Source organism: Coturnix japonica, chromosome 3 (genome assembly GCF_001577835.2).
Source record: "Coturnix japonica isolate 7356 chromosome 3, Coturnix japonica 2.1, whole genome shotgun sequence".
Lineage (NCBI taxonomy): Eukaryota > Metazoa > Chordata > Aves > Galliformes > Phasianidae > Coturnix > Coturnix japonica.
Genome location: NC_029518.1, coordinates 52586258 through 52730436, shown reverse-complemented (window position 1 = coordinate 52730436; position 144179 = coordinate 52586258). Strand labels below are relative to the sequence as shown.

At 38.6% G+C, this 144179-nt stretch overlaps 2 protein-coding genes across 10 annotated transcripts in view; one reads left to right on the top strand and one right to left on the bottom strand.

Moving 5' to 3' along the window:
- The window catches only part of LAMA2 (laminin subunit alpha 2), a 283315-nt gene extending 251617 nt beyond the window's left edge, over nucleotides 1-31698 (top strand). For 2 of the 5 annotated variants that reach the window (XM_015858544.2, XM_015858543.2), the window contains 18 exons: nucleotides 1139-1263; nucleotides 2625-2787; nucleotides 4679-4823; nucleotides 6861-6999; nucleotides 8466-8477; nucleotides 10806-10926; nucleotides 12290-12508; nucleotides 13983-14131; nucleotides 16600-16776; nucleotides 17453-17666; nucleotides 20105-20158; nucleotides 22511-22623; nucleotides 23967-24156; nucleotides 25933-26088; nucleotides 29061-29214; nucleotides 29566-29696; nucleotides 30353-30575; nucleotides 31423-31698. In XM_015858544.2, coding sequence (XP_015714030.1) covers nucleotides 1139-1263; nucleotides 2625-2787; nucleotides 4679-4823; nucleotides 6861-6999; nucleotides 8466-8477; nucleotides 10806-10926; nucleotides 12290-12508; nucleotides 13983-14131; nucleotides 16600-16776; nucleotides 17453-17666; nucleotides 20105-20158; nucleotides 22511-22623; nucleotides 23967-24156; nucleotides 25933-26088; nucleotides 29061-29214; nucleotides 29566-29696; nucleotides 30353-30575; nucleotides 31423-31577 — 2640 coding nt within the window. In that variant the 3' untranslated portion in view covers nucleotides 31578-31698. The remainder of the gene's footprint in view (nucleotides 1-1138; nucleotides 1264-2624; nucleotides 2788-4678; nucleotides 4824-6860; nucleotides 7000-8465; nucleotides 8478-10805; nucleotides 10927-12289; nucleotides 12509-13982; nucleotides 14132-16599; nucleotides 16777-17452; nucleotides 17667-20104; nucleotides 20159-22510; nucleotides 22624-23966; nucleotides 24157-25932; nucleotides 26089-29060; nucleotides 29215-29565; nucleotides 29697-30352; nucleotides 30576-31422) is intronic. The other 3 variants (XM_032443478.1, XM_015858545.2, XM_015858546.2) reach the window with 2 other exon arrangements.
- A 21361-nt stretch (nucleotides 31699-53059) lies between these two features.
- Nucleotides 53060-132417, bottom strand: ARHGAP18 (Rho GTPase activating protein 18). 5 transcript variants are annotated; one of them, XM_015858565.2, is made up of 15 exons: nucleotides 109371-109561; nucleotides 88524-88723; nucleotides 86200-86435; nucleotides 83541-83613; nucleotides 77092-77261; nucleotides 74740-74905; nucleotides 72014-72105; nucleotides 71231-71308; nucleotides 68913-69072; nucleotides 66338-66420; nucleotides 64924-65130; nucleotides 63981-64127; nucleotides 58328-58452; nucleotides 56547-56608; nucleotides 53060-54093 (listed from the first exon to the last, which is right to left on the bottom strand). In XM_015858565.2, exons 1-15 carry the CDS (start codon nucleotides 109553-109555, stop codon nucleotides 54002-54004), a joined length of 2076 nt encoding a protein of 691 aa, XP_015714051.2. In that variant the 5' UTR covers nucleotides 109556-109561; the 3' UTR covers nucleotides 53060-54001. The 5 variants fall into 5 exon arrangements, with proteins under 5 accessions (XP_015714051.2, XP_015714053.1, XP_015714052.1 ...); XM_015858567.2 differs by lacking the exon at nucleotides 109371-109561 and adding an exon at nucleotides 132327-132417 and having other exon boundaries at nucleotides 54002-54093; XM_015858566.2 differs by lacking the exon at nucleotides 109371-109561 and adding an exon at nucleotides 110256-110604 and having other exon boundaries at nucleotides 54002-54093.
- Nucleotides 132418-144179: the final 11762 nt, after the last annotated feature.

Here is a 144179-nt window from a genome sequence, read left to right as displayed (position 1 = left end):
TTGAGTTTTGGACTGTGTGATTAGACTGACCTTAGATTTGACCCAGGATTTCACTCATTTTCCTTTTTGAAAATGTTTTTTTCAGTGTATTCATAAAGAATGCTCACTTTCAGCTTTTAAAAACATCTTTCATTTGGCTTGAGTAGAAGACTATGATACTTATATACCATGAATTTCTTAGAAGTGACATTAAGTTCCTACTTGTTGCTAATTAAAACCTTCCCAATTATCCCAGGAAATATCATCAGAACATGAAGTCTTTTGAGTCACACTTTTGCTGGAATATTTTTAAGTTGTACTTTTCCATATTCTCTTGCAAGTTCTTAATATTCATAATTGCTGTATGGAAAACAGCAGGTGCTTGTCTATCTTAAATAGTTAAGTAAATAGTTTTTCAATCAGTTCGTATTGATGAAATGATATTTAAATGAAGCCAGGTATTTTTAGAAAGATCGTTATGAGGTAAGTACTCTGTGTACAATCATATATTACTTACCTGATCACAGCACCATGTTATGATCAAATGAGCCTTACCCAATGTGTGTGATCCTAACCCAAAGAATTTTGATGCATTAGAAGTTAAAATTGCTTTGCTATCTGCACTTTTTTCTGCATCCAAAATTCAGCATGACCTTTACAGGTGTAGCCAGCTGAGCTCACAGTCAGTCTTTTAGTTTGAATACTCAATTTCCAGGCTTTTGAGAATCAAGAACAGGTGAATTTTGCTAGTTGCATTGTGGGCAAGATTCCTCACAGCTCTTTCCATGATATCTCAAACAAATACATAAACAGACATCAGTGAGAGTCTGCTGTTGCACTAGCGCAAGCAAGCAGTTCTCCAGATGGCTGAGAAGCAGATGGTGATGTGAAAGCCCAGGCAAGTCCTCATTTTTCTGTGATCATTCTGCATAGGTCTTTCTTAGTCTCAATTAAATGAGCCTTTTCATCTTGACTGATACAAAACTTATCTCACTTTTTTGCCGTTCAATTGTTCTAGAGGATTAAATAGATTAAATATTAATCTTGATGTGTAAAATAATAAGAAACATCTTCTGGTATTTGATGTCTTTGTATTAGTTGTGCTTTCAGATATAGTAAGTCACTTCAAACGAAATTCAGCAATTGTTTTCTCTTACAGAAATCAGATGCTGTAAGAGTAACCACTTTCACAGGCTGTATGGGCGAAACCTTCCTAGACAGCAAACCCATAGGACTGTGGAATTTCAGAGATATAGAGGGTGACTGCAAAGGGTGTGCCGTCAGGTAGGTAACATATTGCTCCTTTCTAAGCCTGTTTGTGGGGATGCTGTGGTCTGTTGTCAACAGGAGAGGAAATTCTGCAGTAGCCATCAAATTCCAGTAGGCAGCTTAGAAAATTGAATTATAAGAAATAGGAAGTTATGTTAAAATTATGTCAAGAGGAGAATAACCCAATCTGTGTTAAAAAGGGGTCAGTATTTTACCTGAGTGTGAATGGTGTAATGGTGCTGTGAATCAGACTCCACCACTGGCCAGGGTTAGTCAAAATGTGAGGGATGGTGAGATCCACAGTGTGACAGATTCTGGCACATGGGCAGGATTTTGCAGCTGTATTGTGGGTGCCTGCACGTCATAAGGCACAGGGCAGTCAGGTGTGTCAGTGCGTCTGTAGGTACTGGATGCTTAGGTTAAAACTTAGGAAGCGTGATGATGTATATGTGTTTCAGTTCCAAGCAAGTCCTAGTAGAGAGATCTAGACTTTATATGCATCTCTGTCTAAATTTTTCTCATTCATTAATGATAGTGCAGATCTCTTTGTTTGGAGTAGAGTGGGTGGGTGGAAGATGATTGAAAAAAGGAAAACTAGACTTGAAATTCATAGAAAACTGTATTAAAATTTCACTTTTACCTTAACCCAATTTTCTTGTTTCAGAAAGAATCCAGTTCTCCTGCAAAATCTATTTTAAAAAGCTAACTGCTAAATGTAGTTATGTAGGGCAAGAGGGCTATGTTCAACACCCCTGTATGTATGCCAAGTTAAATGAGAAACATTCTCCTAGCCAGTATTCCACATGTAGGTCTCTTGTTCAACGATAATTGTTTGTTATTAAACAAAGAGATTGCAGTCATCCAGCCATCTGATCTGTGTGACAAATGGTCAAGAGTGTATCATAACAATAATATTAAACGATATCATAGCCTCATCTTTTCTGTAATGACAGGGACTGATGCTTCTCCTCTTGCAGCTTGTGGGTAAACAAAGAATCACAGTTTACAAGGCTTTCAGTCTGTAGCCATCCAGAAGGTGTAAAGTCCCTAACATTAACAAAACCAACATTAATTACAAGAATGCTGTTTTACAGGGAAGATTACAAAATAACCAGTTATAGTCCACAGGATTTATACAACAGATTCTTTTTCCATCTTCTTCCCAGAAGTGCTTTCTTGTTGAACATCTGGTGAGCTGACCTTGTAGTCCCACTTCTAAGAATTTGGGTTTGATACAAAATCAAGCCAAGTTCAGGAAGATTCCCGAAAGGCAGCTTCTTGCTCCCCTGCTCTACTCTTCTGCTTCACCTCCACATGTTTTTTTCCCTTTTAATTTCACATGGCAAAGAAAAATGTTTGGAATTGCCCCCTTTCAGCCCGCAGGTGGCAGATGGTGAAGGAACAGTCCAGTTTGATGGTGACAGCTATGCTGTAGTGAGCCGCCCAATCCGCTGGAACCCTAATATTTCTACAGTCATGTTCAAATTCAGGACCTTCTCATCCAATGCTCTGCTGATGTATCTTGCTACTGAGGACCTGGTAAGAACTAAGAACACTACTTACAGGTTTCAGCCCATCTTTGCAATGGCTGAATTCTTTTTGAATTCTTTTGAATTTGAATTCTTCGTATCATGAACACAAGTAGAAATTTAATGTGCTGCTGTCTAGGTATGATGCTGCCAGGCAAAGACAAGCTTATAGTATGCATGCTGACCAACTTGTTTTTACAAACTTGTGAGAGTTACTGAGTATCCAGCTGTTAGTCTCCAGATTTTCTGATATTATTAATGAATTGAAATTTATTTCCAATGATTACTTGTGCACGTATTGCAAACTATGGTGATAATTTGTATAGTTTAAAATACCACGGTGGGTAGCAGGGTGAGAAAGAATACCAGAAGAGACAACTCCCAGGGAGAAGTCCTGCTCATTAGTGGAAAAAAGTTTTGTGTTTAATGTAAGTCACATTAAAGGGGAGCTGAGTGGTGCAGCAAATAGCATGTGGCAGAGATGGCTTTTTTTTTGTTTGTTTGTTTTAAATAAGTTTTACAAGTGGTGCCTTTTACTGCTAAAATAAAAATCAAAAATATTAGTTATGAAACCTGCATGGGATTTCTGTTTATGCAGATTTGTGCGGACAATGGGAGTTTCTCATAAAAACATCTGGCATGATCCTCCCCAGGAAACAGGAGTAAATTGGTTTCAGCATCTCTCATCCAAATCGATTTGCAATTCTGACTGAGAAGACAATCCTTTCTTTATCCATCTTTCCTTATCCTTTCCATATGGGCCAGTTACAAACAGCTGTCCTCAGTGATATCTTGAAGAGTTATTGAGCTCTCAATACAAGACAAGCCAGTGTACTGGCATATCTTGTACTTATGTTGTTTTTATAATTAATTACGTAATTGAATATTAAAAGTATAATTAAGGTAATTATTTGAGATGATTTTATGTCATTAGCTGGGATAATTAATATATGTTTTTTTCTGTGAAAAAATTATTTAGTTGAACTCATGGAAAAACACTGGGATCTGGAAAGCAGGAGGCCTCTGATAAAATTTACATCTTAAAATGTGGTCCCACAGTATGAAGACACTGAGGACACGCTTTCTCATAGTGCATGGATAGACATGTGTAAACATGTAGAACAAAGTGTTGTGTTGATATACATAACATTTTTCTCAATTTTGCACAAGTGTTCACACAATAAAGTATTTTCAATCCTTCTAGTGGAACTAGCCATGAGCAAAATGATTACTAGACTTCTAAAGCTGGCATGGCTGATGTGCTCATGTCCTGGGTTTTAGTTCCACCATTACTTGCTTAATGCCTTTCAGGCTATCCAGTCCCCTGGCTATATGTTTTTCTTCTTCTAATCTACCAGCTCTTTCTCTGTAGATACTGAAGTGTACACTACTGCTCCAGTCAAACATCTTAGTTATGGTTTGAATATTGTTATCAGTGGTTGATGAGAAAAAGAATTTATAGCTTTGCATGAGACTTTGGAAACCCTGGTAAACAGTCCCATTTTACCATCTTTGCTCCTGTTTTCCTGCAAGTTTAAATCTAGCAGAGATTTGTAGTTTACTATCATTACTTATGGAATTGTAGAGATAGGAAGGGACTTCTGGAGACCATGTAGTCCAATATTTCAGCAAAAAGTTCAGCAAATTAGCAAAATTCCAACTAAATTATCAATCCAAAGGGTAAAAGAAGAGGTGAGAAAAAGAACTTGCTGAAAGTATACACGATTCAGTCCTGGGCAAAAAACACCTAAGTAGATTTTTTTAAAAGTTTGTGAAAAGTTGTATGTTGCCATTTAGAAAAAAAAGCATTTACTTAATGTCACATGCGTCTTACCAAAATGAACAAGAATTGTAATTTGTTCTTCTAATGCATATGTATATCTAATCCCTTTTATTAACAGAAGGATTTCATGAGTGTAGAACTCAGCGGTGGGCGTATAAAAGTCAGCTATGATCTGGGTTCGGGTACAGCTTCTGTTATCAGCAACCAAAATCACAATGATGGCAAATGGAAGTCTTTTACTCTATCGAGAATTCAAAAGCATGGTGAGTTCCTGTGGAGTTAGTATGAGTTTCCCAGTTCCTTATTTAGTACAGCTAAGCATCTAATCAGGGGGAAGGAAATTTTCAAAACTGATGAAATTACAAAATTCTAGTGGTTTAGCAACTCCTTTTGGTTAGATTAATGGTACGCTGGAATGCACCTGAGTGACTGCAGCATCAAACAGGCCTATTATGATATTCTTTTGAAACAGGTAGTTTCATTTTCAGGCATAATTCTGTTTTACAGCTGTGTAAATTACGTTCTGCCATGCTTTTCAAATAGAGAAGCTTTTTCGTCAGTTCACTGATGTTCAAATTAAGAAAGCAGACTTGTGTGATTTTAGTGAGGATAGCAATAGCATTTATGTTGTACTGTTCACTGATGTTCAAATTAAGAAAGCAGACTTGTGTGATTTTAGTGAGGATAGCAATAGCATTTATGTTGTACTGTTCTTTCATGCTCAGCATATCCCAAAGCATTTTTAAAAGCAATGATTTAAATATTGATAGTACAGTATTGCAACAGACAAACATAGCAGCCATTTTAAATTCCCTAATAACTACAGAATGCCATCAATCTGCATGGAAGCAACTGTGAATGTCTTCAAGACTGCCAGTGACTCTTTAACCTATTACAAAATGTGAAGTGGTGGTGTTTGATAGTATACATAAAATGCTGGCTAACAAAACTCTCTTGTTGTTGTAATCTACTTATAGGACTGGTGGAAATTTCCCTGAGCCAAATTCATGCGGCACACTCAGTGCTTTTGTATTGCTAAAGTCATCTTGCCTTCTGAATCTCTTGGGTCCCCAAGGGTGCTGAAATATGCTCTTCCTCCTGTAGTCCCTACATTGCCAGCACTCAGACCTGTCATCCAAGTGACAAGATAGAGCCAGGCCAGTGGTTAGAATGACTCAGAGCTCTCACCTATAGATTTTCTGCAGATTTAGAAGTATACCTTGATCTCTTAGTGCATACTTAACTCAGAAAATATTACAATACACTACGTCACACAATTGCAATTTCTTCATGTCATTCAAACATATTGTATGTTTGTATAGAATTTATTGGTATAGAAATAAAAATTATGCTCAGTCTGTCTACTGTAAGGCATAGAAGAGAAGTCTATCCCCCATTCAATTATTTCACTCCTGAAAACTGGGCACTTTGGTTTGGCATTCTGCATTTCTTCTCTCTTTAAAGGCTCTGTCCACAACAGGTTCACCTGTAGATTCAATTGGAAGTAATCCCTTCCATTTAGCTGCCTAGAGAAAAAAAGGAAGGGTGGAAGAAAGAAAGAAGAAAAGCAGGAAGGACGAAAGAAGAAAAGGACCTTTTGCATCCCTAAGAGATAATGTTCCCTTCTTTCTTGGAGGCTGTTCATCACTTTTCAGTGTGCCATGTCTCTCTCACTGAACTTTAAATTCTGTATTAATCCACACATTGAAAATGTAGATAGAATAATCATTTAAGTATAATGGTTGTATATAGTTCATCTTACAGTTCATTTGTGACTTCAGATTGAGATTAGACATGACAGCAACTGACTGCTTTGGGTTAAAAATGGTTTAGAGTGACGGATGGCAAATCTCTTAGGCATATCATGATAATCCTTAACAAAATTGTAATCTAAAATATCCTGTTCAAGTGTCAACTTTTGGACTGAAATCACAAATTAAATGTAAAATTATCTCTTCTGTCTTGATTTTGTCCTGAAATGTGAGTTCCAAATTGCATTGACACAAATAACGTAACAAACTGAAATTGGTTTGGAAAATACAAATAACTAAAGCATACAGAATTGCTGTAGTTTTTGAGGTTGTTATGGAAACAGAGGAGAGTGTGGGTCTCTCCCTCTGAATGTATCTGACATAAATTGGGAAACCCAGTGCCCTAACTTCAAAATGAAACTCTCCTTATTTCTTCCTTCACCTGCAAATCCTCTAATTATTTATCCTTTTTTATTTATTTTATTTATATTTGCTAAGACATTATTTTTAATGTCTGATGTTTTGAAACTAATCTTTTATTTCTTCCAGCCAACATATCAATTGTAGACATAGACACCAATGAAGAAGAGACGATAGCAACAACCTCTACAGGCAGCCACTTTGGACTCAACTTAAAGGGGCATGAAAAAATATATTTTGGTGGACTGCCAACCCTTAGAAACTTAAGGTAACATGACTCAAAGAAATCTCTTCACCTTTGGGAAGGGAATGTAAATGTAGTGTAATCCTATTGCATCTATCTATTTATCAAATACATTTGCTGTAAGTAAATGGTAGATTGCCAGTGTACTCTATACTGCCAGACCAAAGCTTCATCACTGGTGCATTTCAATGCTACTCAAGCTCAAGTTACATAAATACGATGCAAATTGATGTTGTATGCTATGCAGCTTTCTGATTCTGTGCAGAATCATGATGTAGCTGGCTTTCTTTTCAGTCTATTTTCTTAATTGATGAATAGAATTTATTACTCCAGCCACATAGAAACACCCCCATAGTTGCATAAAAATGAAGCATGAGTGCTTAACATGTGCATGAGTAGAAAACTATTCCTTGTAGATTTACTGTGAAATTGCTACATGTTTCTAGTTAAACAGGGTCACTATAGATACTACGCATAAATAAACCAAATCAAATATTTTAAATGCCTGAACCCGAACTTTTGACTCCAATAAAATTATTTTTTTTTTAATTGCATATTATTTTTTATAAACTTCAATAAACTAAAGTAACTAGGGAAGAGACTCTTGAAATTAGTGAGTGTATTACACGGTTTTAAATAGTTTTTAAGTTTCTAATGAATATTCAGCAGTTTTGCAATGACAGGAACAAAAGAATTGTGTGCTACAATGAACAGATGAGCAGTGCAGGAACAAACTCATTAATCTATGTCACTTTTAGCTACATGGCATAATGACAGCCTTGAAGTTGTCTTCTGCACAAGAACTGTTGTAATTAGTCTACAGGCTGTTCTGCAACTAGAAGAATGGACATATTAGTTAATTTATTAGATTAACAGCTAACCTCTGATGTCAAATCATCCAGCAATACTAAGATGTAAGCTGTTTTACGCATGAGATTTAACACTATACTATGTAATTGTGCAATCACACCAGCACATAATGTCTAGAGCAATTTTGGCTTTTTTTTTTTTAAATGTGTGTGTGTGATTGCTCAGAAGATCAGCTTACAGCAACTATTTGGACCTTTAGTAACCATTTTGCCTACAGCTATGATTCATCAGTCATTGGTGCAAGATGGATGTTACAGTAAATTAGAGTCAAAAGCAGTGAAAAGGGGACTAAGGCAAAACTGAACTGCTACAAACAATAGATGCTGCATTCCCCAACTTTGTAATTTTCAGCTTGTGTCAGTTCTGCCACATTCTTTTACATAATTTGCTTTTTATTCATGACCAAGTACAGCAACAAATTATAAAAGCTTTCTGATGTACTACATTTTCAGGTACTTTGCTAATTATCATACCCTGACAGTGTATATAGAATCTCACCATCCATTATGTATTATTTGCATATCTACTGTGCTGTGAAATATTTTGAACCTTGTTAATAAGTGTCATTAGTTATAATTAATGTAATTTATTTTTTTTTTTGTCTTTCTTTCTCGTCATAGTATGAAAGCAAGGTAAAAATAATCAGATTACTTGCATGACTTGCATGTGTCTAGTAAGTGTAGCTTGAAAGCACAAGCAGCAGTGCAGTAGCAGCTTGGGGGTAGTGTTTATACCAGCTGTTATGCTAAGGCTGTAAATTCAGCAAGTTGTTCCTGCTGCAACAAGCAAATCTGCTTCCAAGTGCTTAACGCTGTCATGTTACATGCTGTGCCCACACCTACACAAATTACTTCTATTTTCTTCACACAGCTGCTTAATTCAGCTGTGTTTGTTTATTATACTGGAATGCATTAGAAGAAAAGTTACAGCAAGCTATATTTCCAAGTTTAGGATCTCTAGGTTGTGATAGCTGCATAGTCTAGGGTCAGTAAAGGAGCTATGCACTCTAAGGCTGTGAGTTAATTACTGAGGAAGGCATGAAAGCTAGGTGCAGGCTTTTGTGAAGTTTGCCACTTCTGAGTTTGAATATTATGGAAAAGATTGAGGATGTCACCTGATTTTTACTAGAATTTCAGTTTGCAGCCATTTGCTTCTACTAGTTTTGTTTTGATTTTTCAGAGAGGAATCAATCTTGACTCTGTTTTGCAGCATATTTCCTGGGTTGACTTAGAGATATATAATTTCACTAACACATTCCAAGAAACTCACTCTATTAAAGAAAACTAGAATAGATTATTTCTTCCCATGCTCCAGTATCTTTTCATGTCATCACTTGAAAATGATACTAATTTGGCACAAAAGAATAACGATAACAATCTGAGATCTGAATGAACTTGTACCTTGTTTTGTATGCTTTGGAGAAGAACGAAGAGAAAAAGAAGTGTTAAAAGAGCATCAAACAAGTATCAGATTAGTAAAAGAACGTAGAGTTCATATGGATGAGGAATTACAAGCAACAATTACAGGAGCTGCCTGTAACCAGGCAGCATCAGAGCAGCCTAGAACTGGACAGGACTGGATGGCAATGACAGGGACAGTATGGGCACTGTTCACAGGGACACAGCAAATGAGTTTTGTTGCTGGGAAATAGAGCTAAGAAATAGAAAATCTAAAATGAAAGAAAGATGAGCACAACTTACATGATTGTGAATATATCAGAATAAGTAGTATTTCAGTAAGACATACTATTTGAGTCATATAGGGGCTGACAATTTGCCAGAGAACACTGCGCTTGCTAGGATGGCTATTATGCAAAGAATGGCTTTTGGTGCCAAAACACGCAGCTATACAGTGTCTGTGCAAAATGGTTAAATTTTGGAATTAACAACGTTTTAAAATTTTTCTTACTTTCTAGGGAGCTGAGTTGTTTCTTTTGTCTCACCAGTCTTAACTCCTTATTAATTTTTCAAATTCATTTTTCTTTCTTTGAGCTGCTCATATTATTCAGATATTCTACTAAACTGTCAGCACTCATGGGTGACTGTAACATTGCGAGTGAATTAACTACTGCTTTGTTTCATGGTACAAATGGTAGCTTTTTTTTTCCTTAATCGCCTTCATAAGGCTTCTATTTGTGCAAACCTGGTTCGAAACTTGCCTGCAATTATGGTCTTTCTCTGGTGTTCCCAGGTCTGCAATCTGAAGATCAGATTTTTGCACTCAAGCATACAAGCTTTGGTGCAACTTTGAGGGGTTTTCTCATTTCTTCCAGATGATGAGTGAAAATCTGGAAATTTGCCATTCTGTCATAATGTTTTATGCCTTGGATGAGTAATCAGGTTCTATGACAAACCCAAGTGTTTTATTTCTGCTATCTGCTTGAGAAAGTTAAGTGTACTGCTGTGTTCCAAACAAATACGCAGCAGCGTTCATATGAAAGATACTCAAAATATAAAGAAATCTATTATCAGTCCATGTGAACATAAAGGGTTCCTAAAGCATGAAAAATAATCAAAAATGAATTTTATTTTTTACACCTTGGCAAATACTTCATCCAAAATTGTTGTATGCTATAAAAGTTTCTTTCATTAAGATCCAGCATGCATAAAGATGAATGAAACGTCTTTCTTCCAGTCAAGGTTTCTCCTTATTGTTATGATTTTCCATACTGCTTCTCTCATCTTTGTCATAGCTTAGTGCATTTAAATGCTGAATGTGACAGCACTCCTTTACCAAGGAAGAAAGAAAAGAAGGGTCTGTTGACAAAGGCAATGAATCCTCTGTTACACCTTTGATAAGTGATAAGCGTATTATGAGTGGAAGGCAAGATGTATTTGTCTGAGTGTGTGCATTTAAAAACAAAAATCAAGCATCTGTGTGCATCTCAAAAACTGCATGTATCTGTGTGTTCACTAAAGTCTGGTTTTGAAAATACATTTTACTTTTGAATTTTTTTTTAGACCTGAAGTGAACTTAAAGAAATATTCAGGTTGCCTCAAAGAGATAGAAATTTCAAGGACCCCATATAATATATTGAGTAGTCCTGATTTTGTTGGCCTAACCAAAGGATGCACACTGGAGGTTAGTAGGACTATATTATATTATATTATATTATATTATATTATATTATATTATATTATATTATATTATATTATATTATTTGGTCTTAAAGGATATAAATGCTTTCTGATTTTATGACAGAACATCTTAATCCTGTGAGATGTGTTTAGATGCATATAGTGATCTAACCTCAACATCAGTACTGGTATATTTAAGAGAAAGATGGATGAGTCTGATTAGCATGTAAACCAGTTTTCCAGATCCTGACTTCTTAGTTTTTATTTCAGCTGTCCAGGAATAATATCTATCTACCCAATGTAGGATTTTCTAAAATGTTTAACAGTGGTAAAGCTCAACTGTGAGCAATGACATAGTTCAAATTTTGCATCTTATTTCAGTTCATCAAAAACTTTAGATTTTTTCTTGGCCAGAAAATAAGTATTCCTCTATTCATTTTTTTCTGTTGCTGTGAATCATAGAAAGAGCTCCACTTATCAGGTTGTTTGTTTTTTTTTAAAATCCCTTGAGGTTTCAGGGCTTGAAAACTGATTGGATTGAATATTGTATGGCAGGATTAAAGCATTCTAAATATACAAAACAGGATATGTAGGATAATTTAAGGTGTGACAAATAAAAGCATACAAAAAGACTGGATATACTTAGTTACATAAATGCTCTGGGATTTCAAAGAAAGGTAAACATAAGCAATGATTTTATCTGATGTGCTCTTCTATCTCTACATCTAAAAACAGTTCTATTGTACTGAAAAAAAATGGTGAATTGTTTTCTGAAAATAATTGTTTATATAGGCTAGACTTCCCCAGATGGTAGATTGCAAGAATTGGAAGAAGTTACAGAAAATTTTCAGGAGTATGCATCAATTTATTATTTGATGACACACTCTGCTCTTTAAATTGTGCTGGTGGCTATGAATGTAGAAAAGAGTTGAGACATAAACAACAAACACTTCATTTACAAGCCTGGGTCTTCAAGAAGTCAGTACTGCTTAATGAAGCAATTATGGTGAAGTACTAATGATTGATTAATGGAAAGTAATTTCAAAGCAAGTTTGAAGAATAATAGAATCTAGTTTGTGTTCACATTAAATGTTGCTATCAATGGTACTGATTTGAAAGCAAAGTCTTAACATATTTACATTAGAACTTTGCATTCCTATAAGGACAAACTCCAGAAATATCCTCATGTGATAGGTGTAAACAGTTAATGTTTGCATGATATTTTGAAAAGTAAGTTGCTTAAATTTTTTTACTTTCCATCTCTTAACCCTTTTTCATTTCCATAGTTTTAGTTAAATTTTAGTTAGCAAAGCTTTCTCTGTGTTCATACACTGCTTTCAATCCTAATTTTCTGTCCTCTTCTACAGAATATTTATACAGTTAGTTTCCCCAAGCAAGGTTTTTTGGAAATGCCACCTGTCTCCTTTGATGTGGGCACAGAAATCAACCTCTCCTTCAGCACCAAGAATGAGTCTGGAATCATTTTGTTTGGCTCAAGCGGCACAGTTGTTCCCCCCAGGAGAAAGCGCAGGAACACTGGAAGGAAAACTGCCCCTTCAAAGAGAAAACGCAGACAGACTGGACAGGTACGAGACAAAAGATACAAAAACAAACAAACACCACACAATTATAATGAATTTCTTCCATTCAGTTTTGTTCTGAGACACTGCTGCATGTTATACTTTATAACTATTTTTCACTCAAAGGGTGATGACACTGAAACAGGTTGACCAGAGAGGTGGTAGATGCTCCATCCCTGGAGGCAAACAAGGCCAGGTTGGATGTGGCGCTGGGCAGCCTGGTTTAGTAGTGGTTGGTGACGCTGTCCCAGGGCAGGGGAGTTGAAACTATATAACCTTTGAGGTTCTTTTCAACCCAGGCCATTCTATCATCTATTGGTTGTTGTTAAACAACAGATTTGTGTTGGTTTTTTTTTTTTATCATATAGATGCTCCCAGGTTGCTTTTGTTTGTTTTTAAGTATTTGAGAATTTGAGTCCTTATCCTAACTACTACTTGTGCACTACTTATTATACCTGGAAACATCTCTCATTCCTGGTCATATTGACACAAATAACAACCATTCCATTTTCAGTGAAACAAAAAAGAACAAGTCACTAAGAGCAGCACAGTGTAAGCCCCCTGGTGCTTAGGATCACTACTGTGGGATTTGTGACTTAAGAGTGCTCCAACCTTTCTTCTTCCCCCTTAGAATACTAATCTACACTATAAATCCTTCTTGAAAAGAATAAAGTCAGTCTATTTAGAGGAAATAACTGCACTGTCTAAATGACTAACTGGTGGAGATGTGATGGCTGTTAGAAATTGTTCAAGTTTCGAATAATTGAAAACATCATATATAGACATAGTAAAGCAAAGATAAAATACATGGCTTCCTTCTTTTGGGAAATAATATTTCATTGCTCTTCACACCTGCCTGGGGACAGAACTCCCAGTGATCTTAAGGAACACACCACAGGGACAATTCTTTATAAAGGCTCTCTCACATGGCATTGACTTCAGGGCATGTGTTCCTTTAACATTATCCATCTCAATGTCACAAGTGTGACAAGTGTGTCTCAGGTCACAAGTGTGCATGACATGCATTGCTACAGTAACTGTAGGTTAGATCCCAGTATTCACTACAAGGTGTTATTGGTTGCTAGAGTAACTGTGAGTGTGGTTTGCCAGCCCTACAAATGCAGAACTCACTCTGTGACCAATGCTATTCAGATTTTGAGGTTTCAAACCTTGGAACATCTAAAATCAGAAGAATTTTAGGTCCAAAGTATCCTTTCTTCCCTTCAAATGATTATGCATAGAGTTAACTCTTCTGATGAAGTTTTCCAGAAGTACCTAATCTCACTCATTCATCATTATAAAAATACTATGGAGCCTGAATGTGGCAGAAGCAGCAGAACTGTAATTACAATATTGTGACTACAGTGAGCAAATTAAAAACAAACTTAAGAAAATAAAGCATACGTAGTAATGTAAAACTAAGTAAAACTGTGTATTTTGAAATGTAACTTACCTTCATATAACAAAATGTCCATTGCAGGCTTACTATGCAGTGTTCCTGAACAGAGGCCGATTGGAAGTGCATATCTCCACTGGAATCCAAGATCCCCACAGGATCACCATCAGACCAGAAGCAGTCAAGTTTCATGATGGCAGAGCGCACTCTGTTAGGATAGAAAGATCTAAAGGGTAACAATCTGGCGGTGCTACAGAACATGCAGCACACATCATTTAACAAAATGAATGCATCGGTGTCATCAGCAATCCACTCAAATGCTTCCACTGAAGTTAGTTTCCCATCAGTACTTGCTATTCCACAGAGCAAGGCTGTTACTGTTTTGAAATGCCACGTGTTGTTGAATACACAGTGGTGCCCAGATAAATATGGTAAAACAGTGAAGACACATAGAGATTAATAACAATATTTCTTATTGCTGGAAAGCCACTGAACACCTTTTCAGACCATTTTGAACAGAATTTCACTTAGCTTCCTTTACCCTTTCACAGCTGTTACAAGAAATGCTTATTATTACTTCATCACTTGAGAAATAATAAGGAATAGTGCTACTGAAGTAGCAAGAATAATTAATGGCCTGACATCACCCTTGTTCCAAGCTGTTTGATGCAGTGGGCATTTACTGTACAAACATTCAGTGGATTAGTGCACTGTGTATGAAATCGTTCTTTCTTGCTTTGTTCAAAAGAAATTAGAAAGGCATATAACACCCAGCATGTTACAAAATGTGGTAGATGTAATTGAACAGGCTTACTCAAACACACTGAATGCTAGGCATCACTTTCTATGCTCAGTAACAATACAACCACCTCCTTGAGCGACAACTCCAGTCTGTCTAGTCTCCACGTGCCCTTCCATAACTTCTATCTTCTCTCTAACCTGCTTTACTTTTTTTTCAGTATGATTTTTTAATTTCAATTTCTTTTGTATTATTAAATAATTCTTGTAAATAATGCCTCCAGACAGTATTTCTCCCTGGTTTCGATGTCTATCAATCTAGTCAGAGGTAAAACTGCACATTCCTTGGGGGAAAAAAGTTACTCTGGAAATGTACTACTGCATTATGCAAAACACCACGTGCTGCTGTGACAGAACACAATTATCCAGTAATGATAATAATAAGCTCTCAACAACAGAGATAGTTCTTTCCAGCAGTGCTACAGCAAGTACAGTAGCTTGACCTGTGAGAGTACATCAAGACAACAATTGCTGCACAATGCCACCCCCCGGTGATGATGCTTGTTAGATGAATGACCTTTTTTTTTTTTATTTTTTTTTTTAAGTAGCTCTGTTACAACACAATTTGTCTGAACTTTACAAGTTTCTGTAAGCTGAAATGGAGGGAAAAGATATCAATTAAGACCAGCACCCTCCTCAACGTGAACACATGCTTTATTTGATTTAATGTCATTCGAAAACTCTCCAGACAGCTAATTGCCCATGTAATTATAAACTATTTGTTTTCTCTTCCAAAGTAATTATAGGATACTGTTTGACAACTAATGCACGTTATTGTATGGTTCCACTTGGTGCCAAAATGTTTACTATGGTAATGGCTAAAGATAAGATAAAAAGTATGTGAGCTGACAAAGATGTTGACAGTCACTATCCATGCAGCACAAAGAATAACTCAAGATCTGACAGGCTCATTTCCTTATACTTCCTCTGAAGGCACTGGAGAGAAAAGTCCTCCCTGGGACACTTCACAGAACCTAAATTATTCTCTTGTCCCCAGAGCAATCTTTGCCTTTCTATCGCTGAGGGATCTGGGTGGGGGAAATCCTAGAGATTCCTCAGAACCCTTGAAACATAGTGTATTTAATATGCACTTCCTCAAATCCTCTGTAAAATGTACAACTTTCTGACCATACAGTTTTCTAGACCAAATGAACACACACACATTTATCAGGAAATTGGAAAGCTTATGTATTGTATGTCAGTTATTTAATTCAAGTGCTTGAATAACTATCCAGTTCTATGTAGAACTTGCCTAAATAACAAAGTCAAGTATTTTACATATGAAAATTGGTCTCTTTTCAATTAACGTTTTCAATACTTCATTTCTGTCCAACATTAGTAATTTAATACAGTTTTTCAACATAAAGAAATAAATAGCATTCCACATTCACATTTAAAAATACTGAAGTTATTATCCAACCTTGCAGTTGATTCCTGCGATCAGAGCAGTCTGCAGTTTGTCCCCCTGCAAGAACATAATAGCTTGTACAAACCAAGAAATAAGGAGCCATATGAAAAGCAACCCCCTGCTGTTCCCATCCCACTGAGCACAGTATGACTATGTAGCATCACAGTACAGCAGGCTTGGTTCCTGCCATGTCACTGCTGTCACACTACAAACCTCTTCTTGTACATCCAGAGGCTGATGTTGCCGCCTCTCCACAGCACCATTTTGCCAAGCTCTGTTGGAGATCTACTAATGAAGCAAAGCAGTAACTGAAAACTTCCTAAAGGTTAATATTCATTTAGTGTGAACCTCTAATTACAGCATTTGGGTTCATTCAGTCTACTAGCTGCTGCAGGAGCAAATAGGACCTGTAAAATAGTGATGCCAATGCAAAGGATAACCAGCATAAAATGTGTTTTTTGCTTTTAAATCCCCAACCCCCCCCCCCCCCCCCAGGATGTTCACTGTGCAAGTAGATGAAGACAAAGTCCAGTCTCAGAGACTGCCAGCAGACCAGCCCATCTCTGTTAGGAAACTCTTTGTTGGGGGTACATCTTCTGAGTTTCACACCGTGCCTCTCAGAAACATACCACCATTCGAGGGCTGTATATGGAATCTCGTCATTAATGCCACGTAAGTCACACTAATGCCAACAAATGTCTGTTTAAATGTCTTGGTTACCAAAGGAAACATCATTGTTGCAACAAATCACAATAACAAGCCCTAGAACACATTCTATATTCTTATTAAGACCTTGAATTTTTGTGTGTGATATGCATTCCATAGGAAGTGCAATTAGTGAACTCTTTTACAGACAATGTAACACCTACCTATTAAACCATAAAAAAGACCTGAAAAAAAAAACCACAGTAATTCTGCAGTAAGGCTTGTCTCAGTGATGGGTATTTATGGAATCCAACATTTTCTTAAGTAAGCAAGGCTGATCTCCAAGAGTATCCAAATTCTAACAAATACTGAGGAAATTAATTTGCCCAGGGAGGTGGTGGAGTCTCCTTCTCTGGAGGTATTCAAGACCAACCTGTGCAACATGGTGTAAGGAACCTGCTTTGGCAGGGGGGTTGGACTCAATCTCTAGAGGTCCCTTCCAACCCCTACAATTCTGTGATTCTAATTTAAGTGTCTTACCTCAGTAATCAAACCAGATGGGTTTAATCCCGGCAGTTGTGTCCTGTGAAGTGGAAAGGAACTGCAGCATATAGCTATTTGGTTAAAAAAAAAAAAAAAAAAAAAAGGTGGTAAAGTCATAGAAAAACTAATAACAGACCTTGATTTCTTCATGTGTTCTCAGCCCCATGGACTTTGCTGAACATGTGGCCTTTGAAAATGCAGATATTGGCCAATGTCCCTTTTTGGAACCAGAGGCCAGGCCACCTGAAGAAGAAGATAAACCAGTTCATTCAACAGTCCTGATCCAACCTGAGCCAGACAGAGAGAAGGAAACAGCAGAGACATATCCTGCTGGAGCTTCTCCATCTCCTCCAACATCTATATCTTCCCCATTTGTAAGTACAGATTACTTCACCTAGTTAAAGTTTGAAAAGATTTTGTTATGAGGCAAAAATGAAAAGTAAGCCATTGCGAATTATTTGTCAAAAAATAGTAACAATTCAGTAGGATAACATATAGGGAACACCTTGTCAGTAAGACACGGATAATGGAAATCCATTTGATTATAATTGCTTGGATTGTCTCTACAGTATTTTCAAGAATGATGTAGCAGCAAGAATTACATCTGGCTTGTGTGCTTAGCCCTGAACACTCACACTTCAGGATGTGAGACAACCAATACTTGATCAGAACTGGAGAGGAAATTTTCCTGTGGGAAATCCCTATCATTACAATATTTCTTATGCTGTTCTCTGAAGCATGTGGTAACAGCCAATTCAGTGACAGGACTGAAGAAACAGGTAGTCTAGAGGTGTTTTATATGGCAGTTCCTCCACTACTCTTTTTTTAAATTTTGTCCTGAGACTTTACAGCCAAAACCCTAGTCAGTGCTGAATGATGGTGGTTCCCAGGATTCTTAAGAAGCTAAATAACAGCAGCGTTATACAATGACATTTAAGAAGAAACTTCTGTCACACATCTTTTACAAGTTGATGTAATATGTTACAATCCAAAACAGACATAAGCTTAAATATCTAAGTATTAAAATGAATAATATATCCATGGGAAATTACACTGAGGAAAAATAACTATTTGCATTTTGTTACTTATGTAAACAAACCATGGGTTTATACAGTATACAGTTCAGTTTGTGTGGTATGTACACATACACATATATCAGGTACAACCAAGTTAGTAAATTGGATGGTTTCTCTCAGATTGGCTTTTCTAACCATTTTCAAAGGAGCTCCCGAACCAGGTGAAAGTCAGGATTAACGATCATGAAATTCTGTCAGCAAGAGAGAAATTAACCTGAATTCCCTGTGTCACTCATTCTCTGGTTTTCCTGAAAATAAGTAGGATATCTAGCAGTGTTTTCTTACCAAAATAATGGTACAAACTTATGTCAAGAACCATTAATTTATATTTGAAATTCACATCCACCTTAATTGGCCAGAGGCATACATTATGATTTATCTAGAATTTGTCAGGCACCAAAACACACGTAACCATCTATGTATCTGGAAAGTCCCTTCCAGCTTAAACAATTTTGTGATTCCATCATACTTGCACCTAGCTCTGAGACCCAGAATTGTAAATACTTTTCATGCTTCAGGACAGCATTGTGATTAACTCCCACGAGGTGGAGTTGTTGTAATACAAGGGCTGTAATGCATCTCTGTTTGCAGTTAAAAGTTTGCAAATACACAGCATAGTGAGGTTACCATACAAAGATAAGGAACTACACAATGACAAGGTAAAGAGGGTTAGCCAGTCTTAATGATCACTGCTGTAAAAGAGTGCAGTCAAACAAAACAAAGAGACTGAAATATTTGAGAGCAAAAACAAAATGAAAAAGAAAAAAAAAAAATGGAATATTATCTCTTTGTTAAAATGGAAATAGTTTCTGGTGCTAACTAAACTAGGTGAGTTTTGCTTAAAGTATCTAGAACTAGAACTTGAAATAGCGTTCTGAGTAAAAATCCAAATTAAACACCATTACCCCACTTTCTCACTTGGTAAAATGAAACAATTCTAGTGTTCTGAAGACCTGAAACTACACTAAATAAAGAAAGCTTCTGGACCATTTTTACATTCATCCAAGTTTTCCAATGTATTTTACAGGAAATGTTGTAGCATATTAACTGGGGTTTAATAATGGGACAATTACACTTATACAGAAGTCCAGCTTAGAAATACTATATATGAAGAATACACAGCAGGAGAATAAATAAATAAATAAATAATAAAAGAAAAAAAGAAAAAAAAAAAATCATTTCTACTTAAGAGGCCTAAGTGAATTATAATGTTTTATTTAAGTTCTCTTAGAGGTTTTTTTTTAAAACTCCACTATCTCCACTGTGCATCTGTCTCTGGTTTCAAGCTTTTGCAGGGGAGATTCAGGCTGGACATTAGGAAAAACTACTTCTCAAAAAGGGTGGTCAGGCACTGGAATGGAACTGTGGACTGCCCAGGGAGGTGGTGGAATCACCGACCCTGGGGGTGTTCAAGGAACAATTGGATGTTGCGTTGAGTGACATGGTTGAGCGGGAGCTATTGGTAACAGGTGAACAGTTGGACTGGATGATCTTTTAGGTCTTTTCCAACCTTGGTGATTCTATGATTCTCAGGAGGGGGAGTTAAATCCCAAACAAACAAACAAAAAATTAAATACCTCTACTAAAAGCAACATGATTTAGAATTACAAGAGTTGGGAAATACACTGGTCACTACTCTGCTGTTGCTGCTTCCTGCGAGTGCCAAAATGTTTCTCAACTGAGACCAGTGCTTGGGTAACTGCTGCTTCTGCCTCATATTATTCACTGCTTCTCAGGACTCACTTGCTGCTGAAATGAAGAGCGCCGGCATTACAACTGACCCCATGACGGTACCTTACAACATTTTTTCAAAGCATTACTTCATTGCTTTATTAACACAGTCCAAGGAGCTGTGAGTGCTGCTTCACTTGTGTTCCTTTTTTCCTGCATTCCCTGTGATTACTAATACAGCATTGGTTGTAGAAAATGTGTGACACAGTCCATCAGTGGGCATTCCTATTCTTTGTTTTCACTGTGATTCACACTCCTTGACTTACCAGCTGAATACCTGATATCTGAACATGCAGCTGAAGAGTTCAGTCTTGAGGCTCTCAGGTAATATAGGAGATTATTGAGCAGCCTCTTTTAAATATAGGACACTATCAAGACATTACAGAGAAAACAGAGCCAGGATATTTTAATGTAGGCCAATAATCTATGTTAACTTGGCAGTCTCGTGGAGGCTGTAAAGCTGGCTGTCCTTAGCTAAAATGAAAGCAGAAATAAGCTTCTACATAAAACCTTCTAAATAAAACCTAAATTAAACCTGCAAGCACACCCTACTGATGTTTCTTCCTTTTACTGGCATTTCTCCATCAAGCCAATGGGCACAGACTTTTATTGACCAATATTTATCCATAATAAATTGCTATATGCTTGGTACAATTCCAGCTATCGCAGGTGTATCCAGCATGTTCCCTCACATCTCGCATTTCTGTACACTCCTCCTGCTGAGATGCAGAAAAACTGCACCTTTTGTTGGTGTAGTGGAGCAGCCACAAGTTCAGGCCAGAGCCGTCACTAACAGAAACCAGCCAAAGAATCAACTGAATGTCAGAATGTGTGCTCTAAACATAAAGCTTCCACAGGAAAGTATATATTAATTTATTTTTCAGTTCTTTCCTGTCACTGTAGTACCAGCAGCTGGTCCCCATCTCCAGATTTTAGCCAGCCCAAATACCATAGAAAATACTATTTACAGATACGTATATCATCTACTGCTAATGTAGCTAATTTGATGCTCATTGGAAGCCTGTTGTCACACATTCATAACTTACTTCAGCCCTGCTGAATTTTCCTTGTTGCTTTTCCTCCCCCTCTCCTTGCACACTGATGTGTCATAATAATGTATGGTGTTCTTCTCTACAGAGCATTAATTGTGGAAAATTAATTTTAGAAGTTCTCTGCACCATTGTGAAGGTCTTTATGACGCGTAAAACAAAGAATACAACAGTACCAAAAACCTGACTGAAAGGGAGAAAGAAAGAAATTTCCCCTTTGCAGCTGAAATTTCAGTGCCTGATGAGTCACTCATGACATTTTCCAAATGTTTCACAGAAAGAGTTCTTTGTCAGTAAAGCACTGCACCTTGTGATTTGCAGGTCCCTGCTGAGTTGGGCTCAAATAAGAGACTGCCACCAACTCCAAATGATATCAGGCATAGTGCTTAAAAACAGAGCATGCAGCTATGAACATTTGTTTGTTTCCCCATAGTATTGTTGTCCTTGTGTTAGATCTTCTAAGCAGTTTCTTCACAATACTCTCAGTGGGAGGCAAAAGCCAGGCATGAGTAGGAGCTGGTAATTACCACAGTCTCTCATTGCCCCAGGCAGCCGCATCCTAGAGCTTTAGGGCCAGAGATTTAAAGACCTGATAATATTAAAAGGGAAATTATACTGGCAGAGGTGTTTTACCTGCTGTTGTTGTATCACTCTAAATTTAATAAAAGTAAAGCAGGCAGGGATGCGGTTCTTCATTTACACACCAGGTAGCATCTGCATTAGATTGTTCAAGAAGTTTAAAAAGTTGTTACTTCTATAAATCAATTAATTGCTTCTCTTACTGTTGGTGTGAGCCTTTTAGCCACAACAGAGGAAATGTCCTCATATTAAAAAAAGAAAAAGAAAAAAAAAAAAAAAAGAAAAAAAATTGTTAAACATATATATGAAAAAGCAAAGGCTCATTGACACTTGCAAGATCTGTAGATCTCATTACTTTTAAGTTAACTAGACTCGAAATTGACAGGATAGCATCTCCTTAAATTTTAAGTCTGACCTTGTTTCTGTAAGATGGCATCCTGTGGTATAAAACTTAGTTATATGCGAGAGGAGTACACTGAGCCGCCTTGAAATCACTTAAGAATCTTGTAAATACCCACTGATGGCATGAAAGCAGCAATGCTCATATATTACTTTTATTTGCTTTTACAACCAATTTAATGAGCTCTGCTTTTAAACCAAGTTCCTGTCATACTGCTTTATAATTTCAGCTAGCCTGGGGAGACATCAGCACACCAGAGAAGTGCAAGGCTAGTGTCTAGACTAGCAGAAATATTCTGATTCCTGAGCAGCTGGAGGACTTCCAGCCTGTACACACATGAGATGCAAAATACAAAGTTTGCATGACCATTGTATATTTTGCAGGACTCCTGCGCTGCCGACACAGAACCAAGCATTTTGGAAGGTGGCAAGCATTTTGGTCTTTCAAGGAACAGCCACATTGCTGTTGCATTTGATGACACCAAAGTGAAAAACAGGTATGTTATTTTGGTAATGAATTTTGATGAAGCAACATGAAAATAAAATGCCACTTATAAGAGTCACAAAAGCTTCTCCCACAGTTATGAGCATAAACTTAAAATGACCATATTCCATGACTAATTCCTTTCATTGCAAAAACATAAGTAGGATTAAAACATAAAATCTAGGCAAAGAGCTGCCTATCTCAGCAGCCCTCACTAAAACATTTTAACTTTTCTGTAAATTTTCAGGCACATATAGATCCTAAACTGACTTTTAAAAGAATAATTGCAGACAGAAGAATCTTACCAAGTCATGTGATCAAGTTCTTAGGTCGCTTTTTGGAAAGAAGTTTCTTAGTTCAGTAACTTAATTTCTTGCAATAAGCCAACCTTGCATTCCCTTTGTTGCAGTAGTTAAGATTAGGCTTGCACAGTAAACAGACAAAATGACATTGTCCTCCTACCATACAGCTACATTTCCTCCCCCCAACATTGACACAAACAAGAGTTCCAAGAGCTTTGTCCAGAAATGCAGATGTATTCAGCAGGTTTGGCAAGCTATAACTTGTTAAGAATTCAATTTTGCTGTGAAGAAACGTTATTATTAAGAAATATGCCATGTTACACCAGTGGGCATATTCGTTGCTGTACTGATTTACAAGTCCACCTATCTCCCACTTATTTGTTACCTGTAAAGACGCTATACTGTATATTTTATTTATGCTAGTTTTAGACAACTAGGAAAACAAAAGAAAAATGTAATCCTATGGTCCTTGCACATCTTTTCAAATCAAAATCCAGGCCTGACCAATTTCAGGCAATGATTTTAGATATTTATATAATCAACTACTTCCAGGTAATCAGTGCTTAATATTCCAACTGTAAAGTCTCCTCTCTGCCTCTTTAAAAGCTTTGTAACCTGTCTTCAGGCAGTAGGACTCATTAGACACTCAACATTTGCTGAATGTCTCTACAGCCTTCTCCTCTCTGTGAGCTTTTTGTGTCTGAATGATGGGTACTGCCACTGAAATTTTACAAATGCTGAGATTTTCCAGCAATGACAGCTGCAGCTGAGAAATTGAATCTCCAAATTCTATGCCAAAGTTGCACTTCTGTATTTCCACAGTAACAGGGCTAATGAACACTCACATGTCAGGGATCAGATGTGTATGAAATGCAACATGCATGTGACCAAGTTATCTTGCCTAACCTCTGATGGACAAGTAAAATGCTCGTGTAAACTCATTTTTACACACTGTAAAGTTTTGTTAGACAAATGCAAAGAGATATTTTCTCTATTGTGCAACTCTGAATAACCTTCTCTTTGTCCCTGTCCTCCTGCTTGTTTGATTTTTCAGACTTACAATTGAATTTGAAGTCCGAACAATGGCTGACTCTGGCTTGCTGTTTTATATGGCCCGCATCAACCATGCTGATTTTGCTACAGTTCAGATAAAGAGTGGACTGCCTTACTTCAGCTATGATCTGGGAAGTGGAGACACCAACACAATGATTCCCAATAAAATAAATGATGGCCAGTGGCACAAGGTACTACAGTCTCTAATGCCAAATTACTCTATCTTAAGGGAAAACAAAGCTGAAAGATTTGCTAAAACATAGTCTATACAAGCTAAGCCTTCAATTAGACATCTCTGTAGTCTGCAAAAATCATGTCTGAATACATCTTTAAAAGCCAGCTGTTTATATGCTGATAATGTCACTCTTTGGACACAATGCTAACAAGAAAAATAATAATAATAATAATAACATTCAACATGCAACATTAAATCAATTCATTAGGGAATACATTTTATATTCGTGGGTGTATTTGGCAGCCTATTATGTAAATTTATGAGAGGAATCATTTATCAATATATGCCACAAGTAGTTTTCTGGTGGTAAGAGAAGGAACAATAACACAACCATGATATTCAGTATTTACTGGGCCAAGGACAACAGATACATAATATATTTATTAGATAAAATAAAATCTTGAAGACAACAATAAAGACACAGAAGAAAGCAGGTAACTATGCATTCCAGTTACATGCAATAATAGTTATTACGTTCTGAACAGATGTTGGTATTGTCACTATTAACAGTTCTATCACCAAGAGTAAATCTAATTGCACTTGGGTAAGACTTTGATTTGGTCTTACCACACCCTTTTTGTAGTCATCCTTGGTCCCTCTCTGCTTCATTCTCATCTGTACCATAGGAGTTTTATTTTCATTGGGTTTTTATTCAGGACCTTTTTGATGCTAGCAGACACTCTAAATGTAACATAGTTTCATAAGGGGAAAAAATAAAGTTCTAGTCAGCATTTAATGAGCTTTACCTACTGCCTTAGAAGCCTGGCAGCGAACTAACACTCCCTCCTGCTATGACCTCCTTTTAGCCTTATTTTCTCTATTTTCTAAACATACTATCAGGGATATCTATTTCTTAATGCAAGGCAATCCTTGTTGGGCATGCAATTTGACACTCTGTGGGGGATGAAACCTTGTAATAAATGTAATAAAAGAATGGAGACAAATCCAAATTCAGAACACCAAAAAAGCAAAAGAAAATCCATTTTGGAGGGCTAGGGGAAAGGCAGTCTCTTTAATAAATAACCACACTTACTGTTTTTAAAAAAGCAGAAAAAAACCTATTGAAATAGTTTAGAAAAAAATGTTTCCATCAGGTCTACTGTCTCTGGACAGAAATTAGCCTTCAGTTGTTGGGACAGAACCTGATGAGCTTTGCAGCATCTGCATATCTTCAATGCAGTTCACAGCCCATTTCTCTGAACAGAAGTCGTACAAACACAGCTGGCACTACTCCAGCCTGAACTATCATTTGAGGTACACTCAAACTAAAGGAATCACAATCTAAGTAATATCCTGACCGTGCTGTAACAAAACTTGTTAGAAAATGATAGCAACGTGATAAAAGCAACATGTGCTTTTATCATTTAAAATTTTCTGGCTTTAGTACTTACCATTACTATCTGATTCTAGGAAAAAGAATATTGTAGTGTGCCTATGGTAGCAGTAATGTAGCTTTCAAAAGGAATCCCACATCTTCTCAGTAATTCTAATAAATAACACTCATGATGTCTCCTGAAGCATGTCTAATTAAAAGGCAACCATTTGTTTGCACAAAACCTTATACAGGAGCTCTGTTCCATGGACGCTATCCATAATTGCTACTCAAGAACTTCTAACCACTACTTTCTCAGTTATTGTTATAAATTTTCTAATAAGTCTAACAGTCCAATCTGGAAACTCTTTGTTGTAGTGGCATTGTCTGTAATTGTATTACATTTGTGCTTCTTTTTAGATAAAAGTCATTCGAACCAAGCAAGAAGGAAACCTCATTGTAGATGGTGTTTCAAACAGGACTGTTAGCCCAAAAAAGGCTGATATATTGGATGTTGTGGGAATGCTCTATGTTGGTGGGCTGCCTGTAAACTACACAACAAGAAGAATTGGTCCTGTAAGTAAATTTAACTAAGTATCCTACACTTCTTAAGCATTTCTTGATCAGTACCTATGCCTTCCCAGTTTTGTTTTTCCAATGACAGCTAAAGAATTTTGATAAAGTGGACTTTACAGAAGATATACTACCCTCTGTCTGTGGAAGGACTGGACTTCAAAACCAGTTAATGCAAAGAGCCAGTAATAGCAAACAGTTACTGTTACAGGAAAGTAACTTGGAAACTTGATCCAAGAAGTCACATGGATCACTACACAGCCAGAGAATAAGATCCTGGATGCTACTTGCCTTTTCTTTTGGCCATAATTCATCTAGCACTGAGCACCAGTAAATAGTGAAAGCATCTCCTAAGAGAAGCAGCAGAAACCAAAACTATCTTGAATTAAGCATCCAGTAGTACTGCTGCTTACTGTATTAGTTGGGTTTTTGTTGTTCTTATTAACCCAGGCAAGAAGACATTTTGAAGTAGACCATGAAAACTGTGTTGTCCTTGAATGTAATTATTTATCACTGTTTCAGTTTAAATTCCCAGCTTCCCTGCTGATACAAAAAATATCTTCGTAAACAGATAGCCCAGAGTAGTCAAGCATCATTTTGGCTTAAACACAGTAGGATTAAAAGGAAGTGTTCCCTCACCAAGACCATGTGGATTTATGTAAACACAACTGAGGCATGAAGAACATAAACATACATAACTACCCTAAAGTATAATTCCTAGTATTACAAATTACATTCTTTGAAATACAACTGAAATTTACAAATAATAATCTAAGGATAAAGGTAACACTAAATCCTTACCTACTGCTCTTTGTCAGAAGTAATAGAGGGAACCCAAGCAAATAAATGGCTCAGTCTGGCAATAAAAATCTTGTCAGATTCTGACAGTCTTAAGTGCTTTGGGATTTAACGAAGCTGTGACTTCAAATGTCATTCACAGAAGATAAAAATCATTGCCTGCCATGCAGTCATTCTCAGTAAAATACATCTCATGATGTATTAATAGAATATTGTGTTGCATGCTTCACATAAAGTCTCTGAAGCAAAGTTGAAAGCATGTAGTATCTTACTTAGGGCTTTCTTCTAAATAGTCATCAACATCTTTAGATGTCAGTCTAGTACATACCAGTAGGTGGGATGGCTTCCTCTTCAGTGCAGAGGAGTGATACCTACTTGTTTGGCTCCAGCAGATGTCACATTTTTGGTACTTAAAATTAGGCTTTTTCCTGTATTATAACAACCTGTTACATTAAAATTAAACAGATTTGCTTTTCTATATGGAAACTCAAGTTCTTCAGTACAGAATGTTATCAAGTTGTCCACAAATCTTGCATTTGTATGCTTGATTTTCAATGTAAAGATGACAAGATTTGTTTTGTAGGATGGGGTTTTTAGCAACAAAATATAGATTTGGAGATGATTTTCATTTAGAAATTAGAAAAAGGCCTAATGAAAAATCTGATAGAAAGCTTTACTTGGATCAGAACTGAATATATTCACTGATATTTTATACATATTTAGTGAACATTTTGTACAGGTTTATTTAGTAGTAATAAGCAATATAATGCCATGTTACATGCAGTGGGTTGTGTGAAGAGTCAAGACTTCCCTCTTTTCTGTATTCATATATATTTCTTCACAGCATTTTACTTGCTGATTTTTGTTTTCCTCCTTCCTACTACTTTACTTATTATGCATTACTTTTCTTCTTGAAAGTTCTTATTTTGCCTTTGTCAGAAGCTGAGAACCAAGATGCAGCTCCTGCAGAGCTAGGGAAGGAGAGCTGAGGGGCTGTTCACAGAGTAGGAGGTGCCACTGGAACAGCACCTGCACAGCCCCTCAGCCCTACCCTCACTCATTCACATCAACAGCTTCAATGGGTACACACCACCACCCACGGTTACAGAATTGTGCCAAATCCTGCTCTCTGACCAATAGTGTGGCCATTATCAGTGTGGTCACTAGCTCTATGGAACGTTATGTGAAGAATTATATATGACTAACCTTTACATAAAGGCTTTGTTCATTTTTTGCAGCTGCCTATACTTATTAGCTCAGTTTCATCATACAACAGTAGGCCTACAGTAATGCGATTAAAAGGGAGGAAAAAAAGTTAAAAATAAATAAATAAATAAAAATAACCACCCTCCTAAAACTACCAGCAGCCCAGAGAACTATATCCAATATCTTTGTCTACTTAAAAATGCCATAACCTAGTCAATTAAAAAGGTAAAGTACAGGACATTAAATTCCTGCATTGCTGATGTAATTTGCTATGTTTCATTATGCAGTGTATTATTTTACGTTCCCTCCATTAAGCCAAATAGATGTGAGTCAGATCACATCTCTGGAAAGTAATGTTATTCATCCTTCATGCAACTGAGATTAGATTCCAATTACAGTCAGATATTAAGGAGTAGCTACGTAAAATTCAAGTTTCATTCAACTCCATAAATCCAGAAGAGAAGCAAAGGAAAAGTTGTTTATGATGACAACATTTAGGCCTTTATGCTGAGCATTTCAGCTTGCCTGGAAAGGAGGGGGAAAAGGGAAATGGGATAAAAACAGTGGCAATCTAAGGAGGAAAAACTTATTTTACTAAATATGATATCGGAATACAAGATAACACAATATAATATAATTGAGGCCAATAAATCAAACAAAACAGAGAGAAAGAGTCCCCGAAAACTGAGAGGCCTACTGTGAACTCTAGGCGACACGGCTGGAACGCTTCCCACTCTCCGAGAGTCCAAGCGAGAGAGCACTCCAGCCTGGGAACAAGATTATATAGCGTTCTGGTCCCGTGACTTATCCCTGACTGTGATGTTCTCTGGGATATGTAGTCTTCTTCTGTGGACTGCACATTCGATAAAAGTATCCATGTTTTACATGATGTTATGATGTGGAATACTGATAGCAAAATTACAAAACCATGACAGCACTGTTATAAATTTTGTTTGAAATGTGGTATGCAGGTCACCTATAGCATTGATGGCTGCATCAGAAATTTTAAGATGACAGAATCACCAGTTGACCTGGATAACCCAACTTCAAGCTTCAGTGTTGGAAAATGCTTTGTCGCTGCTCAGAAAGGAACGTACTTCGATGGAACAGGCTTTGCCAAAACAGGTAACAGTAATTTTGCTGACAGGGCAAGAACAAAGGAAAAAGAGAAGCTGTTTTCCAAACGTTCTGTGCTGTTGCCTGGAAGCAAGGCAAGACCAGTACTAGAAAAAACTCACTTAAAACATTCAATTATCTTGCCTAAAGATAGAACACATGACTTTCTAAGCAAGGGCTCACACTCAGTACAGCCACCATTATCATTTCTTACACTGTTTTCACATGAGATGGAGTACCTTAATAATGCTACATTATGGAGGGTAATTATCTTGCATTACTCCAGCAACACACTGTGTAATTATTAGGAATAAAGTAATTGAATGCTTCACTTCACTGTACCTTCCCTTTTTTCCTAAGTTGGTGCATACAAGGTAGGAACAGATCTGCTTGTGGAATTTGAATTCCGCACAACACGAATGAATGGTGTGCTTCTAGGAGTCAGCAGCCAGAAAATGGATGGACTTGGCATCGAATTAGTGGATGGAAAAGTGAGTAGCCAGTCAGTCTTGAATCCATATAATGGCTCTTGGAGTACATATAATTTAAATGCATGCTTACTACTCCAGTCTCAAGATATATCTGTCAGTATCAGGATCGCCTTACATGCTCAGCTTGCCACTTCCCATACATTCAGAGGTTCTTACACTTTTACAAACATTTTCTGAAAGATTCTGTAACACTTGAGTTTACTAAAACTGCAACATCAATACTTAAATTAGTAAAAATGTGAAAAGCTTTGAAAAAAAGCATTTTCAATCATGCTGGTTTCTTATGTATATTTTTTTATTTCAGGGTCTGGTGAAACAGTCAGTATTCCCTTCTCTAAAGATAGCTATTTAGAGAGGGGACTCAAAAACTAAGGCAAAAATGAGGAAATGACGAACTATGCAACAATTTAGCACTTTTCTACTCACATTTATCTGAGTGACATAATGCAGAGCCTCCCTGAGCCTACGAAGGACATCAATCCATACTTAAGTTTTGATTTAGTAACAGATTCTATGTGCATAATCTGAGCGTGTTGATTTAAAATACACAAAAATGCAACAGAAATAAGAACTATATATATATGACTATATATATACATATATTACATATGTATAACTATTTTGAGAACTAGCTCACTTTCACATCCTGATTTCAGGTGATGTTTCACGTTGACAATGGTGCAGGCCGATTCTCTGCTGTCTATGAGCCTGATGCACCAGCCAGCTTGTGTGATGGGCAGTGGCACAAGGTTGTTGCAAACAAGATCAAGCACCGTTTAGAGCTGACTGTGGATGACAGACAGGTGAATGGTAACAGCCCAAACAGGGCCTCAACCTCAGCAGACACTAATGACCCCATCTTTGTAGGAGGATATCCCGGTAAGCATTCAATGCACAAGTAATGCTTTACTTCATGCTCTGGCAACTGTCTTGATAACGTCTTAAATGCAATTAGGACTAGCACACTAAAGCTGATGGATTAAAGCACCCACATTTGTACCACTTGGCATGAAACTTGTTTCTGCATTCAGTTCCATTTCAAAATAAGTTCTGCATCTCTAAGGGATTCTCACCAATCCACTTGCACCGTCTCAAATGGAGATTCAGTCACATAAGAGCAAGGAGACTTTCTGCCTTCTGCCACAACACACACGGCCTCCCACTTCTCCCACTTAGTACCTTCTTGTTCAGTAATAAAGTAGTAGCAGTGTTTGACAAATTTAAATGTACTGGAAGAATAACACTGAAAAAGCAAAGCACTGCATATATCAGTCAATGAAATTTAAGGAATCGAAAAATGTACAATAGCCTGTACAGAGAGATGAGAGATCACCATCTCTTTCCAATAAATATCTTTGCTGTGGAGTCTAGTGATTTTTTAAAAGATACTAATCAAAATTTGCTGCACATTAGTCTGGAAGTGTTGAGAGAACTTGCTTCAAGCAGAAGTAATTGAATAGAATTCCAAACTGGACTGAGCTCTGCAACCAGCTCCATCTACCACTATGTTGTCAATGAATGCTAGTTCATCAACAATCAATCTTGCCTGATAGCAATTTGCTTTCTAAAAGCACAGTTAAAACGTTTGCAAATGGTCAGTTCTCTTGTATTTATCATCATGTGTCCCTCACGTTTGTAAACAAAACAAACAGAAAATAATTAAAAACCTGAAGTACCAACTCAAACTTATATAATCCCTTTTGCTTTTTATTTTTTCCTCCCTCAGATGGTGTGACTCAGTTTGGATTGACTACTAATATTCGTTTCAAAGGATGCATTCGATCTCTGAAGCTCACCAAGGGTACTGCCAAACCTCAAGAGATTAACTTCAGCAAAGCTCTGGAGCTGAAGGGTGTTCAGGTGTCATGCCCTGCAAGCTAACTGTCATTCAGCTCATGTGGGCCTGTTCATATAAGCATTTCAGACTAAAAACATAAAACCAACAAACAAAAAAAACCCTATATATACATTGCATTCATAATAAAATGCCTTCATGCAAATATGTGAGTTGTGTTTGTGGTATATCAAAATGGCTTTTTCAGGGTACCTAGAAAACATAATTAATCTTCTCCCTGCCTTTTTATTAAGGTAGTGGGAAAAAACGTATTGCTTATTCTCCCCCTCCTTTTCCTTGTAGTCTGAAATGGATATATTTCAGCATACATCCACTGAACGAGATCACCTATTAAGCAGGTGATGCTTACTGTGATGCTTACATTCCTTTACCAGCCTGAGGACGATGCACATGTACTTATTCACACCTCTTTCCTTCATTTTTAAAGTGGGTATTTACCTTGCTTCAAAAAAGCTTGCTTTGGTCACTTCCAGCAGTTTTCAGAAGTTTTATGTGGCTGCAGTTACGCTATGGTCAGGGAAGGAAGATATTTCTTCCTGCTTGGTTTATTTGACATCACTACTAACAACACATTATATCTAAAATTACTGCTGTATTCTTTGAACACTGGACTTAAGAGAGTAGAACCAGGTTCTATTCATTTACCTGGAGAGATGGTTTTAAATGGTCTGTAATTTTAAAAAAATGTTAATATCACCTCCCTGCAACTACACAATCTTAAAGTTACTCATAGCACACTTCACAGTCCCAGCTCATAAAGGATGGCAAGAGCTGACACTACTGCATTAGAATAGAATGGAGATGAAGCAGGAGAATCCCAGAAAGCACTGCATGGCACACGATGCTAATCTTTGCTATCACAGATTTAATCAAACCCATCCTAAACATTTAGACTCTAATGCTTGATGTTGTCAATTTGTGAAGTATTCTGGACGCAGTAGCCAACCCAGATCTTCCTGAAATAAAATATGGAGTGTTCTGCAAACAGCAGTTTAAACATCAAGTGGAAGAGAGAAGTTGCTTCTCTGATTCGTGCTGAAATGCCAAATACTGGTGATTTTCCATCAGCACTGAGTGTGTTTTATAAGACCAGGAAATAATCACTAAATCATCTATTTTTTTTTTTTTCTATGGATTTTTTCAAATTGTCAAGTTTGACTTTTGCAAAGCTGGCATTGGGACATTCAGAGAACAGGACACCAACCTGCGTGACCTACTGTAGGGTACCCAGTTCAGCAAGGGGGCTGAGTTCAATAGTCTCTTGAGGTCCCTTCCAACTCCTGCATCTCAAAGAAAAATAGCTATTTTTTGGGGAGCCCTGAGTTGACTTCTGCAGGCATTCCAGTTTCCAATTGCAACTGGTCTTTCAGTGTTAATAAACAATTAATGGCCAGGCAATGTTATGTATGTTCCAAGTGTAAAGCGTTCATTCATGCATTTATTTTATCCTGTGTTACCTGTATTTTCCTGCTCCTATCCATGTAATATTTCAGGATTGTTTGAGAAGCTTAATAGTCTATCAGATTTCAAATATAGTTGAATACTTACAAAATTCATGAAAAAATATGAACCCAAAAACTCATCTGCAGACTGTTTTCTGTTGTTAACATGAATTCCATACAAAGCCAGAACCAGCCAAGCCATTTTGACCATTACACCCACAGGCACTTGCTAGGTCAAAGACATTTTCCCCTGCTCTCATTTTTCTATTCAGCACATTGAATTCCTTTTAACATAAGCTTGCTTGCAAATTCTTATATTTTTTAAGACTTCAGAGCTGAGAGAAATTGAGACAACTGAGACAAGAATGCCAGAAGTCAGTTCCACACCCTCCCTCAGAGGCAGGGAACTGCAACTGGCCTGCTCAGACATATGTCAGCAGTGGTCTGTCACAAAGACGGCTTTGCCTTAGAAACAAATGCTGGAGTTTCTGCATAAAAGAAATTGGAAAAAAAAAAAGAGAGACTTTTATATTCTGTGCTCTACTGAATTATTTCTTCCTTGCATGGCCTTGGAGGAATGTGTGGGAGAGAGCAAAAACAATGAAACGATGTACATTACTACATTTCTTAAACATTGGAGGGGAAAGAATCAACCAACTGCTGTCCTTTGCTAAAGGAAATAAATCCAGTAGGTTGAAACAACCACTGCTTTAGCAAATGGACAAGTTAAAAGCAAATTGTAAAAACTGCCTAATTCTTTTTTTTTTTTTTTTTAAATAGATTGTTGAATGGTTGCATCAAGTACTGCTAGAAAGGCTTTTTGCCTTTGAAGATTCAGCAGAGTGTCTGGGAACGATCCCAAATGACTTTTATTTATTTATTTATGCTGTATAACAGATTCGTAGCTCGGTAGTCTCTAGTCAGACCAAAAATGCAGAATATAGCAGGCTTTGAGCCTCAGAACCATATTCAAACTGTTAGATAGAGATTATGACACTGCTTTCTGTGCCAAAAATCTTTCCAGTTCAGGGCTGCACACTAACATCTATGAAGTGTGTATTTAAATCCTTATTTTTGGTGGATTTTCTTTTTTCTTTTGCATAAATCAGAGCTTGTTGTCCTTTTTCTTTTTTTTTTTTTCCTCCTATGTTTTTCCACGGATGCTACAACTAAGAGCACAGTAACGCTATTTGATAGTGCAAGTTCTCAGCTGCAAAACACTATTTTTCAATATAGGCATCACCATCAGTGCCATGGTTTTATGATTTTTTGTTATTGGTATTCCACATCATAACATCATGTAGAGCACTGGGAGTTAAAGTGTTACTGGTCCAAGTACCTGTCCCAGAAGAGAATTACTACATTTCCCCCAGCAGACTGTTCACTGTTCTGTTATCATTTCCACTCAGAGGGAAAAGATAAAAGGCCTTCATAGGTCATTAGACCTCCCCTTCCCTTTTGATCTCAGCAGTGCATGAGCTCCCTAGATCGTCTCACCTCAGCATTAGAGTAAGGCCTTCGGCTTTCGGACACTCTTTCATTTTATTTGATTTATTTCCTTGAATTCTAATTATATTGTAGTATGTCATATTATAGTGTATTATCTTGCATTCTGATATCTTATTTAGTAAATTAGTTCGTTTCTCCTCAGATCATCGCCACTGTTTTTTGTTTTTAGACCCATCTCTCTACCCCTCTCCTTTTTCTCTTTTCCCTTTTGGGGCAGGGATCCATGGGTTCCCCCATCCCACTAGTTATGGAACCAGGACAAAACAGTCTGTAAACCATTGAGTGTTAGCAATGCACTTTTGTCAACAATGAGGTAAAAGCCTGCATGCCATACTTTACTTATGGCAATCTACACCAGTTCAGGCAACACATGCTGCTGCTATTGCCACTGCTGAAATGCACTACCTGCTGCCTCACGGTGCTCACATCCACTGTTCAGTCTCCATAAACATTCAGGAAATGTTGATGAATGTCAGTTAGTGCCATTTTTTCCCCACATGGAGGAATTCAATTCCACATCTTTGCTTTATGGGCACCATCACATCAGATGCCATTCTTTCAGACTGCCCTTCTGCTTCCATCCATCACACAGCAACAACATGTAACAGAATATTGGCAGGAAGGCTCAGCCTCTACTTCCATACCACCAACATCTGCCTCTGACATCATGGGCCAACATAGTGTGGGAGGCATTACTTTCAGAGCAGCTCTTGTATTTAAGATTGCCCATTCTGACTGAGGACACTCTCAGGCATTTACGACAAACACTCTGCAGGTGGGACAAACTTCAGCTCTAGCTTTAGGCAAATTGCTACATGGGAAAAGAAATTGTGGATTTGATTTCAAATGCACTCACTTTTCCACTTAAACTCTTTGAAAAGGGTAATAATATACTTGTGCTTTCAACCTAATCATGCTTTCATTGTTACATAAAAGCTGAAAGATAATATAGTTTTGTTGGTTTATTATTTTTCTTCAAAATGAACAAGAAAAACTTAAACTGCTTAAAAAGCAAGTCCGACTAAGATGTTATTTTTAATCTGCATTTTTGAATATCATATTTTTTGAATATCAAATTCTACCAGTACACGTTGGCCATCCATCAAGTCTTACAGTATACATACAAGCTGAACTCCTGTCATAAATAAAAGCCAACATCACCGTTATTGTCTCATTGTCCTGGTTTTAGCTGGTCTATAACAGCTGCAGTAAGAGAAGCTGAAACATCCTTGGCTCTCAGCAGCACTGCTCAGCAACAACTGAAACATCACTGTGTTATCAGCATTGCTTTTCTCCTAAACCCAAACACAGCATCATACTAAACACTATGGAAAAAAATAATTAACTCTGTCCCAGCCGAAACCAGGACATTCATGCTTCATAATCAGATAAAAAAAGTATCCAGAACTTTCTGTAGAAGCAATCCTTTAATTTACTGCTGATGCGTCATGCAAACCCAATATTATTCAGTCTACATATTGCTATGCTGCTACTATTTATACTCAGAAGTATAAATAACATCTTCAGGTAGATGAAATCCTAGATGATTTGATGCATCTATTTTAACTCCAAAAACCAAACTTCTTCCATTTCAACTTTAGTGGACAGTATAGCATAATATGACAGTACTTTAGAAGTTAAAATACCTAGTTTAACAAAGGAATAATATTCTATGGAAAGAAAACCCATCAGTCAGCTCTCTTACACATCTCATGCTCCCACTGGGACCAGCATCAGAACAGAGCTCAAATCTAACACTGTCTCAATTTTCACTTGGCTACAGAGTTACTTATTTCAAAGAGCGCTGCATAAAACTTTTCTAATGCTAGAGAGTCACATCTTCTTTTCTTTGTTTGAGCACAGATGTAAACCTATGCTTTCTGCCTTCCTCTTAGTATGCAACACATTACTACACAATAATGATAATGAAAGCAGATGTCTGGCATTCAAAAGACTAACTTTTATGATATGTAGCATTATGTAACATTACGCAAAGTTGAATAACCCATTGTGACATCTCCCGTTCCAGTCATAATTTATTTCAACAACTTCTGTGCTTTTAGTTGGCACAAGCAAGAAAAGATGACTGGCATCTGAGGCCCCAGAGCTGTAAATTTCATGTGGCTTTCTTCACTAGGATTCTGTGCTACAATACAACACAAAAACACAAATTTGATTTCACAACCAAAGGCCTCACTGAACTTCACACCAGCAAACTGCCTCTTTGTGAATGGAAGAGCCACCCATGTGTGTGCCCAGCACTCTGCACCAAGAGACTACAGAGCACATGTGAGGCAGGCCCCAAAGTCCCCCAGAGCAGAGAACTAGAAGAAATTGAGGCTTCCCCTCCACAGTTTGGAACAATCGAGAATAGTTGAGAGCCTTCTCAGCACTGAGATACTCAGAGGTGCAGACAGGCCTGAAACCACAGACTGAAGTCTCTGTAGCTTCCTCAAGAACTTGCTGAGCTTTCTTACAAAGAAAGGAACTCCCTAGTGACCTGAGATGCACACATGGCCACTTAGATCTGTGGCACAGAACAGCAGCAATTTAAGAAACTGACTTGTCATATGTATTCACTCAAGCCCTCTTCTTTCTGTTAAGAACTGTGTTATTGCCACTTTTCAGTCTATTTTGATGATCAGAGCAAATATTCCCACTGGTTTAATAAAGGGGGGGAGGGGGGAGGGGGTAAATTTGGCTGGAATAGCCAAAGTTATTGATAATTCACCAATACTGAGGCAAGTAAGAAAAATCTGCTACTTCTGACTGCTGTTACCATATTGTTGGTTGGTGGGAAATCTTGAGGCAGAAGGGCCAGAGTATGGAAAATACTGCAGTGCATCTCTTCCAGACCACGGACAGAAGGCCAGACTGACTCCTCAGATGATCAATAAAAATACCAGCAATGGGTTGGCCTAAATAAGAAAACCAGTTTTCACCTGGCACTGCTTATTGCTGATGCACGCTGAAGGAATGGGTTACAACATGCAAAACACTGACATTAGATCTTAATAGGAGTTAACATAGAACAGCTTAGGCTGTGAGTAACTTAAATATCATCCAGTTCCACTCTCCCACCATACGCAAGGCTGTCACCCACTTAAGGTTGCCCAGGGCCCCATCCAGTCTGGCCTTGAGCTCTTCCAGGGATGGGGCACACACAGCCTCTCTAAGCAACCTCTTTCTGCACCTCACCTCCCATAGAGTAAAAAACATTTTCCTAATATCTAACCTAAATCTCCCCTCTTTTAGTTTAAAGCCATTCCGCATTGTCCTATCACTATCAGGCCAAGTAAAAAGTCAGTCCCTCCTCCCACTTGTAAGCTTCCCTCAAGTACTGCAAGGTCACAGGGAGATCCCTCTGGAGTCTTCTCCAAGTGCAACAAGCCCAATTGTTATACACTAATACAGCCACATAGACAGTTCTGAGAAGGAAATAAGCAGGTGAGGAATGCCATTATAGCACAGCAGAAGAAAGAGTTGCCACAGCTAAGAGTACTTCAGATTGAAACCTGTGCCAGGGCAGATGCATAATGGCACAGGGGTTTGTTTCTGACTTCTCTCAGTGACAGAATGCAAAATAATTAAATAAATAAATAAATACCATAAAATCTGCTCAAGGCACCTGTATCTACCTCTATCACAGTGCTCACACATCCTGAAGATTCCAAGTATTCAACACTGATTATGGGTATAGGTAGGTGTTCCAATTGTGCTTGAGGTTTTATTCTGTTTATACTTTCTCTAAATAATTATGGGCCAGAAAATTCAACACTGCTTCACACGCTACTGAGTTGGTTAGTGCACATCCCATAAAGGGATTAGAGAGAGGAAAACAAAAATGCTGCTTTCTTCTTACATTAAAGCATTCAGCATATCGACTAAAATCCAGCAGAGCCCTTTGCAAGGCAAGGTTTCAAGAGGTACAGTGAGACTAATGTGCAACCATAACATATATCTAAGACCAGGTCTGCAAGATGCTAAGAGCAAGACTAGGGCAAGCACAGCCACAAGGATCACAGCTTTTCATACAACATTCAGCAGGGATATTATTTTAACCTTCCAACTATGTTTTATATACCTATCTTCAGGACCAGCATACTCTCAGACACCAGCAGGCACTGGCATATTGTGTTTTAAAGCATCTACAGTGTTCTTCTGTAAAAGATACTGGATGTTCTTACTGCTTAGGAATTGATAAAAGTACTGTGGCAGATGGGGAATTAGGTTTACCATTTAGCTGCCCTGTCCATGGACCATTTTTCATCCACTTCCCTTAAGTTTCATTTGTTTATATTTTTACCAGCACTTCTCTTATCCATAGTCACTTGGATTGAAAAAAAGACAGTTCCTTTTTTACTTTGTGGTGTGACAACTTTGTTTTATGTTGCATCCTGTTTTGTACGATGTAAGAACTGACAGTTTGGATTGAAAACAATTACAGATTGCTAGGGCAAAAAAAGAATCAGTCATGTTAGCGATGACATGTTCCTTTATTCATAATGATACTTCTCTTACTTGTTTATGAAATAATATAATTCCAAATCAAAATCTTGTTTGGCTCTCTGCATTTTTCCTATTACTTCATATGTGACTGACTTGGGGCAAGCGAGAAAGCAAAGTAGATATTCCTGTACCATGGGGGAAACTCTTGAGAGAGACACAGGCAGGCATAGCTGTAAGCCTAAAAAAGAAGGTCATGAAGCAAAGAAAACCCCAAATCTGCGAGGAAAAAGAAAAAGGAAAAAAAAACCAAGCCAGCACAGAATAGAAAAGGCTTGAAAAGGCCACCTTACTTATCCTCCCATATTTACAGGGAGATCTTCAATTCATTGTTTTTAAACTCAGTGACTCTGGCTTTGGGCAAGGTTCTCCCTCGTGGAGGAGTTCAAGACAAAAGGCACACTGCACTTCAGCTCTTGCCAGCCAAATGCAAGCACACTTCAAGGTAAAGGCAATTTTACAACCCTGCTTCATTTATCAAACCTGACAAGTACTGCACATTATGCTTTCCATGTAATAGTTCGACTGTAAATTTACCCTCAGCAAGACCCTCTCATATGCATTCAAACTAATTTACTTCTCAGTAATCAAGTCCTACCTCATAATTTGCTTAAGTGCAGGGCTTAAATTGACTAAATCAAATGCATTTGCGCAAACTCCATAAACAGAGCCATTACCCACCAAAAAAGCAAGTTTAAGAGCATCAGATGCTCCCTTACAGTGAGAGAGCTGGCTCAGGAGCCCCACATCACTCAAGCTAACAACCATGTTTCACTCTGCATTTCATTAGCCAGACTCGGGCCTCTGATATCTCTTTTTTCTATAAAGGGAAGTGTAAGGAGCATACAAAGCTTCACTGAGTGCTGCAACCAAAGCAGCTAATGCTCACTTCCCAGTGTAATGAAAAGGAACCAGCAGTGAAAGATATATTTAAATACTCCCGCTAACACATACATTAGTTAAGCCATAGCCATTCTTAAAGATCTCAGCCACCTAGCACACCGCCTCCATTCACAGAGAAAGCCATAAAACTGTGGGAGCACTGTGTCAGTACATGATTTTTACAGCAGTGCAAATATGGCTGCGTCATGCTCATCAGCCTCCAGGACAGCACCTCAAAAGCGATATGCAGTTCTAATGGGCATTCATCCGTTTGAACTTTCCCTTGAATATCACCCAAACCACAATTCACCTGTCAAGGATGGACATTTCCATCACCTGCACCATAATTTATCCCCAAATATTTGTTAGTATAAATTTAGTCCAGTGGCTTTGCAATTTAAACAACACAGTACCGTTAGCAATGGAAGCCAATATCTAGGTAGTGTGGGTTCAAAACTATTTAAAGACTTCAAGCTTGCTGACTGCTGCAGTGCAAATAGGGATTAAGAAGCTATGTTCATTCTTAAGGTTTCAATCTATATTTCAACTATCTAGCTTCCATGAAGGGAAAAAAAATAAACCATTACCAATATTAGTAAGACAATATTTTTTGTTAATACCTATAAAATAATCTCAAACTCGTATAGCTTGAGATGAAAGCCTTAAACTAGCAGGCTAATTGGAAACAACTGCCAAGTTTTTAATGCAAACAATTAATAAAACATAGCATTTATGAAATGCTTATCTTTAAAATGCTTTAGGAATTCATTTTTCTATTAATAACCAAAATTGGTAATCTGGGTTTACTGTGAATAGCATGGAATAGCATGCCTATGGCAAAGCCATTAAACCCAGGAAATTAAGTCATCCAACACATTAAGTATACCGTTCATTTTCAACTGCTTCTCCTTTGCTATTTCTGCCTTCAGCTGCCTACATACTAATCTCCATCAAAAATTAATAAGTAAGACACCGTTGTGGCTACCAAGATAACACACTAAATAATTATGTACAGATCTATCAAAAACAGGTTTGCCTTTGGCATGCCCAGCAGTTCTGGCGTACCTTCATATATATTGGCCCTGAAGAGCAATAGTACTAATAACAGATGGGATCTAGTGACTGAGAAATAGTTATATACTGCATGGGGGTCTCAATGCTCTGTAGCTCAGGTGTAAAGCACCTGAACAGTATAAGAATTATCAGTGCTTTGCAACAGCTTTGTTTGTTTGGTTGTTTAACGCTTCTATTAAGGATTAATTTTTGATTGATGCTACATGAGGGAACTGGAAGTTTATGAAATGACTGTCAGCTGAGAATGTTGTAGCACACACACCAGCACAGACTACTCAGCTAAACCTTTCACTTAGGAAACAAGAGAAAATGGGATTTGCAAATACTATGCATAGAATTCCTTTCCTGGATCTCAGGCCTGGTTTTAGGTTGTTGGTTTGGACATTGATTTTATTTATTTTATTTATTTTTCTTAGAATACATACTTCTTTTCTGAGTATTATTAGCCTTACTTTTCATTGACTTTATATACAAACTATAGCCCAGCACACTAGAACATACCTACAGGAACAGGCCCAGTATTAGTCACACTTCCATAGCCCACAACCTAAAACTTTCAGTTCTGAATTCAACTCAGTTACAATTAGACTTGCTTAGTGATGCAGGGAAATTTATGTATTAATTCAGTGCATCCTAAGGAAATTTTTGAGGCAAAAAACTATCTGAGCCATGAAGCAAGTCACAGTGGTGACTTCTACTTTAGCTCTTGCCCTTCAGGAGGTGCATCAGAACCCAGGTGCAGGTGGTCAATTTTTTATGTAAAACCAATTACTGCACTCAGCATTTCTCTGCCCAAACCCAGCTGGAGCATGAGGGATGCCACAGGTCTAGAAAATAAAATGAGTGCCAGTAGCTTAATTCCTTTATTTTCTCTGTAAAAGCATATCAGATCACATAGCACTCTTTTTTTTTTTGCTGTCTAAGACAACACTGCAAATCCTGACAGCTGATGACAGAAGATACAATGGCACATAAAGGTCTCTGCATGGACTACTGGCTGACGGTGATCTCATGTGTCCTCTCCAACCTCTCCTTGAAGTGAGGGTAGGAGCAGAGATTTCAATTTCTTTCCATTCTGCACAGCTGCCAGCACTCCCTGTGACGGAGACTCTTTGAGCATGCAGGCAGCTTATAGAAATCAATCCTTACATTACACAGAGATGAAATATAACCTCATGTTCCTCACTGTTAAAGGAAACCTGGCAAACATCTCCCAAGACACAGCAAGCCTTCTTCTGCTCATACAGTACAGAGTGAAGTTGGTTTTAAAAAAACAAGATGAATCAATGCAATTCAAACCCTCTATCTTCCCCGTGCTCTTTCCCCCAAAGCAGACCTCCCTGTCCCCATCAACAAACAATTACTTATTTAGCAGAGGTTTGCGCTTTGTTTTTTCACAGCAGTTTAGACATGTACACGTTGCCAGTGCATCTCTTGTTCTAATTCTCCTTCCATTTCAGACTAATAACATAAATACTAATTACCCACTGCCTTGTCGTGAAGCCTATTAAACAGCACCGAAAGAAAAAGTGTGTGAAGGAGTCAACCACTGTAGCAACATACATAATATTACTTTCTTCGTGGAACATAGGACTCCCAGGAAATGGTGAGTTTTCTAGGTGAGATCTTCCTTACAGCAGAAGTCAGTTTTCATTGTGTTAAAATGATTCCTTTTGCTCTGCCCATTTCTTTCAAATTCTCTCAAATTCGTTTTATTTCTTCCTCAGTCTCAAACTTTCCAGTTCCCCATTCCTCCTTTTGCCCCTATCCCAACTACATCATCCACACTGCCTGCAAATGCAGCCTATGCAAGCTAATAAGATGGCTACTGTCCATTCACAGCAATCACAACATGAGAAGAAACACTGTAGAATTACAAAACCAGTAACAGCAAACAAAATTGAGGCAATTCACTGTAAACAAGACTCTAGCCAGCAGCAACCATGTGTTTCTAAAAGGCCTCCTTGAAGTTCAGTATCAGATGCTTAACTCACTCCCTCCACTTTAAGAGCTTGCTTAAGGAAACAAACAAACAAACCACCAGCAGGCAAGTAATCCCAGTCCACACAGTACATCTTAAACTTGTGTCAGGTTGTACCAGAAAGCAGACTAGCACAGGGCCATGCAACCAGGCTTCTTACTCAGCCACCATGTTTCTCCTTCCCCCAGCAGCTGTTGCTTGATTCATTATTAATACAAAACCAAACACGCTGTTCAGCCCATTCAGAAGAAGAAAGTAACTTACCTTTTGTGCAACACACCAGATATCAGTAGTATCCAGACAGCTCTCTCAAGGACAGAGTAAGGAGGTAGATAGAACTGACACTGCAAGAACCTTGACACAAAACAAAGGCTTTAACAAACAAGGCTGAACTGTAGCTTCACTTCTGCCCCTCCCTCACTTTCCCAGGTGCTCAGAATGAGGTTATTGCCTCCAGCCATGTGCCTCAGACTATCAGCATAAGGGGGGGGGGGGGGTGAGAAAGGGCAAAGGCCTCTGCATCCAGCCTGCCTCCTAAAGCAGTTGTAGCAGTACTGCCATTGGTATGTTCTTGGTCTCTTACTGGGATCTTGGGGCTCTAGGTAGGTCATGTGGGCTGCTGGCCTGGAATGCTCATCTCTTTGGTTAGGAGTGAGTAAGGAAACTGACAAAGGTGACAGGAGAATTGTTTCCCTTTTTGTGTGGGTTAACTCCCTTCATTATGTCAAAATACAGAAGTGATTCCTCTTTCAGAATTAAAATGACAAACATTTATGCTCTTTCACCTTCCCTGTAACTGAAGACACACAGTGAAAATTATTTTATACAAGTTTTATACTCAAAACCAAGATTAGATAAAGCATTTCATAAGCACCCAACAATTATGTCTGTCTCTAGGTGCCCAGCTTGGGGCACAGCAATAAGAGCCAACTATTGAAAAGCAAGTACATGAACGGTACACATGCTTTTGAGAACTGCTCTGCTGAAAAAGTAATTCCTGCTCACGTATGTCATGTTGGGAAACATCAGCCAAGTGCAATCACATTTTGAAAATTCAGGTAGAGGTGGTTGCTATATAACCTGCCAGTAAAGTCCCTGTCTTGTTTTCTGCCATACATTTCTGTGTATGTCGCTTTGCAGTAATATCATATTAGCTGTTTTTCTCCAAAATTTTTGCAAACAGGCTACTAAAATACAATCAGGAGACTAGAGGAAGGGCTACTCAAAACCAAATAATAATTCTGGATGATATGTGTCCAGAATTGGAAGTCTGGCACAGGGTATTGTAAGCTCCTGTTGGCTCATAGCAGGGAGACAAGTCAAACAGGGTCAGATGTTACAACATAAAACTCACTTGTAGCTTTAGAAACAGTCAGACAGGAGGCGAAGAGGTGGGAAAAAGAAGTGGATGTTCATGAATGTCACCCTGCCTTTTCTCTGCCCAGTCTCTGGTTTAATAAGGTATTCCTGCAGGTATGCTGTTTTTCATGCTATTCTGGATAAATCATTGTCATCCAGGTAGGTTGTCATGTCACCATTCAATTCCTTCTAGGTAATTTCAGAAACTGTGGACATCACTGGTCCTAGTTGAGATCTCCCAGAACTCTAGACTCTCTCTTTCATGAGAAATGCCATTTCAGGGCTGCAATCCTGTCCTTTAGCCATTGGGGTATATTCCCATTGAGGTCTTTGAAATCAGAAGAAAAACTTATACCCGGCTTTCTCAGTTGTTCTCATTGCTCTCAGAGCTTTTATCCCAGAAGACTCCTTCTCAACAGAATGAATTACAACAGCCTCAAGCTCCTTTTGAGTCTCCCTGAATAGGCTATCTTGTTCAGCTTGCAGCAAACAAGAACCTTCATCACGCTGCTGTCACTTCCAGAACTGAGTTCCAACCACATAACAAGCCTGTTCAAATTTCCCTTTGTTTTCTACAACATCAGTGCTTTGCTTTTTATATAAATATTCAACTCCAGATTTTGATGGATATTTATTTGTCATTGTTCAGTTTCACTAACTGTTCCCTTCTGCCCACGTCGTAAAACAAGGAACAGGGATGCTTACGGTTTCATTGTGGATTATATTTCACAACACACACATGTATATATATATATAAACATACATATATTAATCTTTTTTTTTCTGCTGTACAAAACTGAGAAGCAGTATCACTTCCTCCAGAGCTGAGCAAAGAGAACTAGAAACTCACTCTTGCTATGCACGTCATTCAAAGTGAACACTTGTGAACTGCAGGACAGGACTGATACTTGATTAGTACTGCTGGATGGCTTGTTCAAAGTGGTCAAGAAAAAAGGGGCTACTTGCTGCAAGTTAATTCCTACAAAGAGTTATTAACTACCTGCCAACCAGTCTTTCACTGCTAAGTGTGACAAAATCAACATACTCAGAACCAAGTCTCCACTGTAACACCTCCAGTACAAGGAAGGCAGCACACAGTAAGCTAAGCCCTTACGAAAGCCTGGCCCATAAAGGTTAGAACTGACCCTTCTGTTCCTTAATAAATGTCAATGAGACACCAGAGACAATTAGGCTGGATAGTTTTGCTTACTTCACATTTTCTGTTCTTCAGATATAAGGCCGTTCAACTTTTTCTGTTTTATCCATGGTATGAAGGTACTCTCTGAGGACAGTTTAAAGGGGAATAGCAACAAACTGTTCCTGGCAGAAAGGGCACATGAAAATGCTGCGCTGGGGTAAATTTGTAGGGACTTCTGCTTTAGAGACAAATTTGATACTCTTTTCCAAACTTAGAATCACATTTCTTAACATACTTCAGCTAAACCAGGTTTTCTATAATAATTATAAGTATACTGAAGACCTGGCCATTGCCATAACTTTTGAGATTAATGTCTGTACCTGACACTTAGAACTGCCGTTTCCTTGTTCACAAATCCCTTTGCCAGAGGGCAGACAGCAGGTGCATTTGTTGGGACCAATTAAACTAAATGAAGACAAAAGCAGATAAAAGCTGCACTGAAACGTGCTGAGCCAAAGCATTCCTGACACTGTAAATACTTAGAAGTGATACAAAAGGTCAGAGGATAAATAAATCAACAGCTTAAGAAAAGATCATTTGTACCCGTGCTATTTCATTCAGAAATGAATGGCATTTGTGAGAAACAGTCGCACAAAAAAAGAATTTAAGAAAGACTGGGTAATTACAGAGGTTGTTTAACATTTCTAAGCAGGGCTTTGGACGATCATTTACGAGAATGAGAAGACAAAGCACAAGGGCAAGGGACTGCTGGTGGCGTGCAGTCACTGTGAGTCTGAGTGTATGGAGCATGAGCAGAAGCCTGGCTGCTGGGTTACAATTAGAAGCCATGCAGAGCTACCCTCCCTCAGGTCTGCGTGGCACCACTACTGCCTTCAAGGTCATGGGGCACCGAGACCACAAAAGGCAACAAAAAGCATGGAAGGAATCAGCTGGGAAAAAGAAATTGTTTCTGAACTGTGGGGTTCAAAAAAAAAAAAATAAATAAAAATTAGTGTATTAGCATTCAAACAAGACAAAAAGGGAAAATGTTGCTTTCCATTAGGATTGTTCTTTTGTGATAAATAATAATCAAACTGTCACAAAGCAGAGGACTGAAGTTGGAGCTAACCCTTGATGAGATTGCCAATGATCCAACAAGCCCCAGCTTCCAAAATGCTACTCCAAGTCACCCCATTACAGCAGGCAGCCGTGGCAGGGAGGATTTCAGCACAGTGCTGGCCCTCCAGAGGCACTCCCTTTTTAAAAAGCAGAAAGAAAGCAGGCATGCTCTTCAGCTTTGAGTTCTTCGCAGTGAACAACGGGAGACCTTGGAGCGAGCCTTTGGTAGGGGCAAGGATGGTGCCAAGTGTTTCTGTGCTCTCAGACATGACCTGAAGGCAAGCTGCTGCAGTGAAGAGATGAGCACAAGCAGTGAGAGTGGTTTAGAACTTTCTCTGTATGTTCTGAGACAGCCTGCAAGGAGAGAAAAACCTCTGCCTCAAGAGGCATTGTAGATGTTTTGCATAGTATTAAGCACAGAGATTATGAAATGCTGTCTAGAGAGCACAACTCCTACCTTAATTTGCTAAAGCTCACCTTGACATAAACTGTTGTACAGTTAAGGTGTCAGGGCCTCAGTCACTTTCTTAAACTGAATTCCACAAGAGAACTGCTGTGCTTTTGTGAAGTGGAACCTACTCCAACAAGGAGCCCAACAGAGACTGGCTGCAAAACTTAAAAGAAAAATGTTCTGAAAATACAGAAAAGCAATCCTGCCCACAGGTGGGAATCATGCTTTGAGTAGCACACTACAGGGATGGTATTAGAAAAGAACAGAGAGGTCTTAGAACTGCACTGACACGGCTGAAGCAAAATTTATATCAACATACATTCACTATTATGATAACTTTCAAAGAAAAACTGCACAAGGATCTCTACACTCTTGAACTCCCTTTATCGTGTACTATATACTATAACCACATGAAGGAGCAGACCAACAATGCTGACCCTACAGAGTATATCCAAAATGCTGATCACAACAGAAGTCTCAAAAACACCTTATGCACTGCAGCAGGGAAAAAGGCTATGAGACAAATAGCAGGAGTTCTCTTGGCATCTCTAGATCCTCCTGAGGCAGGGCCAGCCAAGTGTCAGCAGTTGCAGTGTCCCTGGTCCCTGTCTGAGAAGCAGAGGTTGGGATCAGCAGCAGTTTATATGCCATGACAGCTCTGTACCTATCCACGTGCTAGAAATCAACAGAGCCCAGCTGAGCAGCCTAAAGTGTTCCTTAGCTGAATAGCTAAGTCTGCGCCTAGCCAGAGGTGCGAGATTTCCCCAGCATATGCAGGACTGCCATGGATACAATTGCCTGTCCAGTGGCTAAATGATGTGTGCGAGCACTGTGGGAACCTCCTGATCCCTGGAGAGAGAGACAAAAAAAAAAAGATTATTTTTTAAGACTGAGGACATCTCAGCAGGAAGCAGCAACAGCAGAGTAGTGACCAGTGTATTTCCCAACTCTTGTAATTCTAAATCATGTTGCCTTTAGTAGAGGTATTTAATTTTTTGTTTGTTTGTTTGGGATTTAACTCCCCCTCCTGAGAATCATAGAATCACCAAGGTTGGAAAAGACCCAAAAGATCATCCAGTCCAACCATTCACCTATTACCAAAAGCTCCCACTAAACCATGTCCCTCAACACAACGTCCAGTCACTCCTTGAACACCCCCAGAGTCAGTGACTCCACCACCTCCCTGTGCAGTCCATTCCAGTGCCTCAGCTCTCCCTGGAAGACCTCCTGTGAACCAGTTCTGCATAGGGATAACAGCAACATTTGGTCTACAGAATTGACTGCCTTGTTTTTTCTACTTGGAAGGAACTGAAATAAACGAGAATCTTCTGAAATACTCCATTTCATGATTGCACAGTGGCCCTTTGTTGGCTGTCTTAACAATACTTTACAATACTTTCAACAGTAAGATTTATTTTTTAACACAATAATTTTCTCATGTCTCCTTTTACAATCTAGCTAAGCAGAACTGGGGCAAAATCAGGAGACCACCCTTGTAGGGATCTTCAATGTAATAAAAATAAAGGCACTTTGTCTTGGTAGGAAAAGCTGAATGACTGAGAAGGGTTTTGCAATGGTATGATTGCTGGCCAACTTTTTTGCAAAACCATATCCAAACTCATAACCATGCCAGAATTGTCTCTTAACTCACTGCTAAACTCAATGAAAGGAAAATCTTGTTTTGGTTTAAAATGACACATTGAAGGCGCCAGTGCAGATTTTTGCCAGGACTCCAAAACTTCATTAGAATGGTTATATAAAGTTGCTCTTATCTCTCTTGCCTCATACCCCCATGAGATGCAGATTACTTCAAGGTCAAGCATTTAAAACAGAAAACAGCATCCCAGATGGATGTCACCTGGCTGCATCCTATGACCTTACAGTCTATGGAAGCAAAATGGTGTACTGAATATGTATGAGACAGTCAAGAAGAAAAAGAGCCAGACTGGAATACTGAGATGGGCAACTCTCACTTGGTACATCATGGACGTGTGGCTACCCACAGCACCATCTGCTCAGGCTGTGGACCCTGCTGAAAGAAACTCCCTTTGTTCAGTCTCACTCAGACTCATACATAAGTTGTTTGGTTTTTTTTTTGGCTAAAGACTATAAAGAGGATGAGCATCCAAAATAAGGGCTTGGGAGCTCATTTACCTTGTAACTTACAGCATACTGCAGGAGCATACTAGAATATAATTAAGGCAACTATATTAGACTAGTTACTATTTTCAGACAAACCCAAAATCAGAAGACATGCTTTCATTCAAAAATCATTTCACAGATTAAGGGGAGAAGTGACTGAGCAAGAAACCAGATCTAGATTGGATGCAGCCCAGGGTTTGGAGCCTAAATCAGATGCTTGAACATTTTGGAGCACCTAATGTTCTCCCATTTACTCTGGGTCATTTGGAATGAGTCAATTGATAATGAGCACATTGATAAATAGAAAGGGATACTCCAATAACTTGTGACGTTCTGCTGTGCAAAGCTGTCTGTCCTCACAGTTTTACCAGACAACTCTACTCTGATTTTGTGCATCTCTAGGCATCACCTCTTCATTCTTCATGCTCTGGGGACACAGGAATTCCCATGGGAAAGAACCCAGTGCTGGCTTACCTGCAGGATCTGAACCAGTGACTCAACATATAGGAGCTGAGACAGCTACACTAGAAACCAGGTGTTTTCAAGACATGTAATGGTAAGATATGATTCTGAAACAGTAAAACAAACAGACTTTGCCTATCAGCAGGAATTAATGCTACTTATTGGTCACAGGGTGACTCAGGAAGAATGAAGAATCCTTTCAACTGTCCCCAAAGTGACCAACTGGAGAGCAGTAACATCTGTGGAGATTTTGAACCAGCACTTATGAAACGGGATGGAAAGTTGTGTTCCTGTTACTACTTAATGCCTGCACACACGTGAACACTGCCATTGGATACTAGCCAATTTTAGGTCTGATCTTTGTCCAGGATGAAGGTGGCTCCCAAAAGACCTATGAGAGGAGGGCACAGGTGTACTGCTGCCCACCCCACAGGTAGCTCAGCAGGGAGGGTGCTCACTGAGTTGCTCCCAGCAGGGGAGGAAGGGGGATCAACTGTTCTAGCCAGAAGTTAGGAGCAAGCTGCACCACAAAAGCCAGCCCTGAATCTGCTTCAGTGCCTACATAAAGGCAGAATTTATGCTGTCACCCTCCCTTTGATCAAAGGGCTTGTTCTGCCTCTATCTTCCTTTCCGTCGCCTCGTTTTATGGAACTCACAGAAATTTAATTATTTTTGAGACGTTCTCTCCCCCTACTCTGTCTGCCAAGAATGATTGAAGTCTGCCAGCAGATCCAGAAGTAATTAGGGGAAGACACACACTGGCAGTGAGATTACCCCAGACACTTTCCTTTGGAAATCAGGCTAAAACTCATAGTATTATATTTATTAAAACTGTCCCCTGAAGTCAGATTTATGATAGCTGAAGTCCCGTTACGGGTGATACGGCAGATTTTTTAACAGTTTTGGAGGATTATATTTGGTTTCTACAAATGAGATTGATCTCAGCCCTTCAGCCGCAGGCAAGGCATATAGGAATAGTTCTCCAATATGCTAAATGGAGATGAGAAGTGCTTACCTGCCTCTTCTTGTGCAAACAGAAACAATGGTTTGAAGATCCTGCAAGCATTGCCCTAATAAAAAGTAATTATTGTAAACACTGCTGTAAAATTAGCGCATACACATTGTATTCTTGAATGGCTGCAACGTTTTAGAAATAGAAGTGCTACAGAGATTCACTCCTTATATATATTGAGGTACATTAGAGGAAACCACGCACTTAGCAAATCTTTCACCGAGATTGCTTTTCTACGGCAAATTAACCCTTAATGCTTAGTAAAAGAGCATATTTTGTTAAACAGCTTCAGTAACTTTTAGGAAGAAAAGTAATGGATTGCAAAGTTTTAGGCAGGACTTCCTAAAGCATTTTCTCCTCAGTGGGCGCATCTCCTAAGGCCCTGAGTTCAGATCAGCCTCGTGGAAGCCTGTGCCAGTGCTTACCATGGAATGGCCGAGGTGGAAAGGGACCCGTGTGCCCATCTGCTCCAACCCTTGGGCAAGGAGGGAGACCCAGGGTACTCAGCATCACATCCAGGTGGCTTCTGAAGATCTTCAATGAGGAGACTCCACAGCCTCTGGTCAACCTATGCCCATGCTCCATCACTCGCATGGCACAACAGTGCTGCCTGATGGTCACAGCACACACCCAGACCCGCTCATCTCCCCAGTGTCTCCATGAAATCCCCCCTGCTGGCCTGTGGTTGAGGGCCACCTCAGCACACTGAGGGCAAAGGTGGGATGGAAGGTGGCACCCTCCCAGCGCTCTCTTGTGAGAGGGGAATGAGAGGACCCCCCGGGTGGAGGCGGCGGAGGGGGTGGGAAAGAGCAGGCACGAGCCACCCAGAGACGAAAATCCGGGAGCTGGGAAAGGGGCTGGCAGCCAGGGCAACCTCTACACTTAACATTCAAACAAAAGCATCTGGAACGCCACCCAAAGCAGACGAAGCGCTTCGCAAGACAACGCTTGCAGCGCGCAGCCGCTTCTCTCCCCGGCTCGCTCACAGCCGCGTAAGCTCCAGCTCCGCCCGCGAGGGGGCGCCATAGCACCGCGGCCGGGCGCGTTCCGTTCCCTCTTGTTATCATTAGCGCTGTCATTAGTGTTTCATACCCATGGTAACTTTTCACATAATAACTCAAAGGAGAAGAGCGTCCAGAAAAAAAAAATAATAATATTTAATTATAAAAGAGCTTTTTAAATTAAAAAAAAAAAAAAAAGATAATGGCACTAAACCAGAAACAAAGTTACTTAAAATATCATAGCCAGCAGGCGGTTGTAATGCTATGCCAGAACCATACAGCTGTTCCATCCTCAGCACTTTGCTCCTGATTGGCGTCCCAGTTGTGAGCAGCTGCATACAGAACTATACGTACTACAACACACGTCATTTCTGAGTTACATGACAAAAAACACTTTCTATGCATTGCATTAGATTCATAAATATTTTGCCTAAGCACTGCTCTGGTTTTCTACTCTATCCCTTAAAGGACAGCAAGCGAGTTTTGTTCTACTGACAAAGTGATTTGTCTCACGGGCAGTGCCGCCATGGCACAGTGCAACACCACAGGGGTACCCACAGAGACAGCACAGGGAGCAGATCTGATGCAGCAGCCTCCAATTGCCTTCATCCCGGTCTGGAGAATCCTTCTCTGCATCCTGTCTGAGACTTTGTAAGAACAATAAATACTTACACCTCTCAAATTGTTCATACACTGTGGATAACTAAATCAGAAGGTGCCCACATTTTTTTCCAGGACCTGTCAGAATTCTACTTCACTGCTTGTGTATAAAATAGAGTTCCAGTGGTTTCTTAGGGAATAACACAGCCAGGGCCTGTGTCCAAAGCTCAGCAGGAAGGCCCCTGAGTCCTTTAATCAGCTTAGATCAAGTTTAAAAAAAAAACAAAAACCAAAATCAAATGCAGTTCTTGATTGTATATAGATATTCCCTATGAGGTCAATGTAATTCTGAGTGCATAGGAAGAAAATGCTTAATTCCAAGGATATCATTTCACAGTAGTTACTTCAGGTGGTCAGCACACAGGTATGCGCTACAGCAGGGGTGAGCTAGTTTACATATCAACTGTGAAGTGATACGCAGTTTCAAATGAGCCCAAAGCATTGCTATGGGACTGGGTTCCAAAGCCACAGCCACAGCAATTTGTGCTGCAGTGAGCCATGTCAGTCTGCAGTTCAGTGTCAGTGACTTCCACAGGGAGCATTCAGTCCTTCCTTCCCTGCCAAGAGGAGGACTTGCAATAGTTCACCATTGGACTATATTTTCAAGTGGTTTAGACAGAATCTATCAGGGAAGGTAGAACTTAATTCTAGCCTCATCCAGGATAGACCAGATGTAAAGCTGGTGGTAGGTAATACCTATGCACAGCAGACCTTTACCCTGATTTTGAGTGAAAGGTTTGGTGGACTTCTATGTGAAACTGAGCCTATAGTTTCTCTCCACAGTTATTTTATTCATCCTGAAAGTCTTTATTGTGCTCATAACTGGCAGATTTTGGCAGTTCACAAAATGCTCTGCAATCTATCAGATGTCCAAAAAAAAAAAAAACAAAAATAAAACACCTGAAATCAACATTTGCAACATATCCGAGCATCACTGCTGAAAAACTCAGACATCTTCCTAGTGGTGACAATATGCCAGAAGGGACACTGCCAAGAGTGGTGAGCTTTAAAAGTGACTCACTGCGTTATACTGTCCTACTTTAAAATAAAAAATAATAATAATAATGATATCAAGAATACAATCAACCGTAATAAGAATAAAAATATTAAAAAGATCTAGCAAAAGGATGCATAGAAAGCAGTTTCACAGTTGTTTTTAAATAGCTTCTATCAAGGTTTACCTAGAAAGTGAACAAAATTAGGACTTCCAAAGACAAAATATACATTGTACTGCAGTTTTTTTTCCTGCAAATTTCACACTTACTTGAGAAATGGTTTTAGGTATTTTTAATACTGTACCATTCAGAAGTGCTGATTAGGATTTGGTTCTCCAGTGTCCTACCACTGCAAAAACCTATACGGATACACACTTCTATGCAAACAGATTTTAGATCTCTAATATAAAGAGGTTAAACATCTGTTTGAAAAATAAATTCTTCTGAAACCAGACCTAACAGATGGGAGTATCATCAAGGGAGATTAGTGCCATTAAAATGTTTAACTGACTTATTCTCGTATCAAATAAATGGGAAAAGTTCTTTCTGGTATCTTGCTGTAAGTAAAAGTGAAAATTTACTGGTAATCACTGTTGGGTTTCCATTGCCTTTTCTATTAATATGTATAAATACAGCCAAAAGTTGAAAGAACACACTACCCCTTTGAAAAGTTCAGCATTACAAAGTAAGTCCATGGTTTGTTCTTTTGCCATTTTCTTAGCTCTGCTTAGATTTTATAACCCACTCAGCATTTGGGTTGAGCTGGTACAGGTCCTTCATGTAGGTATCATCATCGAGGCAGCGTTCCCCTTAAAAAAAAAAAAAAAAAAAAAAAGGAAAAAACATCAGTAAAGAAAAAAAATAAATTAAAAATAAGAAATTATTTACAAAGTTGCTGGTTTATTCCATTTAGGTTTTCAAGTTATTTCTGTGGCATTTAACAATGGACAACATAGCTAAAGTCTAGAAGTGCTTTCATCCTGCTCATCTATCTTGCAGAGGACAGGATGCAGGGTGAGGCTGTCAGGGAAACTGTGGGAGGTTCCAACTCTGTGGCTCTGGGTCAGATTCTTCACACAGACTGTTTGCATGGAAGCTCCACTCTCTGAAGGTTTAATAATGGAAAACAGGGCCCTGATTGCCTTGTGGTTAATTCAAAATTCCTTTGAAACCCATTAACATTTCTTTCTTTTCTGAAATGGAAAGTTTGAGCAGAGTTTGTCCTTGCTAAGAAGGTATTGCTCCCCACCCTGCTTCTCTCGGTTACACTCCTGTATAGCACTTCTAGTGGTTACTGTCACAAGAGATATAAGTAGTATAATGTTTTTGGTGCATTACAAGCAACTAATTTATGTTCAGTAGCTATGATGAAAAAAACATGCTGTTCCATCAAGATCAGCTTTCTCCTCTCATTTCCCCAGGGGCTTTTGCGTTTGCAGTTATTCACTACAGCCCCTCTCCTACTCCACTGTACAAGTGATTGAGGTAGATGACTGGTAGATTCTTTAATCTGCCATCCAGATGTTTCTGGAAATGCATTCTCCAAAAGCAGAAGGCAGGCAGAGGTGTCACCCTGCAGAGGGGTCAGCCTGCCAGCTGTCCTGACACCCTGCTTAGAACAGGCAAGCAAATGAGATTGTCTGCTCAAATAGGCTCTTCCTGATACACCTCTGTCCCCTCCCCATGCCAGGTGGCAGCCTGTCTCCTCTCAGGCATTTTTATCCCAACCAGTGTGCTAAGTACCACCCACACTCCTGGACAAGCCCCCCAGTGACAGCACAGGAAAAAAAAGTTGTGGATGTTTAATCCCTGGATGAATTCAAGGTCACATTAGACGGGGCTCTGGAGAGTGAGTGGGAGCCCTGCTCATGGCACGAGGCTGGAACTGGATAATCATTAAGGTCCCTTCCAACCATAACCATTCTGAAATGCTATGACTTCTGTATCCAATCCTGCTCATGAACAATAGCACAAGTCCTGCTCAGTGCCATGAAGCCCCACACTGTACTGGGTACACACTAAAAAAAAAGTCTGGAGACTCCAGCAGCTCCATTTGTTAGGGTAAAGGATGTCAGCATTGCTCATATTACAACAGTGAGAGTAAGCATAGGAGTACATTATGAGACTGTCGGGTTGTCTCCCTTTTGGGCTCCTTGTACATCAGCCACATTGGGAAGAAAGGAACTGCAAAGATTTGGAAAGCCTGTCTGTATTAACCTGTAGAGCGGGTGAATGTCAAGGAGTTCCTCTTGTCTCAGATGAGAGACTGTGCATATAATGGATATGCAAGAGAAAGATGATATACTAAGGTGGCATCCAGATATCTTACTTTTTAGGTGTTTTTTTGTTTGGTTGGTTGTTGGGCTTTTTTGCCTTCAAAGCTACTAAGAGCACAAAACATATCTCTTGCAGGGAAAATATGAAAGTGTTACTTTTAACTTACATTAAATTTTTTAGCTTAGACATAAAAAATTAAATTGAAGTAGTGATTAGGTTAAATGGAATAATGATAAAAATAGCAACTACGTGCAGTATTTAAATTTGAAGTACAGACATATGGTATATTCATGGGAGTTTATAGTTTCAGATAAAGCTTAATATGCCATGGTTGACAAGGAAAAAGTGAATGTAAGTTCAATACAATGCTGTCTTCTAGGTTTTGGGGTGTGTCAGATTTTGAGGGTTTTTTGCTCAGCTTATGAAAAATAAAGGGAACTGATTCCTAACACAAAATACTTTTGTATTCATCAAAGGAAATTTCTGAACTGCTTTCAGTGTTAGCCTTTGGCCTTCACCTTGCTGATCTGCTATTTGCTTTAATCAGTGGTTACACAGAGCAGGAAAGACTAACTGTTTGAAAATTTCATTACTTGCTCATTTTTCTATTTTAATGGTCATTTCCTCATTGGAGCCTGCAAGCAACACTCCAATGAGAAGCATGAAGGGCTGTAAGTTCACTTATTATGCCTCAGTACAAAGAGATGAAGAAGATGAACTTCAAGCACCTTCCAATCCAATCTTTCTATGCTTCTTTATTGTACATATGTATCAGGAACATCTGAAACAGTAGTCTTCCTCCTCTAGAAGAGATGATAATGTACTACTAACAGAATGATTACACCACCTTCTTTGCTTCCTTCTCCTCAAGGTTAACTTTCTGCTTTAGTGTCAGGATGTGAATAAACGCAGTCACACAGTAAATCCATCTATTAAGTGCTGAACAGTCTTATTCTAACAAAAGAAGTACAGAAGCAATTCTTACCGATATTTCCTCCTATTTCATAAAGAAAGACCTCTTCTTTCTTGAGTGTTTGGACATTTCCACTGTCGGGAACAAAAACCTCTGATTAACTGTACTGCAAAAGACCTTGTACTCTAGCAAAGACTTTCTACACCAATAACTGAGACACTTCTAGTAGAAGTTCTGCTAATTAAGATCAGTAGTGCAGCAGCTGTAAATCCTTTGTGTTTATACTCAATAACCGATAAAGTAAGCAAACAAGAACATCTCTGCATGCTAGTGCACACAGTCCTGCAAGTGAGCAATAAACTACAGAAAAGGTGTAAATGAGATACATAGGTCACTCCAAAAGTAATACCTCCTATGTATTTCCCAGGGAAACTACAACAGATAAAAAAGAACACAATTACACTTTTTGACAGAAAAAATTCTCAGCAAGAAAACAATATTTTTCAGTGTTGCCTCCGTGATTAGCTATGCACTTTTGCCAGCAATGAACAAGAACCTGCATACCACGCTTGTAACAATGTGAACCAGTGCAGGTGACCCACTGTCTTTGTTGCTACTGCTGAAACACACCACCTACTGCCTCACTGTGCTCACCATTTGGACTCCATAAACATTTAGCAAGCACTGATGAATTGTCAATGGATGCCAATTTTTCTGCATGGAGGAATTCAATTCCACACTTTTGCTTCATGGGCACTTCCATGTCAGACACCATTCTGTCAGACTGCCCCTCTGCTGCCATCTGTCACACAGCAACAATATGTAATGGAATACTGGTGGGAAGGTTCAATTTCTACTGCCACACCAACTCTCACGTCATGAGCCAAGATAATAAAAGAGGAGGCATTACTTTTGGAGCAGCCTTTATAGATGTGAAGAGTCTGTGGTTTTTAGAAAAGCATTCAATTGTTATTAGCAAGTAGCCTAATATTTACCCTCTAATTTTTCTTTCACTGTTGCTGCAAAAATAAGTATTCCCCTCACACACTTCATATGTCTGAAAAAGCCAAGCGGTTGGGTAGGGAAACCACATTCTTGTTGGTTTTAATTTTGCTGCAACTAAAAGAAGTGAAAAAAAAGAGGAGGAATGAAGTCCCTGAATTACAAAGAGAGTTTATTTTTCTCACTGTTATATATCTAAAGATATATGCTATGGGGCAGCCAAAAAAAATAACTTTCTGTCAAAAATATAAGCCCCTGAAAACAGCTTTTAAGAAAAACTGGCTTCTTGATCTCACCCAGAGCACTATGTTGCTGCTTTAGCATGATGCTCATCTGTGGTAATAATTTGGGCTTTCTTTGCTAAATCTATTCTGTTTCTTACTTTGCTCATGTATATATAAAATAAATGTAAAAGCTTTACTAAAACATTTCTCAGTGGAATTGGATAACACTAAACTTTCCTCTTAAAACACTGCATGAGCAACATTTTCAGATATCTGTACTATTGTTATATATTAACGCTATTTTTATATAATGTTTTCACTTTTACTCATCTCTTTCTTTCTTAGACTTGTTTTCTTGGAGATCTGTTCTTCTGAGAACATCACAAAAGTACCCTTGGCCCATCAGACTAAGGAGTGGATCAGTTTTTACTAATAGTTTCTGTGCATTCCTGAGGGCTGCGTGAGCCTTAGAGGTATTATAAACATGAGATTAATTCCTCAAGTGTATATTCTAGTGGGCTAAATTTGACCCAAAAAGTTCATGAACTCACTTTGATTCAAACTGCTTTTAAACTTTTTTTTTTTCTTGATAGAACACACGTTAATAAAACAAAAATGTATCTGTACCTTTTCTCACTGAGAAATCTGGCTACTATATCACTGGCTTTCAGTTCTTCTGTCAGCTGTATTGCCATGGAAACTTTTGAAAGATGAGGCGCTTGCACCCGTATCACTCCCTGAGGAACATCAGCCTGCAAAGCAATAACGGTGTTGGAACAAAGCTGTGAGCAGCTGGCTTTGATGAGTTACTCAAAATACAGTATGGAATAAGTAACAGTACAGTGCTCTGTAAGTGCACTTTACCACTTTCTACTACACTTCGCTGCAGAAATACGGTAACTACAGAGAAATTCAGTAAATTGCATAAGGCCTTCAAATCTCTTTTTACATATATAAAGAGCTTCAGAACAAAAGAATAGTAGTGCTTAATTATTTTTCAAAGATGTTAGAAATAACAGCTATTGCTATATTAAGAACACACACACTCAGGTATGACAAAAAGCATATGAGACGGATACAGAAAAGATGGATGCTGTAAGCATGAAAGCCAAGCAGCTCCTTCATTCCATGCCCTCCTGAAACTTCCAGAAGAAACCTTTCCACTTTTTTTTAAACTGAATTTCATGCCAAAGGACAGAGAGGGGGTGGGGGGAAAGTTAACATGAAGTATTCATAGGGCATTCTACTTTAAGTGATACCTATTTTAAGGAAATACTTCCTATTGAAACAGATATTCATTACAAGAGCTTTCTATTCCTATTTTTTATTATGCAGAATATATTCAGCAAGTCAACCTACATAACCGATTTGTATGTTATTTCAACCCAAAAGTCTTTGGTGACAAACATCAACAATATCACTTATAGAGAAGGAGGGTTCCACAGGATCATTTTTCTGTTCAACTCGTACATAGAATCGTAGAATCCTTAGAGTTGGAACGGACCTTTAAAAGTCAACTAGTCCAATTCCCCTGCAATGAACAGGGACACCCGCAACTCAATCAGACTGCTCAGAGCCCCTCTAGCCTGAGCTTGAATGTTTCCAAGGATGAGGCATCAAACATCTCTCTGGGCAGCCTGGAACATTGGAACAATGCCTCACCACTCATACTGTAAATACTTCTTCCCAATATCCAACCTAGATCTCTCCTCTTTTAGTTTGAAACCGTTTCCCCCTGTCCTATCACCACATATCCTGCTGAAAAGCCTATCCCCCTTCTTTCTAATAATCTCTGAAAGGCTGCTATCTGGTTACCTTGGAGCTGTCTCTTCTCCAGGCTGAACAGCCCCAGCTCTCTCTCAGCCTGACAGGACATTTAAAGCTACAGATGGCATAATTTATTTGTGAATAAGTTCTTAATTTATGATCACGAAAATGTTAAAGTAATTTTTCTATTCTTATTACATCATCCAAGTGAACTCATTTTGATAGAAAAGGAAATGTAGAAACATAAGTGGTCAAAGTTTATTATGACAGTTCATTCTCTTCTTTTTTCCCACTGTTTAGTGCAATTGTAAGGCTGTTCTTTAATAATAAATGAACAAATCTGGGCACCTAGGAATATCTTCTCTGAAACCATGTGAGTTAAACTAATAGAGAACAAGTTTTAATTTGTTCAGAATCAAAAGTATGTTTTCCTTAGAAAGCTAAAGGCTTATTAATATGCATAAGTGACATGCTATTATTAGTAATTTTAACCAAGAAATCCTTCTACATCAAGTCCTTCTATTTACTGGTTTCTAAAATAACAGGCATAATGACTACATATGTATAAAGCATTAGGAATCACCAAATTGACAACTTGCTTCACAGTAATCATACAATCAAAGATTCATAAGGCTGCAAAGGATCTCAAAAAGCAATTCCCTATACCTATCTCTAAATTTTCCTGATCTATTCTTTAAGGCCTTCACCCATGGAAACAATGGCTGTAGCTACTGGATTGAAAAATAACCCGTTTATATGTTCTTTTTTTCTTTTTCCAGACTGTTGGGATGATGCTACCTAGCAAAAGGATACATAACTTTTAAAGATGAAAAGGCTATTTACAGTTGTCCCTAAATGGTCTTCTATCATATTCACTGTAAATTTGTTTCATTTTAGTATATAATTCTGTGCTATTTTGTTTTAGTTGATTTTAATGAAGTCTTCTTCTCCAGATTCAGTTGGTTAACAGTCCTTTTCTCTGTACAGCAGGCATTTAATAAATGATTTAAAAAGCTGCCTGCCTTGAGTGTATGAGAGAAGAATGAGTAATGTCCACCAAGCAGTAACATTACAGTCAGAGTAATTACTGTTTATTTAAACAGAATCATTATTAGCTCAGCTAATGAATGCATTTTGCTACTTGCACTACCTACATTTATTCATGCTCAGCTGCACAGTATGTTCATGGTGCCGAACAACAGATAATGAATATCCTCTAGTCCATTCACTACACAAGTTGGTGGGACAGAAAAAAAGTGACCATAAATCATCTAGGAGCAGACTCACAGAAGGAACTGTTCTCTGCACAGCACAATTCAAAACATTCAAATTAGGGCTTTCCATAGAAACTTTATGTTTCACAAAAGAGCTGCAGGTACTTGGCTGTAGGATCTGCAGCGGATCTCTTGCTGATTACTCTGCATGACATGCTTGGATATTCATCAGGCTAGACAAAGGGAGGGATGAAGCAACTGCACGGTATTTTCACTATTGATTCAGATGATGGATTTATACTTACTAAATGTGCAAATGATACCAACCAAGGAAGAAGTACAGGATTATGAAGAACAAAACTGGAGTTAAAATGAACTTGCTAAGTGAGAGACAAACCTGAAAGAATTGGGATGCAGTTGTTCTCTTCGAACTGCAAGTAGTGCACCTCACCTGGGACAATGAACTGTACAGATCTATTAGACAAACCTAGTAGCGTTGTATTTTGCCACCAACAAGGCTGCTCATTTATTTTGGAACAATTGCAATATGTAGAGGAATACAGTGACAGGTTGTATCTATTAGCTATTCTAGTGGATACACTTGCAGTCACTAGGGCATCTTTCTTTGCCTGGCTAAAGCCTAAAGCACTGTACACACCCATCACAGCATAAAGACTTACTCCCTAACATAATCTTGGGCCATATAATTGCATACTTAGCTGCCCCCAAAAGCTATCAGCCTTCATAAACCCCATTAATCACTCTCAAAGATTTTGCCCCAAATCTACCCCCTTTGCACAGGAAATTCTGCCTTAAAAGAGGGAGAGAGACTGATAGAAAAGCCTCATGAGATATAAGATTTATGCAGATTACCAAATGAGCTGACTGCCATGGAAACATTGAAGGAAGATTATGGAAGTGACTCAAGCTCTGGCTATCTCTGTTTAACCACGTGGTGTGCCACCAGCATGCGTAACTTTCACTTAGGTTTTATTCAACCTCAAGCAAGATAATTAACTCTCAGCATTTTCAGACAGCATTCACAAGAGCAGTGCTTCACAAGTTTAAGTGCCTCACTTGCCATCTAATGGTGGAGTTTAGTCCAGAAACTGCACAGTTAAATCACCTCAATTTCAAGCTAAGGCAGTATAAACTGATAATTGAAGGGGGACAGTGGGGGAAGCTTTTTTCTTAAAGAACTTTAAGAACTGAGGCAATTTCAGCCACACAGAAAAATGTATAAATGTCATTTACAATGAAGCCATATCATACCTGGGAATATGGTTTTAAGAGTACTGTGTTCCCAGGCACCCTAATTATGGAATGCTTTGAATAGGAGTGAAAAACGTGTGAAAAAAATCTATTTAATTTTGCAGGGAATCCCCAGCGATTTCTGGGGCTTAAAGAAAATTATTTGATAGCAACCTTCCATTTATGCTTAGGTAAGAATTTTGGGTAAGTATTACATGAGACTTCAGTCATAACTCTCTAGTGGATTAAAAAGACATATTTTACTATAAAAATCATCAGCACTGAATTACAAAAAAAAAATTGTGATATGTGAAGCTGTAATAGCACTTGCCTATTTCAGCGCATTTGCTGTCATTTCTCTGTTGAACAGTGGATGGCAGCATTCCTTTAAGTGTCAGCCCACATTAATTCTGCTGAACTGTATTCAAAGAATCCTCTCCATATTAGACAGTACAAAATAAAAGTCAATTTTTAATTAGCTTTATTTTAAAACTGTAGATAACTCCTAGTTTTCTGCATAGATTACTCCAAGTATAGTCATATAGATATGAAAGAGTGGCAAAGTACTGCTCAATTCATTTTAAAAACATGCCACTACTGCATGGAAAGTGGGGCAAAAACACTTAAATATATGGTCCTAGCAGATGCTCGATGCAACTGTCCAAAGGATCCATGTTTTTGCAGATTCATATATATATATGTGTGTGTGTGTGTGTGTGTGTGTGTGTGTATATATGCATATGTATTACATACATATGTATGTAATACACATGCACACACAGATTTGCAATATCAATTCAGGTGGATACCATAGAAAACATATTCACATGCCATACTCTGTTTTTTGCCTTTATGTGTTAACCATCTTTGCTTTGATCAGAAAATGACAACTTTTTGTTGTTTATTTTTTAACCGTTTGTCATACACATACTTGTTAAGTAAGATTCAAACCAATGCATTTTTATAAACTACCACAAGGTGTCTCTAATTCACTGAAATCTTCAGTTTGATCTCAGCTCACAAGATGGTATTTTCTGGTACGGATTCATTACGTTGTGGAAACACGTATAATTGGTGTTATCTGTCTTTCAAATGCATTATAATATGATACTGTACTGCAATAGCACAGCAAGCTCTAAAAATAGCAATTATTAACTTTATTGAAGTTGTAAGTAACAAACAAATTGAAGGTGCCTGGGATATACTTTTGAACTGTTTCTACATTATTGGGAGAAGCCAAATAAAAGTATTTCTAAAGTACAGGAAAATAATCACACTGCAATGCCACAGAACTTTTGTGCCTTTTGAAAGAGTTCTGCAGTGTTAAACTGCAACATACATGGCATCACTGATGGGTCTGGAAGAAGTTTTTAACATCCTGAACTACAGACAGTATTCATTGGGTTAAGTTGGGAGGAGACAGTTGAACAGTAACTACATAAGGAGCATTTTATCAGTTTTCACATGGTTTTTTGTTTGTTTGCTTTGTTTTTATGGGGGGAAGGGAACAGGAAATTAGGATGGGAAGCGGTGCACGCTCTAGCATGCTTCACTTTATCAGGAATACTTAAATTCACTGGGACAAAGACTTCAGTGGTACAGGAGTTCCTGTGGGCAGAAGAATCATTAAATGCTACCTTAGCTTCCAAACATTTCCAAAATACCAAATCTGAAACTTAATTGAGAGGTATTTGTTTTAAGTAAACTCATGGAATTCTATTGGGCATCAACACGGCTAAATCTTCAGATACTGAACGCTGTCACAATACTTGTTCCCTGTACAAATACAATCTACTTTTGTGTCAGACACCCAAACCGAAACAACCTGTGTGATATCACTTTTCCAAATAGAAACATTTTGAAAAATCCAGGGAAAAGATAAACATCTCAACCTTCCAAAAGTGTTACAATGGTAACCTGTAACTATGAAACCTATCTATTAACCTCCTATTTATTGAAATTATCCATTAAATAAATGTAGATATCCTCTTGGCAATATCCACTTTTACACTAGAGAGATAACAAACTTATTAATACAGTTTTCTTACATCATTAGGAGTCTTGTCCTGCTTCTCATGCTTTTCCCGATCATAAGCCATCTTTTTCAGAAGTTTCTTCATAGCTTTGTCCTTTTTCTCCTTCTTCTGGTTTTCAGTGTTTTGTTTTCTCACTTGGTTAACAATAAACTTGGGAATCTAGATGAATATAGATAATAAGCATTCACTAACCACATCATTTCCATAACTAACTAACAAAAGCATTTCAAATTTACAGATCGTCAAGTAGGAATGGAAAAAATAATATCTATTCCAAAGTAGTAATTAAGGATTCAAATAACATAAAGCTATGAGATTATTTTATAAACACTGCACTTGTGATGTTATATCTCTCTCAGCGGAAGAGAAGTGGAATCATACAGGTTTTACTTTCCTCAGTTAAAAAAATTCATTCGGTGCCTAATCTGTACAATGGTGATAATTTTTCCACACTTCAGCAAAGGTCAAGATTGTTTAAAGATGCTGATGGATAACAAAGCTTCAAGTTCTCCAGTCTGCTTAAGGGAGAGTTTTCTTGAGACTATGACAGAAGTTCGTGTTTTTATCACAATATACTTTATATAAGGCAAAGTCTGGCCCAAAAGTCTCGATTTAAAGACCATGTTCCCTGTGAGTATCTCTAAGCAGACAAGAGTAAATTCCTTGTAACAATGCATATTAACAGAACAAATACAAAGATCCCACAAGGATTCATTTTTGAGTTCATGTACAGTACATACTAAATACCGAAACTCGGACCATCAGAACACAACTCCAGCATAATATGTAATGATTCTACTTCATTCCCTTCAGAGTTACCTATGAGAAAGAACCCAGCTGGACAGGGCTGACTGATCTTTCTCTAAATCATGGAAATATGTTCACATTACTTCTTTGTCCAGATGCCTTTTTTGTGAGATTTATGGGATTTTTCCCCCCTTAGGAATACACTTACTGTCCAGAGAAGTTTTTGGTACTGAATCATAAAGCGCATGACATTTGCTGTTCCAGCTGCCATAGCAAACTCGCTTTGTTCAATATTCTTTGAGCCAAGCCCTTGAAATGTGAAAAGGTTTGGGGCCATCACCATTGCAACATTGTTTAGTGTCATTTTGTTTTTCTCTCGATGATCTATTACCCTTTGGAGGAATTCGAGCAGTACCTGAAATTACAGCAGAATTTAAAGCTCAACTTCGCACACAATAAAAGTTAGATCGAAACATGATGTCATTATTCCTAACAAAACCATATTACAAACAAGAAGTGTGGATATGCTTCTTCACAGGACTGCAATACAAGTTTTTTTTTATGTAACAAAGTAAATAATTCTTGGTAATAGTGTTTTCAAAAGAATTTAATCTACTCTAAAGCTCTGTGCAGTGAGATTTTACAAAAGACTTCTTATGTAGGTACATAAGTAGCATTTCCTATATACTTTTGAAAACATTACTGTTGATTTTTTCTTATAATGAAAGTGAATACAATAATGCCAGCTGTCATCATCATGGAAGCATAGAGTGGCTAGTTCTGTGAGGTAGAGGAATAGTGAGTAAACCACCGAGTTGTGAATGACAGGTGGCCAGTTACAAACTGTCAATCTTTAATTAATTCAGTTCCAAATATTTATAACTCTACTTAGGAATCCTCCTCAGTGCTTTCACACATTACGTTAATTCAAAAAGGAAAATACGTTTAAGCAATAAAAACAAACAGGATTTTATTTATTATTATTTTTTTTCTATGGCAGATGATGTTTTGTATTGCACAGAAATCCTTGAAATTTACTTTTGATTATAGCAATTTTAATAGTAAATATTTTCTGAAAGAGACTGATAGCACTGCTACAGAAGGACATGTTGAAATTGGAAATATCTATGAGTGATGTGATGCAAATAATAGTAGGAAGTGACAAGTAGTTATTTATGTAGTAGAAACAAAAGACAGAGGTAAAAGTTAAAAAAAAAATACATAAAAAGATAAACTCATTTCATAAAAGCAAACACGAATCCGTAGTATTCTAGTATTTTTTATTTTTTGTGCTGCAAATAATGACTGCTATTGCTAAAAAATAGATAAGAAATTTTAAGAGAAAAGGTCATTCGCTGGAAGATTATTATTGCAATCTCCTGGATGAATTTCAAGTCATACTCTTAAAGTCATCTGGGAGGAATTAGGGTCCTAAGTCATGGTTTTTTTTCTGAAGTTCTGAGAAATATGGGGGAAAAAACAAAAAAAAAGAATCCTCAGTTTCAGCATTAACTTTGAACAGAAAAGAAAAACAATGTTGAAAGATAACAGCTTTCATTATAGTGGGTTCACAGAAACAGCCAAAATGTTCACACATGAAGAAATGTATTGGCAATTCTAACCTTCAATGTGTCTCTGTTTGCTTCAGGTAGAAGGATAACCAAAAGATTCAAAGCTTGCAGCTGCTGTTTCTTCCTTGGAAGATCTGCCAGTGAAGCAAAAGAACTTCAGTATTTTTAAATTGTCATCTGTCCTTTTCAGAAAGCATGATTTTCAAGTGGAAACCCCTTATAAAATGCTGAATGCATGCACATGGCTTGTTGTTATAGTGTGACAAAGGACTGGCAAAATCCTTCTTTTCTGATTTTTTTTCCTAAACACTCTTGTGTGATTCAGTTGCTGTATGACTCAACTGTTTTTTGGCAGTAATTTTCACAGCCTTGTGATTTTCTGTTTTGCAATGTTAAAAGAGAAAACTATCCATCTAATGGTTCCTCCCTTTTTGAGCCTGTGCCTAAAATTTCATGAGTTTATTCAAAGCTGCTTTCACAGTTTCTGTGATTGCCTTAACAGTTGCACTATCTCCCAAGTCACCCCCACAAGACACCAGCAACATGAGTAGCAACAGCTGGAGTGGCAAATCAGTGGGGATAAAGCCAACAGCAAAGAAACTAAATACTTATCTACAGCAGGGAGCGTCATAGCAAGCATGGCATGGCTCCTAAATCCTGGCAGTGCGGAGCAGTGAAAAGCCCCAACTCCCTCATGTTTGTCCTTTGTGATGAACTTCCTCCTGTCATACTTCAGAGGAAGTGCTCTGGAGAGCCTTCCCAGCAGATTCCTAATGAATCAGGCCATACACAACATAAGTGAAGAAGGACCTGCATGTGACACAGTTTTACTCCACCACTTCAAAGCTTAACAGGTCTGGTTTTGCGCATCCCAATGGGATTCCAACAGAACAGCTATTTCAAATATATTTTGTATTATTATTGTATTGGGAGATACAGAGTAGGAAAAAAAAAAAAAAAAAAAAAGGTTAATCCACAATACAAAATAGCTTACTGACTACTTTCTACCGTAATTAAAATTAATGATATAAATAAAAGAATGGTAAATTATACAGTCTTTTAAAACATGCAAACAATGACAACGGTGTACTTGGCTAACCTTACTAATTAAACACATTATCATGAAAAACACCATTTACTGTCACAAAGATGACTTCTCTAACACCTAATCTTACTGCACACAACCAATACAATGGGCAAACTATTTAAACAATTGGAGTCTACAAAGTGTTACGTCTGTTCTATATCAAATTCTTTGTCTCCATGCATTTTGCATCCTGTTATCTGAGTATTTCCTGGATAAGTAAAACCACAAAAGGCTTGAAGACAGCTCAGAAGTGGCAAGCAGGAACCATTGTGGCTCCAAACAGTATCTGTTAATTGGAACATCCTTGAGGAACTGTTAGCTGTCAGCATCACCTGAAAGAATTCTGGCCTGTTTTAACTTGCTGCTCTGTGCTGCAAAATCAACTCCACTATGCAACAGGCTTAAGCTCCAGCCCCCTACTCACATTGATTGAAGGCCTTTGCCCTTGAAAAGAACTACTAAACTGGAGAGTGGAACTGCTGGTAGTTCTGAAGAATAACTGCCTGTCTGATGGAAAATGGGAATTATCTGATAATGCACTTAGAAATAAGCCATTGTCACTGAGCCCATAAACAGGCAGGAATAATTTGTCTGAAACCAACACCCCTGTGTTGACTGAGATGTTGATGCATGTGGACTCTCACTCCTGATTCACTGTCACCGAGCTGCTTTATTTATGCTACCAGCTGGTAAGCTTGCTGTCTTGGTGACCAGTTGGAAAGAAGGATGTTTACACAGGAACTTGCTGACCTCAAGGGATTAGTGATGATTAGCAGTTTAGACAATTCTGTTGTAACTTTTCCAGTTGCAAATGAATACAATACTCTCCATGTGCCATGCTAAACAGTGTACATTACCATTTCTTGGGTTTTGAGCATAACTATTACACCTTTGCTGTTGTCTTCTTTTAAATGGAGATTATAAACAAAAGGGAAAACAACTTTTTACAAGGGTAGTGAGAGGACAAGGAGGAATGGTTTTAAACTGAAGGAGGAAAGATTTAGATTATATGTCATTGGGAAGTTTTCTCTGAGAAAGTGATGAGGTGCTGGAACAGGTTGCCCATGGAGGCTGTGGGTGCCCTGTCTTTGAGGTGTTTAAGGCCAGGTTGGATGGGGAACTGGGCAACCTGATCCAGAGACTCTCTTTGGCAGGGGGGTTGGAAATTGATAATCCTTGAGGTCCCTTCCAATCCAAGCCAGTCTATGATTCTATGAAACAAATATTATTCATAGACTGATATAACCTTACATAATTTTCTTTTAACTCCTATATAATTCCTTAAGACCACTGAAAACATAACAAAAACTGACAATATGCTTTCATTTTACAAGTAAGCTAAGTAGATGTTCAATGAAAAATATTACTTTGCTAATGTTTATTAGCAAATATACACTGTTGGCTTTTTTTCTGACTATAAGTAATATTTGTGATTTGTTTTCCTTCACATATTATTAGTGAAAATGATAGTACAGCAAAGAAGCAATTCTCTGCACTGTATTATTTCTTCACAACCGAGATGGAAAGGACGCTACTCACTCTGCACATCTTGGAAAGCTTTGAGATATTCTACAGTTAGGAGCGGTTGAGGCAGTTCACGGATGAAGAGTTTTAGAAGACTTGCAGCATCATGTTGTTTTACATTTTCCCAGTTGAAAGTCCCTTCATAAAATTTTGCTTCCAATTCTTGGCAAAGGCTCTGCAAGGCAGTAGATAAAGACAGCACCAATAACAACTTGCCTGCTAGAAGTCATGCATTATACACACTGCAATCTTTTCCTTACTTTGAAAGGGGTAAAGAAAAAAAAAAAAAAAAAAAAAAGGAACATCTGAAATATTAACTCCAGTTGCTACTGATCTTTTGCTACAAAAAAATAAATTGAAGATCAGAAGCACTGAAAACAAACAAGTAGTGATGGGCAGCAGATTGCCAAAGCATACAGGAAGAAATCCCACGGGTCTGCTTCAGCCATCTGGAATAAGAACCAGATACCACATTCATTCACATGAGGGTTCTGGCCTCTCCTTCCCACAAAATACTAAGATGTGGCTGACATAATCAACTATCATGAAACCACATACCAAAGGGTACTGTTTTAAGGCATGCATAATCTTTTTCACAGACAAATACGACAATTATGCACGCTGACAAACAGCTTCATATACATTATGGTGAGGCTAGTTCCCTTTTTAAAGTAGGGGGAAAAGTTTTCTTTGACTTGATAGCTGGATATCTTGCGATCTGTAGGGAATGTTATGTTGCTGGACAGGCACAGCTTTGCCCACCACTGGATGTTACACACCCTTTCTATGGAAGAAGATTCTACTCCATAACATATGGTTTTGCAACAGTAGCAGAAGAGTAAACAGTACTGATTGCTACCTCATAAGCCTGACAGCAAATATCACTGTACACCCAACCTGCTCCCATAAGAGTACTACGACTCGTCTTCTACAGATGAAAGAACAGAAGCACTCTGTAGTGACTAAGTCAGTCTCAGTTACCCTTAAGGAACAGCTCCTGCCATGCACCCACTTCATTTGTTTGCCATTGGCAGAGTGGAAACCAGCCCCAGCAACCCTGTTCTAGTAAGGCCAGTGTCCTTACAGGTATGACTCAACATGCCTCTTCTTTTTGCCTAAGCTCTTCCAGACAGAAAATGAGTAGCGACACTTGGTAGATTTGCAGAGGATGTAAGACAAAGCAAGGGAAAGTGCTAAGGAAAAATATAGCCTTAATTATTTGTCAGGCCAAGAAGGGCACACTGGATATAGAATAACAGTTAATTTTTAGGATACAGTTCTCACTGAATTTAACTTTATCCAAGTGGAAAATTTGGAAAATGTGAACACTTAGGTTGATAAAAATTAGATGTTCTGAACTGTCCTCCAGAGAGATCTTCTGTCTCCATAGATTATGTACAAGGTTCAGTGGTGCTAAGGTACTAACTCAGGTGGGCATCATTTTCTTCCCATCAACTGATGTAGAGTGGAAAATAAAGAATGAAAAAAAATATATATAAAAAATAAAAAAAAAATCTTAGTTACTGGTAAATAAACAACAACAGTTTCCATAATACTACCTTCCTTTAGTCTCCAGTGAACCAGCTGCTGGACAAAGTCCGACATGATAGAGGCTGGCAGACGTCTTTGGACAGCTGAATCCACTTAAATTATCTGTTTAGCATTTAAGGCCAGTTCAGACCATCTTTTTAACACATGGACTCTTGGCATGTATCATACTGTGTATTTCGTTTCCTGCACTAAGTAAAACACTGGGGAAGAGTCTGTGAGTAATTGGCATCCATTCTGTGAAGTGTCAGTGTGTGTGAACGGATGTGCCTAACAAGGATGCGTTCAGAGAGCTAAGAAGTTAGCTCTGTTGCTGTTCATAAAAATAAAACTGAAAGGTTCTTCAGCGCATGCTGCCTGCCTTGCTCTGTAATGTAGGTTAAATCTAGCTATTAAAGCAAGCTTTAAAAAAAAAGAAAAAAAAACTTTCTCCTGGGGTCGAAGACTGTGTATGAACTGTTCAGATGATTAAGCTGGTTCAAGGGAAAAACAACAACAACAAGAGGCTGGAAAGTTTGTGCCAAGAATTAATGAGATTTTGGCACAACTCAATTTGAAACATAGCCCTGACTCTGCTTCCAACTTGAACTTTCCCCAAAACTACACTGGATCAAACCATCAGCCTCCTGGCTAATATAACTCATTTTTCTTTCTGAAAAGACTTTTCTTTCTGGTTTTGAAGATTTTAATAACAGTCTGGCCTCAAAATATATTTCTGTGACAAAATAAAATCAGGGAGAGCAAATAAGCTTTTAGGGGTGCTAAATATCTATGCAGTGTTTTACCTTTACTCTTGTTGCAACTCCAGGTATTCTAAGAAGTCCTTCTGTTTCCAGAGTTGCCTCTTCTATCTGGGAAATCAACTGTCAAACACAAACCAAACTGGATAAATGAAGATATCAATTAAAAATTACTAGTAAATGGTTCTAATATATTGAAGCCTTATGTATGTATACATGTGGTACAAATATACAACTAGAGCACACAAATGCACAGTTTAGAAATTGATTAGATTTGTTGTAGATGTAGAATAAAATCTTTAACATGGCTATTGCTCCTTCTATGAATACCACTAAAGAATTTGTCTCTTCTATTAAAAATAAACTGTATTATCTACAGACCTCCTTCAGATGCTAAAGTAGCTATCTTACAAATACTCTTCAACTTCACCAAAGGAAATCAGAGTACTACTAGTTGAATTACTACTACCAGAGTAGTAATTCATAGCTTTCATAAATTGCAGACTCATTGCAACAAAGAAAAAAGCAAACTATTAAATCCATAGAATCACAGAATCATTAAGGTTGGGAAATACCTCTAACATCATCTAGTTCAACTGTCCACTTACCATAAATATTGCCCACTAAACCACTTTCCCTAGTACCACATCTAATAAATTAATAAGTAAATAAATAAATAAGTATAGCTTCAAATAAAAGTTAATGTAACTTGTCTGGAGTAATATATTGTAAGCTTTGCTACAGGGAGAAAATAAATTCAGAACAAAATGTTACTGATTGTCATTTGCAGGTATGGAAGAAGTAGCTGACTTGCTTGTGCTTATTTACCTTCTGAAAAATCAGTGGTATCTTGGTGCCTGGCACCTTCTTCTGATCCTGCTCCAGTAGAACAGATAGTGGGACACCAAACAAGCCACAGTCTGAAGGATAAAGCAACAGAAACTGAGATATTATCTGTAACTGTTCCTAAACATGCAATAATGGCATAAAACCATACTTTGGATACAGTAAGCTTATTTGACACATTTATAGTGTTTGTTCAAAGTGTTTGGATATTTTCATCAATGAGTTATTGTAAAAAGCATTTTGACTACAGTGATACATTCATCTCTTCTGCCAGTCATAAATCAAGACTCTTCTGTTTTGACTTCTGACATCTGCGTGTTCTGCAGTACAGTGAAGCAAATTGTATAAATGAACCACCTGCATGGTTCTGGTTTATAGAGTAATTCTGATGACGACTGTGGAATGTGCATCTTCATCATTCAGTGTAAGATACTATAGACAAGATGCAAAAGACATGAGTAAAATATCCAGAAATATGGCTACAAAAATAAAACAGATGTAATTATCAGTTCCTCTCAAGAGCTCTCTACAAGAGTTTTGAAGAAGGATTCAACCTTTCATGTGTTTTTGCATTATACAAAACCATCATGATAGAATGATTAGCATCTTCCATAAGTCAGTTTTCTTTTTCTTCTTTTTTTTTCTCTAAAAAAGCAAAATTTTCATTAAGTCTGGGTTGAAAAATGGCTTTTAAAAGTTGCTAAGGTTTCACAAACAAAAAATAAAATACAAAATAAAATAAAAATAAAATATCTCATTAATCTATTCTTCATTCAAAAATATATTAGTCTTGAAGTAGATGGGACACCCATTTGTTTTAAGGCCCAGGTGAATAGAAGAGAATGACTTTTGAAAGACAGCCATACTAGACAATACTAACCCAGAGTCTGTTGCCAAAGAATTTCTCAGCAAAAAGTACAGATAACTGCTGCATATGCAATCTGTATGAAGTAGCAAATAATTCTACATGTAGCTAAAAGCTGCTCATACTACTATCAAGCACAGAACAGCAGCTGTAATTACTAAAAAGATGACAGCTCTTCAAGAAGCGTGATATATATCAAAGAAACATCATTTGAAGCACCACATCAAGGAGTTCTCTCTATCAGAGTAAGAAGTCTACCAATAAAATACATGGACTCATATATACATCCAGTAGCTATAGTCCATAGTTATATCAGCTTGAAGATCTTGTCAATAACGAAAGTTTCCTCTGAGATGAAGTTGGAGAAACAAACTGTAGGGGGCCAATAAAAAGGCAGCAGCACAGCATTCCATGGAATAATCACGCTTTCATCGTCTTTATGTACTCAAGCACAAAGGAGAACAGCCAGTAGACACTCCACTGTGTCAGTCATTTAGGAAAACGCTTCCTGAGTCTTCACTCAGGAGGAGGGGATCAGGTATAGCAACAAGGCACTGAAGTAATTACACTGAAGAGCAGATCCATAGGCAAGGAAATCTGACATGTCATTGTATTTATTCTACACATTTCTATGAGTCTAGCCCATCTTTTTTAATTTTGTAAAATGTAAAGCTTTTAATCAACACAATACACTTCAGAACTGCTTGTCATTTAGACAATGTTATTTAGGCAATGTACTCAACAGTAAGATTTGGTAAGAAGGATCAACTGAAACTAAGACACAAGAAAGTGTTTGCCTTTTTCTGTGTATTAATAGTACTGCAAGCACTTCTACAAGAAAATTTAGAGGAACAAGATCTCATACATGTTTCTGTTTATGACATTTGCATTTTAAAAGTTCTTTTCTACTACCATAAAGCTGAGACTATTCTGAAGAATATATTGTACCTTGCTATATATGTCTCAAGACTCTGTTGCTTTCAATTATATAAAGTGAGCTATTTCACCGTCACACTGACTGTACCTTCAGAACAGGGTTTTGAACAAAGCAGGCTTGTGATTAACTGGTAACACATTTCAAGCTCTTGTAAAACATTTAGCAGAAGGCAGAAATACAGAAAGCAAACAAAGCACTGTAATCCTCTAGCATCTTGAAACTAGTTTCCATGCGTCCTAAGTCCCTAAGAAAAGCACTGTGATTATACATATATATGTACTCCATTGACTTGTAGAGCAAAATGGTATATTGCAACTGTCTCAAAATTCTTTGCAAAAGCTCAGATCTTTCACTTTGCATGATGCACTGCAGCCTCAGAAAGTACCAGATGGGCACAGCTATGTGACCCAGGGAAGTTTGTGCCAGACGTAACAGGAAAGCAGGTGACAAGGGTCGCTATTATCTTCAACCAAGACCAAGAAAAGCAAAAGGTAAGGTCAGGTAGGTCTTGCACAGTACCTACCTTCATGAGGAATTTCAGGAATGACAAAAAGCACATACATCTATCCACCCAGGGAATATATGATCTCATAGAAACTTTTGTGAAGCCATTTCTGTACAGAATGCTAGTAAGTGGAAGGTCCCTCCCTCCTCACTCCTTGGTTACTTGCCAGTGTCTGGCCTGAGTTTTAATTTTATACAGAGAGCACAGTCTCCAGACTGACTGTGTATATGAACTCGCCTAAAACGTGCCCTGAGTTAAGATGCACAATTAAATGCTGCTCAGTACCTGTTACTATTTATCAATTAGATATAAATTTTCTGCTAGAAATTCGTAACTAACCAGATACATTTGTTCCATTAGATTAAAACCTATTTGTTTCAGTGTATGAAACACTAACTCACCTTTGGTTTTGATTTTTGCAGCTTTTTGTTGCTTGAATTCTGTCCCAAGTACGTCATAGAGAGCAGTCAATTCAATCAGTGCTAAAGAATAGACTTTCTTCATGTCCTGAGGGGCCAGGTCACCAATCTTTGTGGTACCCGTTTTGTCCTTTGGCAGTCTGAAATTCTAAAGGCAGAGATTTGTAGCACAGAGAACAATCCAAGTCATAACAAATTACTTTACTCGAAGGCTGTGCTCGAGTACAGAGTACAACCTTTCATCACAAAGCCTGCTGCTACTAATGGAAACATGGAGGAATCCCCTGAACACTTTCCAAAGCAGACAAGCTTTGAATCATAGGAGGATTTACATTGCTGGTAACTTCTGGAAGTCACCTAATCCAACTGCACACTCAAAGCAAGGGTAAATTCAAAATATGATCAGCTTACTCATATTGTTGTCCAAATGAATTTTGAAATTTTGAAATTCTACAACATCTGGGAGCAGCTGCTTTGGTGCTTAACACACTCATGGAGAGTTGTTTTCTTTGCAAAATGGGATTTCCCTTGTTGTCACTTGTATCCATTGCCTCTTGTCCTTTCACAGTGCATTTCCAGTCTGGCTTTGTCTTGTTTATGTGCCACCTACCCATCTTCTATATCTTTTTGCAGGTTACAGTGGTGGAAACATATGTCCACTAACAATCCTATGCATGTACAATTGGGATAGAAATCTCTCTGCATTTATTCAACCAAAATAACATATCTGACTACCATACAAATAAAAGTAAATGGATTTCCTTCTTATGGAATGGGGAACCATAATTATGGATCATGTATATTGCAATAACTTCTGTACACTGGGAAGCTGCAGTCAGAAATGAATATAAAGAACTGTGCTCAGATGGACAGGGAGACATTCCTAATTCACAGAGCTTTTTAACACCACCTTTCATCAGCAGGCTTCTAAGTCATACTATTGCCTACAGCTGATACTAGCAGCATACATGACTCAGAGCAGGAAGGCTGACAAGATTTCTTCTCCATTTGAAAAGAACAAATATTATACTACAGAATGATTTTCTCACCCTTTACAGACCCAGCAATAGCACATCTGACCTCATTTGGCGACTGATTTGATAGCTACGGTGCATGGCTACAACTGTACATACTTAAAAGAGTACATAAATACAATTTACAAATTGTAGATACATAGTCAGTTTTCTCCTTGAGGTTTCCTTGACTCACACAATGTTTAAAAATAGCTGCCAACTATGAAGGTGCAACAAATCAAACTGTAGCTGTAAGTAGGAAACTCCCTTCCTTCTCTATCATTTTGCCACTCCTTTCATCACTGAAATAGAAATCCCCTAGCACAAGCACCGAGCAATCTTTCATGAGCTGAGCCAAAGGTATAGGCTAAATCATGTAGCACATGTGTAAATAAGTAAGTAAGAGTAAGCTAGACCATAGCTATCACTTCCTTGTTAAAAGCCACATTACAGAAATGTGACTCAAACGCTTTAGAATTCATTTCTAAATATCCATTAGTGTCTGGTGCATAATGTTTGAACTAGGATACATGGAGTAATTACTATTTGAAGAACTGCATGTGTCTTTATCAAAATTAAGTGTTTGAAGAAGTGAAACATTATTACTTTAGCTACCACATTTATTCAGATGTGTTTGGATACACTACTAGACAAAAGAGATGTTTTTCACGCCAGTCATTAGTTCACAGGTCATACATAACTGCATGTTCACAAAATGTCAGGCAAAGAAAGGTCCTTAGAGATGCCTGGGGATCAATGACAGAATGTCTTGGGGGATCTTACTTTGTTTCTATTTAGATTCTTTCGGAATGAGTTTTTTTGTACTGAGTTGGAAGGTAAAACTGAGTAAAAAGTAATCCTTAGCTCCCTGCCACTTCACTTCAGACTTCTATAGACCACTCTGTCGTTCATTTTCATCCTCCAGATAACTACACAAGGTTACCACAGAAAACCCAGTAACTCCTATTTGTTGACAAAAGGTATTACGATCACCTTCGATAACAGGAAATATAGCCGTAAACAAATGAAATAAGGACATGGACTGTGTACAATTATGCCATTATTCCAGCTTAATATTACTAGACCATTATTTTGAACACATAAATTGACTTCTGCTAGAATTACAAGGACACATGTAATGATACAAAAGTAGTAACTTCCATGTTACTGAGAATACTATTCCCCAAAATCTTTGTTTATCCCCATAAAGCTAGGTCCAACAATATTCTTTTAAACCTAATTCACTCAGTGTCAAATAAACATCATTTGAACAGTAACACTCATCAGTGAAAACAGTGATAGCAATAAATAGGAAACATACCATGTGAAGAGTATCGCCCCCTCCATCCTTATACACTTTGCCTACTGAGTTGTCTTTGAGATTAGCTGCCTGTTCTGCAAACGGTATCTCCAAATTGATGTCAGTCTCTGAAAATGGCGTGTCTCCAAGTGGGCTCTTCTGCTCATTAGCTCCAAGACTGAACTTCACATCTGAAAACAGAGTAGAAATAATAACAATCAACAGCAGCAGTTGACCATCAATCAACATATGATAGTAATGTAGAAATCAGTCCTATGCAAGAGACAAACTTCTAGTTGCAAATGCACTTACTCCTATGTTTTCCTGCCAGTTGAAAATGGATACGGAGCCTTGAAAGAAGGCTCCATCTCTTGTAGATTTTCTAGAATAATTCTGCCAAGGCATGTGACCTTTCTACTATGAAGAAATAAAGGAATCCACTTCAAAGAAACAGCAGATTACCAAGACCTTCCAGAGCCAAATAGCTCTGGCATCAGAATTTTCTTGCCATGAAACACGTTCCAGACTCAAAGACTGTAATACCCCGTAAGCAAAACAGCTTTTTTTTTTTTTTTGCTTTTTTTTTTTTTTTTCTGCTGACGTAATTTCAGAAGCAAAACACTAAGTTTATTCTACAACCCAAAACTTTAACATCACAGAAGGTTTGAGGTTGGCAGAGCCTTCTGGGTCTGTTTGGTTCAATCCCTGTTCAAGCAGGGACACTCAGAGCAGGCTGCCCAGACCAGTGTCCAGGCAGTTTTTGAAGATCTCCAAGGAAGGAACCCCTCTGGGCAACATGCACCAGTGCTTAGTCACATGCACCATAAAGAAGGGGCTTCTTGATGTTCACGGGAAACCTCCTGTGTTGCAATTCAACCCCACTGCCTCTTGTCCTAGCACTAGGAAAGAAAAAGAGCATGGTCTTACCAGTGCTGAGTAAAAGGGAAGGATTATCTCCCTTGAACTCCTGGCAACATACCTACTAATGCAGCCCAGGATGTCATCAGCCTTCATTGCCACAAGAGCCCATTACCAGTTTGTATTTAACTTCTTGTCCACCAGGATCACCTTTATGCATAGCTGCTTTTCAGCTGGGAGCACCCAGCATGCACTGGTGCATGGGGCTGTTCCTAACAAGTTGCAGTACTTCTCCCTCATCTCTCCAGTATGACAAGGTCCTTCGTATAGCAGCATGTCCCTCTGGCATATCAGCCACTCCCTCTAGTCTTATACCATCTGCAAATTTGCTGAACGTACACTCCTCCCATCATTCAGACTATTAATGAAGATTTAACACAGGACTGGATACAGTAACAACCCCTGGAGTATGCTGTTAGTGACTGACCTCCAACCAGGTTTCATGCTTCTGATCATCTCTTCTGAAAACTGATCTCTAGGCCCAGCCATTCAGTTTCCAGTCCATGTCAATTTCTGCTCACCCATCTGCAAGTAATATCTTGAAATAATGAATACTACATAGATGGCCTGACATTCCTTTCCTCACCTCCAGTCTGAAGTCATCAAAACTAGACATACTTCCATGATACTGGGAAGGACTAAATACAGAATAACCAACTTACTTCTATTTCTTTGTTCCTCATACCTCAGTTGAACATTAGACAAATTTGGAATAAGGAAGAAAACAAAGAGACAGTTCTGATTTTAGAGAGAAGTCTACTTCTACTACTACCAAACTTCAGCTTGAATTTTGAAAATATCAAGGAAGATGCAAGAGGAAAATTATATTTTAATTAACACTATTTAATACAAAGCACTGAAGTAATTTAGCCAGAGAAAAATTTCAGTCTCTTTAGCATCACTTGTGATGTTGTGCTTCTCCAAGGTCACAGCCAGGGAGAGGTTCCTCCTACAAGGCATTCCAAATGCCCTGAAGTATTTGTTTAATTTAATTTCAAACTTTTCTAAAAACAGAGCAAATGGAAGCAAAATAATACTACTCATTTCAATGGGACCATGCTTCTGACACCAGCTCCTACCACAAGGTCCTGTTTCCTGTTCAAATATAACACACAGCTAGTGTAGAAAAAGAGGGAAGGAAACACACACAAGCTGAGTAGAACCATCAGCAGATCATATACTCTTGTATATGAATATGGTATAGCTAACAGACTTCTTTATGCCTCTGTGGGAATTTTTTTGTATCGCCTAGAATAATCGTGCTAAGCAAACCCAGAAAACCTCCAGAGAATAGTTACAGCTACAGCAGCATCTGATGTGAAGCAGCGGAAAGGCTGTGGCAAGGCTGATTTAGGGAGAAGGCATTGGGGAAGTGTTGCTCTACACTGATACGTTCAGTGGCCTGCTAAAAAGCTGAGTTGCAGTCATGCAAACCTAACAACATATGAAGCATCAAGTTTAAAAAGAACTTATAACAACTCTAATTTTTTTCTGAATCATATCTGCATTTAATTGAAGATGACATATAAAACATGACTTGTCACTGCTACGCTTTAGAGTGAAAACTGAACATTACCTCCAGCTGCTAGGACCAAACTCAGGTCCTAGCAGACAGGCAAATGGGTGAAGGCGTCAGTAGCCACTACCTGGTAGGACACAAAGTTTAATGCAGCCACTCCTGCTTCAGTTTCATTGATCTATTGCTGAGACAGTCCCAGAAAGAGCAGCAGAACTTGAGTTAAAATGTTTGACTCTACTTACAGCCAAGCAATGCTGTGAGAAGCAGAATAAAACATTTCTAAATTTCACTGCTTAAATATTCCCAGATTCTCTTTTCAGAGTGGCATCTACTCACTTTTGATAGTCTCTGAAAGACTCCTGAAGCATATGCTAAAGATTAAGCTGATCGTGAAACTAGAGCTACTGCTTTCAGTAAATAGACATATGAGACCTCAGTACCAAACATATCCAAGGTCAAATTCTTCTCTGGCTTCGATCTCTGGCCTCTATGTGCATTTGCCTACATAACACCATGTAAACTGTTTAATGTATCCAAACGAAAGGAAAAGGGTTCCCAGTCCACCCAAGACTTCTGTCATGCTAATGTAGCCCACACGTGACCTACATACTTCTTATCAGCATGGGATGGATCTGATGATCTGACATTAACAAACAATAAAGCAGTAGCTCTTATTTCTGTCCTTGGGTACCAAGGTACACTTCAAAGCAGATGCCTTGCTAACAGTATACACATTTTTTTAAACGTCTGAGACTGCTGCTGTTGTGGGAAGTTTCTTATTGATTGTATTGTACTGTTTCTATTGTGCACTTATTAACTAGGAAGCAGCTGTAGGAGGAAGCAGCCTCAGCATTCTGTCAAGCTGCCAACTGCATGTAGTATTTCAGGAAAGAAATGCAAGTGTGATACAGAAAATATAAATATTGTCTATGAGAATGTGGTGACCATATTTTAAGTCAGACTGTAGCCTTTCCCTGGTTCACAGTGCTGTTTAAACACCACATAAAATTATGGGAATTATTCAGGCGTGGGATGGAGTGTTAGGTTTGGAGTTTCTTATTAAAATGTGAAAAAAAAAATCAGAAGTGTCAACCTTGCTATTTTCATATTTTGACAGGCAATCTAAAGTATACACCAGTAGTGCTATACTTTTTAATCCTAATTGATAGTTGGAATGGCTGATTTTAACTGACAAAACATCTATCTATAATGCAAATTCATTAACTGACCTTTAATAGGAAGTTCTAAAAGCTTGCAATCTTTCCACTAAAACTCTAGCAATCCGGTCATAAAATCCTTATTTACCACACAAAATAAAAAGTAGAAGCAAACTTAATTAAAAAAATACATTTCAGTCTTTTTTCATACCAAAAAACAAGTATTACAGTTCTGTTCATGTTACAGGAAGCACTTCAGACCTTTCATTCATTTATGGTTATTGTGCTTTTCGGTTGCCTTTATATAGAGGTTTTACTTACTTTCCTTGCTGCTAACTCAGTGTGTGGGACAACCAGAATCCCACAGTAAACTGACATTTGCTGATCCCCTGGTAAAGTTAAAGCAGATGAATAGCTAAATACTCATTATCCTTTTATTACTATTTCTTGAGATGTCTCAGTGGCATGGATATCTATTAATTTTCACAGGCATCCAAAGAGAATTACTTTTTTTCTTTGGCAATTGTTGAACATATTGCTAGCTTTGAGGGATTTCAAGGAGGGTTATGGATTGTTAAAAAGAAAATGCATATATTACTCCAAATTTTCTTCTTCCTTCTTGTATACACTTTCTGTACCAACATGAAACAGACAAACGCTTAAAGCCAGAATGGGTCCTTCCTAAAAACTGAAATGTGCATCTACTAATAAAAGAAACTTAGGAACTTACTAAACTGTTATGTTTGATCAGGCAGAAAAGAATGAACATGTAATGGTTTCGTGTTACTCCCTGTGTTTGCATACAATGCTCAGGCAAGAAACAAGGTGTACTGAACAGGCAAGAATGGAGGAAGAACAAGTTCACACAGCCCATTTGTGTTCAGTCTGGCAGAAGCACTTGAGAATGCTGCATTCAAATACCAAGTTAGGAGCAGTCAACCCCTTTGGCAAAGCACAAAAGGGATTAATTCACTCAAACAGTTTTAAGAAATCCCAATTAAGAAATCTGAATTTAAGATCTGGATTATTATTGTATTTTTTTAACAATGTCTAAGATGGTACGCATTTTTTTCAGTTAGAACTGGTACAACTTCTTTGTTAAAAGGGGTTTCCAATTTAAAATAATGCTTTTGGATTTCATAAATATTTAGTATCTGAAATATCAAGCACTGTTTACTTCTTGCCTTAAAAATGTTCACTGTTTGTATAACACTAATTAGCTCAGCATTCTGGAGGAAAGATCACAGTACAGCACTGAAACAGGTGCAGTGCTTTTAACACTTCTAAACTTGGATGGTTTTTCCTTCTTGTTCTGATCCCAGGAGTAAGGCCCACTTCAGCACACTGACGAGAGCAGAAGTGTATGAGAATGTAAGCAGGCTGCATTTGCCATCCACATCACAATCTGTGCTGTGGAGAGCTAGCATATGGGAGCTGCTTTTCAGAATTTCCTATTTCTGAAGGGTTCATCAGGGCCACTGGAAAAAAAGAACCAGATGTGATAAAAAGTCTGTAATAATTGCTTGGTAATTTTCCAGCTCTGAATCCTACAGTGCAGTTTATTGACAAAAGCACCAGGCATCTCTTCCTTCCCTTCTGCTGAACCAGCAGCCTGGCAGTCTTCCCAGTTTTTATACTGTTCTTATTCCAGTGAGGTTTGCTGAGAGTGAGAGAGGGAAGGATTAACAACACTTCTGGAAACACAGTTTTAGGGATATTAAGAGCCGTTCTATATTCATCTCTCCCTATTCAGCTTCCAAGCACATCCTGCATTGTTTGTTGCTGTTTCTCAAGTCTAATCCTAAAGCAATTTTATTATGTGTATATATAAAATATAATTTTTTTTTTAAAGAAATCTGAATACAGGTCAGTATTCTATAACTGAAGAAGTTCATTTCACGACTTAATTACAGATGAGTAACTAAGTAACTCGCAGTAGGAAACCTGATCTACTTTCCTGAGTATTTAAGGAAGCTGTAGGGTCCAGTTGACACCTATATGCTATTCAGTATCCCAGAAAGAAAAAAAAGAAAAACAACTCACAAACAGTCCAGAAAAGCAATGCAGTACCTTGAAGTTTAAGTGGCTGCCCGATAATACGTTGATCTTTACAGTGACAGGCATAATGGTACGGTACATACATTTCTTAGAAATGAGGAAAGCAGTGTAAGGTGGCAATATTTTATTAGTGGCACTCAAGAATATCAGAAAGCTTTGTCAAAGTCTTCAACCAAAATTCAGACTCTCAAACCAGAAACTATGGGTTCAACCAGGGTCTTCTGTTATGCTCTGTTTTACATGGCTGGGAGTGGGATGGGGAAGTTCTGAAGGTCTTCCACAGGTATTGCACTCTTTTTGCATAATCACACACTACTGAACACAACTCAACTAGAATACTAATTTCTTCCCATTTTACTTGTAAAAGTAAACAGCCTTTTCTTCTAGTTTTGTTTTTCATGAGTTGCAGACACGCAGCCAGTTCTCGCCTGTGCTGTATGTTTATAGCTCATTTGTTTTTGTTCTCTTATAAGCTCATCAGTGCATATGTATACTGCTTAATTTCCTGTACTGTACAGCAGAGATAAACCAGAATGGATAAATTAAGATCAGGAAAGACTTCAGAATAACCTTTGAGAAGAGACTTCTCCCAGGTGACTTGATTATAAGATGATCACAAACAAGTTTTCCCAGATGGCTCAAAGGATACAACCAACAGCCACACTTAAAAACTTTACAAGTGCACAACAGAGGCCAGAATAGGTTTTCCCATGAGAATTTCATTTTATTTTGCCAAAAATTTACTCGAAATACCAATTTGTGAAGTAGATTGCGAAACGGAACTCCTACAAACAAGAAAAAAATCTGTCTAGTGTTACCTTTTGTTTCATCCTGCATTTCATTTTTGCTTTCAGTTGTTCTTACAGCTGAGGGTTCACTTCTATCACAGACCTAAGAAAGGAACAATAAATACAATGTAGAAGCACACCTATGTATTTCAATCAAAATCCTTTCAACAAAGACAAATGAGATCTGAAATATAAGTAATTAAGAAAGTGGTAACTATCATCCCTCCTCTTCCTAAAAAGATACATAGCTTAATTTTCCAGTTTTGTAAGGAATAAGAAAATGTATTCTTTCTATATTTCTGTGGGGATGAACTACCCACTCAAGATTTCTCATATTCTATGAATTGCATTACAACTATCATAGAAACAATATTTCTGAACATACAGAAAATCTGCACCGGTACATACATATATGGGTACACATATATTCATTTACTATTTTTACCTCCCTGTAATTTTTATGATCTTTTTTGCAACTTAGATCAACAACAAATGTTTAGATATCATGAAAAATCCAGAGTGCTAATCAGCACTATTTAAGTCCTCATTTGCTGATAATATAAATTAATATAATTAATATAGTTTCTATCACTTCTGTGCCTCCGGTGGTTAAGTGGTAGGAATGCCGCTTTGCAACACCGGAGGCCCAGGTTCAAATCCCCCCTGTGGCACAAGTGGTAGAAGTGCCGCTCTGCTACACAGAGGCTCGAATCCCAGGGGTTGGACTTGATGATCTCTAAAGTCCCTTCCAACCCGCATGAGACTGTGATACTGTGATACCAAAATAAACTTTTATACACACTTATTTAAAATCAGACATATCGAGAGAGAAAAGAAGATTGTAAGGCTACTTAGAAAATTATTAATGTTCCATGGATCAGTAGCAGCACACTGGAAACTGCACAGATAAGCAGACTTCCAACCTGTAAGAAATGTCTAGCTTCTCTTTGGCAGGAATATAGCAGGAAACTTAGCAGAAACATCACAACACTGTCTATTGTTTTACCTTTCCTCTTGCTTGCCCCCAGATGAGGGGAGGGTTACAGGACTTTCAGATACTATTATTGAACTGGGATGACCTCATACAGCTGCAGATGGCTTCTGTCCTCTTTTGTTAAATAAAAGCTTTCTAATCATGAGAAACTATCAAAGTTACCTAGGAAGCTGTGAAAATTACCTCATGGCCAGCTTTCTGTGACTGATTTGATAGATAAACCCAAGCACTGACTTCAGAATTATCTTGCTTTGGAGAAAGGAATGCAGAATAGGTTTAAGGGCCTATATTTACATTATTTTATTTCAATCAAAGGGAAAGGTTTAAGAGAAACTTTATTATTATTATTATTATTATTATTTCTATATTTAATCAATATCTTGTTACATACATCTCACATGGTTACAATCATCTGTCTGCTTGCATTATTCCTTTTTCATATTATCAGAATCAAAACATGCAGCTTAAGAGAAGCAGAAGTCTACAGAACACTGTAACACATGATTTTCAGACGTTACAATGTGTAGTTTAAAAAGGAACATGAGTATTTCTTGTACTTGACCAAAATAGCAAACACACTTGAAAGGGAAATTACATAGCCTTAGGTTACATTATATTTTATCTAAATTGCCCTACTATTAAATCTTGTAACTTTTAAGGGTAGTCAATTCCAAACCAAATCCCAGAAATCTTTTATGGAGTTAGTATTTCTTCTGTAAGCACATACAAAGCAGAATGGGAAGTTCTGCCTCCAGGACATACATTTGAGCTTACAAACATCCCCCACCATGTTTCACCTTCACTGAAGATGAAAGAAGCTGCCCGGGGAGAAGCAGCAGCTAAGGCAGGGAGGAAATGAACTCCTCTCAAAATCCATCACACTAATGCTGTGTTGGCTGCATAGCAAAAGCAGGAGTGACAACCAAAGATGGGGCTGGGATTTGGTAAGCTAGTGGTGTACAGCCATCCAGCCAGCATCTCCTTCCAGCTGAAAGCCTGCTTCCTTTTTGAGGAAGAGAGAGCGTAAACTTCTCTGCAGAAGAGGAGTTCTAATTACAGTCCTGTTTTCCTCCTTCCCCTTTTGTGCATGACAGAGAGGAGCTCTCCTGCTCAACAGCCCACAAGGGAAAACAGGAACCTTTCAGAACCCAGCAGAAAAACTTGACACATACTTTTTAATGATATGCAGGAGACCTAGGAGTTAGTACAGTGGTCTAGATCCCAGCTGACGTCCCTTATTTCCCTTTTTTTAAAGGGAACAACCAAAGAGTCCTAGTAACGTGTAATGTTATCACTATATGGCACACCACACATTCGCAGGTTTTACCAAGTGTGCTTTTGGTTGCCCTTTGGGTGTTTGTTGTCATGATTTTTGTGCTTGAGTTAAATCCAATTAAAACCAAAATTAAATCCAATCAGTTTCTAATCACAGAGTGACTGCTTTATTCATCCCCTCAGAGTAACATGAGGCCTGCATACATACTGCATTATGCAAAATAAAATTGCTTTACAAAGTCAAGTCTGGACCAATGCTACTCCTATACATGCTAAAAATTTCTCTTAGAAATCAGTAAAAAATTAGACACAAATCTTCTAGAAATAGCTCTTTTATGTTTCTGCTGCTCTCTCCTCTCCTCCTATCTGTCCCTCTCTCTTCTCTGTCATCATCAAAGAAAATGTCAGCCAGGAACTTACCTTTCCCTTTGGGTCACTCTGTGGTCTGAAGATATCTCTGACATCAGGAATCTGGTGGTGTTTGTTCTTTTTCCTCAAGGTCTGTGTGACAGTCTCTACTCGTTTTTCTACTGCTGCCTTCTGGGTTCGAGTCAGAGTGGACAGGAACACCATGCTTTCTTGGGAATCACCTGTGCTCTCAGCAAACAGATTGGACAGACCTGCCTCCTTCAGCCATTCTTCTTCCAGTTCTCCCTCTGAGACAGGCAAAGAAAAAAGGGCATAAATACTGGCTTTCCAGCACTGTTAAACACACTTGTCTACAAGGACATGATATAGCTAATACAGTTCACAGGGAGGAAAAAAAAAAAAAAAGAAAGAAAGAAAGAAAAGGAAAAAAAAGAAAGAAAAAAAGAAAAAAAGAAAAACGTTGGGGATCCACAATAAAGAACAATTCTTTGCACTTATCATCATGACTTGGGGGAAAAAAAAGTTGTTTCTGAAGAACTTCAAAAGAGTTACCATATCATATTAAGGCTTTTAAAACAGTTAACTCAAAAGAGACCACTACGGGACAATCTATCATAATTGACAGCACTTTCATTACACATTACCCTATTTTATAAATGTTACTTAGATACAAATTTGTATGAGAAATCCGAAAGCCTCTGATCACTGCTACTTCACTGACTTTTAGTTCAGTCCTCGATCTTTTTAGCCTCCTTGCTGACACGGTTCTAATCAGTTTTCTTGATACATTAATCCCATAGCCCTCCATTAGCTCAAATTATTGAAGGACAAACCAGGCTATAGGAGTCACCTTAACGCTATTTTTTAATCAGTTCTTCTGTCATAGTCTCCAGACTGCTGACAGCTCATAAAATGATTATTGCTTTGGTCTTACAACTGGTAGAGCATCCAATATTGACAGATTGTTACACATGAAGGATGAGAAAGCTATTCAGTAGTGCCATCAATAGCAAAACTTCTGCTTCTGAAATCATATCCTCCAATGGTAATTTCTTTTAAACACAGACACTAGGTTCTATCTGTAACAATCTAGCTTATAGTGCTACATTGTTACAAAAACCTTTCTCAAACTTCCAAGCAATATTTCAGTGTTTCAGATGCCTAAAAATGCTCCTGAGTTGGCATGTCAACTTCACTATTGCCTGTAGTTTCCCTCAGTGCCCAGTGCACATCCAAGTGGGCATCTAAATTTTAAAAGTATTCAGAAAATAGACACAACGCTTTAAGCATGAACTTTGCACCAGCTGTGTAGCCAAACACAGAATCTGACACAATTCTTGCACATTTTGGTATTAGAACAAGAAAGGAGGTTTATGTCTATTCTGAAGAGAAGGTGTAAGAAAAGCCCTGTCCTCCCTTGCCTTGCATTTGTATGACTGCATCTCAAGCAAGCCTGTTGCCCAGGCAGCCTGCAGGAGAGTAGCAATGTCCCACATGTTCATGAGAGCTCATTCAAGTGAGGTGTTGCACATAACGTGAGTTGTGGGGCACAGCAACAGCTGGTTGAGCTCATCAGCTCTGCTGAGCTGACTCATTTTAGCTTCTGCCAGCATAGAGTCAGCAGCTGAAGCCTGTGAGGAAGAAAGCTATATATAAGTTAAAAAAGGAAATGGTGGGGTTTGGACTGCAGAGCCTGAAGGCGTATCAGCAGCAGCAAGCTGGTGTTTTAAAACAACAACAAAAAAGGAGGCTCATGTGTTGCAGAACAACAGTCTCTGCTAGTGAGGAGATGCAGATTTTAGTAAGAATCTGAGAGGGGAAGTTATTGCAATGTTTTTGGTTTGAGAGAGAGAAGAACAGAATTAAGGATCTTACTTCTCTTTTGTCTGATGGAACAAGAAAAATAAACTGCCCAGCTTATTCTACAATCATGCATTCAAGAGTGATGCTTCCATGAAACAAAAGTAATGCAATGAAACAGCCAATACAGTTGTAAGCCTATAAGTTACTTAGCTAAGTTAATCATTGGCTTGTCCTTGTGAAGTTTCTATCCGCAAGAAAGGACAGTAGTGAACAACTTACACAAATTAAACTGCAAACGAAGGTTTACAATTCTCACAGTCAGTAAGCACAGGGAACTATTTACAGTCTCTACAAGTACCGTTCAAAAGAAAAACGGCCTTTTACTTATTTCCAGCACAATTCTCTTTCAGTGCACTGTGCATCAGAGGCAAATGAATTTTCAATAATGTGTGTTCAACAGAGTAACTCTCCTTTTTTAAGAATGTTTTGTGAGTCCATCTCTTGAAATAACTCTTAAAGAAAATCCCCAAATAAGCAAAATGATGTTCATTCACAACAATGTTTTTCATTACCATCTGGCTCCTTTACTACAATTGCTTGTCGTTCCTCATGATTATTTCCTCTGGTTTCATGAATGTTTTCAACTTCCTTCCAAAAATCATCCAAAGACATTGCATCCAGCGAGTCCTGAGAACCTGAGCGATCAAATGATGCTCCATCTGGGATCCTCCTGGAATCATCATGGTTCATTGTATATTGGCCAGAACGGCGGCTATTAACATAAAATAGAGAGCAATTCTTCATTAGCATTTTAAAAGACAGGATACATTAACACCTGCAAAGGCACATCGTGATGAGCTGTGTCCAAGTATCAAAACAAACTATTGTCAACAAGTAAATTGAGACATTTAAAATTACTTTCAATATTTGGAACATATTTTAATCTAGCACCATCATATATGTGATAAACATATCTGCCAAGCGGGAATGACAAAGAAAAAATAACCATTCCACGTTCTAGTAATCCTAGTCACATCTGATCTCTCAATCAATCTAAAGTAATCAGTTCTGCTAACTTCATAGTGTCTAACATTATGGTATCTTTCTAGCATCACTGTTTATGAAGAATTTTTGAAGAACACCTTTCTTTTTGAGTAAAATCTTATAGCTTCAACATACCCCTGCTATTTTCCCTTGCTTTTCTGCTTCTGTTATTTTATTAATGTTTATTCTGGTATCTATGACCTTATTTATATCTGAGAGAGGACAAAGTAGAATTACCGTAGTTATGGATTGTGAACTGCTAAGTCTAAATGTTTAATCAAGGTCATTCTTTGTTTCTTTCTATCTTGCTTCCTCTCTGACTGAATATTTACCATTTTAATAGGTTGATGTTACTAGGGTTTAGTACACGCTGAAAAATGCATTTTGCTAAGGCCTTTGAAAGCCATCTTTCGTCTTAAGTACAGCTGCAATTGGGAGGACAAAGCGTCATAAAGAAGAAGCAGATTGTACTATTAGAAACTGTATCTAACTTTAAAATTGACCCTATTCTAAGAGGGGGAAAATTGGACAGATAATCTTCAGCAGTCCTTTCAAAATTAAGGAACTCCACTACTACACCGGCACATCAGAATTAATTCTAATATCAAAATATAGCACGTCCTTAACATTTCAGGGACAGCTTCAGCTGTCTTTCACAGAATCACAGAATGGCCTGGGTTGGAAGGGACCTCAAGGATCATAAATCTCCAGTCCCACCACCACATTCAGGGCCACCAACCTCCGCATTTAATACTAGACCAGGCTGCGCAGGGCCCTATCCAGCCTGGCCTTGAACACCTCCAGGGATGGGGAGGTGTCTTGTTTCATGCTTGAATTTATCTCCATGCTTAAAGAGTAGAGGTTAAGTTTGGGTTAAGTAATAAATATCGTTTATTCCAAGAGAAAAACAAAGGAAAGATCAAGATCTGTGGATTTATCACAAGGTAAACCCAGCAAAGTAAGTCCTTCCTACCTTTCCATTTGGCTGACTTTACAGGTTTATCTAGAACTAAAACAAATGCATCTAGTCCTTACATTTTATCTTGGGACAACTAACGCTTGTAAGCTACCCCTAGGTAAAAAAGTCATACCTTTCTCTCTGAAGATAAGTCCCTTGTGCGTCCAACTCACAGATCCTTTCACTCCACCATGCGCTTGATTCTCTGATAAGAAATACTAACTATATGGACTTTGCCTTTAAAGGTAAAGAGCCCTATGGAAGGACAATCAGTTTCTACCCGCCCTGCCTCTTTGCTCTAAGTACAAGTTAATAAATGACAATGAATTACCAAGCTCATATGCACCCCAACATTATTCTAGAACCTGCTGCTACATGGAAGCCCAGAAAAAAAAATACATAAGGGAGCATTTAGTCCATGCACTAATTGCAGTAATATTTTACTGTTAAAGCACAGTGTCCAATAAATACAATTTCTGCATGTAGAAACTTGGTCCTTTAACCTTTCTGCATAAACACATCCTTTTTCAGACCTGGTAAGTCTGTGAACCTAGCAGCAATTACTGCAAAAGGATGTTCCTGGAGATATGTTGGAAGCATCTTAAAAAGCCAAATCAGAGACAGAATAGCCATTTTCTGAAGGGTGTGAGCCTTGGGAAGCAGGCCAGGCTTCCAGCCACAGCTCAGGCTTCCCACCTCACACTGCTGAAGATGCCCAGACCAGGCCAAAAGCTCTCCACATACAGGCACTGCACACTTGAACTGCAAGTAAAAGGAGGTCAAACTTCAGCTTATCGACTCTTGAGCCAACCACCTGAAGCTGCTCAGCAGGTTTTCAATAGCCTTTCACCTTTGAACAACTTGCTCCAGCTAACCAACCTCTGCTGAAATTTAACCACCACAGCACACCATGCAAAAGGTAAAGCCAACTGATCTAATACAGTAAAATGGAGCACACTGGGGATAGTGTGGCAAAATTAGGCTGCTGCTGTAGTCCACAACTCCATGAAAACTTTATCCCAGTCTTCCAGAAAAGGAAGCTCCTTTGCTTACCCAGATCAAACCACATCTCAAACAGAAGTTTGTGTCATCAGATGCACAGCTGGCATCTGGCATAAAGACTCAAGGCCATCTTCAGGGCTCTGTGAGCATTTGCTGTATAAAAACACTCCCTTAATCATCAGAGACTGAACTCTTCAATGACAGGTCACAGCTTTGCTTTAGCTGACCAAACATAAGCATCTTTTCTTGTACAGCTCTTTGTGGCACAAACTCTACATCGCTTGTTGACAAATCAGTACAGCACTTCCCAGCTCTGTGCAAGCCATAAAGCCACTGGGCATTATGAAGGACGTCACTGAGAGAACCACACAACTAGAAAAACCTCCCAAAATAAACATTCACAACAAAACCTGGCAGGTTTATTGCAAATCTCTCATGTCTCATTTTGCATTCATGCTTAATGAAAGCCACCTATGGGGCCAATCAGCAGCAACTCAGGAGCTGACACTAGAGATCATCATGCCTGCACCAGCCTCCCTGCTCCTTTATATTTGCTGCATGGTCTTTCAACCCACTATCCCCAATTTCTGTTTAGGATGCAAACACCTTGCATTTTAAAATTCTAAGCCCTCTTCTTGTTCTGCATGTCTCCACACTCACAGTAAATATTTCTGTGGGCTAGGACACAAATAAGCTCACACAGAGAGAAAACTCCTAAAACTTCAGCTGACAGAGCAGGTCAGATCTTACATTCACTTTGCTTAGTTTCATTTTCTTGCTTTGCATGCCGCACAAGAGAAAAAATGCCAGTGAAGTGGTATTTGGAGAGCAATCTGCACAGCAGAGGTGCCAGGCATACTCATCTCTGTATGTCCAGTAACCCTTGTGTATAACAAGGCACAACCAAGAAGGAGCCATTGAAGACACTGAGCCCAACATGGATATCATAAGGTTGGTTTTAAAGAAAAAAAAATAAAATGAAAAAGTACAGAACTGGTGCTTGTTTTTACATATCTGTTGACAAGACTAAAAACATGAGACTTCCGATGCAACCTTCCACTAAATCCAATCCAGTGATGCTTAGCAAGCACCAGCAGTATATCATACAATACAAACACACAGCTGAGAACACATTATAATCAAGTTGTTTTGTTTTGTTTTTTAAAGAGAAAGGAGAATGGAAAAAGCCATCAATCTTAATATTAAGATACTAAAGAATCTGGAAGGGAGGCATATTTTAAAAAATAATGAATCCCACATTCTCAGCAAGAGTCATAAAATAACAAGCTGGAAAAACTATCAGTAGGAAACAAACACCAGTCATTGAAAACAAAAACAACAAACCCCAACTATTCCTGCAGTTGCAGAAAATATCACTTCTCCAGCACATTTCTATTTTTTACAGCATTCAGATTTTTTTTATTGAAAATTTGAAGAAAGCTGCTGCTTTTCACAAGTAGCTTCAAGGAAACATCTTCTTCCAGAAGGACTACAAACACAAGCACTTAAAATAACACATTCAGCATTCCAGATTGCTAAATCATAAGCGTATTCTCCAGCAACTTTGAAAATAAAGTGCTTATTTCCACTACAGCATTAGCTAACACTCAAAGCCCATTCAGTTCTATTTCCAATCACTAGTAAATAGTTCACTGTCCAGACAGCTTCACAGGAAGCAGTGCAATACTCTTCTTTCCAAATTATACAGTCAGTTCTGACCTCTGATATTCAGACACACAGTTTGAAGCCCAAAAGATTTTTGACTATTTATCTCAACATAAAACTGAGTCCCTGGGTATAAAACCCACTCTTCAATATAGTCAAACATCCCTTTACTGCTGACTCTTATCAGAGTTATCTTCTTGTCCCACTCAATGGGGATGTATTTATTTATTAGAAACACCAAGGATGTGAGACAAAGCACTTCACTTCTTCCAGAGGGCAGCCATTAGAAACAGTTCTTGTAATGAACACTACTCATTATACACTTCATGGAACTGAAAGGACAAAATTTGCATGGAAAGGAACCAAATTTGTATTATTTCAATAATATAAAATATTTCAAATAAGGAGATAAGCAAGAACCTAAGAGAAGACCTGCATGTAAATAACTTACGTCTTTCCTTTCATGACCAAACACTTCCTTTCTCAGCCTGTAAAAGGATGCAACCCTTCACGTTGATCACTGTTTTATACAGTAATCAAAATATGCTTTTTTCTTAAGGTTCAGTCAACATGGTTTTTATTTCATCAATAACCACTTTATATTTGTACAGTTGCTTTATTTCCTAATTTCTTTCCTATAAAATCTGTCTGTTCCATTGCCTTCTTAACTGCTCATAACCAGTATTTGTCACCAGTAACCACAGGAGCCAAAGATTAAGCAGTTAGTAAGGTGCATCTTTGCTGGCATTTCAAATAAATTAAGTTCACAGAAAGCTAATTTTACACTTACTTCTTCTCACTTATGAAATATAGATTACGTTGTATTTTAAAACAGTGAGTGATGAGAAAAAGATCACGGTTATTTCTGTAGTGCTGGACTCTAATTTTGGACCTGGGTACGATCACTCTTTCTACATCACTGTACAGGCCTAATCATTGTACAGAATCTTTATGTATTACATACATGGATGGATATATACCAGATGTGCAAATACACAAAGATGTACAAATACTAAATGCAAGGATTTTCAAGGTAAAAAAAACTAGGGAATATAAATGCACAGTTAAACCAAATAACACAGTTAACCCCCCCCCCCCACACACACACACTTTTGACAGATTTTGGCATTTAAAATTCAGGCCTCGAATGTTCCTGTATACGACCTGTCACAACTATAAAAAGTGTCACAACTGGAACATGGGAAGAAACTACCTGATCACTTACTCTCACTAACTTTCATTGTTGAGAACAACACACAAAAAAAGCATTACACTATCATGCAATACTTGCCAGATTACATCTAGATTATTACTAAAGCTGTACACTGAAATAGAGATTTGACATTCTTGGCTTTGAAAGCTTCTTTAAGTAAACCTGTCCATAAACCATCGCGACTGGTGTTCTTGTAGAGGCAACATCTTGAGTGCTGTAGCCCCTTCAGACATACTCTCCGACACTACAGTAAAATAGCACCTTCCTCCCAGACTTACAGAAAATGATTAAAACACATCTGACTACAACCATAAGTCATCAGCAACTTGTGAAATGGCCATGCAAACAGCCTCATTTCTTCCAGTGACTGCATAGATTTGGCCATTTACATGACAGCTCTTGGTATTAGAATTGTAGCCATACCTTGAATGATACTGATCTCACTGTCAGTGCGGATCACACGCATGGTTAGAGTTAATAACCTGATAAACCAGATGCACAAAGGCCGTGAGGAAAGCAAAAATAAAAGGGTGGGGATTTGGCCTGGAGAGGTGAAGCATGCTATTCAAATTCATGGTGCAAATCTGTGATACAAATAAGAATAGTAGTCAGATCTCTGGAGTCTTTTCCCATGGACCACTGATCTTTAAAGATCAATATCTGACCGATCTGCAAGGCGGATAGAAGGAAGCACATTTGTTGTGTGTTTATGACTCCAGCACTGTGGCTATAAATAGAGCTGCTCTCTCAAAACAGTGTTATCTTGTTGACAGAAGAATTACAAAGTCAAGAGTGATTCAAGCAGTAATTTTAAGTTTGTACAAAGGCTAAGCAGATGTAAACAACTAAAAAATGCCTATGGATATCATGCTCATTTTGAAAACTATTTACTGAGCAATCTTAAATATAAATACAGGACTTCCTTTTCAATCTAAACAAACAATGAGGAAGATAAGGAGAAAGAAACAATGTGGTCTCCCATCTCACTTTTCATCCCGAGAGCTGTACTACTGAAACCAGGGACTAAAACCAGCTTCCCCATTTTTCTCCTTTCAGGAAGCTAAGAAGCACGGCAAGGTGCAAAGCCTTCTTAGTTGAATTAACCAAAAAAACCTTAATCCAGCAGCTGCGAGACCTGCCTGGCTGGAGCCCCCTGTTCTTGGTTGGAACACCAGTCTCAGGAATGACCTGCAGCCCTTCCCATAGCCACTGCAACCTACCTAAGAGACATCCTGATCATTCACAGTTTCAAGGCAGAGCTACAGCCCAAAGATCAGGCATGAGGATAACAAAAGGCCTCTATTCCAAGGATTCTCTTTATTTTACTTGGTTTCAACCTAATCTTAAAGAAATTTCTTTCTGTCTCACAAGTCCTTTGTCAAGTATTGAGAGCTTTGCATTGCAGCTTTGAGCATATTTCAAAGAAGTATCAAATTGTAATGGATATGACCATCAAAGCAGGTTGTTCCAAAGTAACTGTATTTTACATAAAGCTATGGAGCACTGACACTACCTAAGTCTTCAATGCTTCATGTGGTTTAATATGTATTAAAAATATTCTTTCTACTACATAGAAAGCTAAAATCTCCTGGCAAGCAGAAGTCCCTTTCTCCAGCTTTCATGAGCAGCAGGTAACCCTTTAGCAATACCTAATGAGACCCAAGTCTGGAAATCTGAGGTCCACAAAAGTGAACAGATATTTCTTGCCCCTTTTAAAGTATTTGGTAACTTTTAGAAGGTACCACAGAAACTTCAGAGTGAGCCTGAACTCTGCTTTTCTTATAGCTCTTAAATCCTGTCACACATCGCAACAACCGTATCCTTTTCTTTCTACCTTTTCTAATATGTATTCTTTCCATGACTGACTGCAAACTCTTCATCAATACAAATCCTAGCAGTTTTGGTGCATTGACACACACCTTTTTTTCCACAACAGAAATGTTTTCTTATAGCTATTTTGTGACCTCATGGGACATTCTGAATGCCAGCTGTGATCAAACTTGCCCAAATCCCCGTTAAGCTCCAAAGCAAAGTAAAAAAAAAAAAAAAAAAAAAAAAAAGAAAAAAAGTGAGGCAAAGTTTTGTTCTCCTTCCAAATAGCACATACAGTGACTGCAAAGATGGCATAAAAAGCCCTGAGCAAGGAGAATCGGGTCTTTTGGAGCTTTGTGTAGTACCATTAACTGAGGTGAATACCTAGAGAGTTTTTTAAAAAAACCACTAAATAAAACACCACTACAAACACTAGCATTTTAAACAGGGCAACATCAGAGCTGCCGGATTATAGGTCTAATACACACACACACTCACAGATTATTATTATGACTATTCAGTGATATCCTTATTACTATTTATGTAAGATTTTTACCATAGTGAACATGAGCTTTCACCCTCCTTTCCCAATCTGTAATTGCAGAAAACAGGAAAGAAACTATGGCAATGACCATAGGTGATCCCAGATATGATGACAAAAGCTAATCCACCTGTAGCATATATGTAGCACTTCTAAGAAGGTTAAAATATTTCTTGGCATTTCCTTTAATAGGACATCTTGCTCCTACAGACTCATTTAGACTCCACCTACTACCTATTTGTGATACGGTAAATTATAATTAGAGTGAGCTTATACGCACACACACCCCATCTAAAATGGTGTTACAGATCATTGCCCCCTGTGTACGTATACATGAGATAATTTATTAGCCACAACATGTGGCTCTGGGCAGCCTGGTCAAGTGGTTGGTGACCCTGTCCACTGCAGGGGGGTTAAAATTAGATTATGTTTGAGGTCTTTTCAACCCAGGCCATTCTATGATTCTATGATCTACAAAGTTACTAGATACAACAATCTAAACTGTTTAAAAATAAACATCTTGTTCCTTTCTCCAAAACAGGAAAACTAGAATTTGGGATCAACAACCACAGCTGTGAAGCCTGCACCCCCCAGAACCGACTGGACTACCTGCATTTCCTTGTGTTTGGGGTGCCTGCTGCATTCCTGTGTCTGTGCTGTTAAAAACTCTAAGTGTGTGTTTTTAGCTCTATTCTTCAGACACAACGAAGCCTACTTATTTCTTTTAGTAAAAGATGAGCCTCCTGGTACCCAGTTTTGGAGCTTTAAGTAAAAAGGATCATGTATTAACAGACTTGCAACAGTATCACAATAAGCTTAACTGCGAAGTAGTATCAAAAGAAGTTTGGTTTTTTTTTTTTTGCTTTTACTTCTGCATGGACAAAATGAGTAGACCATATTGTCTCAGGTTCTGCCACTCTAAATCTCTTAATTCTCATTCTACTTGAATTAATACTCTGAAAGACTTTCAAAATGTAATCCTATTGTTTGTTCATACGTAGCATTTTTCTGTTCAAAAGCATGTATCTTACAAAGGAAAATAACAATTGCCGGAAATCCAAACCCACCAGAGAGGAAAACAAACAGATGAGGGCAGAGGGACGACCACCACATTTACAGTCACACAACTGTCACCATTTTAGAAGCAACTCATGAGCACTTCCAGAGGAGCTAGATATCATTACAGAAGCTTGAGTTCCACTGAATGAAAACAGAAGTTAGTCTCCAAATGGAGCATTCAGTGTACTTCCTTTTCACACAGTTCTTTGTTCAAAACTCCAGTTGAAACCAAAAAATATTGCACATGGCTAGGAAAACAAGGAAAAGAATGGACTCACTTGAGTCTCCTCTGTCCTATTTTTGGCTCTGCTCCATGATGAGTTATCTGCTTTTCTCATTCCTTCTAAATGCCTTCTATGTCATCTGTTTCCATACAGGCATTTTTTGTTCCCTTCTGTACTTGTAATTATTTTATTCTCTGCAATTAATATAAATTAAAAATATATATGCAACGTATGTTCTCTACAACAATTCTCATGCTGCTTATTGGAAAAATATTCAAATACATCGTATATGTTTCTAAAGTATTTTTTGTATGTAATCTCCTAAGAGAATCACTGGAACTAATCTCACAAAGAAGAGAATAAAACCTGTGTGAGATTACTTCAGACCCTATAAATATCAAAGAGCACCAAGTAGAAAGTGAAATAGATATAGTATTTGTAATTCCATTACTGAGAGGCACAGAGAAGGAAGATTTAAATAATTTATTTTTCTTTTCACAGCAGGGAGAAAAAAAAAAATAAGTGTGTCAACAAAGCCTGATTTAAGCTATCGTGGCAAATGCCACAGCCATCTAGTAAAGAACAGTCACAGCCATGAAATGATACTGGAGACACTTCTGTGCCTCTAAAAGCAATTAGCCCTCTAAAAGCATTAGCTCTTACCACGTTAAAGGACCTACTAATTAGACCTATAACCCTGTTAGTTACTAATGTAAGGCCTACAGCACAATTCAGTAATTTTGTTTGTGCTTGAAGGAAGTTGGCACGCATTCATAGTCAATTTATCGCAGTGTAATTCTTACATTCGGAAGAAATTGTAAATGAATTTGTATGAGCATTCCTAAACAGCAGGCATGAAAATCCCTGCAAGAGTCTCAAGACATTTTGTAAGGGATCTGTTCTCATAACCCCAACAAACCAACAAAGATGCACTAAGACCAAGCAGAGCAATGCTTTTACACAAGATACAGGAGGGTAGGAAGCAGAGCTGCCTACAGAAAGTGCTGTGGAGGCAACCGTGTGGATTCAATGGCCCAGTACAGAGAAATGACCTAGTGGTAGTTTCGATGCAAGTATCAGGAAGGTGTTTGCAACAGTGACTCCTAGGCCAAAGGACATCAGCTTCAAAAGTGGTCACGGTGATGTCATCTGTTCTTGGAGCAGCTGACACAAAGAAAAGCTGCGTACATCGCTGCACGAGGGAAGTCTGCTCTGTGCCATGCTGAAAGAGACACAGCAAAGGCAGACTGCAGTGCAGGACTGCCCTGATCCAGCTATGTCCTTCACACAGCCCCACCACAGAAAGGAGACAGCAGAAAAACCCAGTCGCACCAGCAGAAAAAAAGAGATTGAAAGAGGCACCCAGGCACAATTCTTGCATTTCATCTTCAAGGGCAGCTACTAATGACATGACTCTGCAGAGCCTTTGCAACTTCTCCTTGCCTACTAAATCCTTTTTTTCTAAGCTAAGATTCCCAGGCAATATTTGATCCAGATAAATTGTCAGCAGCTCTCTCTGTTACACACACTAATGAGCACTTCCAAAGGCTCAGTGTCCTATGACCCAGGAGGAACCCCACTAAACAAAACAAAACTACGCTAATATATTCCCTCCCACCTTGTATTTCCGATAGTCTTTACATGTCAGTAGACAAATAAGGAAGCAGGAAGCCACTCAGAAGCACAGATTCTGTCCTCCCTCTGCCTTTCCTACCACTCGTGCTTTCCACATACTGGCAAAGAAGATATAAAAATATTCATTTTTTTTCAACAAGGCTCCCTGCAAAGCTGTAATAGTTCTTTTATGAATAAAAATGTCTTTTCAGTTACAAAGCATACAGATGTACAGCTACCAATTTGGATATACAAATGCTTTCATGTGCAAGTTTGGAAACTAACAGTAGCCTTGACATGAAAGCCTGGTCTGTAATTTAAGAGCTCCAGCTGCTCAGTTGTTTCACTCTCACAGCTTAGAAAAACTTTCCACAAGTGATGGAAATGTCCTCTAATTCAGTGCGAAGGTGACACAGTAGAAGAAATGACAGGTTTTCCAGCATCCGGTTCTTGAGAAACAATGAGGAGTAATTAGCTACAGTAATTTACCTGTTCTCAGTTTGGGTCTCCCTTTCTAGGACGCTCAGCCACTTAATGACTACCACAGTATCCACAGCTGTGCTGCCAACAAGGCGTGGACATCAGGACTTGAACACAGTGACAGAACTTCCAGCAGTAAGGAATGAAAAGAAGTTTCGCTTCGTTCCAGGAGAGGAGAAAATCAATGAGAACATAACACAGAATAAGCAAGAAAGAAAGAAATAAAGAAAGAAAGAAACCAAAAACCAATCCCAAAAAACAAAATCAAAGAAAAGAAATAAACAAAAAGAAGAAAGAGCAAACAGGACTAAGCATCCAAAATAGAAAACAAACCCTACAAAACAATCCCATATGTTAGTGATTTTACTCATGTTGGTTGATTTTACTCATGTAACCCTTGTTTTTCTTGTTTCCTCCAACAGCATTACATTTTGTTTTTCTTTACTCTTAAATCTGATTCTTGTTTGGATCAGCAGACTCTTCCATGTGAGCACAGCAAAACTGAACATCACCACAGAACTCTGTTGTCATGTTTTTAAGAGTGCAAGAGGAAACAGTCAAAACTAAACAGAAACTGAGGGCTGATAGTCATGGCACGCTAAGGCTGCTTGCTCTTCTAAACCACCATGTAGGTAGTTCACATGTCTTTTCTGCTGATATTGTTCTCTGTGCTACTATTCTAAGATGCCAGTCCATTTCACAAGATGGCAATCAGTTATAGAAAGCAACACTAACAAAACATCGGCCTTTTCAGAGTGAGTGCATCACAGACCTAAGCCATAACTCTTACCCTGCAAACCCCAACACAACGTTTGAGTGCAAGGCCAACTGCCAGCAAAATAAATAAGTAAATAAATAAATAATAATCTAAATGGAAAATGACATGGCACTCACTGTACTCTTTTAAAACGTCCCCATGTAGCTAGCAGTTAAACTTCAACTTTAGATGCTGTCCTTTGTGCAAACAGGGTAAAAATAACACTTATTCATAACACCAAGAAGCTATGATTATCAAACTCAGTAAAGGAAATGCTCAAATAGGGTGTAATCCATATGCCAATGTTTCTATAAACTCCTATTTATTTATTTTTTGCCATACGTGCATACTGCACGTATAGAGGAACATAAACAATGTTAAAACCTCTTGAGTGTTACTACCCATAACTGTTAGTTACAGGACTAAGCTCCCAATGCCAGACAACTGTACTTCAAATTATGAGGCACATCTTCAACAAATAAATACCAGATGTTTTTATACCTCTTCACACGTGCACAGGAAAAAAAAAAAAAAAAAAAAAAAAAAAAGAAGAAGAAAGAAAAAGGAAAAAAAAAACCAATCAGTGCATGCAATATTAAGGTCTACATGAAAACCCCAGTCCAATTAATTCGAGAACATCAAATTACATCAGTGGCAAAAGCTTGCAATTTAAGGGAAAGGGAAGGGAAAAAGGATAGCCAGCCTGAGTGAGCAGTCAAGAACCTGGCTCCAGGCTCCCGTTACATTTCAGGTGGAAACTTAGATTATAATACGCTATCTGAAAGGCTGGAAAAGACCGTAATGTAAAATTGCATATGCTGAATCATTCTTTATTGCCCTGCCACACCCCGCCCTGCTTCTCTCTGGCGCGGCCCTATGCAGAGGTGCTGATTGACAGTCTGGTTCCAGCTACATTTCTCACCCTGTTAGCTCCCAGCTCTCACCAGCTAAGTAGCTATAGTTCCCTTAGTTCCCTTTCCCAAAAATATACAACAGAAACTCAATTTGTTCCTTATCTGTATTTCAGAGATTAAATACATACATGTATTTCAATTGAAACTTCTGGACAAAAATTATGACAGTCGATATTGAGGTCTGTGTTTAATGAAATCTCTATCAAACAATTCTGCAAATGAACGGTAAGTGAAAACATACAAGTGACTGTGTGCCTTACACTCACTCAGTGTTCTGATCTGAAGCACAAAGTGCCAAATATGAGCTTTCACAGCAAGAAGCTGATAAAGTTTATGGAAAAGTTTATGAACGCTTCCTCTAGACAAGGGGAAAAAAGACCACATATCTATTCTTCTATGTTTGTACCTCAAAGAAGAACGATTACCATGGTGCAAATAACCTTCTCTAAAAGAAAAAAATCGGAAGAATTTGGGGAACTGGACAGCTGCTTCGACATTTTAATTAGTACACAATATTTTATTGACATTTGCATAATATTTTATTATCTAATACCTTTAGTCTCTTTTACCCTGAAAACAAAACATTACCGCAATGAAAAGTTAGGCTGTGTTTCTTATAGTAACTCAGATGCATGATTCTGACTACACATCAAAGCACTATCATAAATAGGAAGTATTTTGTGTGTGCTATGAAACTAAGGTGATGTTTTTGGTGCAAAGTTCAGAGCAAAGAAAGGTGTGTTTAAACAAGGCATCAATTAGCAAGCTTTCACAAGCTTATCAATCAACAATCAACTACAATTTAAAAGCTGCAATGTACCTAATTATAGCATACTGGAATGAATGTTGGGCTTTTTCTGTTTGTGAAACATGCTGTGCTATGCAGTTAGTCATGTAAAGCTTGCCTTGCCTCATTACAGCTCCAAAAGAAGTCTAAGTGCTCCACAGCATTCTTCACCAGAGAATGCCACTGAATCCCAAGGATCTCTTCTCACACTGCAACACATCTTACAGCTAGAAGATATGCACTCTACTGGGTCTCCTAACAGCATGAGTATGGACAAAATTAGCCAGAGATAAAGCTAACACTCAGAGCAGATGCTAAAGGTCAAACTATTCCTGAACCAGCTAACAATCTGCCACAGTACAAAGTTAAGGCATCAAATACCTTTTTAACAAACTTGAACCAAGACATTTACATTATATCAGACTAATCTCTTACAGAATGTGGTCATAGCCAGTACTGGCACTCAAAAAAATGAATTATCTTGACAAATCACGGCTCCATAATAATCACATTAAGCTGACACGGATGAAGCTTGCTACCAGTGGGTTCCGTCAAACCCTTCCTCTCCTGTGGGCTCTCATTACTTTCATTGTGTCAGTATCATCACTGCCATTGCTTTCTGAGCCAGGTGAAGAAATCAATCTGTCTAAAAACACTTCACACTACTTGCAGAGGGATTCTTTTCTTTATGCAGCTCAACCTAGTTCAAACAGATCAGAAATGCCAATGACAGGACAAGAAAAAAAGCGTAGGTGAGAGGTGGAATCAAACTCCACTTGCAGTGATGTCCCCACTCCTTGCAACCTTCACTCATCTTAGCCTAATTTGACCACAACCTGTACACACTGTCACTGTGCATCAACATTTCTGCTGGTTTTGAGCTCTTGAAGGCTTCTGAAATGAAAAGAAAAAGTTTCAGGAAATAGTGTGCACCTCTGAGAGATGCAGTAGTTTTCTTTCCACAGAACAAGAAGATATTCCTCAAGTCTACCTGAAATATGAGGACAACACAGCAAAGCCATGAGAACTATTTTAGTTGGACACAAATGCTCATCTTCTGTGAACACAGCTGACAGAAATGACTTTTCCCAAAAAAACAATGCTATTACCAGTGTTCTCTTATCTACTTGTGGCAAAGAAAATAATGCGGTGAAGCTCTAGAAGCTACACAATGAATGTTGTTTGATCTATGTTCTCTTGGCAATGGCCAAGAGAGAAACTGTTTTCCATTAGCCCATGGTAACCACAGCTTTGGTCTCCCACTGTGACTGCCAAATGAGTAATGACTGTGTAGGTAACAGTGTTTAACAGTACTCCCTTACTGTTCAGCAGCTGAGGCTTTCAGTTACAGCTCCAAGCTCCTTACTTTGTATCTAGGATCACAGACTCATAACCATGGCTATAACCACAATTACTATATGACAACGTGGGCAATTACAAGCACAACAGAACTTCCTAATCCATTTGTCCAGTTGAAATATAGCCTTGCACTCTCCCAAACAAGTCACAAACCTCCCCATTACCTCACAATATAATATACTTCTGGACCTTGATGAAACAATTTAATATAGGCACAGAATTTCTAATAGAGAGAGGCAGAGTCAATAGTGGCCTCAAGTAAAGCCAACTATTGTTCTGACAGTGACATGGCTATCAGATAAAAACAACAGATTAAAAATAGTAAAAAATAAACAATGTACTCTGTCATACACTAAATATTGACAAAACAATTCTCACCTATTCACTTAGGTATGTAAGTATTCCCCTGGTTTACAAATAGGGAAGTTGAAACGTGTGACTTCCCCAAGCCCAGGTAAAAGCTGCCTTAGGGACTGGTGGACAGAAAGAAGAGGTAATCTGAGGTGTGGTAGGATGGAAAGTTGTACTGATGCTAAATCAAGCAAAACATACCAACTGTTCTGCTGCAGGTTAGCCTTGAGTATGCATGATGAGGTATTTATTTACGTACCAAGTTTAGGATTATTCTTACTTATTTGCTTTCTCATGTCTGGGATACCTTTGATCATCTAGCAGACTAGAAACATTCACCTTTGCTACTTCTCAAATATTTCACACAAACCATCTCACTCTTCCAACAACTGCAACACAAAAAGAAAAACAAACAAACCACCTGCAATATATTTTACATATTTATCACCTGTAGATCTAAGAAGCTTCCCTATGAAAAAAAGAAGTATGTTGTAAGAATAGGTCTCTGAAATTCTACTGAGAACATTTCAAGGCTAATGGGACTGGGATACTGCAGGAAGCAGGGCAAGGAACAGCTTTATATAATGAAGCAGAACATGAAAAAGATGATCATCAGGGAAGTTATGACCAAGGATCTGACTGTTTCTGTGCCCATTTTCATACTGTTGTGATAGCAGACAGCACAAAACAACAACCAAGAGTAAGTGCACAGCTTCAGCTTTTGCTGATGTGTTCATTACACTGTTTGGGATATCACCAAAACCACCTCAGAAAATGGTAGCTAAATTTGTACCTTATAAAATAGGTCAAATCAGTCTGCTTTTTACATATCCAAATACTTTATAGAACTAAAAAAATTTTCCCCCCTCCCCAACTGTTTGGTAGAAATATTTAAATTCCTTGCCCATACATGATTATTTTGAGATCAAGATTCCAAGTCAGAGATGGGTTCACTAAAAAACAAGCAATCTTCACAAAACACCCCACTGTCACACTGGAAATACTCAAGGCTTACTAGTCTGGAGTTCTTCATCCCTGGTCATGTTCATTTACTGAGGAGTACAAAGTGACAATCAGTGACCCATACAAAACAGGAATCCGCAATACCATTCACAGGAGGAACTTCAATGTATCAGTAACTGGAATCATGGCCTCAGTTCAGCTGTAGTATTATGTTTTGTAGAAGAAAAACAAAATGAATGCAGATACTGAGTAACTCTAGTAAAAAGGAGCAACTACAGAGCTGGGCACTTGCATTGCATACATCACTGAAGCATGTACAAACAGTCTTTTTAAAACCACGCCACTCTCAGCTTCATCCTCTCTGGTGACAGCTATGAAACAAAAGTATTGGCAATAACAACCAGTTATTAACACTTATTAACTGAGTGACAATAGCAGCAGACAGAAAATGCCATTGGCCTTTTTCGAGATCAAATTCATCAGATCAGCTCTTCAAAGAAAAAGAAGTTAGAGAAACAAACAAAAAATGAGTATTAATTTGATGATTCTACATTTAGAATTAATCTTGAAATTCAGATTTACAAGGCTTCCACAGTACTCTGCTCAGCAGGTCAGCTGCATTCTACCTCTACACAAGGTTTACATGCCTAGACCAGCACATCTAGCAATGTCTTGTTTTATGCTCTTTATCACCTAGATTTGTGCACATTTGAGAAAGTACTAAATTAAAATGCTCAAAAGGCCCATGTGTTTCACATCCCTTATAGCTAGACAAGCATGTCATCTCATTCTCTGTATGTTCTTAAAACAGAAAAGAAAGCTAGTGCAAAGAGAGCCCTAATTTTCCTCTGTTCTGCTATGAAGTTCCACTGATTCAGCACAGTTATTCTCACTTGAGACCTACTTAAGGCTGGACTGAGAGTAGAACTGAATAGGCTATTTTCACTGATAGCAAAGGCCATTAAACCCAATCTACATCCACAACACAGAGCGATCTAGGTTAGTTAGTGAACTGAGCTTATTGAAATAATGTTTTATAACACTGACAGATGATATATGGATATTTAAGTGCAAGAGCCAGTGACCACGTCTGTACAGGGAGGAAAGCCCTGATGAAGAGCTCGGGCAGAGCAGAAAGGAGATGCAACTCAAAGAAAGTTCTAACAGGATGCTTAGTAAAACAAGTGTGCCTACAGTTTATATAGCTGAATGAGGAGCAAACTAGCAGCACAGAAGTGATTTTAGCTGTGTGGGTCATGACACTGACACTGAAGTATTCCAAGTAATTCAGGCTGGGAGGTAAAGGTGAGGCTGAGTAGCAGGACATGTATAAAGAAGAATGCTGAAAATTGGAGGAACAGAAGAAGAGTCACGCACAGAATCACACAATTGTAGGGGTTGGAAGGGACCTCTAGAGGTCATCGAGTCCAACCCCCCTGCCAAAGCAGGCTCCCTACACCATGTCACACAGGTAGGTGTCCAGGCGGGTCTTGAATATCTCCAGAGAAGGAGACTCCACCACCTCCCTGGGCAGCCTGTTCCACACACAAAAATTTAGACTGAAGAAACAAAGAGAATCAAAACCAATTATTTGTTCAAGCTACCAAAGTAAAATTGTACTGCAGCTCAACAATAGGCTAACTGACAGTAGGAGGTCTTCATTGGAAAAGCATAGCAAACACCAAAGGTAGAAGACAGGTAAAGTGAAAGTCAAAATAAGGCACAAGATGAGGAAGGGGGAACCAGAGAAGGCAGGAATTTGGAATCAAGGAAGCTGGAAACAGTGGGCTGCCACATTGCACTGTCTGTAGATCAAGTTACTGGGATTAATACACTGGTAACTAAGCAACACGTTAGGGGTCTGCAGTACACTACATATTAATACATACATGTAGCATAAAAGACACAAAAGCAATTCTAGTTAAAGCAACTCAGCACACTTGTCTATTAGCTCTCTTCTAGTACGCTGACAGGTATTCACACAACAAACATTCAAATTAGCAAGCAAATTCAAGGCAGGAAAGATCTGCGTGCACGTAGACTTAAACTCAGCAGAAAAAAAAACCTGCTATGACTTTATGAAGTCAGCTGTAATACGATGGATCTTTGCTCTGCATAAGCAAAGCAACACGTGGCAGGTCCTGTGCTAAGCCACCCATACTTGGTGTCATGGAAGACAGGTTACAGGGGGTAGGAACAACAAATGCTGTGATGATATATATGGAAAATCCAAAATCTGTGCTGTACAAATGGATTGCAAAAGAAAGTGCTCCACCACCACGCACCAGTTGCTTCTTGCATCCTTAGTATTACATGCATCTCTCACTGTGCTTTAGTCCTCCATACGGGACTTCAAGAGCATGCCATTGGTGGGAAGAGAGAGGGAAAGAAACAAGACCTTTTCTCTGTGAAGGAACAAGAATGGAAATTGCCCTTCACAAAAGGTATGAATTCCTGTTCACTACTAGATTTCTTCTTAGGTTGATCCCCTCTGTTCCACTGCCACACACTGCCCAGCTTCTGCTGACATCTCCCATATTCACGTGGGTGCAGCAGTGAAACAGGACAGTGAATCTCAGGGACCGTGGATGTTACAGCTGGCAGGTGTCATTTGACAGAGGAGACTTGAGGAGGTGGCAAACTTCTCTTTTACAGTAGCCAAGGGTTACAGCACTCTTTCCAGAACTGGTCTGGGTTTTAGTTCCATCTAAAGGAAACTGAGCTTGTTGTTCTCGTTTTGCAAGTGAGCGTCAGCAAACCAAACGCTATATTTAAATACAGCAAATAAGTGAGCGTGCGTGTAAGTACATAGCCTCTGGGGAAGAAGATCTATGCTCTAGCCTTTACAAAGCACTGATGTCCTTCTTAACAAAGTCACTCGCAATATAAAGACACACAGGATCCTTGAGAGCACATGTTAAAATGGCACTAGCTTGCAAAGCTGTGAAACTCAAATCAGTCCTTTGCAGCAAGTTTACGATGTGTAATGAAGTGGCAACAGAAGTGCACATGCTGGCTGCCGGTGAGAAAGCACAGTGGCTCTATGGAAGCATACAGGGAAGCTATGACTCACATGACAGTTCGGTGCAGAGAGGGAGATCATACAGAACCACAGCCTCTGAGATACGACAAAGATGGAAGAGAAAAGCAAAGTCAAGTCTCAGTGGCCATCACTTTTAAACGCATTTAACTGTAACTCATTTTGCCCTTATAGGTTGGGTTCTTGAAGATGCACTGTAGCAAAATTTTATTTTCCTTGCACACTGGTATGTATGCACTTAGTTCCACATACATTTAGTTTATGCTTAGGCACACAAACCATGTTTCACATGATGCTTATAAGCCTACAGGGGCCAAAGCATCCACCAAAACAGTCATGGATTACAAGTTACTTGATGTACCCTTCTGTTCTACAGTTCATTTAACATCAAGCAGTTCCGTAGGAGAAATCAACAAAAACAAACTGTGGGTTGACATCATAATGAAAAGGAGGTAACACAAATATGCGAGCAGCAAGACAGCCAATAAATACAGGTGTAGTGGATCTAATATGTTAAAGCTGAGAAGTGAGAAAATGGAAGCATTGTGGAAGGATGCTACTACCAGGTAACCTACCTCTGAGATTTCACTAAGGAAATTCTTAGTTAAATACTTGGGTATAACACAGAAGTGACCCATAATCAATATCTAAAATACAAGATACTCTTTTGACCATTACTTTGACATAAACTGTAAATAGAGTTATATTGCAAGGACAGCTTTGATGCTATTTTGTGCATCAACGCTGCCAAGGCAATACTGCTGAATTGTCACACTTGGAAGTGAACACATGGAGGTTTTTCTAGATTTTAGCTTGATGAGCCAACAGTAAGGCAAGTCTTTCTGAAAGGCAGCACTTCACAGGATGACTGTACCTTTAAAGGGCCAGAACAGAAAAGCAAAGTGATCTATTAGATCAGTGAAATTCTGCAGCCTCATCAAGCAAAACTTCTCATGCCTGAAGTAAAAACCAAATCATGTGGAAGCACAGCCCCTTCCTAAGATGCACTTTATGTGGAGCACAGTCAATACATCACTTTTTCCAGGATGCATCAGTGCCACACTTCTCCAACATTCAGAAAACAACACAGTCTCCAATATTAATTGTTTTGAATGCCCTTGAAAATAAGAACTCAACATAGCTTGGCTGCTTGTCTTTCCAGAAGGTTACATCACATCACAACATAAACAGCTGGCAGTGCATTACATCAGCTTCTTCATACTCGGATCCCTGTTGAGAAGTTCTCCAATTAACAGAGAGAAGTTAAGTTAGATATACTGAGGGCCATGCTACTGAAAGAGGCATCTCAACTTAGCAAGCTAAACAGCAAACAGGCATGGTTTTTGAAGCTGTAACACTGCCAGTAGTGGGATTCAGACAAACTATGTATGGAAATCCCCTGATAGATACATTTCTATCTTACAATAAAGAAGATTGCATCTCACATTTATTCCCCTGCACACTCTCCCTTCATAACACCATGTGTATTGCCCAACCAGAATAATTTGTGCAGGATCACTGCTGGCATTGCAGACCTAGAGTGCCTTTCCACATGAAGACAACAGTGGGAACTACAGCAGAGTTGATGATAGCATCACTTAAGAGAAAGAGAGACTCAGAAGGAACAGGGGCCCACCTGCATTGCTCAATCACTACGTAGGCTGCACTTCTCAACTCCGTTCTTGCCTCTGCTGTGAACTCATGGCATGACATACCGTCACGAATCGCTTTACTGCATGGTGACATACAGTACTTCCATTTATCTATCTTTTTTTTGATGAGATTATAATCTCTTTGGTCAGACGCACTCATTATGCGCATATGTAAGCAATGTGTCAGCATCAATACCATCCCAGTTTCAATTGGCTTTCGTGCATTAATAAAAGTCCCATCTTTCTCAATGGGACCTTTGTTACCCGTTACAGCAAGGAAGGGACGGGACTGATAGGCTGCAGGGACAAAGCACGCCTAAAAGAAGTCCCTGATTAGTGTTATGAGGCAGCTGTGCCTGTGCCGGCATTAAACACACCATGGGGTGCGGGGAGATGCACAGCCTTCATGAATGCTGCCTCCTTTGCCCATTTTTAATTCCGTCTTTAAAGCAAAACGACGAATGCTGTAAAAAGTTTATCTCGTCCCTACCTGCAACTGCTCTCAATCAAAATAAATAAATAAATAAATAAAAATTAAAAAATAACCAATCAAACGGAAACAAAACAAACCCAACAATGATTACACCTGATCCCACGGGATCGGGCCTCACGGCGAGCACAGCCCAGTGTTAACAACCTTGGGTTGCTCGGGCAGCTCGCTGTTACTCCCAGCTACGGCGCCTTGACAACAGCCGGCACCTGCTCGCCGCAAGCCCCGCTCAGCGTTAGGAGAGCGAAGGGTGAAAGCGACAAGCACGGCGGAAAAGACTCCGGGCCGACACGGACACGCTCGGCCGCCCGGCGCAGCCCCTGCCCGACCGGCTCCGCTCGTGCCCCGCCGTGGGCCGCACCTGCCCGGCCACACTCACCCGCCGGTGCCGCCGCTGGGGTGGTAGGCGGTGAGCACCACGCCGCGGGAGCCGGACAGCCAGCTCATGGTGCGAGCCGCCGCATCCCTTCCTTCAGCGGACGCTGAGGCGGAGCGAGGCGGCCCGGCCGCTGCTCGGCGCGGCACAGCCTCCCACCGGAGCGTAGAGCAGCGGGGCAGGACCGCTGACGGCACAGAGGCCCGCCGGGACCGTGCCCCTCCCGCTCCTCCTCCTCCTCCCGCCGCCGCGGCGGGGACCGGGTGCCCGGCAGCACCAGCGGGAGGGTCACGGAGCCGCTTCCGGCTGCGGCTGCTGGCGGCCCGCTCCTGCCGCCTCGCGCCGGGCTCGGGCTGCAGCCGGCGGGGAAGCGCTGCGAAGGAGGCAGTCAAACGTTACCGCGCTTTGAGCGCCGCGTAACGGGGCGGGACCATCGCTGCTGCCCACGGACGGGGCTTGGGAATGGCTTGGATCATAAAAAACGGGCTTGGTTTCTGGTGCTGCTGTGCGTGCTGTCCGTAACAATGAATCGCAGCAGTTCGTTCCATGCTGGCTTTCACTTCTATATGAAGCGGATTTTATTTAAATTACAGTCTATCATTACAAAAATTCCAGTGAGCAGCAGGGGCAGATGAGGACACAGGGAGCTGGGCTGCCTCATCTCGGCAGTGTCCTTCCTCAGCTTCTGACTGCAGCCACTTTTGCCACAAGGAAATGGATTGGCTTCAATGTTGACAGAACTATTGTATTTATTTATCCCTTTCAAAGGAAAAAAAAAAAAAAAATCATGCAACTGTTTTGCTTGCAAGGAAACATCTAAAAAATCCAGCACTGAGTGTCCTGGTGCATACAGATATCCCAAAATCTGTATCCTCATTTATCTAAAGCATTGTACCCTTAAATAGGAGCACAGAGACTCCTCCAGCCTGTGCTGTAAAGAGCAGCTGAGGGAACTGTGATTGTTCAGTCTGGAGGAGACTCAGGGGAGACCTTGTTGCCCTCTACAACTACCTTCAGGTTGGTCATATTGAAGTGGGTGTTGGCCTCTCTTCCCAGGTAATAGTGATAGGACAAAAGATTATGGCTTTAAGTTGTGCCAGGGGAAGTTTAGGTTGGATATTAGGAAAACAGTAGCGATGCATTCGAAACAGGCTGCCCAGGGAGGTGGTGGAGTCACCGTCCCTGGAGGTGTTCAAGAAATATGTGGATGTGGCACTGAAGAACCTAGTTAGCGGACATGGCGCCAATGGGTTGACAGCTGGACTCTATGTTAGAAGTCTTTTGAAACCTTAATGTTACTATGATTCAGTAGAGAACTGCTCTCCATGGTCAAATGAACAGAACTGCCCTCAGGTGGAGCAGGGCCAACGCATCCTTCAGAGCCCACCTTGCTCTCAGAGCCGGGAGCTATTGGCTTTTCAGTATTCGTGGGTGATGTCTGGGCATAACTGGATTTTGTCATTGACTTAAGCAGATAACTTTATCCAGATTTCTTCTTAAAAGGGTGGCTTTGTATGAAACACCAAGCGGGTTGTCCTTTACTGCTTTGAAAAGGGTCACGTCACCATTAAGTTCCAAGCCACTGCAGAGTGGCCCATTCCCTTTGTCCATCACTGAAGGTCAAGTTCAGCCTGTGCCTTAGGTAAGTGAAAACAACTGGGGTCAGAGGTGTGTTTAGCAAAGCCTAGTTCTTCCATGTCTTATAGAATCATAGAATTACTCAGGTTGGAAAAGACCTCAAAAATCATCAAGTCCAACCACAGCCTAACCATAGTACCCTACCTCTAACAACTCTCTGCTAAATCATATCTCTGAGCACTACATCCAAACAGCTCTGAAACACATACCGGGACAGTGACTCAATAACCTCCTTGGGCAGCCTATTCCAGTGTTTGACTACCCTTTTTGTAAAGAAGTGTTTCCTAACATCCAACCTAAACTTACCTTGGTGCAACTTGAGGCCATTTCCCCTCATTCTGTCACCTGTCACCAGTGAGAAGAGACTTGCCCCGCTCTCACTGTAAGCACCCTTCAGATACTGGAAGAGAGCAATCAGGTCTCCCCTCAGCCTCCTTTTCCCCAGACTAAACAGCCCCAGCTCCCTCATCCTCTCCTCATAGGGCTGATTTTCCAAGCCCTTCACAAGCCTCGTTGCCCTTCTCTGGACCTGCTCCAGTACCTCCATGTCTTATTTTGCACTGCGATGCCCAAAACTGAACACAGTACTTGAGGTGAAGCCTCACCAATGCCGAGTACAGTGGCAGGATGACTTCCCTAGTCCTGCTCACCACACCATTCCTGATACAAGCCAAGATGTCATTGGCCTTCTTGGCCACCTGGGAGACTGCTTTATCTGTAAGCAACTTGTTAGGTTTCTTGGACTATCTTTTTGTACACAAATTTCCTTTTTTTTTTTTTTTTTTTTTTTTTTTTTTTTGAGGCCGTGGCAGGATCCCATTATATCCCAGCACACAGCTACAGTGCATCATCTCTCAGGCCGCGACTGAAAGGCAGAAATCAATTACTCACACACAGACACATGCAACACTCAACTGTTTGCACTGATCGTTCTAAAAGTACAACAACATGAGATGACAAAGCACCCTGTTAATATACATCACTGCACCTATTTACTGTTGCCTTTGGCTCTATTTAAATGCATATGTGTTTAATTGTTGAACAGCTTATGCAGAATACAGAATTATTTTGTTAAGGACCCAACCTTTTTCTTTTAAATTGAAACAAGAAAACTAGAAATGTAAATTAAATGAAATTGCCTTAGGACCTGGCAGTTTCAGAAATCTTCAGCTAGCTGGCTGGATGCCACATACTCTACTTGATTGTAAAACTACCTTCAAAGAGAAGATTAAGGAAGAAAGAAAGAAAGAAAAGTGAAATATCGAAAGCATTCTGTGCTTAATGAGTGCTTGCCAAAGTGTTGTGCCAAACAGAATATATATTAGGTGCCATAAGAGCAAAAATAGAAAGTGCTTTTTTCTTTGATAATCATCTTAAAACACATCATAATTAGGGCACAATGCATGTTACACCCTCTATAAAGAAAGAATGCAAGAAGCACAGTGTAGCCAGTGTGGTGTCAGAAGGGACTGGTCAAAGAAAACTTTACTGCAAATGGAAAGTGGGAGAAGAACTGTATGCTGTCAAGTGACAGATGAAGAATGAGAAAATCTAGAATGATCTTATATTTATCAACTGGAGAGTAAGCAAGTCTTTTAAAGCCTATCACAACGCTGATGGTGAAAAGAAAGGACATAGAAAGAAAGAAATTCTATTAATAAGCGAGGATAGAAATTAAATTACTGACAACTGAGAAACACCAAAGATACTAATTGCTTTCTTAAATCTGCCTTTAGTATGACGCACTTCAAATGTGCTGAGCATGACATAGCTCCTGCGGATTTAGGAGCTTAGTTCTAGGAACACTTTTTTCCTTTACTTTGTCTGACAGAGTAATTCAGCTTGGTAGGTTCAAACTTCTTCCTGCTATGATGACAGAGCTCCACTCTGGTTTATTTTTCTTTGCAGAAATGATTCTGGAGGCAGCTAGATAACCTAAACCTACAGATGTTTTATTTCCATACACTGACAGGAATATCCTCACAGTTTCACTAGTCTGTCCTTTGCCTAAAATAACTTACAGTCAGAAATTACTGAGTTGTAGACTCATTATCAAAGCCATATCCTATCCAAGACTTGTAGTTACTAGTCTTTTTCTTAACATGGTACGAGTATGATAATGTGAAAAGTAAGGTTTCTTGTTATCATCTAGATAAGAAGGCACACTACTTATGTGGTAGAAAAAAAGATATCACTGAGGGAGGAGATTACTAATCATGTTGTCTTGCTGCTGAAACCCAAGACTTTTTCAAAGAGTTCAAATATTTAAGAAGTCATGCAGTGTCCTTCCATATAACATAATCAGTCACCAGGGCCAAGCAGGTCATGCAGGAAACATGTGATTAGTGTGGCTTTTTTTAATAAAGCAATTACTCAAAAGAAAATGTCTCAGAAAATGTTTCATTTGTCACTGTTTCCACAGAACCACAAAATGTCTTGGGTTGGAAGAAACCTTAAAGATCACACAGTCCCAACCCCATGCTGCCACCCATCAGCTCAGCTGCCCAGGGCCCCATCCAACCTGGCCTTGAGTGTCTCCAGGGATGGGCACCACAGCTTCTCTGGGCAGCCTGTGCCACTGCCTCAGCACCCTCCAAGTAAAGAATTTCCTCATAACAACTAATCCAAATTTCCCCTCTTTTAGTTTAAAACCATTCTCCCTTGCCCTATCACTATCCACCCAAGTAAAAAGCCAGTCTCCCTCCTGATTATAAATTTATATTAAGTACTGGAAGGACTGAACATGCATTTGTTTAACATCTGCTTTTTAATTCTCTCCTCAAAACATTTTTTTTTTCCTTTTTTTTCCAACACTGATTCTTTTTTATTTCCAGGTCATGGTTGATTTTTCACATTCAGTGTTTCTGATGATACATCAATTACCAGCAGGTAGAAACACAACCTATTGAGAAGCACTGGTTTGAGGAAATCATAGCAGATAAGCTTATGATTCCAAATTCACTGACTGACTTCAATGGCCTTACATGGATATATTCTCACTGAGCTATAGAGTTCTTCTTGGAAGCAACACTAGAGTGTTCAGACAAGGAATGCAGGGCTGCAGCAAATTGACAACTATCCTTCAGGACTTGCAAAGTAGATTTGCAACAACTTGGTGCAGGAGATAATGCTAATCCCTGGCATTACCTACTGTAAAAGTTGTTCAGACCAATTTTAAACCAAACAGAAAATCCCTCAGCCAGCTCACTGCATTTCCATTGTCCAGATTATTTTTCCAGGGCTCCAGCTAGCAGCCAGAGATGGCAAGAAACAGAAAGAACAGAAAGTTTTTTGTACATTGTAAGATGACATTGAACACTTGCTAAGCTTCATACTTGGTGTTGTACTCCACTACATGAAGACACACACATCTGAGTAGTGTTCTGCAGCCATTAATAACTGATGTTAGCAGCACTATGGGAAAGAATATATAGTATAGGAAAGAATATTACATGTGCAGGGTATGATTTTGCTGCTTAACCCTTGATGACTACATCCATGCAAGTGTTTTTAGGCTCTGCTCAAAGGCTGTCAAATGTTCACTTTTAGCTAGTAAAATCATCTGGCTTATATTATCCATCCTCTTTAGAACATAAAGATGAATCATGCTCTAGAACTATCTGCTTCTTTCCATGGACAAGGAAGATAAACTAGATGATGTAGGTGTCACACACATCACACAGATGTCCACATCTGTCAGATAAGCTCTACTTTTAATGTTTTTATGTTACCTGTGAAAAGACATAAATTGCGATGTTCAGTTAAAATGTGCATATGGCATATAAAACATGGAACGTTCAGTACTTTGGAATGTACAGTACCAGTATGTAGGAAGTGGTTTAGACCAGCTTAGCTACCCCTGAATAGAAAAGATAGGGATGAAGTCACGCACTTGTATGATGAAAGCAAACTCACATACAGAAAGCTGGTAATATTCTTGCTAGCCAGCACGTAGGGGACTTTTCTTACAGCCTGATCCTTCAAGCTATTACGTATGGATCCTGTATTCAAATTTTAATAGGATTTTTAATGGACAAATATGTCCACTACTACCAGAACACTGCTCGATAAGTGAAGGACTTATTCTGTAAGCAACGCAGAATTGTCACAGAAGCAACTAAAAAGACACAATCATAGGTAGGAGAAATAACCCCTCCAGGCTCACTACAAGTAGTGCTGGCCTTCCCCCTCACTGCCCTTCACACACAGATCTGAGCAGATGACTTGTTCCAAGCCTTAGCAAAAAGAAGAAAAAAAAAGAAGGGGAAAAAAAAAAAAAAAAAAGAAAGAAAAGGGAGCACTTCTCACCTTCCGTTCTTTTCCTGCAAGTTACTCTAAAATGTATCTGGTGCACTCTGGTGGCTGCTTTAGTAATTCTTTATTTGAGGAGTGCAGAAGGTGAAATAGTAATTACTGAGACTGTTTCTGAGATTATCCAAAGCTTTATAAGCACATGAGTTTGTTTATTCCAGTTTCTTCAGTTTGATTTTTCTCGAATGAAACCCCCTGAAGAAATTCAGGTCACACCCACCACTGCCCATCTGTTTACCTTGCAGAAATCACAGGGAGTTTTGACTGTACAAGGTTCTCGTCTTGCCTGCTTTAATGTTTTTGCTCGTGGTCAGACAGCTGTTCCATTTTACCCAGAGGTATATCAGTTTTAGTAGTAGTAATTTATTCATGTTTATTTACTATGTGACCTTGCACAGTTCTCATCCATGCTTGCATCCCTTTCTCTGTCCACATGTTGAGGTTAACAATATCGAGCTCTTTGTGAAGATTATTCACCATACTGTGAATTACATTTAAAAGTACTGAAAGTACAATATATTACTTCTTGTTGCTTTACTATGATGATTTTCTTTTGGCATCTGATTTAATAGGGATTAAAAAAGGCATAATAGCATTGTTTTCTGTATCCAAGAGCACAGACAACAAATGATAAACCTTGTACACTTTACCCTGTCTCCACAGGAGGAGTAGGTCTGTTGGGAAAAACCTAATACTATGCCCAAAGTTTCACACCACTTTGGGAAAGTTAGCATTAACTGGGGAGGTGGTAGAGGTATTTTCACTGGTGACTCTGAGTGCCTCCTTTCTTTTGAACTAGTTTTGATTCTAGTTTTTCACACTATTACCTCACATGTACCTCTAATTGTGAGAAGAGTGTATTTTTAAAATAAAGTTATCTTAGTCTTTCTTAATTCTCTCACAGTGTCTTAGATGTGACACAGGTAGACACTGTCCTAGCGTATGAAAATGAAATAAACATAGAACTCTGGACTGGAGCACGGTATCCAATGTTCCTGATCAATCCTTTCTTACATTTATATGAAGCAGCTCTATAATACTTCAAAAAATTTTTCTGAGTTAAACACACTACATGCTTGCTATTCTGACAGAGATCTTCCATCATCTTCCTTATCATTTTTTTTTAAACATCTGTTCCAATTTGAATAAATGTTCCCTGAGCATAAGGGTCTTGAACTCTATAGAACAACTGTACACTATCACAAACACATTGCTGTGGAGAACATTTGCTCTTCTCGTGGCTGTGGCACTGGAGCTTACATTTCTCCTATCACTGCTTTCAACACAGCTGCACATGATGCAGTTTGAACAGATTTGCTGACCAGTTTGCACATCAAAGCGTGCATAGGAAGGTCATTCGGAGAGCTCTTGTTAGGGATACCTGCTGACTTTCTGTCCTGAGTTTGCTGTTGTACAAATGGCAGAAATCCTGGTTTTATTCTCTTGGACAGTGTAAGTGACACTAAATCCACTGGGGACAGAGGAGTAGAGAAACTTCTCATAATCCAAAACTCCACCTCTCTTGTTTTTGCAGTCAAGTTTAGACTGCTATATCCAGCACTTCAGTGTAATTGAACAGACAAACCGACCAGTGCACAAGCTTCACCAAGTGAAACTGAGATGGTGGCAGCAAGTGAAAGCCACATCCTGAAACCAAAACCTGTAAACAACAGCGTGACTTGCTGTGTTAACAATCAGGCTGTGCCTCATTGAGCATCACAGTCTGTGTCAGTTACTTCCCTGAACCACTTCAGGCTATGTCACAGTGTGGGTCAGGACAGTTTCTTCACTCAACATCTGGCTAAGAAGCTGAAGCCAAGCTCTCTCCTGCGCATGTCCTTTACATCAGCCTACTTTTTGACTCCGTGCTCTTCCTCTCACTATCTTTCTAATTTTGCTGCTGTCTGCAGAATTCATCACAGCTGAATCTGCAGTGCAGAAACATCTGGTGAAGCAAAATATATAACAGCAGTGCCAGAGAAGTTTTTGCTTTTTTTCTGTTTAGTCAGAAAAGCTCATGAAAATGATGACAAAATAAGCCAGAGTTACCCAGAAACGTGGCTGCTAGCTGACAACAAACCCTTCAGAACAACTAAGGAAATAATTGCCTGAGTCATCAGCTGCTTAAAAGAAAACCTTACTCTGCAAAGGCTTTTTAACTAGAGGCTGCCCAATAAAATGTCAAGTTAACCCAGAGGAAAGTATTTTTAGTTCTTCCTTATTGATTTGGAGAACAATAATAGTCATTTTGCATCATTCCTTTTGCACCCAAGACAAATAATCATAATTTTTAACACCTTTCCCTCCTCCTTGTTTAACACAGTGAAATCAAATTCAGCCTCACTGTGTATGGAATAATGCAAGCAGTGTATTTTCACTACTCTGAATTCAAAACAGTCTTCTGAACACAACATAAATTTTAAAAATGGTTTACACCAACTCAGAACTGCATTTTCCAGAAATTTAGTTACAATTAAAAAGAAGGGCACCACCCTTCAGCTATATATGAAGTCCTAACTAGAGTTTGAGAAACAGGAGATTAATGGGACATCTCTTAAAACTATATCTGTAAGAGTCAGAGATAGAACCAGAAGGGAGTAAGAGTATTCCCCATATTCTTGCTTGCTGCAGCTTTCTTATCAGCTTCCCAGGCTTGTTTCTGTTATTTTTATGACAGCTTTTGCGTAAACCATCTTTAACAGCAATGTGTAGCACTTTTGATTTTGAATTAAAGGATAGGACATCTGCATTTAGAAATTACTTTCCTTTTCCAATAGCTTTGTTGTAACAAGGACTTGTCAAATTTTGAACAAAGAAATTTGCAAACATAAACTGTAAGAATAAAAGTGATAATTTGTTTTGGATGTTTTCCTGATGCTTTTTGTTTGTCCTCCATAACTATTCAAAACATAACTCTTGTGCAGAACAAATACAAAGAAAATTGGTGTAAACACGTGAACACGTATGCAAGAAACTGTAACAAGAAATAAATATCTGAGGGCTGATTTGATTCTTTGTGGTTGAAAGCAGCCCATGCTAAATCTGAAAGAAATATCAGTCATAAAGCAAGAAACATAAAAGCTCAAAGTAATGTCATAGCTATACCTATACGTATCTACTGCTATATGTACCAAGCAATAACCTTCCAGTCCATAAGCATTTTTAGTCTGATGTATAGCCACATACATGCTACAAGTCATTTTAAAGAAAGCATCACATCTGTAGCCTCTATGGCCTCAGTCTTCACAGAGTACATCTGTGATGTGCACTGATAATTAAATTTAGGAAATAATTTCTTGTGGCTAATGTGCACATATCTGTCTGTAGAGATTGTGACAGAGTTCTACCATGAAGCTCAGATGGATCTGTGGAAACTCAAGGCAAGAATATGCTACCAGTGCTGTGTATTTTAGAAGCAATTGCTGGTGTTACAGAAGACTAATCTTGAAAGTTTGTCTATGGAGGGATATAATGCACATAGTTCCTGCAGGAAAACCATAATATTTACAGTTCGCTTGGAAAACATTCACAGAAAGTGGTATTTGGGTAATAGCAGTAAAATTTACTTTGATATAAATCAATACAGTATCTTGCTATTTAATAGCTCTCATAAGATACAGTAGTGTTCACCATATGTCAGCCAAAAAAAAAGCATCCAACCACAAACAAAACCAAACCAGCATTGCACAGCATGCCAGGAGTGCGTGCTGCCTGTCAGAGGTTACACCACATCGCCAGCGCAAGGGACCGCACACCTGGGGGACAGCTGTCACCAGAGCATGGGGCTCAGTGCCAGCAGCCCCCAGGCACCCACACCACTGCTGGATGCTTGGCAGATTATCAGTCCCTGTTAAGATTAAGATGGCTGCAAAAAACTTCCTTGCTTTTATCTGTTTCAAATATATATATATATGTATATATTTTACAATCTTTAATATTGTGTTTTAGAAAGTAAGCATTTTCAATAATTTAAGGGGACTGATGGATTAATATATCCTCAATAAAAAGAGATTTGTCCCATGCGTGAGCATGCATGTAACAATGACATTTGGCAGAATGCATTACTTGCAAAGATACTTCTCATGCCGTCAGCTCTGCCAGTCTTGAGGGAATTTAGCTGTTTCATTTAGGGAACGTTTTAGAAAACCACACATGGGGGCAGTCACCTGCAGGACCATCTCTCCAGTTGCCACCTGCTGGCTACCGTGCAAAGTTCCCACACCATGGATGTATCTGCTCCACAACAGTCTGCAAGTTGTTCAGAACTGTAATAATAGTGGCATTAACAAGTACTACGAAATCACATTCATGTCAGCTCAGCAGACTGGAGTAATCAGGTAACGCTCATCGTTACCCATGTCATTTGTGTTTTGCTTCTCTCTGGGCTGTCGAGTGTCATCTAGATTTAAGAGAACAAGCTACAAGGGTGAAGAATGAATCAGAAACATGGCAAAAACAGCACATACGTGACAGACAAACAAACAAGGCTCACATACCATCTCAATGTTTTCTCTCAACAGATGACTGTAAACGCAGGCATATAATCATCTGCTGTAGGAGAGTCTCATCCTCCCCCCGGCATTATCTGCTGCAACATTTGTTCAGGAAGACTTTAATCTGGCTCCCAGAAGGACCTCAGTGCCCTTCTTTCATCCTCTCAAGAGCAGCACTGGCCGCTCTGGAGCTGGATGGCTCTTCCATCTCTGCAGGTTTATAAATTCTCTTCTGGGGAGAGAATTCAAATTTGTAGGATGAACTGCTTTCTTTCTTTGAGTTTATAAAACATCTGTCATGTTTAAACTGGTTTTTCATTGTTTTTCTGTTCATTGAGGATAACTTTACAACAATCAAACAAATTCCAATTCTGCTTTTGCCTTACATTTTTTTTGCTAGATCTCCATTTGAAACTGTAAGGATTTGCTTGCAATTCTCCCCCTGAAGCCTGCACTGAAATGACAGGAATACCAAGGGTTGGCTCCCTCTCACCTTTGTGCTCAGAAATTTCCCACTCAGGCTCATCACAGCAGTACCCACAGTTTCAGAGCACTTCCCAAAGGTATTGCTGAAAGATGCTTTCTCACTGGGTCCTTCTATACTTCACCAATTTTACTCTTCCAAAACTGGTGAAGAAAAAAAAAAAGCAGACCCCAGTGTAGATGATTTTTTTTCACTATTAAAATATTTATATCTAATTTAATGCCTCTACAGGCATTTAGCTGCCAATCCAAAGTGATGTTCTACGGTATCTGCAGCATGGCTTTAACTAATACAGCTACCGTAAATAAAACTTCACATTTCTCACTGATATATGCTGGTTTTCAAGTGCACAAAAGCCCAGAATTCACAGAACTCACAGAATTTACAAAAATTACTCTTCAGACACTCAGCCTGAAGGCCACATGTCCATACACTACTTCTGGGGCTCCTGACCTGATCCTCAAATATGTGTTGCCATGAATAAAAAGTTAAGGGGAAAAAGCTGCACATCTGCCAAAACCATTCTTTTGGCTTTTTCTTCTCCTGCTATTTTCTTCTCTCCAATTGCTTTGGGGCATCACTAAAAATACAAAATTGCTACACAAGATTATTGTTGCTTGTGAACAGATTTCAAGCTGAAGATCATTTCCTTTTCAGAGCCCCAGTTTGAAAGCAATCTATTTGTGGAAACATCGGGTTCTGCAATATTATCTATGCAAAGTGCATTTCATTACAGTAATCCCAGGAAGATGCTTTCACAAAGAATCTGCACAATGTATAATGTGTGCTGTAATCTATTACAGAATGTAGCCATAACAATCTTAAAAGCGCTAAGTGCTGCCTAAAATACTCGTTACAGGGGTGAAAATAGAACTCTGGTTTACCGAATGACATAATTTCTTAGCTGCTAACAAGCTTTGAAACAGGAGTAACTTAAGGATGATGACATCCTGAACTGGGAATGCCAGCCTCCTGGGGCTTCAAACTGTGCTGGAGTCACTGGAGTTCCCTACACTGAACTGTTCAGTTCAGAATGTTGCAACTATTTTACCCAGCATAATTTCTCATTCTTTTGACTGTAGAAAATTACCTTAATGAAAAGCTAAGCTGATGCTTTAAAATGAAACTTCATAACAACTGCCTTGCAAGGACACTAATGTCAAAATACAAGGCCTTAGTACAAGCTTTGCACTTTGAGCTACTCACAGTTGAGCATGAAAAGTGCAATAATGTTGAAATAAATGTTTATGTACCATTCTTCAATAGCAACACGGATAATACACAAAAAAACACCAGGAATGTAGCTACAAATCTAACAATGGCAATTTTTTGTACTGTACTTTGTGCATATCAGAAAGTCTTTTGAGCCACAAAAGTACATGCCAAACTCTTCTGGCATAACATTCTCTTACAAGTAAACAGTGCACACTAATAATAAAATAAGTACTAGTCTAAATCACACATTCAGACCACAGCTGCTGCTAAGAGGATGGATGATTGTTCCCAGCAACCAAACAAATCATAATGGAAGCTGTGTTTATGATAAGCAATATTAATATTTAAATTACATTGAATATCATTTCTCACTCAGGGCTCATACAGGTAATCCTAGCAATTTTTCTACTGGCTTCTGTAATTACAGCAGCAAATTAAAAATAAAGAGAATATTAAAAGGCAGGGAAGGCAGGCCGCAGATGAAGCCTCGGCCTTAAGCAAGTAAGATGCAAACTTGGAGTGAAAAAAAAAAAGTTATCCCAGTGGGCTGTTCACTGTGCCTTAGAGTGCAAAAACTAAGGGGAATTGATTATAACCAAGATAAAAAAACAGATCCCAAACAGACAGAAGGTGGTGGCATTTCCCATGAAGTGTCATTATGCTTGTCACAGGATGCTGTGTAGACTAAAAGCTTGCAGAGGTCTGAGGTGAGACCAGAGAAGTTAGAGGAAAATAAATCCACGAACTATTACCAAACCTGTGGGAAGAAATCTGGCTCAGGATCTTCCTGGCAGCATATGGCTGCAAGCTGGCAAAAGCACTGTGTGCCTGCATTGCTTTACAGCTCCGTAAAGGAAATAAGCACTAACAGGACACCACGCTGATGGACTTTTAGGCCAATCCAGAACAGCTACTTTTGTGTTCACATAGACTATAAATAAAAATGATTCTGGTTCCTTGCAGCAATGAAAGTAGTGTAAATGTGTACGAGCAACAAAAAGTACAGGTTATGGTGCAGTATATACCACTGTAGTAAAAAAAAAAAAAACACACCGTAATGATACTGCATTATCTTAAAAATTAAATCAGTCTAATATTTGATTTTGCTGTTGTTGTTTTTTGTTTGTTTTAAGGAACACTTTAAAAAGTGAATTACCATAAACCTATCACAGATACAATTTTCTCATCAGATTTTAAAGCACCCCCATTCAAGGAAATCTAGATCACATTTAATCTGCTTTGGTCACAAAAAAACTCCAGGGATTCAGCTCACAGTCTGGATCCCAACAACTGCAGTTTGGCCTGCTCCAGAGATGAAGCAATTCTTCAATTCCAACAGCTGTAGCTGAAACATTTTAAACACAGAATAACATTGATGGTGCACTTATCTGCAGAACACAGTCCCGTTTCTCAATTGCAAGCCAAGTTTTTACCTCAGGGGAGACGTTCAGTGCTACCTTTATTCAGTGAATTATGTATTAGCAAAGTAAACCTGTATTTAAATTTCAATGCAGCATTTTAGTCAAGTGAAACTGTTGTATTTAAGCCCTGATTGGGAACGTAAATATAAAAAATGTCAATGGAACAACACCAAAAAAGGATGCCCTTTGCATCACTCTGAACTTCAGAGTGATGTTTTGAGTTAAACACTTACAACTGCCAAATGACTTTTGCAAGAGCAAAACACAGTAATACTGAGAATTCCTCTCTATTGAAGACTTTCTAGAAAAAATAAATAAATAAACTCCATTATCACTATGCAAAGTCAGTACATATCAGACTTCACATCTCTCTGACAATTGCATTCAGACACATCCCCAGAGTTGCTTGTACTGATGCACATCAACTGTCCTACTGACTGTTTGGCTCTGGAGTTATGTTAGAGACAAGTACATTCTTGGGTTCCAGCTCTACTTCAAATGAACTGTATATCCTTCAGACTAAACTACAGCAGATAGTACAAATAAAGGAAACTCTCTTGAGAATACTCACAAGAACTGACCTGTTTAAAGATGATATTAAATACACTTTACACATGAGGACTTTATTATAAGCAGAGTATTGTATATTTTGTTTCCTTCCATTTTATCTCTGAAAATTTGACAAGTATTTATACATCCTTCAATGTCATAAAAATGCCTGTAATATTTAATTCTATGTATTAGAGCTTCTAATATTTGAATTTTGCCCCATCCATTTATATTTGCACATAAAGTCTCATCTCTGAAGGCAGCTAGTATGAAAGAGCAAGCAGAACCCAGTGATTTGCTAGGTTAACAATCTTAGCATGACTATTACCAGAGTGTGTCCAAAGATCCTCTAAATTACAACCTCGTGTATATATAGACTACAATACCAGTAATTAATAAGAAGCCTAGCCTCTGCACATTTGATCCATAGCATGTTCCAGCCATGGAGATCACTGTGTTCAAACACAAAGAATTCTGTTTTTCACAGCGTATACATGCTAGAAAGAGCAGACAACAGAGTAAGATAATTCAGTCTTTTCAGTCCTGGTATTAGGAATACCTTGTTTTTTTTTCACTTCTCAGAGCAGTTACTGGGCAGGTTGTAAGTGAATCTGGTGAGTACTTTGTCATGTTCCCATTTCTCTCAGCACAAGCTGGAAGTCCTGCTACTGTACATTCAGAACTATCTTTGAACATTTCTGCTGTCAATTATATGTTTCCTCAAATCAATTGTGCAAATCAGAACAAAATAGTTCTCAGACTGACATTGACATAATGCTTTCCAGTGTCTTAGTGGGAGTAATATCCTCAGCATGACCTGCAGCACAAATACACAGCACTGGGTAACAGTGAACGCTAACTGGTCACCTTCATTGCTCCCTGTCAATATGCCCATCACTACTCTAACTTTTAAGGAGTTCACCTGAAACTATAATTAAGTATTTTGGAGGCTCCTCAATTTTTAGTTTCTTTCCTTTTCTGGAGAGATATAAGATTACCTGCCTGACCCGAAACATGGCTTTTATTTTCTCTCCTCTGTCCATGCCTGCACTTTATTTTGTTCCCAAGCTAAACTCAGAAAGCATCCATAAAGAGGGACATGATGATCTTCAGGCAGTATTTTCTCATCTCACAACTACCACCAATCACTCTTCTGCACACCACTGACACAAAAAGAGATTTTTATAAAAATACTATCTACTGAGTGTTCATTTATATGTTACATTTTAACATTACAAACATCCCATCTTCTGTTTTCAATAAATAATTGGTCAGTTGACAATTTTTATTTTTTTTTTAATTGCCAGTACCAGATGTATTTAATATATGAGCGTTAAAGCAGGAACCAGTAAAATCACTGACAATCTATCCTGAGATTCAGTGTCCTCACCACACTGACACAGATCAGTTTATCTTCAGCCTTCAGCTAAGTGCCCCAGCAATGCAAAGCTCAGGATGTACCTGAGGCAAACACAGCCCAGTGGCAGGAAATCAGCAGCTGGCAGGAACTGCAGAGATGTCAGCAACTCCTGTCCAGTTGCACCACAGGATCTTCTACCTTCAGAACCTGAGGTAAACCCTTAGATGGATAGCAACATGAAGCCAAAAACATTAAAATGGTGTCTCTGCATTGTCTCTAAAGGCACCTTGAAAGAAAATATAATACCCTATACAGCTCTGAAGTCTACTCTATACAGGACAACAGGATTTATCTCCCCTTTAGTAAATTGAAATTGACCTCGTACCTTGCCAGGTGAAAGAATACAATGTAAACTGCCAGCATCACAGACTGCAGAAGGGATTTAGCGTATACAAGGGAGTTCACTGCCTGCAAAACGCTCTTGAAGTTCTGAAAGACACTTCCAACTGACATTTACACAAGCACATCTGCTCTGTCCTCATTTCATCCCATAACACAGAAAGTCTTCCCAGATCCCATGCGCAGCAAGTGCTTATACATGCTTTCCAATGCTTTTCCAATGATTGCTTCCAAATAACTTCTTACCCCATATCACTTTCAACACAGATATGTTCTAATATCTTAAATGTAAATAATAACTTATATTCTCTACATTTTGATGAGTGCCATTCATTAGTTAGTTATGGCAATGGTCACCTCTGTTTTCTTTCTATTTTGTTTCTTCCAGTTGTTATTGACAATGTGGGGCATGTCACACAGCAGACAGTACACTCCTTCTCTGGAGAACAAAAGCTAAGGGCAGATTTTCTGCTGCAGATAATTCAAAAGATTATCACATAACCCAATCCTTAAATTTTATTAGAAATTGATCTCTTAACTGAATTAACTACCCACAGCAGGTTTTTATCCAAATTAAGTTTACTTCTGACATTTGCCTAGAGGCAGATGGCAGTCTTTAAAGATTACTGGAGATCTAAACCCTTTTCTCTCATATGTATAATTACAAATCAATAACGGGTCTCTAATTCATAGAGATCATGTGCTTTTCTCTGGCTATGGAATCTGTTGTCATTATGCCTAGATCTAATTGCATTTACTGTTGTAATAGCAAAATGTAATAATTCTCTAAGAGATTAAACTGTTGCAAGCATTGACCACCTAATATGGTACCATATACTTCCCTGCTATGAAAAGCAGAGAAAACCAAAACTGTTTATATAAAATTGAAAATTCCTTAAGAATAAATGCATGGAATACCAGCTCTTCTCCAGTACACATGCTTCACTGTAATTCCATGCCAGTAAGACATGGGGAGAAATCCCACAGCTTGCTTCCATGGCAGAGACTCATTCATCTAAGACAAACTGTAAGTGGCTCCCAAAAACATGATCTCCTAGTTATGAGGATGTTACCACAACTTTAAATGTCTTTCTGCACATGTACTTGCACATCTGAACAACCAGGAACACAATGGATGTCCTAACGCAGAAGTCAATGGTTTCACTTTTCCTCACAGAGGAAACCATAAGGAATGTGAAGTACCAAATAATGCACATTCCTTGCTCTTTAGAAGGCGTATTTCTTAGTCACAACAATCAGACATACTAACAACTGTTGAATTTTCATTACTCCTTAACAACTGTTAAATGTGTTTTACATAACAGAAAGCCAAAGAGAACACAAGAGGCATACTGCTACTCTTACTGTGCTAATTTGGTTTAGAATTCACAATTAGGTGTCTCACCTTCTTCCCACTGAACACTGCTTATACATACAACTTTGTTCCCTTTTTTGTCCACACCAAAGAAGAGTTACTGAAGTAATGAAATATTACACTCTTTATAATGGCTGCATGTCACTCCTTCCCAGAAATGTTCTATACAATTACAGTGCCAAACACCTACAGACAAATAATGTCAAGGATACATCTCTAACTACTTTAATGTTTACTTGTAGATTCGGATATTCAGTCACGCATAAGTCATATTCAGAAATTTGTTTTCTGAACAAAAATCAAAGAATTAACTTGTGCTATAGAACTGGTTATAGGGATTGCTTTGCACCTGTGAAAAGGAGGAGGGACTCTTCTCTAATTTCTGCCTGAGGTATAGAAAAGAAAAGAAGAAAAACGTACATGTAAGCAAGGGCAAGCAGGTTTGGTTCTCAGTATCTTGTGTATGTACATGCACACGCATTTCAACAATGAATAGCATTTTGGTTTTGATGCAGGAATTACAGCAATGTCCAGCCTGCCAGTAAACACTCCTGAGCATAGAGCAATAGAGAAGTTATTACTGCTCTATTTCCTAGCAGTCTGAGAAGAGCCCATTTGCCCTTGCTGGTAGGGTCCTGCTGCAGGGCAGAGAGCAACAGCATCTCTTTGCCTTCCTACAGCAGCTGGCATGCCTGCTGAAAAGCTGAAATGGGGTTTCCTGAGCTCTGGGAATCATCCCACTTTTATATAGTTTCTGAGAGGCACTGCACACAGCTGGAAGGGCAAAAACTAAATGCAAACAAAACGTGCCTTTAGTCAAAGCTGTCCTACAAGTACTCACCACTGTATTGTACAAGTTTAATAGAATGAAAATAGCTGGATGGGCACTCCAAACTCAGTTTCAGAATTTTCTGCCAATTGTCGCGTATTGGTTAGAAAGTAGTTTAAACTATTTCAAAATACATTTATTTTATTTATTTTGAGTCAAATATATGACAAGAGCTGATAAAGATGTAACCATCTTTAGTCAAAACGAGTAGAATTAACTACTTGAAAGTATAAAATGGGGAATTCAATTTTATATGTGTTACTCTGTGCTTGACAGTGCCCAAGTCTTTCAAAATACTCTGAATGAATGGATATTTTGAGATGCAGAAGTAAATAGAAAAATGAAGTAAAGTACAACAAATACATCTTTACCAAATTAGTACAGGTTTTGGTATCAAAATAACTTAATTGATTTAAAAGGGATACGCAACTAATTTAACCTTTATGTACTTCACTAGTACATTTGATATTGTACCACAAAAGGAACATAATTACATTCACAGTTACACTAACAAGAGAGCAATGTAAGTTTATAAACTGGGGAAATAATTAGCTGGAAAAAAAGATAGCATTGAATGGAAAAATGAGTTGACAGGTTGAGGAAGAGAAGTCTTCCTATTACAGCTTCTCAAGGTTCCTTCTCACTAGCCATGTTTCTATTTAATATATTCATTAATAACTTTAGCACAAAAAGAAGAATTTGAAGTTTGCTGATAGCATGAAATTAGGAATACTAATTTAGAGAAAGTCCAGACTGTTTTACAGGAGGAAATTAAAAAAGGATGAATAGAAGGATTGGAAAAAATGATCCATATGGTTGTATTTAATCTGTTACTGTTGCTGCTGTTTGTGAGTACACATAGAAACCTGAGATGAGAAGAAATGCATAGGAACTTCCCATTGATAACTGCATGTTTAAAGATAGAAATCCATTAATCTTACTATTTAGGAGGGAAGTGTTAGGATATCCATCATGGCCTAATAGAATCAGTACATTTCTGAATAAGTCATTCCACAGGGAAACACTTTGTCTAAGTACGGTTGGCATGGACAATGAACAAAGCAGTCCAGTTGTAACAACTACAACTTCAATCTCTAAGCAGGAGGAAGATCACCCCCTCCTCTATGCTCCTTCTCAGCTAGTCCCTTACAGCCAAACAAGGTGCTGGAGCAGCAGGAACACCCCATCAGCACACTGTCCCAGTGTCCCTTCTGAAGTATTTTCCAGGCCCACCAGAAATGTCCCCAGGCAAGATCCAGTTCATTGACCACATCTCGAGCCACACAGACCCAGATCATGGATTTTAAAGAAGCAGATTAAGTCCATACTGCTATTAAAACCCAGTGAGACCTCCTGGTGAGCATAAAGCTGTTGCAATCAGAGGAAGATGAGACAGACAGAACTATTTTATTCACTGGCCAACTATTTTGAAATACAAAAACTGCACATATCACAGGGGTCTCACAACCATATATAATAATGTTTTATTTGTTGCTGTTTCAAGTAACAATCTTGCTGTATTTTGTGTGGCATTTCCAAAACAGCACATCAGGCCTGGTGCAGCTCTTTCCCACCCGTGTAGCTTAATTATTTCCATTTTCTAAAATGGAAACTGTGCCTAACATAAACACACTTCAATTCAAATTTCTGCAATACAGTTTACTGTGGAATATCCTTGGCGGCACTGAATGCCAACTTCTCCCTGATGAATGTCTTACATTCATGGGTTCATGTCTTTGTCTTCAGTTTGTGGTGCTTGGTGCTGTGCTCCAGAGCTGTTCTATCTGCCACTGTCCCCTTTGTCTGTTGTCCTCAGGAATCACTGCTCAGCTCATTTTTGTACAACATTATGCTTTCCCACATTGTGCTATCTTTTTCCATGTAGAGATAACTACATTTGCTCATAAACAGTATATTTTAGAATGATGTCTTCAGCTGATTCATTCCCATTCAGCAAGCCTGCACTTATTTCACTGAAACCAATCAGAAGTTTATGGACAAGCTGAATGGGAACTTTGCTGTTGACTTATATGGGTACAGAGTCATCCTCTAAAACAGATAATGAGTCAATGTTTGTAAGACACCAAGAACTGCTACCTGACTTCTCTTCACAAGTATGAGCATTCTATTTCAATCTATTTGCTTCTGATTTCCAGAAAGGGCATTTTCCAGAACAGCTGCATAGTAACCAAGGGTGTAATATTCTTCCTTTATCTTTGCAATCCTGCTTTTGGAAATTATGTCAAATTAAAAGGGAAGAAATATTCATTCGATTCCCACATTTCTGCCAGCTGTGCAAGTCCTACAGTAACCTCATTGTAACAACTGTTTGGACTGCCCAACATACTATTTTATTGGCGTGCTCTCATCTTGTCACACACTGCATTCTTCTGAATTTCTTAAGTACAGTCCTTCACACCCAAATATCTTTTCCTTGTGACATATTATCATAACATTTATTGACTTAACAGCAGAAGAACTTTAAAATCCAATTCATGAACCTGGTCTTTCTGGTATTTACACAGATTAAGAGTAGGACAGCTGACCAAGTACCTTATCATTTATGTGCATGCTGCACTCCTGAGAAAAAGGGACAGTGCTGATGATAAGCATTTTTCCCAGCACAACAGCTGCCTATCAATTCTTAACTCATCAGCAGAGCCTAATTTTTTGTTTCCTTGCTGTTAAGTGATTTTTAACTATTTCTATTCTCATGTAAATGAAAACTATATTTCATAGCTAACTAGAAATGTACTAAAATGGTTTAATCAGAGCTCATAACAATTTCATGGAAATGTCAGATAATTTCATGCTTATTCTCTCTTTTTCCTACATCACAGTTTTCAGTGTTCATTGCTATCTTACTGCTCAGTCTCTAAGGGAGTTGCAGAATAAAGGACAATATAATGCTCAATAGCAGGTCAGTGTCTGACCAGAGCAGACTGCAATACCCAGGATCTATCTGTCACGATCTGGTGATGTGGATGGACAAAAACATACTATTCTTCTAGAATTAAGCTGCATTTTAAGCCTGAGACTCACAACCAATTACCTTTTCCTGTTCTGCTCCAAATGAAAATACAAGTTCTCTCCACTGATGTGCATCGACTTCAAGAACACCTTTTGCTTCTTTACATCCCTTCAGGTACTGCTGCTATTCACCTCTCCAGTGACACTCAGTAAAACACTTATCCTCCTATTTAAATTTGACAAATGGAAACTTACCTAACTCACTAACTCACAGGGTGTGTAGGCAATGATTTCTCATTCTCCAGTTCCTTCCACATTTACCCAGAGAAGGAGCAGAGGCATAAACCTCCACAGACCAATTTAGTTAGAGCTGTGGTTTCAGTTGAGCTTACAGAACAGGCTGGATAGTTTTAACAACTGAATGTCCTGTTGGGATAATAACTTCAAAACCTGGTGACACTACATGCCTCTACAATCAATGCTAAATTGCTGTCATTTTAATAACTGGTTAATAGCATCTACAGACTGCATATATTCCAGGAACAAACTCTAAAACTACACTGATAAAAAGTTATAGTAAAATTGGTTGTTCCCTCCCTCTCCACACACTTATTGGAACGTTTATTTTCACTTATTGGAATAGTTTCCTAACTTGGGCAAACACTGAACTAATTAAATCCATGCACAGAGCCAGTGCACTTCACATTAATATGCTACACAAAAGTAACCCTGCTTTTACAGACCGGATTTCTGACTTAGTCCACACTCCCTCCTGCTACACTTTCTTCATCTTTTCTATTAAGTCTTTGGAAGCCGCTTAAGCATCTGTGCACACGAGAACAATTTTGATTGCCGCCATCGAAGTGGTACATCACCGGGACATGGCACTTCCTCGCTTCCTGCACACTTCACACAGAAATTGCCGCACCGACGTGATAAATCCTAATAAGAACAGACGAAACCCACTTCCAACCGCCTGCTCGCAATTTCTCCCCCTACTTTCTAGGGCAGAGCCGGAGGTCACCCTTACCTGAGGTGCAGGTAGTGCACCAGCTTCGTCACCACCGTCACCATCTTCCCGGGTCACCTTCCCCGCCGCAGCGTTCTAGGGCTCCTGCAAGCGCTGCTTCAGCTCTGCCCGCTCCCGGGGCTACTCTGCGGGAAGACCCGCCCGCACAGGGGGGGGATGCCACCTCCTGCGGGGCAGCCGCGCCCCGGCCCCCGCCCCGGCCCGCCTCTCCACCGCCTCGCCCGAGGCTCGACCCCGCCTACGGTGTGGCTGGAAGAGGCGATACCAGCAGCTGCTGCGATGGCTGCTGGGCTGGAGAAGATACACCTAATGGAGAAGGGGGGCGAGTGAGGGTCTGGGGAAATGCTTTGAACCGGCAGCTTCGACCTTTTCTTTGCAGGTGGAAAGGTGATTTGCTGATGGAGTGTAAGCGCCTGACCCCACCAGCTCAGGCTGCCCAGGGCCCCATCCAACCTGACCTTGAGCATCTCCAGGGATGGGGCACCACAGTTTCTCTGGGCAGCCTGTGCTGGCTCACCACTGCCCTCTGAGTGAAAAAATTCCCCCCTAACATCTAATCTAAACCTACACCCTTTTAGTTCAAAGCCTTTACTCTTTGCCTTATGACTACACTGATCCTGATCAAGGGCCCCACTCCAGTTTTCTTGCAGACCTTCTTTAGGTAATGGGGACATCACATATAAATTATCTCCACATACATCTCTGTACAAATCACATAAAAATAACATCTATATGCATTTGTTTGGGGTTATTGAGAGAGTTCTGCGGTCTTCATTACTCTGCAGGCTGGCTGATGGCCAGATCAGAATGGTAACTCCAGACTTTCAAATGCATGAATACTAATTATTTTCTTTCTGCTGTGCTTCAAATTGAGAATATCTCTTCAGCTGAATTCTTCCTTTCTTGTGCATTCCTCCTGGGCACTGAACCACACAAAAATCTTGGAAAAGAAGTATGTGAGAGTAATTTAAAGATGACAGTGATACACACATTGACTTATAAGTGGGAAGACTGAAAAGGAAAATTATGATTTATCTTAGTGACTTATTCTTCTGAAGCACTTCATTGTGTTGGTAACATTCAGACTGCTAAAACTGTAGAAATAAAGAAAAGTCAGACCACATAAAATGTTTCCAGTTCACCAATACATATTTAAGGACTGTGGGTAGCTTAGAAATAAGCCACAAAGGTAAAACCTGTATATTAAAAAAATAATAAGGTTTTAGTGTTAGGTTACCACACCCTTCTGAAATGGTGGGTGCAGTAAATTGTCTTTGAGTTTTACTAGGAAGAACTGATTGGAAATCCCCAAGGACAGTAACAACTTTGAGTTTCTGGTTTGCTGAATTTTGTAATCCTTTCCATCTGTACATTCTTGACAGTATCAGACTTGAGAGACAAGTGTGTTTAGTTTTTGTTGACAAATCAGACAGAAAAAGGAGATTCTGTAAAGATGGAGGAGTTGGGGGAGATAGTTAAAACAGGTTTTTATGTATATACATATACTGCTATTTAGAATATTTGTAGCACCTGCTATAGATAGCTTGATGTGCCAGATCCTCAGACTTATTTTCATTGGTCACTATTTTACTCTCTAAAAATCTCTGTACTTGCTGCATTTCTCATCTCACATCAATTACATCCCCAAAAAATGAGCCCTTCACTTTTTAACTCATTCTCATCCGTGACCTTTATGCAGCCCTACACCATTTACACCTCTGCCACACTGGTGGGCCAGAGGGAAAAAGTTTCACTTCTAGCAAGCTTAACCTGGCTGCCTTCCTTTTGTGCTTAGCAGTCCCCCTCCTCATTGTCATGTTTGTTGTTAATGTTTGCTATTTCTTACCAGCATTCTCCAATTAATCTTTACTTGCTAATTATATTTTGTAGTTATTCCAACAATAAAGCCATTTGTAAAAAGATTTTAAAATATGAAGTAGTTGTAAACTACTGCCAACAAATTTCATTTTAAAAGACCACAAGGGTGTGTAATCATTTGATCTAGTAAAGGTGTATGTTTGGCGGCCCTGCTAGGCAGGGGGGTTGGAACTACATGATCCTTGAGGTCCCTTCCAACCCGGGTCATTCTGTAATCATCATCTTCGGGCATTTTGATGCCCATCATAAAGGTCTAAATAGTTCTGGATATTGGAAATTGAGCTGACTATTTTCACCACGCTAAGGGTTGAAAGCAAACCTTTTCAGAATAAGATATTTGGTCACTCAGAGGGAACAACTGCAGCATAAGCTGCTGGTAAGCAGAAATTAATACCTAATCCTATTAGCCAATATATAGCTTTCTCCCTGCTGCATCATTGTATGTTCTTTTTACAGCATTTAATTGATTCCATACAATTCTTTGTTCTTACATTTCTGGCTTGCAGACCTCATCCTGATGTACATGAATCAGCAAAGCCTGGTGTATCAGTAAATCAGGAGTAGTGGCTAGAAACAGAAGACTAGTGTAACGAGTGTAATTAAGGGTAAAGAATTTGAGAAAGAGCTGCCATCGTTTGAAGTCAAAGCTTTGCCTGCAGAGGAAATCCTTGGGAAAGGATTTGAATAAGCTCCATGGAGTGAAGAAGCACAGTCTATATAATATTCCCCATCAAAACACACTCTGAGCACTATCAGAAGAGTTCACTGGCTAAAATGGATCACGTGATTAAGTGTCAGGAGAATATAGGAGCTAGTCAATGTATTGAGCATATCATGTTGTAACACATGGAGGAATCCAGGTCTACCTAGAGAATTAAGTGTTCATAATTTAACACAATCTACAGGCAGAGCTCCAGAGAAGAAGCAGAACTGGATTCTGGCAACAAAACTTGGGTTTGGTAGCTTGAAGCAATCTGCATTTGTGAGGCTTGTGTCCTATAGCAACAATGTAATTCGAAGCCCTAGGATTTGTGTGAGATTTAGTTTTGATAATTCCAAAATATGCTGAAAGTAATAATGTGTTTCAACTCTTAAAATGGAATTATAGGGAGGTATGTGCCTTCCTAAAATTCATACCAATTATGTTTTTTTTTAGTTAAAATATGTGGAGTACTTTTTTCTATACTGCTTCTGAACAAATCATGGCCACTCAAAATTTGTTCATTTGTTGCTTACTGATAGTCACATGTTGTTTCTTGTCTTATTTACTTACAGGACCAAGGAGAATCAATGCAAAAAGTATAATTTTACACTTAGCCCTAGTCATTTGCATAGAAAAAGGCACAGTACAGGAAAAAAAAAAAAAAAAAAAGGAAAAAGAAGAAAAAGCACCTTCAAGGTAACAGCAAGACATCAATTTACGATGTTAGAAATTAACATAATATTTTACATAATGATCCTCTTTGCTGATCATTGAAATAACATAGTTACCTCGGCAACTGGAACATTTTGCAAATGTTATCTAGTGATACATAACACCTTCTAAAAATACGTGCAACAAATAAGGTATGCAACACTATTTTTTCAATAAAAATGCCTTCTAAGTAGATTTTTTTGTGAGAATATTTCAGTTTAGGACAATTTTGTTTTTAATTAAAAGTGATTTTACTTGCTCAGATCCTGAAAACCTGTCACTGCTTCATTTCCTGACAATGGAAAACAATAACTGGTTTTCGATTACATTCTGATTTCTTCTTTAAATGCATAATTGGTTAATGACTGGGAAATCAAATTTATTCCGAAGTGAAATGTTGCATTCCTAAATAACTCCTGGAAAATATGGCACACCAAGAAATTAACTAATTAATTAGACCTAGTGGGCTTACCACTTCAGATCTGAATGCTTCTACTGTCATTCCATCCCTATTGTTCTCGTCATGTTCTTACCCATGTGAGACTGCATAACGGAAACCTAATGTGACTGAAATGAAGTCATTGACACGCTGAACTCTTTTCTTTTTCAAACAAACTCAGTTAACTACACTCCAAATTGGTTTTGGCTGTCTTAAAAATTAATTTTTGTGCAGAAATGACTTCCTGAAAAATTTTGCCAACACCTCATTACCAGAGCATCTCCCATTAGGGAGCGAATAGGTATATAACCAGGCAGGTTATTGTGTTCATATCCTCCAAATTTCTTTTTTCATTCTTCTTGGGTAGTAAAACAGTTACTTGAAACTTGAAACAGACTTGAAACAACCTCTTCCCTCTGCCTTTGCTAATCATTAGCTGCTCTTCTCTCTCTGGGGAGTGTACAAAGGAATGCTCGCCAATTCCACAGGGCTTGCTAGCATTTTCCAGTGAAGCAGTGTTCAAACAATTCCTTAGAATTATGCTTACTTTTAAACAGTAAATGCAAATTAATATAAATATGATGTAATTTTGAATTTGCTCGTATAATTTGAATAACACCTACATTTACTTATTTACTTATTTATTTGTTGAATTTAGCATCACATGAGGCATCAAACAAATTGATCTTTTTTATTCTTATTAATGTTGCTTTATGTGGACTCCCACCCCTGCTCAAGTTCTATGTGGTTAATCAAGGAACTTTTTCAGTATACTTTGAAAGCTGCTGATCAGATGCAATTTCAGTACAAAGGTTTCTGAAGACTCTTTTGAAATAGGTAATTCTTAACATATTTGAATGATCTTCCACCTGCTGAAGATCTGGAAAAATGTCAGCCTTGAGAGAAGATCTGGCTAAATTTAAGTGGCCCATTGGTAGAGTATTGCTCAAATGGGGATAACGTAATCTTTGTTATTCAGAGTGCACACTCCTTTTCACAAATCACTTCTCAAATCCATAGCAAATGATATCATGTTAGAATTTTATTTTACTTTATTTTATTTTATTTTATTTTATTTTATTTTATTTTATTTTATTTTATTTTATTTTATTTATTTATATGAAAATATTGAACAGAAAAGGCCAGGCTGTGACTATCTTTGATTTAGGATAATGACAACAAGAATTTGGAAGTATCTTTGCATACTTTTTACAGGCTCCAGCTTCAATTACCATCCACTTATTTGACTGAAACTGTTTTCAAGGGGAAGGTAATTGTAGAAGAATTGAGACATGAACCTTCACTCAGACTTTACTTGTCTGTAGTTTTTGTTCTAATATTGCTTCCATATCCCCAGCCCTGAATCCTTGATGTCAAGATGATACCCAGGCATAAATTTTCCCAATATTTTACCCATGCTTGCAGTAGGCACCTGTGTGTGCAACACCTGTTCATTTCATCCCATGAACAGAAGAACAAATAGGGTAGGATGCAAGTTTATCACACAGCATGCTTGCTCTAATACATAGACATAATTACCTATTCATCAGCAGAACAGAGGCTGGGTCTTGGGCCTGTGTCTTAAAGTCACTATGTGAGTTAAAAGATTTAAAACCAACAGTAAAGGTATTAATTACATCATCAAATTTTACAGCCATTCCTAAAACCTTTATCCTCTCTGACATCTAATGAGAGAGTGCCTGCTGTCTGGGGCTGTGATTAGCTCACAAAAAAAAAAAGGAGAGATTAAGGCCTTAGCCATTACTGAGCAGATGGATCACTACACAGGATCTTAAGCCAAGAAATAAATATTTTAAGTCACATTTGGAAGATACAAAATATTTAAATAAAGCTTTAAACACCTGGAGATTAACCAGGATCTAGCTTTATGATGTGACAATAGGTAAACCAGAAGATGGAATGAAGATTGTATAAGTCTTTCAAATCCTTTCTCTGGTTAACAAAGCTCACTTGGTCACCATGGCTGTTACTTCTCAAGAATCTACAGTCATAGGAATCCCATGCGTGAATATCCATGTTAGGGAACTGCAGTCAGGTGACTCGTATACCTGTTGCTGTTTATCTAGTGTTATTCATACTGTTTTCCGTGTTTATTGGTGGAGCAGCTGTTGGTATTTTTAGCACAGAAATACTGAGAACTGTGGTGATTTTTTGGCTTGCATTTCTAAGTTTGGATACAAAGAAGCTGTACATGTTGATTAAGCATTTTACAGACATAGAAAAAATAAGGGGTTTTTGTCTGAATATCTAGCTCATTACCTCACCAGCAAATTGTATATATTTAAATCTGTATTGTTAGGAAAGTGCCAAGTAATTTTTTTACATTTTCTGTGCTCCATAGTTCAATATTTGCCTGTCTTTACATAATTTATTCAGTTTCTTTGTCTCAGAACAACTTTATGAAGCGATTCATGCTTTGACATGACACCAAAGACAGCACTGGTAGAATAGAAATAAAAACTGAGTCTCCAAAAATGTACTTCTCTCACAATCTTTGTTATGAGAAATAAATCACCATTTGGAAAAAGAGTGAATACAGAGCCATTTAGGGAGAGGGCTGAATTGAGGACAGTGATGATCTATCTCAGTAGGTGGTTCAGTATGATGAGAAAGAGTTCTCTCTGGAAAGAAATATTTAAATGACTCTAAGTATAGTGCTATTAAGATATGGCATTTGTGTACTGTTCCACTGATTTCTGCAGATAATGCCTGCATCTTCCCTGTGAACTCTGCCTATAATCTCAGAGTAGAAAAGGATAAATTCTCCCTCTGCTTGTAGGATTTTCTAGTGTATCTACACTCCTATGATATCTGTGCAAATTCATGACTGTTAAACTGTACCAAAAGGTATTCAATACTGAAGAACAAACCCATGCCATCTCAACTAGACACTATTCCTCGGCCAGGTAGCAAAGAATACTGAAAATCCCAAGGCATTATCCACAAATAAATCACTGATTTTAGTGGCATCTACAGATGTGGAGACCATCTTCTCTTGAACAATACAGACACAAGCAAAAATGTGTTGTGGCTTACACATAGCAATTGTGTTGTGAGGCTCCAGTGTCACAAGTTCAGCCTACAAGTCTTTCCTTCTTTCACAGATATTGCACATTTATGTGTTCTCCATTCCTGCTTTCATTTTCTTTTATTCCAGATACTTTTGGTGTTGTTTTTTCTCTAATGCTCCATCTACTATTTTCCTTACTTTCCTTCTGCGTTCTGTAGTGGACTTTTCTCATAGTCTTTGGCAATTCTGTTGAGAAATATATACAAAGCCCTTCTTTTCCTCCAGGGGACCATCTTCCCTACCTGTCTAGAATGTTATCAATGAATCACACACAAATTGGTCAGGTGTGTCACTTTTTATTGCTCCAGAAATAATCACTTTTGTCATATTCCAAAATGCCATTTTGGTGCAAAATGTAGAAATCATACAGATATGACCTCTGAAACCTTCTAACCATACAGTGCCCAAACAGATATAGCTGATATTGCTTATATAATAGAAATTTGTTTGTGTGATGAGAACTTGGTCTACTCTTTAAACATTATTTGTAATATTTATCATTGATGATCAATATAAAAATAGACACTTGGGAATAACATACAATGCTGAAATTGTCTCATCATTACATATATGAAAGTAATGCACAAACCTCTTTTTTTTTAATAATAATACTAAGGTTACTCGCTATGGTTCTGACTGTGCTTGTTTTTCTAGCACTAGCCAAGTTGTTCATGCTTTGGAGAGATTCTGTGGATAAAGCTCTCTTCATGTTGCCTGAAGGTATTTTCTTACCAATGGTTTAAGATTTTAAATAAGGAAGAAAAGTTTAAAATGTCAAGACTGAGCAACAGAACTATTGCAAGCTGCAGCTGGGCTGACACCTGTGTAGGAAAATCTTGACAGTTTAAAAATAGAAACTTGTTCCATCCATGGATTAACTCTATATCTAATCCATGTTCTGGCACATGGTACCCTACCTACATGTGCAAACTGCATACTGACTAGGACAGATATATGGTTTTACACTGAACTATTTAATTCCCATCAAATTTACAGTTTTAAACTGAAAGAAACAGCAAAAATGAGTGAATATCTTTCAGGCAGATAACACCAGTCAGCTGTGGGCTCACTAATATTTATGGAGATACACATGTATTGAAATCAAAGGGATGGCTCAATCCAGCCATCAGTGCAGGCTGGTTAATCAACTCCCTAGAATTATCCTTGCTGACTTCAGTATGCAGTGTATTATACTTCATTTGATCTTACTGAGCTACTTCTTGAGTCTATATTTGGTGCTGTGGATTTATACACACAGTTTGTCTCTAAAATTACTAACATATCTGCCATTCACAGAAGACAATCTCACTTTTGTGAGACTGAAAAGTGCTTCTCATGTGCATGTACTTTCAATATTAAAATGTACATGCAAATTATAAAACTTGCAGTGCCTTCTAATATGTTGGATTAGATCATGAGAAGACGGATTCTTCAGAGGCATTTACTGTTGAGTCAGATTAAGGCAAATAAAACATTGCACTCCTGTACGTACACCAATCCAGCCCTGCTCTTCTAAGCAAACTGCAGTTGAATTTCAATCACTAATGTTGCATTTAAAATGAAATTGCTTTCTGGTAATTTTGCTGCTAGGATTTTCTTTTGGTTAAATGGATAAAAAGCTAGTTGAAGTCACTACTGTCATTGGTTTGTGTTTGTTTTTGTTGTTTTGGGGTGTTTTTTGTTTGTTTGTTTGTTTTTAATTACAACTATCCACAGACCAGAAGTTTGGCATTTTTCCACACACAGCTGGGGAGGAGAGAAAGAGGTATGTAAAAAAGTGCCTGCTGGTAACATTTGCTTTCCTCATTCCAGAACAATCACACCATAACTGAATCATTACTTCAAGACAGAATAGCCTGAAGCTGTCGTAGAAAACATGTAACTGTAACATCCTTGGAAGTTGAGAAGTCAACCAAATATTAGTGGTTGTAAACCCGATTACTTCTGTCTTGGTCACTGTGTAGGTGAGAGCTTTAAGATGGAAAGAGATACAGAGCAGTGTGCTGTTCAAGGAAGTCAAGGGTTTGCCAGTAGATGTTGCCTTAAACCTACACTGATTTATACCAGCTGGGATGATGCTCAACTTCTGCAGTGCTCATGAAAGGACAGACTACAACAGATAACAATTGCTTTGAAGACATTGAATACAGGTTCATTTCTCCCTGTATGAGTATTACATCATTGCTCTTATAGTCTTGTTTGTTTGTTTGTTTGTTTTTAAAAATACAGTGTATCTAATTATTTGATGAATGGAATACACACATACAAAAGCTGAGTGATTACATACAACAGCTAAAAGTGATGACATTGACCTTGCAAACAAATTTAAGATATAAGAGGTGAATTATTAACCTTACAATCAGTTTCTAGCTTCATTTCAATTGTGTTGTGCAAAAAATCTTAGAAATTATATTAAAATAAATGCAGAATCTAATTTTCCTTTTCAAAAATCATCTAGAACAGGGTAAATGAAGTTGTCTTTAAATAAACAATATGCCAAAATCTGTCCTCCGCAAATCATTGAAATTACTCCAGATCCTGAAAGAAAATACAAAGCTGTTTAGTATTTATTTGTATAGTGCAATGCAAACATTATAATAAAACATAAAGCAACCCTTCTTTTTTACTTTTATTTTTGTTTTTTAATAGCCTGCTCACTTAAACTCTTTGCCCAAGATTTAATCACCAACGAAGAGATCAGTTCCAGCAATTTATGATACAAAGCCAGCTGCAGTACAGGGAATTTATTTGCCTGTCTTCATTAGGAATTACTACAGCTATTGATCCTTGTTATCCATCATAAAAGAAAGAAGAATGGATTCCAGTACTTTCTCCTTTTAGTTATTTTTCATGATAATGTATTCTAGCTTAGGACTATCCTTCAAATTTTGAAAAATAATAAAACATTCCAAAATGCATGTTTGCCATTCACTGTAGGGAAATGCGATGAGTGAGGATCTATCCAATCTGTCATAGATATCTGCTCATAGAAACATGGAGAATCAGAATCAGAGAATCAGAGAATCAGAGTATCAGAAAATGGCCTGGGTGGGAAAGGACCTCAAGGATCATCAGTCTCCAACCCCCTTGTCTCAGGCAGGGCTGCTAACCTCCACATTTAATACTAAACCAGGTTGCCCAGGGCCCCATCCTAACTGGTCTTGAACACCTCCAGGGATGGGGCATCCGCAGCCTCCCTGGGCAGCCTGTGCCAGCACCTCAACATTCTCTCTGTGAAGAACTTCCCCCTGATATTCAACCTAAATCTTCCCTCTCTCAACTTAAAACCACTTCCACTTATCCTATCCACTTTCACATTGTTCATAAAAATGATTTTTGATCTCTATTTATTTCCACTGACTGTAAAGACTACTAAGGAAGGCTAGCTTCGAAAATTGTCTATTTGACACCAGAATTAGACGCCATAGATAATTTGATTAGTCAGGACTTAGCATGACTCATTTCAGCAACACGAACATATCTGCTATTTGTTAGGAAGATTATCATAAGCTGAATACATTCTGGTCTTAAAATAGATGTCAGCCCAGTGTTACTTGTCTGCGATCTTACAAGAAATGTCGATGAAAAACATATATCTCTCTTCCTTAAATATTGTCAATTCCCAAATTACTGAGACAATAGAAAAAAAAATGAATACTGTAAATAACATTTCTCTAGATTCTAAAAACTTAAAGTCAAAAGATATTATACCTAGTGCAATCCACCAATGTAACATCAGAGGAAATTCGGACATAACTGGAAGGAGGAGAAAAAGAGAAACGTACATATGTGAACAATAATGATGAGGATATGCAAATATTATATTATTAAATACAATACCTGCTTAGTTATCTTTTATACATTCTATGCATTTTATTGTTGAAATTGCAAACTGCTATTGAGATACTCATCGTTCAGATACTTGATCATACCATTATGCTCAGTGGGTGAGCAATAACCCTGGGAACCAAATCTTAAATAGTACAAGTGTGTGCTAAGCTGAGGATTTTGATTGTAAAATCTCTGAAAAGGGAATTCATTTATTATTACATAACAGAAACACTGCTTGCTTGGTAGGAAGTCGATACACTCCTGCAATGCAAATGATTTCATCTGCCTGACAATTTCAATTTGATGGGTTATAACAGCATGTGAGAGACAGAGCTGTATCCTGCAAGTGATCCCTGTTACCTGGCATGCTCTGCCACATGTCTTGCAGCTACCTCTGCCTTATGTGAGCCGCCCCACATCTCCATCACGTGACTGATGTGAACCAGTGCAGCCCCATTAGGGTTGGCAGGGCTGTGGAGCAGTGAACTGGAAGGCACACTGCATGCTCCACTGTTTGAGTTCAGCAGCACAGCCTGGGATGCTCATCTGAAAGAACTAAGAGCAGCTCTGCATTGTTTGGAGATCAAAGTGTGCCATGTGATATTATGATAGAAGATAGCCTACTGCATAAGAAAGTGCATTTTGTGGTATTTTTTGTAAATTTCCTGATTCAAGTATGAAAAATAATAAAATTAATGAGGAATAACAGCAACTTAAATTCCATGAAATCAAATTTAGTAAATGAAAATTATGCTTTATTTTTACATTCAGCTCTCTTTTAGTTTCTGAAGTACCTTGACATGGAATAGAATAGAATAGAATAGAATAGAATAGAATAGAATAGAATAGAATAGAATAGAATAGAATAGGAATATAGAATAAACAGATGATGCACTGGAAAGTGGAAGATCAATTATTTTGTAGTAGAGAGGGAGTTCAAATTAGTCAGTGATGTTTTTTTCCTAATCCTAATTCTAGAATAAAAGCATTACATTCATCTTTGTAGAAGAAAAAACTTCCATGTGAGCTCTGTCACCCAGGCCTTTTCCCTTGGTTCCTTCCAAAGGAGAAGAGTTCCAGAGAAAACAAATAAACAAACAAACAAATAACACTTCAATGGTAAAATCCATTATTTTCTTCAATGAGGATTTAGTTCTAACATTTGAATTTAGTATGCTGAAGCAAACTCCATTTTTACTT

Coding starts and splice junctions, on each gene's coding strand:
- ARHGAP18 (XM_015858565.2), bottom strand. CDS start 109,555: ATGCGCATAATGAGTGCGTCTGACCAAAGAGATTATAATCTCATCAAA. Junction 66,421..68,912: donor AGCTTTCCAAGATGTGCAGA/GTGAGTAGCGTC, acceptor CTTCACTGGCAG/ATCTTCCAAGGAAGAAACAG. Junction 56,609..58,327: donor AGATTTCTCAGTGAGAAAAG/GTACAGATACAT, acceptor TGTTCCCGACAG/TGGAAATGTCCAAACACTCA.